Genomic DNA, 116523 nt, shown 5'->3' with positions numbered 1-116523 from the left:
GGGCATAGACTGATATTGACTATATTGACATTTTTGGCATTTCTCCTTAACATCTGTTTCGGTTAATCAAAACCTAAAAATAATTATTAAACATACAGTCTAACTTCTTTAGGTCCACACATAGGAGTTTCATCATCTCCTACTATTATTCCAGTACTAGAAAACTATAACCGAAGGGATTTCATTGGAGTTTCATAAGCGAACATACTAATTTTTTTTTTTGAATAAATGATTCCATAAATCACAAAGTCAATTACAACAAGTAACTACCAATATTAACAACACAAATACATATTAGTGAGATCCAGGGACCAGGACGTCATAAGCCAGATCATGAGGGGCAGTGTTGGCATTACGCGTACAGTAATTGAAGATGACGCGGCGATCTCTCGCTTTGGCACCTAGTAACTCAATCTCGTGCTTAAGTCTCCAAGGGATTGAAGGAGAGTCGTCAGATAAGAGGGTAATGATCACCCTTGAAATGATTCCATAAATCACAAAGTCAATTACAACAAGTAACTACCAATATTAACAACACAAATACATATTAGTGAGATCCAGGGACCAGGACGTCATAAGCCAGATCATGAGGGGCAGTGTTGGCATTACGCGTACAGTAATTGAAGATGACGCGGCGATCTCTCGCTTTGGCACCTAGTAACTCAATTTCGTGCTTAAGTCTCCAAGGGATTGAAGGAGAGTCGTCAGATAAGAGGGTAATGATCGCCCTTGAAATGATTCCATAAATCACAAAGTCAATTACAACAAGTAACTACCAATATTAACAATACAAATACATATTAGTGAGATCCAGGGACCAGGACGTCATAAGCCAGATCATGAGGGGCAGTGTTGGCATTACGCGTACAGTAATTGAAGATGACGCGGCGATCTCTCGCTTTGGCACCTAGTAACTCAATTTCGTGCTTAAGTCTCCAAGGGATCGAAGGAGAGTCGTCAGATAAGAGGGTAATGATCACCCTTGAATTTGATGGTTGTATGCCATCAAGATACAAATTAACACTAAAATTTGATGGTCGTGATATGTTAGTATGACACTAAGACTTGTATGTTTATAGATCTTGTGAGGTCTGTACACATAAAATTCCCCTCTTTGAACAAAAGCTAGTAAAAATATTTTAACAAAAAGAAATATTTCTAATATAAGGAAGGCAGGATCATATCTTCTATGGCTTTATTTTCCTAATGATTATATGCATTGCGAAATGAAATAAATCTAACATATTAGCGTCTCGGATCTTTAAGATACTTTATTTCGGATCTGTAAGATACTTCACTGGATATTTCATTATGTCGTTGCCATTGATGAAAAACGAATAAATCTCGCCTTCTCAATAAAATAGTTGTGTAAAATCGTAGCGATTATGTAAAAATCCTTGAGATTTTGGTTAGGTGTACGATCTTAGATTGGCGTATTTTATTATATATATAAGGGGGCACCAGGAGACTTTTTATCTAACAAGGATCAAACAAAACTCTTTTGTTATAAGTTTCTGTTTTCCCATGTATAAGTCTAGTTTGATATTTTTATGTTTTATCTAACAAACTTAGTTGCTCAAAATGCTGAATATTATCACATTGGAGATTGATCTTGAGATGTTCAAGGCAATGAAGTGTTTTATAATTGTAAGGTCACTGGTTCGATTCCAATTTAATTCAGGTAACTTGTTATTTCTATTTTATTTATAATTTGTTCTATTATAACTGACAACAGAATTTGCATAAGGGTAACACCATCTCTAATCTTTGAGTATCTCATATAATTTTTAAATAATTTCCAATACAAAATTCATTTTTAGGGTCGTGGTTTTCTTACAAAGATAAAAACCTCAGATTTTGAAAAGGCCCCATATAAATTTTTTTGCCCTTCAATCACAAAATCTTTGAATAAATCATTGGAGTTTGATCTTGAGATGTTCAAGTCAATGAAGTATTTCACAATTGTAAGGTCAGGGTCCGATTCCAATTTTAATTCACGTAAGTTATTTCCATTTTATTATAATTTGTTCCATCATGACTGACAACTGAATTTGCATAGAGATAACTTAGAGCATCTCTCTTGCAATACTAAATCTTAAAAAATTTTAGTGTCGCATATAAATATATAATTTTTAAAATTTATCCCGTAAAAAACTCATTTTTAGTGTCGTGGCTTTCTTACAAAGAAAAAAACTTCAGATTTTGAAAAGACCCCGTATAAATGTTTTTGGCCCCTCAATCACACAATTTTACCCACATAGTCATCCATATTTGTGTTGCATTCACTAACAGTAGCCAAATTTTTGAACAAATGATGTATAGTACATGCCTAGCCATTTGAAGTTCATATAAACGAATCAAATTAGCAGGAAGGGAGTTTTCCGTCACCATCCTGAAACTTAGAAACATGTCATATTGCATATATTCAAAAAACGACAACTAAAGAACATTAAAGAGTCTATATATATATATATATATATATATATATAACAAGACCGGACCTATAGCTCAACAACATTATTTATACTCTCATAATCCCAATTCAAATAAACAAAGATTCCACTTTCTCTGTGATTCGAAACTGAGACTTCCAGGGCTTTCTGGAGTTCATGTCAACACCTTGGAACCACTTGGGCTACCAACTGTTGACAGTCTATATGTATATAATTATATTATGTGTACCGACCGTTTTTTGTTTTATTGCAGATTCAAGTTTATCTGTGATCTCATCTTTTTCTCCCAAAAATCATTTTTTCCCGAAAATATATTTTTCTTCAAACTTTCGTTTTTTCTCAAATCCCGATTTTTTCGACAACCGATTTTTGTAAAGAAGTGTTTAAAAATACTAAAAAATAATAAGAAATCATAGGATTCTTATGAGTTGCTAAACAAACTAAAAAATGTTACTTGGATTCATGAATCCGTAGAATCATGAATTCCAAGGACTCATGAATCCACGGATTCATGATTCCATCATCCAAACACACCATTAATGATTTTCTTTTTGGTCTCGGAAAAGATACTTTAGTGGTTTTTCATGTTTTATCATTTTGATTGATCCAATTCTCTAAATGCATCTGCAGAGTTCTGACGTGAAAACCACAACAACATATCTACTCGGTTGATGAGCATGTACCATTCCTTCGACAATTCACCGAAAGATTCTCGGGAAAATTGATTGAACTTGCATGTGAAGAGACTGATGTTCCTGTGGTCGTGGGATCCGTAAAGCTTCTGCAATTATTATTACTAGAATATATCTCGTGCCCTAGGGCACAGACACTTGTAACAATCAAATGTTAACTCTTAAATTTTTTGTATTATTTTTAAATTAGTTATTAATTTATTGAGAGAGAGAGAGATTTTAATATCTTCTTTTACCTCTTGAAATTTATTTTGTTTCTTTTTTTCTTAAATTAGTTATTTTATTTCTAAGAAGGAAAAGGTTATTGTTTTATAAATAGGAAACTTTATTTCTACGAAGGACTAAATTTTAAATTTTGAGAAGGGCTTGTAGACAATATCCTTTATTAAAAAAGTATGTGTGTCCCGGTTATCCTTTGAGAAGGGCTTCTAGACAATATCCTTTATAATAAAACAGAAGGGAAAACGATGACACATCCTTATTTAATTATGCATATTATTTAGAAACTCTTCATTATTTACAAAGTGATCCAATTCGTTTTATTTTGAAGCCTTTTCACGTCTTTTTACTAAAATATTTTAGATTTTACGCTTAGGTCCACAACTATACGGTGTTTACAGTTAAGTCCCTAAACTAGACCGTATTTACAATTAAGTCCCTCGGGTAGATTTTACATTTAGGTCCACAACTATACCGTATTTACGTTTAAGTCCATCAACTATACCATATTTACGGTTAAGTCCCTCTACAAAAACTACCTTGCATACCCTTTCACGTAATTTACACTTCGGTCCACCGCTATACCGTGTTTACGATTAAGTCCCTGCTAAAAAATGATTTGCACCATTGATCCTCTCAGTGATTCTGATCAGTGATGTTTAAAAAGCCGGGTCGGGCCGGCCGACCGGGCCTAGCCAACCCGGGTTGAAGTGTCCCGGGCCGGGCCTCAACTCGGGTTGGCTATAATACAAGGGCGCAGCCCAGGATTGGGTATAGACCCAAGCCTGGCCGGGCCGAGTTGAATCCGGGCCAGCCCATATTTTTTATATATTTTTTTCTTTTTTTAAATTTGAAAAACCAAAATTTAAATTAAAAAAATATAAATCTATAGTTTATTTTGAATATATAAATTAAAAGTTTAGAGACGATTTTCTATAAATAATGACATGATTTAGAAATGACTGTTGGAAATATTTTAGGAATAGTTATTAGTTAATAGGATATGATTTTCGTAAATAAGTATAGAAAAGATTTTTAGGAAGAGTTTTTTGAATTGATTTTAGAAATTACTTTGTGGAAATAATTAATAGAGGGTGACTTACATAAATAAATTAATAAGTTTAGGAAAGATTCTATGAAAAGATTTTTGGGAAATGATTTTAGAAATATATTTTGAAACTAATTATTAGAGGATGATTTACATAAATAGAAGATGATTTACATAAATAGGTTAACAAGTTTAAGAAAGATTTTTTTACAAGATTTTGTGAAAATGATTTTAGAAATTACCTTTTGGAAATAATATAGAGGATGATTTAAACAGATAAATTAACAAGTTATGAAAGATTTTTCGAAAATATTTTATGGAAATGAATCTTTTAAGAATGATTTTGTTGGATAGATCTTTTCGGAAAGGAATGTTTTCAATTTCTCTATGAAATTTTTAAAAATAAGGCACGGAAAAAAAAAACAGGTTTGTCGGCCTGACCCGTCGGGCCCAAACACCCGGAATAGAATCCGGGTTGGCCAGGCCCGTTTTCCGTACGGGCCGAGCCTGTACGGAACGGGCGGTCCCGGGCACAACCCGGGTCGGCCTGGCCTTTATAACATCACTAGTTCTGATCATATCAAGAAAAAATAAACCCAAACAAAACAGACAGGTCTCTACATCTCTCTCTAAAAAAACTCAAGTACTTAATCGCGTTGGTAAGATTCAAAGTGATTCTCTATTCCCTTTGTTAAACGAAATACGGAGTAGCTTGTGTTACAATTTCTCCTCAAATTTCAAAAGATTAGTGAGGTAAAATTTTAAGATCTTTCGTGGACTTTGTAATCAGATTGTGAGTATAAATCTAATTTCTTGTTTAGTTATACAACTCTAATCTTTTCTCTGTTGAAATCCATAAATCTAATATTGGTACTGAAATGTAGTTGTGTGTGGATATTACTGGTTTTCACAACCTCAATTGTACAAATCTAATCTTAATTGGTGTCATTCTTATAACTCCCTACACAAATAGAATATGTTATATAATTCTAATATCTATTAATGTCATTCTCAAAATAGGGTATCTCATAAAATAATAACTAATTTAAGGAAAAAGAAACAAAAAAATAATAACTAATAAAAATCTCTATCTCTCTCTCTCAATAAAATATAACAATAAATTTCGTAACATTTCATTGTGTCCGTGGCTTAGGGCACGGGATATACCCTAGTATATGTATAAAAGATATATATAGCTACCCCTGTAATTTAAAGAAGTATGAATTACTTGTGTTTGGAGGAAATGACAAATCTCAGAAACCATATTCAGATTCTGAAGTTCATATTGGAGGTGGGGTGTTTGATTACTACATTCAATGTGTCAGCAGCTGTTGTCTTGAAAGTATAATCCCTTGATTCGATAGATCGAGAAGCTTGCAGCGCCATTTCAGAATGCAGTTTGAGACATGCCATAGCCATCTGAACATTTCGTAGATTGATGAGAAAACAACAAAAACGATTGATGATAAAAAGAAATGAGTCTCTACTGAGTTACAGGGATGCTTACAGATGAGCACTCAGTGTCGGTGTCTGACTCATCAACACGGAGGGACCAACTTCGTATCCATTCAAGCCCTTGACAAATTCCAGGATTGCCTTCCGATGCTACGTGAGAGGGATGAAGTGCTAGCAGAACACAAGAAGCTGCGAAAAGAACAGATCGTCTAACATACGCTTCTGCATGATTCGATATCTCCCTGCATTTGGCAACATATAAACCATAAATGTCAACCACCATAATACTTGATTTAAATAGCAAAGTACCCAATTGAGAACAGATATTAAAAGAAAAGGTTAACTGGTAAGGGTGAAGCCAATGCCAATATGATAATAGAGTATTGAATATACTCTGAACTAAGAGCCCGTTGTCTTGAATGGCTATACGACCCCCTGGGCCAAAAGTTCAGATTATTCAATATTAGACAAGTCGGGCTCAGCCGAACCAGATTCAGCCAATCAGAGAACCAAAAACCACGTAAATTGTAAAATGGCATAACGATCAGTACCTGGAGCTTAACATATCAAGAAGGGCAGGAGCCAAATCTGACGCCTCTGGATGCATGGCCGCACATTTCATACAAACACCAAGCATGTAGATGAGTTTCCCGAAAACGATAAAATCTCTACCAAGCAAGTCAACACCATGTCTTTTCTTATCAAATCCTTCCATAGCGGGGAGCATAAATGCAGCAGCATATACAGGAAACTTATGTAAACAGTTTTTCAAAACACGGAGGTGTCAGTACCCTTGCTTTTGTTAATAGTCACAGTTCCCAGTTGCTCTTGTACATTCATAATGACAAGAGCATTAGGTATCTAATACCAGAACGAGAATCTACAATATTTGTTAAATTAACAGGCAATGTGTACACCTGAACCGCAAATCACTATTCAGTTATTCTTGTCCTCCTGAAACATAGGGCAATTTATTTTCCAGTGGCACGTGCCATCGCAGTAGAAACACTTAGCATCAGAAGGAGAATCTTTTTTCTTGGCTTTGGCAACTCGTTTGTCTTTTTTTTTACAATGGTTTCTTCTTCTTCTTTTGTTTGCCAGGCTTCTTGGACACTTTGTCCTTCTGAACCATAAGGACCTCCTTATTTGGTTCAACTATTGCTACATTCTGTTCAGCAGTCTTAAGCATCGCATGCAGCTCCCCAAAAGTTTTATCTCACTCGTTTATATTGTAGTTCATCTTGAATTGATTGAAACCACTACGAAGGGAGTGAAAGATAATGTCGGTAGCCAACTCTTGATTATATGGAAAACCCAACTTTGTCAATTTATCGAATAATCTAATAATTTGGCGAAGATGAGACTCTACCGGTTTTTCTTTCTCGAGGCGATAGTCCAGTAATGCCCTAAAGGTCTCATACCTCTCCATCCTCAAATTATTTAGGAACATTTCCCTAAATTGTGAAATCATGGTATAGACATCCAACAATGAACTGTTCCTGAATAGACAACTCCTCGGTTACCAACATTAGAGCAACTCCAATGACAGTCTGTCTTAGGCCGAAAAAATCACTTTTTCACCCTTAGCTCAGCCTCTAAAATTCAGGTCCAACCCAGCCTCTCTTGAGGCCGAAAATTTGAATTTGAAATTTCTTAATTTACTTAATAAAGATCAATTAAAAAACATCGATTACAACTAATAATTGATTAAAAATTTAAAACTACTTAAATACGACTAAACAACAATAGAAAAAATAAAATAACTAAAAGGGGTTTCGTGGGTCTCGTGGTTGACCGTTGAGCCAAGCTTCTCGCGCTGCTATAAGAATTAGTGCACCATGTTGGTCGAGAGACCTAACATCAATCCTCAATAAGTCTATCCCATATTGTCGGTTCTTGTGTTCCTTATCTGTTTTTAGATAATCTTGTTGAATCCTTACGGTCTCTTGTTGAAGTCGTACAACTTCCGTCAAAGTTGTTGCTCGGACTTGGATTCATCATCTCTTTTATCCCAATATCCCTCATTTGGTGTTTTTGAAGCAATAGAATTTGTGGATGGTTCTCCTTGCTTTGGTGGCTTTACGACCAATTGGCCTTTCTTGATTGGTATTAGAATCTCTTTTGCCGGATGTTGACTCTCCTGACATGTCTGCCATCCACTTGTTGTGTGTCATCAAAATTTTGTAAACATGTTGGAACCTAAACCCTTTTCCTTGGTGATTTTTTCTTATACATTTCCATAGCTCTTTGTAACTGAAATAAACAAAATATATATTAAGTATATATTATGAAGTGAAAAAATAGAAAAAAGAAATTAAAAAGTTTAAAACAATTACCCGGTCATAATTGTTTTCCCGGTTTTTGGAACTTTATTTATTATCCTCAAAGTAGATATAAAACTTTGACATTCCAAGCTTATCTCACTGAAACGAGATTTACAACTTCTAAGTGTGCCTTGAAACTTTGCACTCGCATTATATTCATCCGATACTTTTTGCCAAAATACTTTATATTTTTTACTATTTCCGACAACCGCATCAAATGTGATTTTCAAATAACAATTAGCAAGTAAAATATCTTCATCTGGCTTATACGGTTCCCGTCTAGTTATCATTATTGAAGTCGTCCCTTCTTGCACGGAAGAATCATCACATACTTCATAATCATCAACTCCTAATTGAGCCGACAGGTAAGTAGAATTAGGGGACAACATTTCCATATAACTTTGGTTGTCGAATTTGTTGATGTCTAATGGATCCACAGGAGAACAAATGAAAAGATAAAAAAAATTGAAAGAAAGAGAGATTGAAATTAAAAGAGAGATAGAAATGAAATGGAAAGGATCAAGAAGAGAGTGTGAGATTGAAATGAATGGGCGCATTTCCAGCCGTTGGATTTGCTCCAACAGCTGGGAGTGCCCCCGATGTGACCGCTAGGTCCCCAACGGTCACATTGGGGACAGCTTTAGTCGCCCCTAACATTAGGGGCGACTGAAGCATCGGCTGGGGCCTCCGCCCCAGCCGACCCGCGTTGGAGGGTCGGGCGCATGCCATAATTTTGAAATTATGGCTTGCGCCCAACCGGCGTTGGAGATGCTCTTAGAACAACCTTTTCATGCTCCTTTTGTTCAGCAGTCGAAGTAACATCCAATATCGTCAATGGAGTATCCAGAACATTTAACTTATTTTCGGATTTGAGAACGATCAGATCCCTCTCCCGACCTCTCCTTCTCAAGGAGCAAACGGACGTTGAACGCACTTTCTTTTGTACTAATGAAAGAATTGCAAAGTTAAAACTTGTCCGAATTCACTCCCATTTCCCTCCATTGTTCGTACTTTTTATCAGTATTGTTAAAATAAAATATACCAACATAATTCATTACACATCAAAAATTTAGATATATCACAAAGATGAGCATAACTACCATGGAACTACACTCGTAACCTCTTAAAATCATAAAAACTACTTTAAAAATCATTCTATAGTAATAAGTACACAAGATCTAGCATTAAGGAGGGTAAGGTTGTACCTAACTTCTTGATCAACCAATAATATCTTTCTTATATCAGACGAGAAGGCTATGCTAAAACTACTATGAATCCTATAATTCCTTATTCTTTTACAAATCATGAAAAGTCATTATGGTCGTTTGTTGCCAAACACCCTCTATATGTAAGTCTGAAAAAAAAAATTTATCATAGGGTGGTTTGGTGAATCAGGTTTTCACTTTTTATTTCTTCTTCATGTAGGAAAGTAAGGGCTTAAAAATTTGCCCATGAAATGAATCGAACAGCAAATCACCCGTCACTGGAAGATCCATAATTCTCTCCAAAGTCCTGGTACCTAGCTAGCTTCTCGTTTCAACTTGAAGTTGTGATGGTGGTAGCGTTGCTGCTGCTGGTGGTGGTGGAGGTCGAAGTTGAAGACCTTATTGGAGGCGTCCATGTGTAGACGAGCAACCCCACGACAAGGATGGCAGCTCCCATCACAAAACCTGCTGGTAAGGAGGAAGCGACACCAATATATGGTAGCGGCAGCGTGAACGCGTATACTGATAAGGGCACTGCATTGCACACAAAATATGCAACACTTAAGTAAAAAAACAAAGATAAGATTGGCGTAATAACATACAATAAAAAGACTACAATAAAGAGAGGGAAATGAGGAACCTCGACATGAAAACCCATACTGAGTAATCGTCGAGCAGTGAGTTGGCATGAACGGTTTCTTAGGGCTAACATCGTAGGACAAAATGCTTCATGTTTGTGGGTGAGTCTTTCTCACACTTGTTCTGTGACCACAACCCCCTCCCACAACTAATATGAGACTAACTCCAACAATTTTACCCTTCACATCAGGATCCGGAAGACTATCTTCCCCCTCTACAATAGGATGTGGAAAACTTAGGTAAACATGGGCTCTAATACCATTTGTGGGTGTGTTCTCTGGCCTTCCACGCCCCCAATTGGCGTTGGCCTCTCTCGCCCCAAAAGCTAGTTCAAGAGATTACGCTTTCTCTCACACTTATAAATGACTACATTCCCTTCCATAACCAATATGGAACTATTCCAAGTTTCCAATAATGTTCATCCAAAAGCTAGGCCTTTGTGTGAGCATGACAGCTTCTTTGAACTTATATTGTAGGAAAAAATTATTTACGGTATGATGTTAAGAAGATCTAACATGATAGTTGATACTCCACTATTGTATATCTTTTTTACCTATATAAGATACGCGGATACATGTACAGATAACCGTGTTAAACTGTTGATTATCAGAAAATACTTGTTGCAGTTCAATCAGTTGTGAGATTTTGTATGTACATCTTCAGATCTTCTATAAACTAGCATGCAATCGGGTCAAGACCAAAACACTACCATGTGAACTCTTGTGTATGACGCAACAAGGTTGATCCATAAAGTGAATAAATATCAATGTAACGAAGGGCCTAGTAACCAAGACAATGAAGTTCATAAGCACGCCAGCGTTCCCATATCAGCTAATTTCCACTGGCCCAGACCAAACATGTTTGGCATTAAATATGGGTACATGTGTTAGTGACATTAAGTTTATGAATCTAATCTCAAAATCAATGGTGATCAATGAAGTTGCTCTACATCTCCCACCCAGGTCAATGTGGGACTATTCTTGATACATGTTACATAGGTATCAAACTTATGTTACAACATAGATATGAAATACCTGAAAAAGTGGAGGCGAGACAAGAGACCACAGCAGAAGATATCTTAAGGAGGTGCAGCAACGATATGTTGAATGCCATGTTTACCGCAATAAACAATAATGGCAGCAATGGTGCACCATCACATCCTATTATATCGGAGCGAAAAGAAGGCCAAATTCAATACCTTTTTTTATTAAATAAACAAACATAGATCATTTAATATCGCCAGCATGGAAAACTTATTATCTCTTTAGAGATCGTAACATTCACATAACTAATGAGTGTCTATCCAATAAAGCTATCAGGTGAAAGGAAAAAGAATTTTACGAACAAGTACACCGCTTTTTATACCAATTATAGATAAAAGAGTGATTTGAGCATGCCAGCAGAAAAGTCTAGTTCACATATTTAAGAAAAGAATGAGTTCATTTATGTAAATGAGGTATATTGCTCTCAGTTTAAATATTTTGTGGACATCTAAGTGGCTTAAAAGATTAAGAAATAGATTGTGCTTGGAAATCTGAGTTTGAATGACAGAGCACGGTATATTTATGATCTCAGTAAGATGGAACCAAGTCATTTTTGTTAGTGTGAAGTTTGATTTGTATCTACATCTTGTGTGTACTTGCAGGTATGAACATAAAAGCCCTCTAGGTTAACGTCGTCCCATATGGTTTAACAACAGTTTATTCAAAAGTAAAAATCTGTATATCAAACAGTAAAAGTAACAAGTAAAGATGGACCTAACAACTAACACAAGAAAAATATACGTATGGCCGTATCCCCATTCTGGTCTTCTCACGCGATAAACCTAGAATTTCGAAGGAAACTGATACCCACAGTGCTCTCCACGTACATCGCTTTTCTGATAATGATACGGGAATCCACATTACAAACAATCAATCGCTGCTCAATAGACGGATAGATTTTGATACCATCTTCTTATCAAGCAAGTATGATGAAAATGGAAGTTTAATAGCAACTAAGTACATAGTGTTGGAATGCATAATATTAAGGCTTCAGTTCTGAGTTCCTCAAAACTCATTTCGTTCAGGACCTAGTTTACCTGATGATATATGATATAAACCGGACTACCATTTTAACTGCTGACGAAAAGAAGTAAAATGTTTAGCTGAGCTAACTCTAGTCTGAGAGAAAATAAATGAGCTCTAGGTTCTGAATAAAATACCCTTAGATAACGTGCCAATATTCAGAAAGCAGGCAGCCCCATCTTTAAGATAACTTGGTAATTGACTGAATGGAATACCCCATAACTTAGATAGAAAGGGGAGTAAGAGACATATGAATAGTGCCTGCATAAAAACATCAAAAAAGTTGCATGTTCTTATGTTTCCCCCACTAGTAAAGGATGTTCGCTAAAATATCCGTAATACGAAGACATTTTTAAATCTAGTGTTTGCTTACTTGGAAAGCTGATCCATAGGAGTTAACAACAAAAAGGTCCACGGATCCGCCCTACAATGAATAATCATTAAATCTGAAATGAGGTATGAAAGAAAATCTGAAGTCGTAATAGCAAAAATTATATATATCTTTTTGAATAATTTGATCGAATTGAAAAAAGGGAAAGAATATACAAGCCCCCAGGGGCTAATAACGACAACGGGCATTAAAACAAAGAAATGAAAGATTCCCACTTCCCAAGTCCCAACAATGCCCGCGAAGGACTTCATATTTTCAAGATTAGCATTTTGAAATGAACTTTACTGCGAATCTAGGACTACTTAAGTGACTAAATATAAATACCTTCAACTTTTTAGCAGCATTCTTGAAGATTATTTCCTGCATAATGTTGATCTAGTATGAGAAAACTAAACAACAAGAGTTTGAATTCAACATGGGATATTAACAACCTTAAGGACTGTATCACCCGCTTGCAGAAAAAATGAAAATATCATCAACAAGGTCCAAAAGAGACCAGCTTTTTTGAGTGAAAGACCAGCGCCTGATCCACTACACAAAAGTAAAAGGTATGAATGATTAGATCATGCATCAACTAACTAACCAGCTACAATGAAAGAAACACTGTGGGTTTTAAAACACACAGAACTTGCTCGAGGACCATTTACAGATACTACAGTCGAAGTAATGAAAAAAAAAACAAAAAACACCAGTAACAGGCTTCATCAAGAACTCATTTCCATGTTACCCTAAAATGTAGCTAGGAGATTTAGTTTATGAGAGCACAGTTACTTGTTATAATTTAATTTACTATGATTACTTTGTCTGCCACCAAAATCTGGCTGTGCTCTTACTCTAACTTAATGGTGTGACATGTATCCCCTCCCCCTCCCAGGTAGATTGCCCATGACTCCATGCCCTCTTGCAGCATTTTTCTTCTCCCCCTCCAGCTTTATTTTCTATCTATTAGTGATGGGTGTAAGGATCTCATAGTTGATAGCTTTGAAACTACTTCTTTTCATGTAGACATGTTCACTTCCTCCACTAAAGGCGGGCTTCTGAAGGAACCAAGTCCCACAAGATTATGTAAGTATACAGACAGTAACTAACATGTTACTTTGAAATCTCAAATTGTAGCAAATATGTACGGTAAGTTTGTACTCCATCTTGTTTCCTGCATTTTCCAGATTTATAATAATTTAAGGAACACCTTGCGTAAGATGAACTTTCTAAATGAAGATTAGCAAATCTTTTAAAGTCCAAATATACCAGCCAAGATAAAAGCAAGAACATGTTTGCCCAACAACAAATTAGGAGGAAGAAAATGAGTAACAATGGCAAGAAAAATAGAGATAAATAATAACTAGTAGTGAAGCAGCATCACCAACATAAACTTATTTACCTTGCAACAGTAGTTATTACACCAATAGCTACAAGAAAGCATCCAAGTATTTGATTGACTCTATACCGCCTACCAAGAAATATTGCCGACAAAAGAAGCTGCCATATAAGAAAGGTCTGCACAAAGATAGCAGAAATCAACACGACTACGAGTACAATATTTCCAAGGATAACGCAACAAGTAAAGGAGAAGGGCATGAATATCAGAACAAGAAGTTGCAGTAGATCGATAAAAGATAACGCCTAAAAAGTAAATTCCTTGGAGTTATTTAAAGAAAAATATTTGTATTAAATTATCACCTGGGAAAGTATCGGAATTGATTCTCCTGAAAGAATGGCTGTCCAGAGATGCAAAGGAGAGCAAGAATAATGTATCAGGATGTGGTGCCATATACGAAACTGAACAGGCGTCCACTATCTACACCCGAGTTTCTAAAGAAACCAAGTTATATGAGTTAGTAATATTTTACCTCCAGCTGCCATCCCAGAAGCAGCAGCAAGAGCCTCTAAGAGGCCAACACCAAGAAATGGAGCTTTCGGTAAGGAAAGCATCTCATCTGTAACAATGCCAGCATGGTAGCGGAAGTACAAAACAGAGAAGTATACGAGGACATATCTGAAAAATGAAACTGCATAAGCCACAGAAGAAAAAATCATGCTTCAAGTAGTGTTATGTATAGAACGGAATAACCATTTTCATTGAGCTCTAAGGTTTGTAACACCTAACTTAGTTGTTTCTTCTATATCAACGGAAGCATATGCACGACTTGAATTTTTATTGCATTTCTACTTGCATATATATAAGGCTTCTTATACCTGGGTATACGTCGTGGGGTTGATTTACATGACATCAATTCAGTATCTATATGTCTTATCCTCTGCTTACACGGCTGAGTTTGGTGGGGGTGGGCATGTGAAGCTAAAGATTGGGTTGAAATTTTGTAATACAGACGAGGGAGAGTAAAATGGAACACTTTTTAGCATACCCCTAGAGCCAAGATCATATCGTGCATAAGCATGTCTACTTCGATTATTTTCAGAACTAGTGAAAGTTAGAATTGACCATTTACACTTGTAACAACAAATTAGGCGAAATGTGGATAAAGACCAAACCCGGTATTATATATCTAAAAAAGGTATTAGAAACACGTACAGTACGTGTATGACCTTATGACACTTGAGAACAAAATCGTACGCTTGTACTTTTAAAATACAGAATTCTCCTCAAAAGACAAAGTGCAACAAAACCCATACTGGGGAACCACATAAATATGCAAACAAACTAGACAACTAAATTCATAACGACTTACCAAATAATTAACAGATCAAAGAGGGTTCATTCACCTCATACTGGATTAACAACTAGACAACTAAATTCATAACGACTTACCAAATACTTAACAGTAACATTTAAGAAAAATTTACTCTATAATTAACGGAAACTGATATAATACAACTTAACAATAATAAAACAGGAAACAGAGTATAGTTAATCAACAAACTTTATGCTCATTCACGACATCAAAATAATCATGTCGCAAGCCAATTAATCAAAATAAATATGCACGTAAAATTGTTAACTAAAGAGTTAAATAATTGAGAGCAATAGATCTGACTCGAGATCTGACTCGAGATCGAATTGTGGTTCACTCTGTTCATTGTTTAACAAGAAAGAAGAAGAATTTTACCCAAAAGTAGCGAGTTGAGCCAGAAAGAAGGGATAATTCTTCAAAGGAACGAGAGCCAATTTGTATAAAACACGATTCCCTACACCAAGGACTACTGTAGCTGTTGCTGCAACCAAAACCTCAACCTTCCGATCATCATCATAATCACAACCATTACTACTACTACAACTTCTCTCTCTTAATTCTTCTTCATCATCTGGTTTCTTCTTTTCTTCTAAACCGTATAAACATTCTTCATTCACTTTCGATTCTTCTTCTTCTTCTTCTTGTTCTTTGTCTCCATTTTCTGATGGTGATGATTGAAGAAAAACATCTTCCTTTTGACCTAATGATTTGATAATCAACCATGATTTCGACGAATTAGATGATCGGAGAGAGATTTTCCTCCGTCGTAATGTGTAAATCGAAGTAGTTGAAAATGATAGATTTGTAGATGGAATTAGATGAGAGTAATCGGAGAAATTTGAAGTTGTTGATGGTGTAATTGCTATAATCCTCGAACATTCAGACATAATCTTCTCTCCCTCTCTCTAGAAATTTCTCAGGTGTTTTACTCTCTCTCTCTCTAGAAATTTTCTCAGTTTCGTTCGCGTAGAAATGACGAAGCGGGGGAAAGGTTGTCGGAATTTAGAGAAGGAAGGGCATGATCGTAAATAATCGAGAACATTATTGGGATGAAAAGGGGGAATTTATTAGGGTCCCGTGTCAAACTTGGGGCCAGCTTTGCTTTTGAAGAGAGTGACAGGTGCTTGATTGTGTTTATGTATGTGTATAGTAAAAGGCGCATTTATTTTGGATGGTGGTAGAGACTAGGGTCTCTATTTGGGGCCACACCACTTGAAACAAAGTCGAGTAACTCGAGTTGGTATATAAGTAGACGCTCAAACTTAATCAGAATGTAAAAGTTTTTAGGGTACAAGATCAAAACTTCATATCTGTTAGGTCCAAATTTAGGTGTTTAAGACGGATATAATATCGATGATTTTAAGAGTTAGAGTGTGGTATGCAATGTTACAGTCGATAACGATTTTGTCACCAAGAGTGCGACATTGTGGTAGTCTCACATCGTTGAGGAGATAGTCTAAAGCATAAGTTATACGTGTACACTCGAACTAGTAAATATCGAAGGTTTTTGGAGTGAGATCGTGGAACCTTCACCATTAGTACTTTTTTTTCGCTCATGTTAGACTTGAGTCTAGTGTCTAAAACCAAGACAATATTGGTAACTAATGCATTGGGTGTTAAAAGCTTGTGTACCTTATTGTGATAGTAATATCAATTTTGTGTAATGATAAATGTTACTGTCTATAAGATTAGTGTGATTATAAATCTCTCTAGCAAGTGATGAGATAATAGTGGTACAACACACAAATCTACATTTTTTTTCCATTTAGTCAGTGTGACAAAACCCAATTTCTCACCGTTTTTATAGTAATAATAATAAATATTTTTAAGAGAGGTGCTAGAATCACAAAAAATTTTGACAAAAAAAAGTTCTCAGCTGATGTGGCGGTTGTGATTTTCATCTCTCAACGGCCCAGATTTGGCCAAAGTTTGAAACCACATCCGCCACATCAGTTGAGAACTTTTTTTTGTCAAAATTTTTTGTAACTTTATCATTTCCCTATTTTTAAAGTATATCAATTACAAATTTTATAAGTATTGAAATGTCTTTAGACTCGATATCGAAAAGTTTCTCTACTATATCAAATGTTAAAAAATACGGTGTGTCATTAAACATCCCATATAAATTTTGCTCGATTCCATACTCAGTATTTGGATGTATCTCAGAAATGTGTTTTTGAGTCCCATTAGTGGTCCAAATGGCACACAAGTGGTTAAATCAGGTTAAAATCGATGTTTTATTAGTTTTTATTATTATACAAAAAAATGCTACCAAATAGTTGAAGCCCAACAAGCAACCCCAAATCACATTAAAATCGGCATCTTTCTAGTTTACTACTATTAAACAACTTGCAACAAAAAAATAATTATTATTAAAAAAAAAATTATCAAATAGTTGAAGCTGAGTTTACTATTATTAAACAACTTGCAACAAAAAAAAAATTATTATTGAAAAAGAAGTTATCAAATAGTTGAAGCTGAAAAAACAACTCATGAGTGCTTCAAATAGCACCCAAGTGGTCATAATTAAATGAGGCCTTGGGCAAACGGCCCAAAATCATGGGAAGAATGAGGACCGGGCCCAAGGCAGTCCGGAATTATGGATCAGGTCCAAATTGTCAGCCCCTTGAAAGTGGAAAACTAAAAAACCTTCGATTTCATTGATATTACGGATCTGCCATTCAAAAAAAAGCGCGAAATTGACGAACTTTTTGGCCAAAGTCTGACGTCAAGTCAGGTTTCGAATGACTCCTCCACCCCAACGTCACTTCGTCATTACCTCGAGCCCACGCCTTTCAGTTTTGGAAACCGCTCAATCTCTCTCTCTCCATTACTCCTGATTATTCCTCATTCTTCGTCCATTACCCAAAAGAAACCGCTCACTCTCTCTCTCTAAAAACCAGTTCAAAAACTCAAGCTGTTCTTCATTCCTTCGAAATCTGAAGCTGTTCTTCATTCCTTCGAAACACTCAAGTTGTTCAAACACTCAAGCTGTTCTTCATTCCTTCGAAATCAGTGAAAGAAAAACTCTGAAAGAAAAACTCTGAAGTTGTTCTTCATAAAAGGTAAGTTTTCTTTAACAAAAAGAAAAAGGATTTTTGAGGGAAAAACCCTAAATCTAAAGAAAAACCCTAAATCTGACGAAAAACCCTAAATATTCCTTCGAAATCTGTTACAAATTTAACTTGGATCCTTACTGTTTGCAGATGGTGAAGAAAATCACAAAAACAACCTCACAAAAAAAAAATCGCTACAGAGCCAGCAACCACAAGGTCGAGATCCGTGAAACAAAATAAGATGAAAGAAAAACAACCAACCAGGAGTAGTCCGAGGGGGAAGACGAAGGTACAAAAGTCCACACTCTTTTTAATTTCATGTACACGATCCAGTGATCTAGAAACTTTTTAGTTTCCATGCACAATTTCGTTTTACTTTTTCACAAAGCTTTGAAATATTTTACTGTCCTTTGGTCGAAACAGTAACCATGGTGGATGAAGTCAGTGAATTGTCAAATCTGCAGGTAAATGGGGTGTGAAAACAGAGAAATTCAGATAAAGATTTGATGCATCTTACTTCATTTCTCTGTTTTCACACCCCATTAACCTGCAGATTTCACAAATCACTGACTTCATCCTACCTTTTTTTAGTTTCATGTACATGATCCAGATGTCTAGAAACTTTTTAGTTCCCATGCACAAAGCTTTGGTCAAGATCACTGTCAGTTTTATAACGTCCGTTTTGTAGTTTACTCTTAATAGATAGTTTACTGTCAGTTTTATAGTTTACTCTAAGTTTATTTGTTCCAAAAAAGACAAAGCATACCTTACTGTACAGTAGACATTACATAATGCACTGTCAGTTTTATAGTTTACTGTAAACTGATATGTTTCAAAACAAGCAAAGCATGGCATACTGTACACTATACATTACATAATGCACTGAAAGTTTTATAATTTACTGTAAATTGATTTCTTCCAAAAAACACAAAGCATAGCATATGATAAACAATACATTACAGTAAGCAATGTCAGTTTTATAGTTTACTGACAATTGATTTCTTCCAACACTCACAAAGCATATGATACTGTACACCATACATTACATAATGCACTGTCAGTTTTATAGTTTACTGTCGGTTTTTAAATTTACTGTAAACTCCTTTGTTCCCGCAGGAAGCTGAACCAAAAATTGTGAAGAATACAAAAGGAAAGAGGAAAGCATCCCAAGAACCGGAGGGTCCTCAACGGAAACAAAAGAAGCCAACAAAACCTCAAGGAGAGGGAAGTGAACAGGGGGGAAAAGAGATGAAAAATCGACCCGACAAACTGAATAGCAAACTCTATAAGGCATACAAGTGGTCCCTTCGTAAAATTTGGGACCAAATGAAGACCACTTATTTTAAGTTGAGTGACAGACAGAAGGAGTTGTTGGATGAGACTCCTTTCAAATACCTGTTGAGAGCCTTCAATGAAAACAAGCTCGATATGGCAAATCCAGTTCGACCCAACAAAGCTATCTTCGAAATCCTCAGCCTTTACAATACAAAGACTGAAAGATTCACACTTGCAGGCAAAGAGCTTCAACTGACAGCAGAGGATGTGGCCCTCATCCTGGGCTTGCCAATGGAGGGGGAAATGGAAGATGTGATACCCAAAACCAAGGTATTAAGGCAACCACAGATTGACTTCTGTATGAAATATTTCGGAGAAATACCTGGTTATGTGACATGTCACTCGGTATCCGAGGCTCTAAACAAAGCCGTAGACGATGTAGATGTGGATGATATGGACATTGTTAAGCTGGTAATCTTATCCCTATCTGCTAATCTACTCTTTGCTTCGAGTACTGGTTACTCCATTCCCCCGATCTTCCTCAACTGCTTGGAATCAATGGAAACAATAAAAAAAGTATCGTGGGCAAGAGCAGTGCACGCGTACATGATGGACAGGATCAGTTGGCACCCACACGATCCAATCAAAGCTTCTGGATGCCTAATTGTCCTTCCTGTAAGTATTATTTTCTTCACGACACTTGGTATATTCAGTGACATTTTATTGGTTATGTAATTGTTTTTATCTCTGAGTAGATCTGGTTCTGCGAGCATACTCTATGCTACGATAGAATAAGCAAGGTGAAGGATGAAGTGCCTCGATTGGTGAGATGGTCTCTGCAAGAAATTGATAAGACATTCGACGACAAACTTCAAAATCTTATTGACGACCAGGTATAATTCTGCATCTAATAGTTGAAACATATAAACTGTAGTAACAAATTTACAGTCTGTGTTTTAATGTATCAACAGGTTTATAATGTGCTGTCAGTGTGGTAATTAAGCGTCAGTTTTCTAATGTCTTGTCAGTTGTCTAATTTTCAGTAAGTTGTGTTACTTTCTGATGTATTTTTTAAAATCTTGCAGGTATATGAAAGAAGAATCTGGCCAGAAAATGATGTTGAAAGTAGAATTTTGTCAGAAGGAGAAAATCCAAAGAGCTTAACCAATTTGTTGAAGAGAATAGAGAACCAAGAAAGAGAAATATTTCTTTTGAGACAGGAGCTGGCAAAAGCATGCGAGGAAAGAGACTCAGCTTTAAAAGCTTATTCAGATGTGCTGCAATCACAAGATAGAATGGAAACAGCAACATATGAAGGGGGTCCAAGTCAAGAACAGCTAGAACCTGAGGGGGAACAAACTGGGCAAGCAGCAAGGGAGGAAGAACGAGAAGAAAATGTAAGTGAGAGTGATGGGAGGGAAGAGCAGAATAAAGGACAGGAAAATCTAGAAGTGGAGAAGGAACAAGAAAGAAGTGCAACTGAAAGTGGTGAAACTGATAAACAAGAAGAGGGTCAGGATAAAAGTGAGACAGGAAAGGATGAGGAGAGGAATAAAGAAGGAAGTGAAACTGAAAGTGAGAGTGGAGAAGAAGAAGAAGAGGAGATAGAGAAAAATGAGGGGAACCAGGAAGGTAAGAGTGATAGTGAAAGTGAAAGTAGTGAAGAAGAAGAGACAGTGAGAGGAGTAGAGAAAAAAGAGGTTAATAAGGCAGGGGAAAGTCAGATAAGTGAGAGTGACAGTGAGAGTAGTGAAGAAGAAGAGACAGTGAGAGTAGTGGAGAAAAGTGAAAGTGAGAGTAGTGAAGAAGAAGAGACAGTGAGAGTAGTGGAGAAAAGTGAAAGTGAGAGTAGTGAAGAAGAAGAGACAGTGAGAGTAGTGGAGAAAAGTGAAATTACTAAGGCCGGAAAAGGTCAGATAAGTGAGAGTGACACCGACAGTGAGAGTAGTGAAGAAGAAGAGACAGTGAGAGTAGTGGAGAAAAAAGAGATTAATAAAGCAGGAAAAATTCAGAAAAGTGAGAGTCAGACAGACAGTGATAGTAGTGAAGAAGAACAGATGCAGATAGATGAGGGTAAGAAGGAAACTGAAATAAAAGGAAAAAATGGAGAAGAAAGTAGTGAAAGTGATGAAGACAAGACTGAAACTGAAGAAGAAACAGTGAAAGACGGTGAAGCAGAAAACAGTGACAGTGAAACAGATGATGATGATGAATCGTCCGAGTCAGAGGATCATGCAAAGAAGCAAAAGCATGCCGGCAAAGGAAAAGGCAATCTCTAATTTTCGATTACAGTCAAACTCATTTCAATCAAAGTTAAATAGTACTAAAGAGTAGTTAAGGATAGGATGTTTCATGACATGTTTAGTGTTAGTGGTTATCGTATTAAAATGGCTTGAACAAAGGTACTTTATGACATATTAGGTGGTTCCCTTTTAGTCAAGGTTTTTATGAGCTTATGTTTACTTTAACAGAACTTTAATTCATGTTATTCTGCATATCGTTTAACTAAATGTTACTAAACGGGTACCGGGATTGAGAAAACTTATCGGGAACTTTGCCATGCATCCTCAGTTTTTTTTTGACCAGTAAATTTGAGGATAACAATGACATATATTAATTCCCGATTACATAAAAACAGAGAAATACAAAGAGGACGGAGAGGATGAGAGAGATGACCTTGGGGGCAGGGACGTTAATCTATCGAGCGACGATGACTCCTGGCTTCAGAGAATTCATAAAAGAGAGGAAACACTCAAACTACAACAAAAAGATCAATTGTTAAAAGGTAAGATTCGCATATTTTTGTTTCAAATAGATGAAGTTTATGTTATTATAGTGATTATAAAATATTTAACAAACCTAAGCTCTAACATTGTATTAAATAGATGTAGCAAGTGAAGAGAAGGGCAGTACAATCAGCAACAACCAACTTACGCCACCAAGCTTTGATCTGGGAATTGACTGCACACAAATAGTGGTTTGGACACCACCAGAAGAGGGGATCAGCAAACATAATACTTCCGATATTCTGCAGACACCACCTAATTCTGATTTTGCAGATATAATCAAAATGGGCAAAGAGTCAGTCCAGGAAGTGCTAAAGAAAACTGTTTCCCCTCCAAAGAGGGTGGCAAGCAAAGGAGAATCAGGGTCAAAGCCTCTTCAGAACTCTCTTATAAGAAGGGTGAAGCAAAACCCACGTGTGCGGAAAGCGACTTTCAAGGCAGATAAGGGAAAGGAAATTGTGGCTGTGGAACCCATGAATTTGAACAAAGAAGACAAAGAGAGCTTAGGGAACTGGAAAATAGGTGGGCTTTGGCCTTATGTGCTTCAGAAAGAAAGACCTCTACTGCTAGAGTTCTGCCAGAAAGGCTGGAAAAAGTAAGTTTCTTGTAAATATTTTAATTTATTACACATTTGAATGTGTCACGTACATTATTGAATGTCTTGTAAATTTTGAAATGTACGGTACAGACTGGAGGTGTGGAAGAAAGATAATGAACACCGTCTAACTGGAAAAGAGTTAGATGATCTAATGATGTATAGGGAGTGCGACTCTCAAATCATCGATTGGTTTGCAGACCACCTCCACAGCAGGCCAGATAACAAAAGCAAAGAGATCATATTCTTGTCAGCCTTGATCTACGTAAGATTGCTTCGAACTTTTTGTATTGTGTTACTGTCAAATATTTCTTAAAATGTATTATTGGTAATTTGCAGACGTTGATCAACCAGAAACGGCACCCCGATACAATAACTGCAAATTTGCAGACCAGAATTAAGGAGCAGTTTATCAAAGGCCATACCTCAGTGTTGTGTGTTCCAATTAACACACCATACACCAATGATGCATACTATGGTTACCACTGGACGCTTCTGGTGTATAGGTTCCATGAAAATGATTGGATACACTATAATTCACTAATCAATGATCGACAGCTCGCTCAAACGTGCAACAAGAATGCAAGGGAGTTTGCAATAGTCCTTGCAGGTGTGTTAAATGAATTGAACTGCGGACGAAAACGACTGAAGAAAAAGATCCCATTTTTAAGGGAAGAAGAATGTCCACAGCAAGGGAAAGAGTAAGTCCCATTCACTTTCAGTTTTATAATGTCCGTTTTGTAGTTTACTGTCAGTTATAGAGTTTACTATAATATGATTTGTTCCAAAACACCCAAAGCATACCTTACTGTACACTAGACATTACAGAATGCACTGTCAATTTTATAGTTTACTGTAAATTGATTTGTTCCAAAACACACAAAGCATAACTTACTGTCCAGTAGACATTACATAATGCACTAGCAGTTTTATAACTTACCGTACTCTAGACATTGAGTTGTTCTCTTCTTTACTTCTTCTAATGGCTACAACTTGGTATAATGAAAAATTTGTTTTTATCCTGCAGACCGGACTGCGGTCTTTTCGTAATGCTGCATCTGGAAAGAATATTCATAGACAGTCAAGACTTTCGCATGCCAGACAGTTGCACGCAGGCCGAACAATTTAGCGACAGAGCTAGAAGAATGAGAACGGAGGTGACGTACAAAATTTTAAGGGAGTCACAAAAGGCTTGGAGTAAGATGATGTAAAAGGACAGCTGATAATTGTAAAAAATGTTGTACAAATGTTATTAACTACTGTTGTACTGAAAAATACTTCTGAAAAAAACTTCGACCAAAGGTATTTTAGTTAGATAATGTATTGTCAGTTTTATACTTTACTGTCAATGTTTCTGTTCAAATGCACATACAACTTACATCACAGGTACAAGGCATTACATAATCTACTGCCAGTTTTCTAATGTACAGTCAGTTTTATAATGTACTCCCCGTTTGGTGGTGGACATCAAACTTTTTGAAGGGTAAAAACTTGTACAACTTAGACTCATTCATTATGTACAATTTCGACCAAAGGACACAAGATGTGAAAGGTACTCAATGCTTAGAAAATATCAAATGCACATACAACTTACATCACAGGTACAAGGCATTACATAATCTACTGCCAGTTTTATAATGTACAGTCAGTTTTATAATGTACTGCCCGTTTGGTGGTGGACATCAAACTTTTTGAAGGGTAAAACTTGTACAACTTAGACTCATTCATTATGTACAATTTCGACCAAAGGACACAAGATGTGAAAGGTACTCAATGCTTAGAAAATATCAAATGCACATACAACTTACATTACAGGTTCTAGGCATTACATAATCTACTGCCAGTTATATAATGTACAAGCAGTTTTATAATGTACTGCCGTTTGGTGGTGGACATCAAACTTTTTGAAGGGTAAAACTTGTACAACTTAGACTCATTCATTATGTACAATTTCGACCAAAGGACACAAGATGTGAAAGGTACTCAATGCTTAGAAAATATCAAATGCACATACAACTTACATTACAGGTTCTAGGCATTACATAATCTACTGCCAGTTATATAATGTACAAGCAGTTTTATAATGTACTGCTGTTTGGTGGTGGACATCAAACTTTTTGAAGGGTAAAAACTTGTACAACTTAGACTCATTCATTATGTACAATTTCGACCAAAGGACACAAGATGTGAAAGGTACTCAATGCTTAGAAAATATCAAATGCACATACAACTTACATTACAGGTACAAGGCATTACATAATCTACTTCCAGTTTTACAATGTACAGTCAGTTTTACAATGTACTGCCCGTTTGGTGGTGGACATCAAACTTTTTGAAATGTATTCTACATACAACAGTAGACAACAAAAAGAAACTTACATTTCAAAAGGAAGTGCTAACAAAATACTGGACACTTGAAGAAGTGCTAAACAAAATCATCCACATGAGTGCTAACCCATCACTATATTGGTTCGTTACAAGATGCACGATTATGGGTCGTCAGTTGATTACATCTGCCACACACCCTCTGTCTTTTGGGAAAATACCCGGCACTTTCAATTCGAGTGGTACGAGGTCTACCCGGACGTCGCTTTGTGAGAGGAGGAAGAATCATCGTGTCTGGGTCATATGATTTAGGCTCATCAAACGTAGGTACAGGCTTAACGGGATGACTGTACGTCTTACAATAGGCTTCGGTAGTGAAATTGGAATCAAAAAATGAAGAGGCATCGCCACCGTTCATTTTTATACACAGAATCGCATGCTCACATGGTATGCCTTCTACTTGCCACTTGCGACAAGTGCAGGTCCGTAGCGCCAAATCAACTGAATGGGAGGGCATAGACAATACCTCGTATTGAGCTTCACCGGACTGGACGCACGTCCAACTACAAGCCACTTTGTAACGCAGTTGCATTTCTTTATCTACCTTCGGGCATAAGAAAGTAGACCAACTAGATGACTCAACTCGCCTCTCGTTCATCATATTCATGATCTTCATTCGCAGCATATCGAGCATGACTGTTATTGGCATAACTCTCTCGTCTCGGATCCATGAATTGAAGGACTCAGACAAGGAAGAGCAAATTAAACCGTACCTTTTCCCTGGAAAGAAGGCATCTGCCCAATGAACAGGGTCGACTGAGTTCAAAAAAGCTTCAGCTCCAGGCCCACCCATTACACAAATCTCCCCAGTGTATTTGCTAAAGTCCGAGGCAGTAAGTGCACGAGCCGCTTTGAACATCAATGACTGAAAATAATCTGACTTCTTGGCACCATTTCTAACTCGTAAATTCAAGTTGTTCCGCAAATGCCACACGCAGTAGGAGTGGTTGGCCGATGGGAATACATTCCGAACACCATTTAATATACCGTTATGCCTATCAGACATAAAAGTAAGTGATTCACCAATATCTATACACTTCTTCAAGTTCCCAAAAAACCAGAGCCAGTTGTGATCGTTTTCTACATCAACAACAGCATAGGCAAGAATGAAAAAACCTGCGTACAACACAATGATTGAGTATATACATTACTGTTTCTTGTAAATGTAAGCATGTCTCGGGAACTAACTAATGAACAGACAACTATATGGTTTTCTGACAATTACACAATGTACAGGGAACAGTTTCAAGAGAAATAGAATAATTACCGTCGTTTCCATTCTTCGCAACTGCAGCAAGAATACATCCATTATACTTTGTTTTAGCAAACGTACCATCAACAAATATCAGAGGTCTACAATGCTTGTAACCTTCTATGCATGCTCCAAGAGCAATGAAAATTCTTACAAAACGATGCGACTCTTCATCAACTTCCAGATCGATATGACTGTTAGGATTAGATCGTGACAGAGCATCAACATACCAGGAGAGTTTTGCATAGGAATCAGCTTCATCACCAAATCCTATACAAATTGCCGCATTTCGAGCATGATATGAGTAGTAGTAACTCAGTTTAATACCATAATCTTTTTTGAAGGAACTAACAATATCCTTCGTGCTCTTGGTAGGGTTTTCTCTAATGTCTTCTGCAATCAATAAACTAACAGCTTCAGTCGATAGTCGAGGTTTCCGTACACCAGTGATGAAGTCTTCACAGGTGTGAACGGGGTTGTAGGCTTTCAGGATAAACATAGATCTCGACTTAAGAGGAGCAACCGCGTGTACTTTCCACTTGCATTTTGTACTTTTGCAAACACAGGTGACACGATCGCGGTCATTCTTCACAAACACATAATTGTAACCGTGTTTGATTGAGTATCGACTGAGAGCCTGGCGAAATGCAATCACACCGCCAGGAAATTCTTGACCCTCATGGGTGAATACTTCAGGCCAACTCTCAGACCGGAGAGGTTCTCTTCTGACAAGAGCAGTGGAACCATCACCATGGTTAGAAGGCGGGGGTAAGAAGAAATCACTGGGCGACCTACAAAAATACACAAAGTTTAAAACCAGGAACGGAAAAACTAACCTTACATTTAATTGGGAACCAGACATTTTACAACTCCCAGTCAAAAAAAGGTATAACACACCAAGTACCGTACCGATTCAACTCTTGTGGAATCATTGAAGTGTATGATCGAGGCACAATTGAAGAAATAGGCATGACAAAACCACATTCCAACCTGCATAAGTTAACGAAATATATAGATATATAGGAAAAGGGAACTGAATAATGTACCGTCAACTATCAAACGACAAGGAAACAGGCGAACGGATCAGGAACTTAAATTTGTACAAAATACTTGACCAATATAATTGAAAATATAAGGAATGAAAATGTACCGATTCATTGCTTCTGTACTCATTGAGGGTGATGATCTTGACAAATTTGAAGCATTCGAAGGGAAGAATTCAAGTTCAAACCTGAATAATTACAGGAATAAGGTGAAGAGGTGAAGGAACATGTACAGAAAACTGACCAAGTACAACACACCTTGTATAACTACGTGGGAACTACAACATGTACAACCAACTATAAAGCACAACTGGAATTACATACTGACTAATAAATATACCTATTCATTAAGGGTGGTGATCTTGAAGTACTTGATGGGTAGGGACTGCAGAATTCACGATCTGCTTCACGAATGGAATCTTCATTTGACTGGGACGCCATTTCTTCTCTGCTCATTCTGCATAAGAGAAGGTCGGGAACTTTAGAATGTTCTGTAAATTATCAAACCACGAGGAAACTAAATAACGGACAAGGAACGTAATAATGTACACTACAGTTGAACAATAAAAACGAAAGTATAAGGAATGAAAATATACCGATTCATTATGGGTGGTGATCTTGAGATACTTGATGGGTGGAGACTGAAGAATTGACGTTCTGGTTCACGAATGGACTCTTCATTAGACTGGGACGACATTTCTTCTCTGTTCATTCTGCACAAGAGAATGTCGGGAACTTTAGAATGTTCCGTAAACTATCCAAAGACGAGGGAACGGGCTAACGGATAAGAAACGTAAAAATGTACGGTATAGTTGAACAATAAAAACGAAAGTATAAGGAATGAAAATATACCGATTCATTATGGGTGGTGATCTTGAGATACTTGATGGGTGGAGACTGAAGAATTGACGTTCTGGTTCACGAATGGACTCTTCATTAGACTGGGACGACATTTCTTCTCTGTTCATTCTGCACAAGAGAATGTCGGGAACTTTAGAATGTTCCGTAAACTATCCAAAGACGAGGGAACGGGCTAACGGATAAGAAACGTAAAAATGTACGGTATAGTTGAACAATAAAAACGAAAGTATAAGGAATGAAAATATACCGATTCATTAAGGGTGGTGATCTTGAGATACTTGATGGGTGGAGACTGAAGAATTGACGTTCTGGTTCACGAATGGACTCTTCATTTGACTGGGACGACATTTCTTCTCTGTTCATTCTGCATAAGAGAAAGTCGGGAACTTTAGAATGTTCTGTAAACTATCCAACGAAGAGGAAACGGGGTAACGGATAAGGAACGGAAAAATGTACGGTATAGTTGAACAATAAAAACGAAAGTATAAGGAATGAAAATATACCGATTCAAAGTTGACGTGTTAAGATTAGAGATATGCAATCCGACCTGCAAAAGTTAACTAAACGAAAGTACAGACATATTGCAAAACGGGAACTGAACAATGTACGGTAAACTTGGCCACTGTGTATAAACATGTACAGAAAACTGACCAAGAACAAACACTATATAACTAAGTAGAAACTACAAAATGTACAATCAACTATAAAACAAAAAGGAAACTGTATACTGACTAGTAAATATACAGATTCATTAAGGGTGGTGTCTTGAAGTACTTGATTGGTGGGCAATGAACTAGTGTTACAGTAAATCATTAGTTTCGAAGGAGTTGTTCAAAGGATCCTAATATTCATCATTTTGGTGACCTCTGTTGGAAGTACATCCATCAACTTGAAATTACTTCATTCAATGCAAGTAGATGAGTTTAAATGTTTTTGTTCTTGTTTAAGGAGTATTCAGGGCATAAACATGAAAGGGACAGTCAAGCAAAACAAATATGAATGAAATGTAGTGTCTAACTGTTTGTCTTTAAAGAGCAGTGGACCAAAAGAAACATTAAATGATAACATTGAAGGCTAAAAGATGAGATTTAAGAACATTAAAATGATAACATTAAATGATACCATTCAAGGCTAGAAGATGAGTTTAAATGCTTTTGTTTTTGTTTTTGTTTTTGTTTTTATTTTTGTTTTTGTTTGGGTTTAAGGAGTATTCATGGCAGAAGATGAGTGAGGCAAAACACTAGAGTTCCCTTCAAGCCAGGAAGATGATGAACATTAAAATCACTAACCTGATGTGGAAGAACAGTAACAGTTGGTCTTTCAAAAGATGATGAGCTTCTGTCTATAAATAGAGCTAGAAACAGTTGATAGATTTTGAGCGGGACAGAAAATTTCAACCCAAAAATTTGGATGAAAAAATGGCGCCATTACAGGAGAGAGAACAGAGGATAGAGATAGAAAGAAGAAAATAAAGGAGAGATTTGGGCGGGGAGATGAGGGAAGGAAATCAGATTAGAGAGGGAAGGAAATAAAATTGGAGATATTTTCTCCTCATTTAATGCTCCGGATTTGACAATTTCGGCTCATTAATTGCCATGTCAATCGGCCATTAAGGCAGGTAAGGGAGAAGCAGGCAGGGCAAAACGGGAAGGGAATAACCCTTAGAAACAGGAATTGTCAGATGGATCTGACATTTTGGACCTCTCCCGCAATTCGGACATGGGCTGGGGCGGAAGCTAATTTACCGGGCTAATTTTGGTCCTCTCCCTCAAAAACGCTAATTAAATTAGAATTGACTACAAAAAGAAATAGTTAGGGTCTTAGGGATGGTTGAAATTAACGAGACTAAATGGTTGTTATTATCTCTATAATTGTATGAGAGATTTTTCCTATATATACTATTTTAAAATAAAATGTCAAATAAACCATTTAAAACTAATGAAAATAAAAATAACAACCATTTATAATTTATTTAAGGGAATAAATATTTAGAGATCAGGTGAGAGGAGATGTGTCTAACAACCAGACAAAAAAGGGACTAATTCTGTAGGGAGATTCTCTTATTACTTTAATGTCAGTCACTGACTCACTCACTAATCACCATTATCTCAAAAAATTAGTAGTAAAACAATTTACAATTATCTAACCAGGGTTTAAAACTGTCACGTGACTGTGACTATTAATTCTAATCTAATATTTTTCCACTCCCCTCTTAGACCCTACTAATGTAACGACTTATTTTTGGTACTCGTCTGATGTATCAAAATTGATACAACAAGTCTGTCTCGTTGCCACAATCTCATCGATTAACATAAAGCATGTATTTAGTTTGATTTAGATGAACATTTAACACTTTTCTAATTTTCCTTGCTCTAGAGAAAAAAAATTAGGATCTAACGCATGTACTCTTTCATCTCGACTTGAAAAATAAAAACATTTTACAAATGCATAAAGAAATTTTTAATTTTCTATTATAACGCTCTCAAGAATGCAAATACAAGAAAAACTGGAGAGGAATGACTTTCTCCTTTTTTGCTAACCTTTTTAGTCTAAGGATGAGTGATCTCAAAGTACCAACAAACCTTGTAGATTTTGTTTTATCGACATTTACACGATTTTATTTCGACATATATCTAAATATTCCATGAAATCAGGTGATGAAGAGATTCGACATACAAAATAATGTATATAATATGATTTTATTGTTTATTCACCCCTTCCCGTATTTTCAAGTTATACAACAACCAATTAGAGTTTACTGGCTAATCTCAATTTGTACCCAATTGGAAAAATTTGGTCTTTATATTTAATAAACCTTCTAATTTGACACTAGACAATGATTCCATTAGTTTAACTTAGCAATCAGAGAAACTTGTAAGAATAGGTAGCCAACAACTCTATCACTACTACCACCATCATCATCGGAATGTCATTAGTCATTTCCCTCTCCAATCTCACTTATACATGCATAGATCAATTGATATAGTTACCAGGTCCATTCTATGTGATTCACATTTATTGATCAATTCAAGTGCTTACTCTCTTATGTTAACCAACGCAGACAATAGCGATACAAACCAAATTCCAACAACTAATACAGTTAACTAGACAGTTTTGAACTTCAGTCCGAAAAATTAGCACCGACCACATCAGATGTCGGACTGTAGTTGACCCGAATTTCCGGGCCAACATCAATTTTGGAACGTAAAATTGTACTCAAGTGTAATTATACCAAGTACACCACGTGTCAAAAGAGCACAGCTTGTCCATCAAACTTTTTGATGTAGGACCAAGTATCATAATTTACTAATCATCTTTCACCTAATCTACTAGTACTAGTATTTAAGAAAAAAAAAGTAGTAGAAAAAAACAGAGCAGATAAACTTTCACAGCAAGCTATTACAAGTACCCAACTCACAAAGAACAACACACCAATGCCCTGGTTGGTATTAGAGAGAGAGAGAGAGAAACTAGTGAGAGAGAGACTAGAGAGAGAGAGAGAGTAGTAGTTGTCTGGTTTGGTAGTTTTTCCTCTTTCTTGTCATTTTCATTATTATAGATGAGATGAAATTGATTAGACAGCTGAAATCTAGGAGTTTAAAAATTACTCCATTAAATGTTTGGTACTATTCAAATTGCTTCTTCTTCTTCTTCTTCTAGTATAATCATCTATTTCTCATTTTGATGCCCTAGTTTTCAGTCTCATTTCCTTCAAATGTTGTCTGAAAGATCAAAAACTGGTGTTAAAAACACTGTAAGATTTCTCTCTCTCTCTTTACTTTGATGATCTACTTCTCTCTATCTCTTCAACTTCTATTGATGTTCTTTATTACTGTATTCATGAATGAATTGAAAAGTCATTAAGGATTTGGTGTTTGTTTAGAAAGATCAGATTCTTAGTTTTTTTTAATAGTGTAATACTCTCTTTAATGGCGGTTTATGCTGTATGATTTAGAGTTTTGTTATATCTTCTTGCATTATTGGTAGTTTTAACCCTCATTTTCGTATACCTTAACTTGGAATTTTTTGTTGTATAGGTTTTCAAGAGTGGTCCACTTTTCATATCATCAAGAGGTTAGTTTATGAATTTTCTCTTGTTCTAAGTGGAAAATTTTATCCTAAATTTGTCTGTCTGTAAATGAGTAAATCTATGGTGAATTGATTATAATGTGCTTATTGAATTTGGAAATGTTCAATTTTTTATGATTGATTCGAGGAGTAGGTTTTGTTCAGTGTGATAGCCTTGTTTGGGAGTATTTATCATGGTTGAAATATGTTTATTATTCTTTAGTTTGAGTTTCGACCTTCAACGCTATGCTGAAACTTGGGTTCTAATTGAATATGAAATGAGCTAGAGACGAAGGTTTAATCGTCAGCTTGAGATCTTAATGATTCGACATCAAGCATCAATACAAGTGAAAATTTATGTAGTAAATATGGTCATAAAAGAACTGCCATTTACACCGTAACACATGATTACTTTAGAAGAGATGATTGTTTATCTATGTAAGGTTAGGAATTTGTAGATCATGTAGTTAGAATAGTAATTTGTGTTCTATGTTTATTTCTATGTTCTCTTAAGATGCATCAACCCGACTATGTTCGAATGTAAAATGCAATTGTTTGATGAAGAAATGCATACTCTCCCTGTGAGCAATATAACAGATAGTAGTAATTTTATCCTCTAACTAAAGATAACATTAAAATGTTATAAAAGGATAGTATACAAGCATTAGGCTTTACTTTTGAGTGTCAGCATGTTAATTTTTAGGAATTGGAGTTTATGCAACACTAAAACATTAATGGTTTTTGTTTGCTAGTGAGTTAGTCACTTGATACATTATATTATTGTGGCAATGTAAAGAAGCTACGACATGATTTCTTTCTACATATGTGGTTCCCTTTACGTTTCGAAATCGGTGTTCGCGTTGTACGCCAACCCTTGTTTTTCAGAGCAAAACAGCCTGAGGTAATCTGTTTTTAATTGATGACAACTAGAGGTAATCTGTAACATGCGTCCACTTCCCGTGGGTTTATACCTTAATGGTGACGTGAAAAACTTAACCTGAAGTAGGAAAGTGAACCCTAGTTTCCTAGTAAGCAACCTAAACTAATAAAGTTTAGCCTTAGAACAAATCTACGAGTTTCGGCCGAGATGCCTATTCAAGTTGTAGAAGTTTCTGGACAAATGCAACATAAAGTTATCTCAGTGCGTCCAATTTGTTTTGGCTGAATCGTTGTTTAAAATTGATAGTCTAGAACGAAGTAGGATTGGTGGCACATGGCAATTTAATTTCACTCGTGAATCCCGTGCTAGTTGGGATTTATATTTCCCTTGTATTGTATTTCGAATACCCGTTTTCTAGCAAATGACTGTTCCACTAATTATGACACGTAAGTTTATACAATTGTTCTATTCATAATTTGATGCACACGTTATTTTCTACAATCTTTCCCTCCAAAAAAGAACTTGCCACATTTGTCTTAAGCGGATGTGGAATAACTGGTCAGCAACGGAATGAATTTGACCTTTTTTTCGTTTCAAATTTTCCAAATTGCAATGAATCTTTCTCGATTTCAGGCTTGTTGGTGTCATTTTTATCAGTTTAACTCCTTGCTCTCGTAATCTTGTTTGTTATGTGGTTTCTTGATTACGTTGACTATTTTAGTTAGGATTCTGAAACGTTCCATTGCACTTACAGGAATTGGTTGGAAATCATGGAGGAAACGTTGGTTCATACTCACACGGACATCTCTAGTTTTCTTCAAAAACGATCCTGTCAGTATTAACCCATTTTCTTGTTGAATATCAGTTTATTATACTGGTTTCTTTGTTTGGTTGAAGTTTGATAGCTACTGCTAAGAACACTATTCCAATTATTGATGCTTGCAATCCCTTGACATTTTATTATGAAACAAATAACATCTTAACTAGAAAAGCCCAATAACAGAACTTCTGTTAGTGAGGGGGCATGTTTGTCCCTTTTAGCTTTTTGTGTCTTTATTATTGGCAATATTAAAATAATGTAATAACTGAAATTGAAGAACATTCAGTATGGAAAATAACCATCAATTCATTCAATAGCGTCCGGGAAACAATCATCAGAAAGTGGTTACTTGCCTTGGAAGTATCTAATAAGTTCTTGTTCTTTTCGCAGAGTGCACTTTCTCAGAGAGGCGGTGAAGTGAATCTGACTCTGGGTGGTATAGACCTGAACAATTCCGGGAGGTTAGTACGAGTCTATGACAATAGTGAACATTTATTCAAACCCGACCTGTGCTGCTGGCTGATATATGGAATGGTTATTGTAGTGTCGTGGTCAGGGAAGATAAAAAACTGTTGACTGTGTTGTTTCCTGATGGGCGTGATGGGAGAGCTTTCACTCTTAAGGTGCATGCCCTTGATTCATGTCAACCAATATCATGACTTAATGCATGAAATACTTGTCACGTTCTTCCAAATTGTAATCGTTCTTAAATTTCTAAGGCGGAGTCATCGGAGGATTTGTTTGAGTGGAAGACAGCACTGGAACATGCTCTTGCACAAGCCCCAAGTGCTGCACTTGTTATGGGACATAATGGGATTTTTCAGAATGAGGCAGATAACACAACTGATGAATCTTTTCAACGATGTTTGTATCTCTTCAGAGTATTACTATGAGTTCCATAACTTTGTCCTGCAACTGAAATAGTTACATGCTTTATATGCAATTGTCTTTTCTATTTCACTCATGGACAGACAAGCGCCCTGCTAAATCAATGGTAGTTGAGAGGCCAATTTTACTTGCATTAGAAGATATCGATGGTGGACCATCCTTCCTAGAGAAAGCTCTGCGCTTTCTGGAGATGTTTGGTAAGTTCTCTAGCATTTTGGTTCAGGTTTTCTGCTATTGAAACTAGTCGCAGTAGTGAAGCTGGAGTGGCTTTTAATTTCTGCCAGAAGTACATAGTGTTAGTTTAATTTTTGGCTGTCGTCTCTAGTCTTCTGGCCGTGTTTTGCTAGAAAAGTGAAGGGCATCATGTGTCGTGACTCGAGCATCGCATGAGTTTCTCTTGATAATATATAAAGTATCAGACAAATTGGATTTTAAACATATGACAGGATACCTCGTAAGGGGAGTGGATTTCTTAAAGGAGAAAATATGTCGGTTAGTGGCTTGCTGTATTCTGGTTGATCATGCAACATAACTACTCAAATAATTTAGCAGAAATCAAAATAGGTCAGCTTTAGTTTAAGAAAGAACAAGTTCTTCTACAATGTTATCTCCGTGCAAGATGAAGATAAGAACACATAATCGCGGAAAGAGTGGTAGTAGCTCTTATTCTCGTGAGAAAGAAGAATGATCTCAATGACAATCATATCCTCTTGCTCATTCTGATGCAGACCACTTTCCTTCATAGCGAGGAAGAAACAAAATGAATTTTTTTATTTTTGTGTGTGTGTGGGGTGGGGGGGGGGGGGGGGGGGGGGGTGGGGTCTTCGGGGTCGGTGTTCATGTTGAAAACTGAAATGCCTGAACTTTCCCATGTTCCTAGAGGATGTTAGAGTTTTGTGCTCTTTTGGGTGAATTTTGTGTGCATATTTCATTTAAAAGGATATTTAAACCTTGCATGAAATTTACTGCAATCTTTTCGTTTTATAGGAATAAAAATAGAAGGAATCTTGCGACAATCAGCTGATGTTGAGGATGTTTACCGCCGGGTCCAAGAATATGAACAAGGTTTTTTTTACATGATTTACTGTCGTTAAAAATAGAACTTGTCTTCAGTTATTGTCAATACCCATTTTTTTGAGTTCATTTTGTTTGGTGCCACTGCCACCAAGCTTCAATCTTCTTCCTTTCAGATGATTTCTTATAATATTTGTGTCATTGCTAGGGAGGAATCAATTCAGTTTTGACGAGGATGCACATGTTGTCGGTGACTGTGTAAAGGTATCTCTTCCTTGTGGCTCATGTTTAAATGACTACACAAATGTTTGTTCCTTATGTTGTTCAGTTGCATGCTAACCCATATTATGTTTTTTGTGTAGTACGCGCTTAGAGAGTTACCCTCGTCTCCAGTTCCTGCATCTTGCTGTATTTCCTTATTGGAGGCGTCCAGTAAGTTTGTCTTATAGCTGTTCCTGTGTAGTTCTAGTTAAATTATAGTTTTTAATGTCAGCAATCATTCTAAATTGATCGAAGGGTAACTCTATATTCTCTAGTAATTTTAGGCACGTGTCTATATTTGCCATACTATTTGGTGGACGTGTTCTTCACGTCTCAGTGTTGACCTTCAGAATACCAAGCTAGGTCGGGAGTGCAACTAAAGCTATGTCTTGTAAAGGCTATGAAGTAAGAAACTTCATTTTTCTGCAACTGCAAACTCTTAAATGGGAAATAAAATGAGGATGTCTTCAGAATTACAAGCTCTTAAATGAGAAATTCTGGCATTCTTTTTCATGTTGCTGATTCTGAACCAAACCATGAAAATAAGCTACCCTCTGGGGGTATCACATTCACAAGGGGCAAGTTTATTCACTACTATATATATATTGTTTAAAGATCAATTTAATTCATCTCTATTACTTGTGTATGATGTATTCATGTGGTTGCTTTTCTGTTGGACATGATAAGGGATCGAACAGAAGGAATCTCAGCTTAATGCTTTTCGCTCTGCAATATTTGAGACATTTCCGGAACCAAATCGGCGATTGTTACAGAGGTAATGAATTTCTCCCGGTGCGTTAAATAGAATGCGCGTACTGATGAAGCTTATTATTGAAATATGGTTTACTATGTTCTAAGACACAAGGGCACGATGCAACTCACCTTAGTCATCATGGAAGTAGAAATTACCATCTTACCTCTTCTAAAGTCCTGAGTTTGATTCCCATCTGACTAGCATTAATTAAAAAAGTGAAAAATCTGACTCTCGTTATTTTGCTCAGAATTCTGAAAATGATGCATATTGTTGCTTCTCATGCTTCTGAGAATCGGATGACTCCATCTGCTCTTGCTGCTTGCATGGCTCCCTTGTTACTACGCCCACTATTGGCTGGTGAATGTGAGTTGGAGGAAGACTTTGCCATGAGTGATATTTCAGCTCAGCTACTTGCTGCAGCAAATGCTGCTAATAATGCTCAAGCCATCGTTGCAATTCTGCTCGAGGACTATGACAAAATCTTTAATGTAAGTTTTACTATACCAGTTTATAACATGATTTATTGAGTGATGGGAAGACCAAAGATATGACTCAATGTCATGTCTCTTTCTATTCTTTTTTGAAAATTCTCTTTCTATTCATAAAAATAAATTATTGCACCTGATGATAATTATAATATTGGAAGCTATCATTAAATGCTCGTTAGGCTCAAATGCAGATGTGGGTCGACATTCTACATATTGGATTTCTGAACTTTTATTGGTTGACATGTTGGGCATCCGCAAAATGTGTTTGGGACTGGTTTTTGTTAGAAATGAACTCAACCAAATATGGGGTCATCTTCGCACTTTAACAAAACTTAGGCCATTCACATATTGTCAGGATATACTGACAATGGTTTAATCTTCAGTACCCTGTTGCAAATTGTTGTGGATGAACTTACACAGATCTCTAAATTGTTATCTTCTTCCTCGACTAATGCCAAAAACTTGATATGCATTACGGGAATTCAATTTTGATCTTCTTACTCTTATCTGCCTCTCCCCTCCCTCTTTTAGGATGATAATCTACACATATGCTCTTCTTCAGCTGATTCTCAGACGGGAAATGGTGCCTCAGAGGGATCAACTGATGATGAAAATCTTTATGTCAAAAGTGGTGGATACCATGATGCAGAAAACGATGTTGATCCAGAAGCATTTGATGATCCAGAGCGTGCACATAGTGGAAAGTTTAGTGAAAGAAGTGGTTATGCTGGAAGTGATCTTTATAGACATAAGGTTCACTATCTACTAAGCCTTCTGGGGATTGTAGTATGACAGCATATAGTTTTCCTACATTCATGACGTATAGATACTTGTTGGTGGTTTGTTTTGTACATCAGTTCGTCCTTACGTCTGTCCTCTTTTTCAACTTTACAGGGGTCTGAAGGTGATGGTGGTTCAGATATTGAATCCATTGGAGAGACTAATGGCATATCGAATCATAAGTCTCTAAGAGGCTCCGATTTTCATCTCAATGACCAAGACATCTGCAAGAAAGAAAGTGAGAGCCCAATACCCGAGACGCACACTCCGAATAGTTTACCCTATGGCAAACCTAACCAATCAATGTCAGACCTGTTGTCGCCAAAAGAACAAGGTCTTCACGCACCCATTGCTGGTCCTCATTTACACGCAGAAAAATCTACAAGTAAACTAGCTAGCTACAGCTTCAATGCAAAACGTCCATCCTTTTGGGGAAAAAACAATGTGAGTTGGCCTCTTGTTTCTTGTTTTTCTTCTTTTGGTTGGATTTTAGGCTATTTTAAACAAGGAATTATTTTTTTTAAGCAAAATGTGCATATGACATACTTATGTGCATCAAATAACTTATAGCAAGTACTGACTCTCCCACACTTGCCATTAATATGGCATTTGTTATGGCCTGATTGTTTTGGTTAATGAGAAAAATAAATGTTTCACTACCTTATATTTCCAGGCACGAAAGAATCTTTCAGTGGAATCATTTGACTCATCTGGAGAAGAAGAGTAAGTTTTTCCCTTTTTATCTTTGTGGCATATCCAGTGTTCATCTCTCTCTCTCTCTGTAACTTAAGAAAATGTAATCCCAGTAAGAAAAATAGCACTCAAGCAGCTTGTTTGTTGTGTTGACTTATTGAATTATCTCGATCTGTTTCTTACTCACAAATTATTCAATTACTTTCATTTAGGCTTGCTATACAGAGGCTTGAGACGACAAAGAATGACTTACGGAATAGAATAGCAAAAGAGGTACTAGTTAACTTTGTTTGCCTTCAATATTGAATCTTGCAGTAGTATCTTAATTTGGGTGACTCTGTTCTCCAGGCTAACGGGAATGCAGTTTTGCAAGCAAGTTTAGAGAGAAGAAAACAAGCTTTGCATGAGCGACGCTTGGCACTTGAACACGATGTATGATTGCCTTATCTTTTATCTGTCAATTCTCTTTGAGATATTGAGTTTGAGTTTACATTTTATTTAGCCATGTAAAATGCGATATCATGCGGTTATATCGTATCATCGAGTGCCTTCTCAAGTTGAGGGAATCAAATGCATAAAAGTTATGCTACCTCTATGTTGTTACTTGTTAGCAACCGTGGTCATATTTTGATGGCCTATGTAGCATCTATTAATACTCGTACCTACACCACCTGAATCTCGAGACTCAGAAATTCAACTGGTGGAGAGAGACTCTTTAATGGACATACAATATAGACTTGTGTGGAGAAATATTCATTGATTTGTATCTAAAACTTAATTCCTTTGAGTCTAACCTCAAATATTATAAGATCGTAAACCTCTGTGATTTGAAACGAACCAATCTTAATCTTATATCGAGGAAGATCTGCATCTGAAGTTGGTGACTGACTTACTCTTCGACCTTCTCTGACTTAGGTTATATCTCATCAATAACAACTAACAAACATGATGAATGTCGAAGTCCCGAATTGTGTCTGTATATTCCTCTACACGTTGGTAGCTACTGCTTCTAGATGCTATCGATATGAACCCTTCTCAAATATATGCGTTGCTCAATCTCCATATCCACACAGCGACTAGAAACACATCAATTTTAAAAAACAGACTCTGCGACATGGATCATGGATTTTAAGAAAAATCAATGTCTAAAACATGTTCGGTCGGTTTCCTCATTTTAAAAATGTACTTAGTGCAACATTGTACTTCACTGTTCAGGTTTCCAGACTGCAAGAGCAGTTGCAAGCTGAGAGAGATCTTAGAGCTGATCTGGAGATTGGTCTGAGCATGTCACCGGGGCAGTTTTTTAACTCTCGTGGTATGAACCCCAAGGTTGGTTCTATCTTCTCTAATTTGTGGTTGATTGACAGTCAGACAAATGATCTTTATTTTAACAATCTTATGGCTGAAGACACGAGCAGAACTGGAAGAAATCGCCCTTGCTGAAGCAGACGTCGCTAGGTTGAAACAGAAGGTCACGGAACTTCACCTTCAACTTAATCAACAAAGTCAAAACCATTATGGCACCCTTTCTGATGCAAGCGATCATTACCAACATTTGCAGAATCTACATTCGCAACAGTGAGTTGCCTTGAGTCACTATTGTCTTTCTTATTGCAATGTTACTTATCTGTTGCTTGTTATGCATCATATTGCATATTAGGATATTTTACTGCTACTTAGTCTGTTAGGGAAACTTGGGCTGATTTTCCATTTGACATCGGAGGACTTTGTTCTAATATAGTAATAGGAGCGTTTACTGAGCTTCTCCTGATGGAGCAGCCTATATTTTAGAGTTCAGAGATGTTAAATCAAGTTTTCTACCTTGACCGTAGTTCTCTTCTCTAAGTTAATAATCACTTCAAAGAACCTGTAGATGATGTAAGCTCGTTGTTGCATCTGATAACTTGTGCTTTCTGCCTTGTCCATTTTCTTGGGTGTATCAACTCTGCATCTGTTTCACTCGCAGGAAGGTTCTTCAACAAAATTTTGATACGACTGTTGCCTTCTGTAATCATGAAGCTACACAACGAACTGAGGTATTTCTTTCCAAATGTTTCCCTTATCTACCTCAATTTGAGCTAATGTTCTATCAGTTTCCATAAGGCCGTAAACCAATTAGTGCTTTTCGTTTCCCAGTCCACTGGTATGTGTATTTAACACAGACACACAGACACAGACAAACACACAGACACAGACAAACACACAAACTGGTATGTGTAATCATGAAACGAGACAAAGAACTGAGGTATATATATATTATTCCGATAGATAAGCAGGCGTCGTTTGGGCGCTGTGGGTTAGAAATTAAGCCAAATAACAAAAGGTCACAAACTCTTATTCTAGTCAGTCAAAAAACTATTCTAGGAAAGTACGCCAAGAAATAAAATTGAAGGTGATGTTTATTTACGTATTGTTCGATACAGGAGAGCTCATTAGGAGCTGATCGGCGGAACATGAAGGAGCAAGTATTTTTGTCTGCAACTAACAGCAAGCAGCTATTTCTAAAGCTGTATGGCGAGTCAGCAAGCTTGAGTAATTCAAAAAGTACTGAGGCATCTACTAGTTTTTCTGCAGATGAGTTCTTCGCAGTCGACTCTGCATCAGCTCCTTCCACGTCTAGGCCAATTGAGGTAAAAATGGCACCAACTTCCCCACTTCAGCTATGCTCTGTGATTAGGTAATCCTAGATAAACCATTTGTCCTCACCAAGTGAGGTTGCTTCTGACGTGTAAATTACGTGTCGATTGTGGCATAATCAGAGATATTGGATCTCTTCCGACTGAGGGTGATTATGATCGACTCACATTATCCAACGTTATCCTCTTCTCACCATTTCCTTTTCTTAATATGATTCTGCTTCCTATGATCAAATTCCCTTCACATTGTCAGAAGAAGCTATACATCTATAAATATATGCCATGACTTTCAGTCTCTAACCGATAATCAATGTTAACAGGCAACGGAATATCCAAGACATCATCCATCTGTGCCTTCATCAACACTGGTAGAACTAACAACACGTCTCGATTTCTTCAAGGATCGGAGAAACCAACTCATGGAACAGCTCCACAATCTCGACGCTAGCTTTGCAACATCAACTTGTCAAAACTTGGTATATAAACAACAACCATCATTCCCTCCACCTAAATAACTCGTTCATCATCTTTGGCGCTGTAAAGATTTCCGTGATTTCTCTTTTGTATATCCATGGTATACTGTTATATAATCGTGTTCCGCTTCTTTCTTCGCTTGTCCAATTTATTTTCCCTTAAAAAACAAATAATTTGTATTCAGTTTCTGATGTAGAAACTCACGTCCATTCTAAGTATCAAAACACATTAAATTTTCTGCGAGATTTATCGAGTTTTTTTTGTCTTCTCTCGTTTCTTTTGATTGTCTTGTCTCATTAACTGATTTATGTGTATATATTATAATGTTGTAAATCTTCTGTTAAATTTTCATGGCAAGATTTTCGAAGGAATTTTGCTTCTCTTATTTTAAGCTTATACTTTGTTTCTCTTATGAAAAAGACAAATATTCAATTTCCACATTCAACAATGATAAAGGAGTTGAAAAGCCAACCACTGGTAGCCTAGTTGGTCAGTGCATTTACTCTCCAATGGAGAGGTCCTACGTTTGATCCCATGGAAGTGCAAGTCTAGAAATATTGAACTTGGGTATAAATAAAAATAGTTTATGTAGTCTTTATGTCATTTAATTCGTCAGGCTATAGGCTATTTAATCCGTCGTACTTTAGACCATGTAGTATTTTGGCAGTTATCGTGCTTATCACATCGTCTCGATGTATCAATGCCTCGTAACTACTAACGTAGATCGTAGCGGATTTCTCAAAAAAAAAAGGTACCTGAAAAAATGTTAAAACACAATTCGAGCAGAAAACGAGATTGGAAAATTTCCGAATATGTAATAATTGTGTGGGAAAAAAGAATATTTATATATTTCTTTTTGTTTTCTCGAAACACCCCTTTACTCTTTTTTTTCCCTCGTCTTCTTCTCCTCCTCCCAGTCCCACCACCAACAACTTTGGGCTTCAATTTCCCGCCAATAAAAGAGGACGCTGGTCGTGAGAAGAAAAACCCTAAAACAAAGAAAGAAAGAAAGAAAAGGGCAGCCATGAAAGATAATTCAGAGTCGGAGTGTGAGGAACTTTCTTACAGTTCAGAAGAGTTGGAAGAATGGGAGAAGAAGTCACTTTTTGGAAAACGTAGCAGCAGCTATGGTGCTGGCAAGGTAATAATATCTGACGAAAAAGAAGAAAACCTTGATGATGGTGATTGTAGTAAGAAAAGACCAAAACTAGGGTTACAAGAAATAACCCAGGATAAAAGACCAAAACTAGGGTTACAAGAAAGAACTGAGGATTTGATAACTAAACTCAAGGAAGCCAGGTATATACATATATGGATCCAAATATCATCTTTTTCGAATTTTTCTTTCTTAAAAGTTAATACCCCAATCCAACAAAACCAAACCAAACCAAACCAAACCCTAGGTGGTGGTAATTTAGGAGGATGATATCAATTGTTGATGTACACATTGTTGTTGTTGTTGTTACAGGAAACTTGTGGAGGATGATATAAATTGTTGGAAGAATAAGAGTTATGAAGAGAAGAAGACAGATCGTTGGCCTCAAAACAAACAGGCCAACAAAACGTTGTCCGTTAAGGTGTCCAATGTGTATTTCTCTGTGATGACCTATCTTGATGACCATTACGAGGAGAAGCATGGTATACCATTGGAACCACATACCAGAGAAGAGATTGAAAACGAAATAAAGAATTGGGAGGTATATAATTACTAATAATCTTCCTTACATCAATCACATTATTATATAATGTTGTAATAATAATAATAACAATGTTGTCTGTTTGTTTGTAGGATCTTTCTATTTCTTACAACGAACAACGAGAAGAATACAAGAAATATATAAACACGGTTGTCACGATCAATTTAAATGTCTGTCTTCGTAATTTAAAGAAGGTATACTAAACCACACGTCAACACGTTGGACCACTTGGGAAACCATTTGTTGACTATACTAAACCACAGTTGAACGAATCACTCAACTTAACTCCATCTATGTCGCCTTTGCTTACTATAGTATATTCTCTTGCTGATTTTGACTTCTATGAACAGATTCGAGGTGTTAGAGGAAAGATAGAGGCTCTCGTTGACAACACATTTAAAAGAGATTGCATTATGGAACAACTGTCACTCCCTGATGATGATCTCTTTGGTAATATGTATGGGAAACAAGATATCCCCACGGAACAACAGGGCACTGAAAAGAGTGGCGAGGTATATAGTTTCAGTTTTTGTAGTAATTCGGTAATATGTTTTTGATGTTTGATATTGCGTGCGATGTTATCCCAACCAAAACCATACTAGATTTTCCCAATTTTTGTTTTGTTTTTATACTAAATGTTTAGTTAAATCAACTACTCCTGACCTCTGTTTATTGTTTTACCAATTGTAGGAGCTGATAAAGGAGATAACGGAACTGTTGGATGACTTATATTGGACCGACATTGCCAATTACTTAAAAGGCCTCTCTTGCTCTTCAGAGATAGTTGCAAGTGAATTGAAATGCATATTGGAAAAGAAGTAAGTTAAATTTGTAGCACAGCAACATCAGTAATAGCTAGTTTAATTGCAAGGGGAATTACTTACTGTAAATGTGTCTGGAACTTCGTAAACAATGAAAGATGATACTTCTTTTCTTTTATTTTCGAAACCCAACGACTTGATTTTTTTTTTTTAATATTTGATATAGTGTTTGTTCGGCATAGGTGATATTTATCGATACGAAACCTTTCGTATTCATGCCATGTTAAACTGAAATTCAGGCACCATATGGTTTGAATTATGAATTGTGTATTAGACTGAAACTAGATTTGAAGATTCCAACTTTGTTTAAACAGCCATTGTGTTTAGACTACTACAACCACTTCAATGTGGTGGTTTGCTTGGTTGCAAACAGTCATTTTGTCTAAAAATTTATCTCTTGAGATTGGCCATAGGAGAGATTCAAATGAGACTAGGATGATCATGGGGTTGGACTAAGGGTGGGAATCATGCGGGTATGGACATCTGAGAGCACTTGAAGCATCGAGCTGGGTGTGGGTGTGTCGGGCACCAAACTTTAATGACCATTGGAGGTAGATGGGTTAACCGGGCGAGCAATTTCAAACTTCTATTGCACCATTACCTGCCTAAGCCCGCTAACTTACTCGGATATCTTGGGTTTGGGTAATGGGTTTCGCTAATAAATATATTAATTTTAAAAATGTGTCTCGACAATCTGACAGTCAAATCCATCAGTTTAAGTGACATCAAGTACATTTGGAATGGGCTAGAAGCTTAATATTGAAAGTGACAAGCAAAAAACCATCTATCACCTTAAACATGCAAAAAGCAAAGTGCAATAGCGATACCTCTATCACATACAAAAGATAAGGAGTTTACTTTCAGGATTTCATCACATCACCTTCGCCTATATCACCCATTTTTTCTTATTAATATTATTCCTAGCTTTTCAACGAAAAAAAAGTTCATTTTATTGTGTAAGAAAAAGAAAATTGTAACATAAATATAGTTAATATTATAAAGCTTATAGATCTAAAAATTAAGTGCCGGAGCAGCCTAACATCGCCGACTTCAACTATGTATCTTTCTTCTGATGTCTAGGGTTATATATGTTAACCCTTGAAATTTAACTGTTGTAGCTAACCCTAGAGATCTAAAGGCTTCAAGCCAATCAAACTAGCGGGCAGGTATAACCAGTAAGATACACAGACGGGTATGAACGAGTTGGGGCGGACGAGCGACATAATCGGACGGTTCACCGGGTAACCAACTATGCCCGCATCCGTTTGCCTTTTAAGAATTGATTTTCCCCCCAATTTTTGTTTCATATTTTGCAGAAACAAGGACCTTTATAGTTTAGAGGATTCCTTTTCATACTATTACATTTTGATAAGACAGTTCATAAAATTATGCTTTCACTTTTCTCATAGGAAAATAGTTCCATGGAAAATGCATGAATGAGAGAATAAGCTCACAAGAGTGAGAATTGAATAAGAATATAAATTAAGAAATGGCAAAAAAACAGTAAACTCTCATGAATCTTACTAGAATTTTTACTAGAACTTGTTTCTATCCTCTTCAAAATCCTCAACTACCAACTTTTCTTCCTTTCTCTCTCATAAAAAAACCAAATATTTGTCACATAATCCATGTCCACAATACAACTTCTCCATACCCAACAATAAACAACTCATTAAGTGAAGAATTTTGTTCATGGGTTGTCTCAATATCCAATTCAAAGCAATTGAAAGATGGGGTTTGCATTCACAGTCCAATTTTGAAGTTGGGTTTTCAAGATAATTTGATTATAAATAACAATCTATTGTCTTTGTACTTCAAATGCTTTGGGGTCACAGATGCTCGTAAACTGTTCGATGATATGTCTAATAGAGATGTAGTTTCTTGGACTGGTATTATCTCTGCTTATGTAAAAGATGGAAATCATAGAGAGGGAGTAAATTTGTTTTATGATATGATAGTTTCTGGATTTGTACCTAATGAGTTTACGTATTCGAGTATATTACGATGTTGTTCTTCTTTATTGGAATTTGAGTTGGGAATTTATACTCATGCACAAATTATAAAACATGGGTTTGAATCGAATTCAATTTTAGGAAGTGCTTTGATGGAGTTTTACTCAAAATGTTGTTGTTTTGATGAATCATTTCGATTATTTGGTTCAATCAACAATGGTGATACTATTACTTGGACTACTATGATATCTTCTTTAGTCCAAGCTCAGAATTGGAGTCAAGCTCTGAAACTGTATTTACGTATGATCGAAGTGGGCATTACTCCAAATGAATTCACTTTTGTGAAGCTTTTGATGGCTTGTAATTTTTTGAGCATCAAGTACGGGGAACTAGTTCATGCTCATCTTATCTTGTTGGGAATTGAACTCAATTTAATTTTGAAGACAGCTCTTGTTGATATGTATTCAAAATGGAAGCGAATGGAAGATGCAGAAAAGATCTCGGCCCAGACTTCCGAATCAGATGTCTGGTTAATAACAACTTTGATTACAGGATATACTCAAATTTTAGATTTCGACACTGCAATTTCTTTATATAACGAAATGCAGTTTAAAGGAATAGTGCCACATTCTTTCACTTATGCTGGAATATTGAGCATCTGTGCATCTATCCCTTCTTGTGATCTTGGGAAGCAAATTCACTCTCGAGTGGTCACGGTTGGATTAGAATGGGATGCTTCTGTTGGAAATTCGCTTGTTGATATGTACATGAAAAGCTCTCCAATGGTGAGAGATGCTTTAAGAGCTTTCGAGGAGATAAGCTCACCAAATCTAGTTTCATGGACCTCTCTGATTACTGGTTTTAGTCAACATGGGCTCGAAAATGAGGCTTTTCAGGCATTTGGAGACATGCGAGTTCTCGGTTTTCAGCCTAATTCTGTCACTCTCAGTGGGATTCTCAAGAGCTGTTCTATACCAGAGCAAGTAAGAAACGTCCATGGGTATGTTCTTAAATTAAGACAAGATTCCATAATTACGGTTGCTAATATACTAGTAGATGTTTATGCTAGAATTGGTTTGATAGATGATGCTTGGAATGTTGTAAATAGGATGACTACACGAGATGCCATAACTTATACCAATTTGGCTGCAGGAATTAACCAGACGGGTAATCACGAAATGACTTTAAAAACCATCTCTCACATGTTCAATGATAATGTTAAGGTCGATGGGTTCAGTATGGCTAGTTTTTTATCTGCATCAGCAAGCTTAGCTGCCATTGAACCTGGAAAACAGCTTCACTGCTACTCTGTGAAATGTGGTTTAGGAAGTTGGATTTCGGTCTTGAATGGACTTGTTGATTTATACGGAAAATGTGGTTTCGTGAATGATGCAGAAAGAGCTTTTTCAGAAATCTTGGACCCAAATGTGGTGTCTTGGAATGTTTTGATATCTGGGTTGGCTTCGAATGGCAAAGTTTCATCTGCCCTTCTATGCTTCGAAGATATGATCTTGAAAGGGATCCAGCCTGATCAAATAACACTCTTGTTAGTGCTCTATGCTTGTAGTCATGGTGGTTTGATTGATAAAGGTATAGAGTATTTTTACACCATGAGTGATACTTATGGAATAGAACCACAACTAGATCATTATGTTTGTTTAATAGATCTCCTAGGCCGTGCTGGACGACTTGAGGAAGCCATGGCCGAGATAAGAAGAATGCCTTTTCAACCAGATGCCTTGATCTACAAAACCTTGTTGAGTTCCTGCAAGTTACATAAAAATGTAGCTATGGGAGAAGATATAGCGAGCCGTGCTCTAGAGCTTGACCCATTAGACCCTGCTGTTTACGTATTACTTGCAAATCTTTATGATGATGCAGGAAAGTTGAAATTTGGCGAATTGACACGACAAATGATGAAAGATAGAGGGTTGAAAAAGAATCAAGGAAAGAGTTGGATAGAAACAAGAAACAAAATTCATCACTTTGTAGCAGGAGATCAATCACATCCACAGATCAAAATGATTCATGAAAAGATAGAATCATTTAGGAATGATTTGAATAGAATGGGATACAAGTATAGTGATCATTCAAGTTTGTTGTATCATAGTGAGAAGTTGGCAATTGCTTTTGGTCTTCTAAATACACCATCGATCGCTCCAATTCGAATAATCAAGAACTTGCGAATCTGCATAGATTGTCATAGCTTTGCAAAGCTTGTCAGTAAGTTAGTTGACAGAGAGATAATTGTGAGAGATGGGAACCGCTTTCATTCATTCAAGCAAGGCGACTGTTCGTGTGGTGACTATTGGTGAATGGTTTCTGATAGATGGTCAGAGTGTTTTCTCGAGAGATAGAAAACTTGTCCGACCAGTGTTACCAGGACGCATACACTGAGATGATCAAATGTGAGGAAGAGTTGTAGTTGAATGAGTCTATGTTATTGTCTATTATTTGAGACATCCCAAGTCTTAGCGGTTATGGATATTATCGTCACATTTGACACCTTGGCCTAAATCCAAACAAGTACGAGTTTTGTTTGTGGCGAAGGCTCCTCGAGTCCGTCCAAAAGGCTCCAAACCTACTAACCTTGAGCCCGCACACATAACCGAGGTTCCGGACACTCCCAAACCTGTGGGACAATTGCAATTACTCCACTATAGTGGAGCTTGAGTTAGCTAGAGATAGTACATGTAAATTTTGGATAACCCATTCTTGGAAATTAATATATAAACTGTTTGAAGGCAATATGAAAGAAATCTTGATGTGAATTGTGATTATTCAACCAATATAAACTTCACTCTGTTTGCTCTTTCTGTCTCTTAAGGTTGGATGAGAGATGAATTCAAACCCCACCATGTCGTTTGGTCCTAAAGTGAACCGACCGAACAAGATAAAATATTGAGATTAAAAAATTATATGTACTTCAAATTTGATTTGATTGTGGTTCTTTGAGTTTGAAAGTGGCATTAATTGTGACTACGTCCTAAATTGAACCTACCGTGCTTAATATTTCTACTTTCGATATCAGAAATTTTGGAATGAAAATTATTTTTTCTCAATCACAAACCAATCTTCTCTTGGTTGTGTTTTATGTTAAAAAATAATCATATACAATCTAATTATTATTATTTTTGAAATTTGAAGATTAGGGCCTCTCCACAAAATATAAACATAGATTGAAAAATGATTTTTTTGTTTTTTGTTGAAAGTATAGAAAAATGAATACGTGATTAACTAGAAGTGTCACTTTTATTAGGTGTAATTCTGATTTATGTATAAAATGATATCTATAAATTTCTAAGGCTCAAAAGATGGGCTTTAATAGCACCATAAACACAGACAAATTGTATTTTTCGTGACATTATTTTTTAGAATTCACGAAACAAATTATTTTTGTACGATATTACTATCTTTCTCCATTAAGCAAAACCTAAGTACCTGTATATCTTTTACTGTTTCATGTTTCTCTCGCATAGATTAGACGAGGGATGAATTAAAATTTTAAAATCCCACAATGTGTTTTGATCCTAATGGAACCGACCACTGATAAAGATTATAAAATCATATGTACCTCAAATTTGATTTGAGTGTGCTTATTTGAATGTGAAAGGAAGTTAATCTAGGCAATGATTATAATCCACAAAAATTAATCCCCACTGTTACAAGAGTGCTCTAGTTAAGAGCATCTCCAATGCAACACTCAATCTTAGAAACTCCGAGTGCCATGTAGGATTTTTAGAGTTTTTTCTTAAAAATCATCTCCAATGCAACACTCTATTTGGATCTCTAAGATGACGTGTCGAGAGTGGAATAGAGATATCTCAAGAGGACACTCTATTTCTAGAGTGTCCTCTTGAGATATCTCTAATTGTCCAACTCATCAATATTTGATTTTCAACCAATAGAAATCAAGTATTCTATATTTTCTAAAATAACTAATTATTTATTTACGAAAATAACTATGCCACATAAGTAAATAAGATAAGTTTAGAGTTTTGCATTGGAGACAACAAAAAATTGAAGATCTCTATTAACGCCACGTAGGAGTGAGAATCTCAATTGAAACTTGACACATATGATGAATGGAGATTTTTTTGAGTTTTGCATTGGAGATGCTCTAAGTACGGATCCACTTAAAATCTAACTTCTACTCTGGATTGATTGAGAAACTTCACTTTTGGACTTTTGTTTTGTTTTATTTGGTTGAGTTTACAAATAGGGTCATGGGCTTGAAAATCCACCTAATCTTACCTTTGTTTTATTCATTGTTTTAATTACATGACATAAATTTTGATGACAAAGCGTTTTTATCGAAGTTAGATCTTAGAATTTTATGAACTTAAAGAGGGATGAGACCAAATGGTGATAACTAACATTAGAGGATTGCAAGCAGACGTTGTCCACAGGTTCAACACAACAAACAAACCTCTTATATAAAATCTGAAAATGTATGTTTTGTGCTACGTTTTCTGATTAATCCTGTTAGAGCATCTCTAATGCAACACTCAAACTCTAAATCTTAGAGTGCCACATAAGATTTTTTTAGAGTTTTTCTTTAAAATCCATTTCCAATACAAAACTTAACATGAATCTCTAAAGTAATGTGTCAAGATTTACTTTTGAGATCCTTAAGAGGACACTCTAAATTTAGAGCGTCCTCTTGAGGATCTCTAAGTGCCACATAAGCAAATCAATTACTTTTAAACTAAAGTATAGGTTTTTAGAATTTCTCCCATTCTCTTGAGTGTTGCATTGGAGAAAATTTTGCAATAAATGTGTCTCTAAATGACCAAATAAGAAAGAGACCATTTAGAGATTCATTTTTCACACTTGACATATAGGAATTTTAGAGTTTTTCTTGAGTCTTGCATTGGAGATGCTCTTACTCTCTCCTCTCACATTTGCATGTCGTAATACCTTTTGGGTTGTCTATGTCTAAAGTTCTATTTCTAAAAAATAGAGTATATGGATTTTTTACTTTTTTTTCTAGAAGTATCAATAAATCTTTTACTCTTTCGCTAGTTGTCTTAATAAAGATAAAATTCAGGAGCGGTCTAGCTTTAATTTAACTACATAAATCAATGATGTTTTCTTTAAAAATTGAATTTTCAAAATGACACATAAATGTTTCAACAACAAAAAAATGACTTATAAATGTAATAAGAAGGATAACAAACAGGTTGTTAGTTCTAAAAAGAAAAACAAACAAACAGGTGGTTGATTCAATGGGTCCAAGCTCGTACCGTTAGTATGACTTGGCCCCTGAGGCCCTCACCATCAGATCTCTAGATAAAATTCTATCTATAAAGAAATTCCACAAATAGATTATCCTTAGATTTATGAAGTGGTACACCTGCAAAAAAAAAAAAAAACTCTCAATGTTTTCATCTTTAATTTCAGTCCTAAAAACATCTCCTTCAATTATCTTGTTGTTCCCTCTGTGAACAGGATGCATGTCTATACTAGAGAAGCCACACCTTTCTTTGGTCTTAAAGTGGGAAGTAGCATGAATAAAATGGATACATTTATACCCATGCATCAATAGCTTGATTGCCACTTTATCATTATTAATTAAAATCTACTTTTCTTCTTTTACAAAGGTCATAGGTTTTTAGATAGTACCACATTTGAAATAAGTCCAAGTGGGCTAAAAGATTCTTTTGACCCAACACCCCTCTTTGAACAAACAACAAATATGCTTCTTTCACAAAAATTGAATAACAAATAGAGAATATGTAAGTTTCACCAAATATCTCTAGTTGAACTTGAATATTCTGGATAATGGAAGAGTACAAAAATAGTTTATTATTCTTTCATATCATTATTATTTTTAGTTGGACAGGAAATTGAAAAATCGTCTTTCTGCAGATTCTTTTTTCCCTATATACTCATGTACATGTACTTAATACTAGCCTTTTTCTTTTTTCTTTTCTTCAAAAACAAACCCTCAATAGTTATTAAAAATGATGGGGTTCCAAGGTGATCTCTTCAATAAGAATATTAATATGTTATCATTCAACCAGGGACGGATCCAGACTTTTCACTTAGGGGCTGCAAACTTACATACCTAAATTTTTTTTTTTTTTTTTTTGCAAACACAATAACTAACAACATACTTGTATTCATTAATTATATTAATACATCAACGATTACAAACTCAATTCTTCTAAGAGAGTTTATGTTTCGAAATATTCGCATAACCGACTCATTATCAATTTCACTAACATAAAATAGTTAAACCGCTAAGCCAAACTCTACTTACTATCATTCGTACGCATGATTAGACATATAGTAATACACACATACATACAAAAAAATTACATAAAATGCTTGTGGAGGGTTTCATTCCCATGACCCCGCACTCAAGACCAAAGTTTACCCAAGCCCTCACCACTAAGCCAAACATTTCTTCACATCATAATCATACATTACTAGACCTATATTATATATAGTTATACAAACATATATAAAAAAAATTGCTACTACCACTATTTCAATTTTTGTTTTTGGAGAGGATCCCTGGGGTGCGGTCGCACCCCCTCACACCCCCATGGATCCGCCCATGCATTCAACCAATATGAATTTCACTTGTTTGCTCTTTTCCTGTCTCTCTTGAGTTAGATGAGAGATTGATTAAACCGGACTTTTGGTCCTAAAGTGAACCGACCAATATCATATACTACTATTTAGATTATAAAACTATATGAGTGGTTGTTTGAGTTTGAAAGTTACCTTAATTGTGACTATAACCTAGGCAAAGATGATGATTGTCAAATATAATCTAGAAAAAAGTAATCTCGGCTGATACAAGGGAGATGATACACGATCCTCCTTGTACGCTTCCCTGTTTAGACAGCGAATAAGACAAGAGGTATTCTAGTCTCTTTACATTTAAAAAAAAAGACTAAAATATTCCTTACGTTATTAGAGGGAGGGGATGAATAGTTCCATCTATCAGCTTCCTAATATAAGACTAGGGGTAATAACTAGAAAGGTCAAAATAATATTGAAAATGAGTAGAAAAGCACAAAACATTTGAAAATTATTATTCAGGTCAAAAAGTATACAAAGACTAAATTATTCTTTTTTGTCTTTTTGTGTAACTAAATTCTTTTATTTTTCTTTAAACTTTAAATCGATATAATTTTTGTTTGAGATGTCGGATTTCAATAAAATTTATGTATTTAGAAATGATTTTTCATTAGCTTTCTAACAAGATCCACTTTCAATACTTTTTTTCAAAAAAAAAAACCAGAAAAATACGGTGTTTTTTCGCTTACGTTTTTCTGCAAACACGTGTTTGCACAATCTGTTATGCAAACAACTGTTTGTAGCAATCTGTTCAGTTCTGCAAACAAACGTTTGCAAACAAGTGTTTGCATTTGCGATATTGCAAACAAGTGTTTGCATTTGTGATTTTGCAAACATGTGTTTGCATGTGCGACAATGCAAACATGTGTTTGCATGTGCGACAATGCAAACTGAGTTGTTTTCACTTTTGAGGCTTACTTTTGAGGCTTCATAGTTCATACCTTTGAATTGGGTAAAATATCTCTCGTATATCTGTTGGCTTGGTTCATATATTGATCACATTATGAAAGTAGGAAGAGTCTGTGTGAAAGCAAGTAAGAGATTTGGAGGTATAAAGATTGACTTATATAAAGAAAGCAAAGTGAGAATTGATTGATGCCCTTGTTCTAATTGATTATCAAATTGACCAGTTCTTAAGAAGAACCACCACCAAATAGCAAACCCAAACAACAATGAAACAACAACACCCAAAACACCAGCTACAATTATAATTATCAAATTTCTCTTCTTCTTACCACCATAGTTTGATCCAAGAGGACCACCATATGGAACATCAAACTCATCATCTTTGGATGAAGAAGATGAAGAACAGGAACCTCAAACTTAGGTCGAGTCAAGAAGAAGATGATTCTAAGAAGAAGAAGATGATTCTAAGAAGAAGAAGATGATTCGAAGAAGAATAAGATGATTTGAAGAAGAAGAAGAAGAACAGGTAAAAGAAGAAGAACGAGTAGAAGAAAGAAAAAAAACCTAAATGTGTTTTTAGAGAGAGAGGGATAGTTTTATTAAGTAAGGGTATTGTGGGAATGATAAAGAAAAAAAATGACCTTAATAATAATTATCAATATTATTTTAAACTTCACCTATTATTACACATAATATTGTGGTAACTTCTACCTAATAGAAAAAAGTCTAGGCTTTTTTAGTTATTATAATAATTTTTTAGACCTAAACAACCATTTTCTAATAAGACTAGTAGTGTTCAATGTAAGTGTGACCCCACCTACAACTTAATTTCACACTGAATTGGGTGAGAAACTTTTCTTTTCGGTTTATTATTTTGTTTTTTTTTGGTTGCTTTTACTAATCCCAAGTGATGCTGAAATCTAGTGTATAAAAGTCCTATTTAAATTTATGAGAATTTGTGTAGCTTCTGCTATTGTGCTTACTTTTAACAAGCTTTCATCAAGGAATATTGTCCAACCCCATTGGTAAGAGGGACACCCCATCCAAAAGCAGTATTTTATTTTAAATTGAAATTTCAAGTTCACAAACTAAATGAAAGTTGATTTTCTCAATCAGAAACACAATCTTCTGTTTAGTTCTTCCCAACCACCAAAAATGATCTTAGCCTAAGTAAGTAAAAAAAAAAATACATAGTTTGGGTCTTCCCAACCAGCAAAAGTGATCTTAGCATGAGTAATTAAAAAAATACATAATAAAGTACCGTCAGTGGCATGGACCACTGTTATTGAGCTTTGTTAGACTTGGAGTGGCAAAGGCAGATTACATGGGTCTTTGTGGGGGCACGTGCCCCCCACAAGACCCTATGTAGCTTCACCCCGAGATATCTCCACAAAATATAAAATACTACAAAAATATACTGGAAAAGTATTTTCAAAATAAGTAAAAAGTATCACGTTTATTATGTGTAATTGTCACTTATGTATAAAATAATATTTATAATTTTCCGCCTTTTGCATTTTTTAATTTTTGGATATTATTTTGTTTGAGATAACGAAAATCCATTAATTGTCAAATAGTGTATCCTAAATCTATGACAACTTTAATGCACCATAATAGAATACACAAATACTTATTACTTAGATTAAGAAAAATGTTAATGAACAAGAAAAATCAAGCAGACTCTAGATATAAATTCTGTGTAGTTTGTAGAGATTTACATTTTCGACAATTCTAATCCACTAAACCGTAAATCAAAACAAACCACATAAGATTCTTGTCCAGAATCCACCTGATTTTTCTTGTTCCATACCATTAGGATGTTCTACATAATTGCATAATAAAAAATCCAAGAAAGTTTTTGGAAATAAAGATTTGGTCAATTAAAATAAACTTACGGAACAACCTTATTTTTAGTCCAAAAATCAAATTGTCTTTTACCCCCTAATTCTCATCATTCACCTCACTTTCTCATCCCTTACAACCACCACTTACAACCAACCTCCACCCCCACCACCATTTTCTTTTTTCTCATTTTCTCATCCCTTCTCTGTCTTCTTCTCTCCTCCTCTCTCTCTTCTCTCATCCTATACCTCTATCTTTTCCCTAGGGGTGAGCAACGGTCGGTTTTTTTCGGTTTTGGCTCGAGCCGAAGCCAAACCAATAAGTGACGGTTTGACTAAATCGTCAGCCGAAGTCGAGCCGAACATTCGGCCGGTCGACATGGTTCGACTCGGTTTGGTTCGGCTCGGCTGAGTTCGATTGATCGGTTTAACCGATCACAATTTAGAGAAAATTGTAAACTAATGTCATTCATTTCATTGCATACACCGAAAATAAAAATTAAGAACTTATCATACTTTTCCACCATTACATATGCTGAAAATAAAAATTAAAAATTCATCGTACTTTTCCACGATTACAAAAATAAATAAATAAATAAATAGAAGTACGAATAGAAAATCTATAATTGTAAGTTATTAACTAAGAATAGGTTGTGGTAAATAGAAAATCAGTGAAGACTTACCTTCAAAACTTTTCAATCAAGTTGAATAGGTGGTTGATGAAGCCGACAACAACAACTAGGGAGGAGGCGTAGTATGGAAGATTCGATTAGGGGTTTTCTAATTTTTTTACTTTTTAGTTTAGCACTTTCTAACTTTACAAATTTATTATTTCATTTTTCCTTAAGGTTCGGTCGGTTTGGGCGGTTTCTAGAAACTCAAGTCGAGGCCAAACCAAGCCGAATTAGGGTTGTTCGGTTTTTCGGCCGAACCGAGTCGAACGGTGATCGGTTCGGCCTAAAAATCGGTTGGTACGGTTCGACTTGGTTTGGTTCGGCCAATTGGTTCGGTTTCTGCTCACCCCTACTTTTCCCTTTCTTTGATTTTCTTTTTCTTTCCTTAAGTTCTTACTTTCTTAGTCCAACTAGTGTCTAATGAAAGCCGCACCATTTGACTTTTAACAAATATCAAGCGGTCCATGCCTTCCAGGTGTAGATTCCTTGAGGAAATGACCGTCGGATCTATCCTCATAATTACTATATATGGGGTCTCAACTCAAAAATAAAAGGAAGAAAATTCAGGTTCAAAGCTTTTGAGCATTCTTCTTCTTCTTCTTCTTCTTCTTCTTCTTCTTCTTCTTCTTCTTCTTCTTCTTCTTCTTCTTCTTCTTCTTCTAATGGCAGCAAATTGGTTCTATTGGGAAAATGTTTTGGGTCTTATTGCTCTGGTTTCGATTTTTCAGCTATGTGCTTCCAATGTGGTGAGAATCAAAACCCAATTTCACTCATCATAGGAATCTATATAGTCCAACTTGACAAAAACAAAAATTGGATTAATCTGCGATTTGTTTATTTTAAAACAGGTGTTTTATGAATCATTTGAAGAAGAATTTGAAGGGAAGTGGATTGTTTCAGACAAGGATCAATATCAAGGTAGGTTCTAATTCTCACTACAAGAATCTCAACTTTAATGGCAACGGTTTTTTACTGTATTATTACTGACGGTTTTAAGACCGTTGCCATACCATATCACGTATGGTTATTTAAAGCTGTTCGAAACTACGTTGTTATTCCTGGAAAGGAAAATTTGGCAACTGCTACAAACTGTCGCTAAAAGATAAATCGTGGTCTTTTCTTGAGATTTAGTACTGATGGTTTTAAAATCGTCACCAATAATACCATATCGAAGAATGGTTTTTCGAAATGAGTTTGTTATTCCTGGAAAGAACACTTGCCAACTGTTATAAATCGTCGCTAAAACTAATCATTGGTCTTTTGATAAAACTGTAGCTAATTTTTTCTGATGGTTATAAACTGTTGCTAATCATGGTCTTTGCTAGCCCTTCAAAAACACAAACAAATCTTCTCATTCCAAACAAAAAGCCCTTTTTATTTGAGAAAGAAACTAGGTTTATAGAAACCCAAGATACCTACTCTAGTTTTTCAGGAAGAAAATTTGAGGGTTCAGATTGATATCCTGTTGTGGTAATTGAAATGAAGAGAAACCCTCATTACAAGGTGTTTTCCCAACAAAGGTCCTTCCTTTTCCAGGTACAGTGATTCACCTGAATTAGAAATCCCAATATAACTACTTAGGATCTATGCTTGTTTATATGATATTTTGTTTATTAGGGTTGAATTATGGTTATATACGTCCTTGGGTCAACGAGGCCAGCCAGAAGGCCTCAGACACTTACTGAACTTGAGCTTACACCTATAGGCCAGTCTTAGGAACTCTCTGATTATCTTACAAACATGGACTCAAGGTCTGAAATGAATTGAGTCAGATTTTGGAGAGTTTATTTGTCTGAATGACTGATTAGGTTGATTTTGGATATTTTTGGAGTCTGATGAGTCAGATTCATATTACCAACAATGAGAAAAATTAGGGCTGACAAATAATCTGTCTCTTCACTATACTAGTTTACTTTGTATCTATTGTTGAAACCATAACTCCATACCTCTAGACATCAAGTATGTTGTATTTACAGGTACATGGAAGCATGCTAAAACTGAGGGACATGATGATTATGGACTTGTTGTGAGTGAGAAGGCGAAAAAGTACGCCATAGTGAGAGAACTCAATGAGCCTTTCGATCCTAATGGCAGAACCACTGTGCTACAGTTTGAGATACGTCTCGAAAATGGACTTGAATGTGGTGGTGCGTACCTGAAATACCTTACTCCTCAAGATGGTGGATGGAAACCAGAGGAATTCGACAATGAGTCCCCGTACTCGATCATGTTTGGACCTGATAAATGTGGTTCGAAGAATAAGGTTCACTTTGTTTTGAAGCACAAGAATCCAAGGACTGGGGAGTTCGTCGAGCACCATCTTAAGTCGCCCCCGCGTGTCCCATCTGACAAACTCTCCCATGTCTATACTGCTATTTTGAAGCCTAACAATGACTTGGTGATTCTTATTGACGGGAACCAGAGAAAACATGCTAATTTCTTGAACCTATATGACTTTGAGCCGCCTTTAATCCCTGCCCAAACGATTCCTGATCCTGATGATAAGAAGCCTCAGGACTGGGATGAAGATGCACCGACAAAAATAGGAGATGAAGAAGCAGTACACTCCGAGGCATGGTTCTGTAATGGTCACTGTGATACACCTATGATCAAGATTCCGATTGTCTGGTCAGCTCGCAGAGGAACATGTCATCTGCCTATGATTGACAACTCAAACTACAGGGTCACTTGGAAGGTTAAGGAGATTCTCATTCCTGACTACAATGAGCTCGACGAACCTAATATTATTGATGGGAAGCAGAATAAACATGTTAATTTCATGAACCGAGATGACTATGAGCCGCCTGTAAGCACTGAACAGGTAAAAATCCCAAAGGGGGAAGCAGTGAAGCATAACGATTGGGATGAAGATGCACAGAAAAAGATTGGAGATGAAGGAGTACAATATGAGTCATGGTTCAGTAATGAGCATGAGAAGACTGAGAATCCTAACCCAATGAAGCTAGAAGACTGGGACAATGAAGAGAATGGAGTCAGCTGTGGCACGCCCAAGATCGAGATCCCAATATTGGAGTCAGCTTACAGAAGAACATGTCGCGAGCCTCTGATTGACAACCCCAACTACAAGAGCACTTGGAAGGCTAAGGAGATTCCCAACCCTGACTACTATGAGCTTGACAAGCCTACTATTGAAATAATTGCAGCCATTGGAATTGAAATTTGGACAATGGGAGATGGTATCGTTTTTGACAACATCTTGATAGCAACTAGCGAGGAAGACGCAGAAACATACAGAGAGAAAGCATGGAAGCCGAAATTCAAAGCTGAAAAAGAAAACGAAAAGGCTAAAGAACCATCCGATGAGCATTTGCCCTATAACTTGGTAATTTTTCTTGCTTTTCGAACTTATCATTTTCTTCTGTGTACCTCGAAAAAGGAATGTGTGTGAAACTGTGAATTCTTGATGCAGATGAAGCTACTTGATCTCTTCAGTGGGTGCAATTACGCAGTTAATATAACTCGAGGCGAGCAAGGTCCTGCTATTTCGTTGAACATTTCATGTAGTCCTCTTCGCTCTCAAGACAACAAAAACATACTTGACCGCATCTCCATGTGCCATTACGAGATGGAAGTAACTCTAGCCTACCCAGGCACAAGTAATCTTTCGTTAACCATTTCTTGTGGTGTTCTTCGTTGTAGTTATCGGTATGAGGTTTAATGGGTATGTACTACATGATACGTTATATATTTGTATGTGTGTGACCTGTGGGATTCTTCGTTGTAGTTATCTGTATGAGGTTTAGATGTACTCCGTGATACGTTTTATATTTGTGTAATTGTATGTGTGTGACATGTGTAATTGCAGATGAGTTTAAGTTGAGGTATACAATGCTTGGTGATTTTGATGTGTCATGAGTTGAGTTCATCATACTTAACCACTTTTTCGTGTTCGATTGCATCAATGATCCATTAAAAAAAATAGAAGGATTTGTAAAATGTTCATGGACAAGCCAAATATGGGTAACCCTGACATCTATACCAAATGGTGGTTTTCCGGAAGATGAAGAATTAGAAACATTTAAAGTAATGCTTGAACATCTACGGTGTGGTCACTTGTCTAGGTTAACATGTTCAATGTGCTAGACTATTTCACCGAGAAATACCATCTTTACCCTAATAGAGCTATTGCTATATAATCCCTTATAGTCATAAAAGAAAGCTCACAGCTATAAGATTTGTAGCTCTAAAGAATATAACTTTCACAAAATCTCCGAAAAACTAAAACGTTTCACCTGAGTGCGAGTGGACTGCTGAAGTAAAACTTTTTTCTTCAGCTTAGATAAATACTTCGATCGAACTTTTAAGTAAAGTTAAGAATATGTAACTGAGTGTATATTGCAGAAATTAGCTCCGCTAGGCCTCGGACATTATTTGTCGAATTTGGTAAATCTATAAGGGTTATTTCCCAAATGGCCCCCTAGTTAATCAATGTCAGACCGATCTCTCTACAGATACAACGTTCCACATCCACCAAGCCCGTCTAACAAAATTTTTCAGTTTCTGAGATTATATATATATATATATATATATATATATATATATATATATTCCAGAAGTTGTATTAACCTTTATCTTTTGAGTTTCTATCATTTATTTTGCAATAATCTGCTCATGTAGATAGACTGAAGAAGCGATCTTTTAAACTCAACAGGCACTCGTTAAAGCTTAATTCGAGAAAAAATAAGTGAAGTAAAAGGTTTGGTGTGGATGTGGTCCCCAGGTGGATAGGAAACCAATTGCATTAGTAATTTGTTAGGGAAACTCAGGCTGATTTTCCATTTGAGATTAGAGGGGTTTGTTCTAATAGAGTGATAGGAGCCGTTACTGAGCTTCTCCTGATTGAGCAGCCTATAATATTTTGGAGTTCAGAGATGTTAAATTAACTTTGCAACTGTTTCAGTTGCAGGATGGTTCTTCAACAAAATTTTGATATGACTGTTGCCTTCTGTATTTCTCTCCAAATCTTTCACTTGTCTACCCCAATTAATCTAATGATCTATATATCAGTACCCGTAAGGCCGTAAACCAATTACTGCTTTCTGTTTTCCGGTTCATCCACTGGTATGTGTATTTCTCACAAACAGATGCATAATGTGGAAGGACAAAGAAGAGTCACAAACTGATAATCTAGTCACTAGTCAGTTCAAAAAAATATTCTAGGAGTACGTCAAGAAATAAATTTGAAGGTGAAGTTCATTTACGTAATTTTTTGATACAGGAGACCTCAATAGGAGCTGATACACGGAGCATGAAGGAGCATGTATTTTTGTCTCCCAATAACAGGAAGCAGCTATTCCGAAATGACGCAGCGGAAAATTCCGAAAAAGAATTAGAACTCCGTCTAAAACTTTTAAAACCTAGAAAAGAGCCTTAGAACTCCGTCTAAAGACTATAGAACCGAAACTAAGAAGATTTACTACTAAATACTGAATTTTATTGATAAACTTGAATGAATAAAACAACTCCTAGATCCCCCTTTATATAGACTTAGGGTTTTCTTAACCTAATCAAACTCAAATAACAATTTCTAATAAATAAAATACTACTTTCCTAAACCTAATCAAATTCTAATAACAACTTCTAAATAAATAAAATACTATAATCTAAAACCTAGAAGGTTTCCTAAAAATATAAAATTACTAAAATTAACAATTCTCTACTAAAAAAAATAGGAAACTACTAAAATAACCTATTTGATGATATATAAGATTTTCAGAAAATCTTCTGAAAATCTCCCTGCATCAGTCTCCTCCACTTCAAAGAAACTCGCCTCGAGTTTACTGATTGACTTGAATGTTATCTTGATTGATACTCCCTTGATATATCCTTCTCGTGAACTATGCATAGGAATTACCAAACTTTTAGATTTGACTAACGATTTTATTATGACGTAGAATATTTTCTGTCCATATTTGTGATTTGACCCAAACTCACTTTTCAGCCCAAAAATAAACTTGTACAGATCATGAGTATAGTGATTGAAAATTATGAACTTCGATGATGACTTTCGAATAAAATTACTTGTCAATCCATGTGAAACAATTTGAGATTCGCATAATTCTGAGAATGGATCTTCGTATGAAGGAATTTTAATTGGATCAAAGTCTAACTTGCGAAGTTCTTCTTTTGAATCAACTTCCTTTGATTCAATTTTCTGAACCACTTCAATTTCCTGAACAACGTTCTTTGTCTCAATTTCCTGAACAACTTCCTTTAACTCAATTTTGTTAACAACTGACTCAATTTCTTGAACAACGTTTTGAACGACTTCAATTGACTCAATTTTCTGACCAACTTCTTCAGAAACAAATCCTTCATCGTGTAAATTGATATTTGGAGACTTATCCGTGAACACAATAATGTTAGATTTTGATTCGTGAGTAATATTACTTGAATTTTCTATGCTCACAATTTGTGGTGGTTCAACATTCTCTACGGGAGCTATTTTTACCTTTTTAATGTTTAAGTGAGGTTGTTCTTCCCTCCGAAATCCAAACTTCCTATATTCCCGTTCCTGAGCTACAATTTTTAGGGCTAAGTTGTACGCCTCCTGAATAGTCCATACTGTAGCTATCCCCACTTTTTCTCGCAAACTAAATTTTAATCCGCTTAAAAATCGATTTGCTACAACATCTTCATATTCTATAATGCTCTCCGTATTGTTTCTTTGAGCCAATTTTGAAAACTCCTCATAGTACTCACTCACTGAACGCAACCCTTGTCTACAGTTGTGGTATATCCTTAACAAGTGTTGTTGATAATCAGGAGGTAAGAACCACTCCTTCAAGTTCTCTTTCATAGACGGCCAACTCTGAATTGGAGCCCTTCTTTGTCTCTTCCTTAGAAGTTGTAATTGATCCCACCAATCTGCAGCACTACCTCTAAGTCTATAAACAATGATTTTAACTACCTGCTCATTGAGAATAGTAGCACACTTATTAGTGACATGTCGTTCGACCTTATCTAGCCAATCGAAAAACTCTTCAATAGTTGAATACCCATCGAAAATTGGTATTTCTTCGTTGATCTTATACTCATTATACTCTCTACGTGGGTACACTTGAACTGAAAAACTGTTACCATGATAGTAATTCTCCATATTGAGCGATTGATAACAAAATAGAGAATACTAATAATAATCTGATTTTTTTTTTTTTTAAACCAACTTTAGATGCATCTTTGGCAAATCCATCGATGTGTTCTAAAGTGATCTTCGCGTAGATGATATCGAACCAGGCAAATCCTCGCTCTTGATGCCAACTGACGCAGCGGAAAATTCCGAAAAAGAATTAGAACTCCGTCTAAAACTTTTAAAACCTAGAAAAGAGCCTTAGAACTCCGTGTAAAGACTATAGAACCGAAACTAAGAAGATTTACTACTAAATACTGAATTTTATTGATAAACTTGAATGAATAAAACAACTCCTAGATCCCCCTTTATATAGACTTAGGGTTTTCTTAACCTAATCAAACTCAAATAACAATTTCTAATAAATAAAATACTACTTTCCTAAACCTAATCAAATTCTAATAACAACTTCTAAATAAATAAAATACTATAATCTAAAACCTAGAAGGTTTCCTAAAAATATAAAATTACTAAAATTAACAATTCTCTACTAAAAAAAATAGGAAACTACTAAAATAACCTATTTGATGATATATAAGATTTTCAGAAAATCTTCTGAAAATCTCCCTGCATCACGAAAGCTGTGTATGGCAGGCAAATCAGCAAGCTTGGGTGATTGTAAAAGTACTGAGGCATCTACTAGTTTTTCCGCAGATGAGTTCCGCGCAGTTGATTCTGAAGAAGCGATACATGTATAAATATATGCATGACTTTCTGGGTCTAACAGAAAATCAATGTTAATATAGTCCAGGACATCATCCATCTGCAGCTTCATCAACACTGTTAGAACTAACAACACGTCTCGATCTGTTCAAGGATAGAAGGAACCAACTCATGGAACAGCTCCACAATCTCGACGCTACCTATGCAACACCAACTTGTCAAATCTCTGGTTGATACGTATTTAATATGAAAGAGAATGGAAGATGCAGAGAATATCTCGACCCAGATTTCAGAATCAGATGTCTGGTTAATAACAACTTTGATTACAGGATATACTCAAATTTTAGATTTCGACACTGCAATTTCTTTATATAATGAAATGCAGTTTAAAGGAATAGTGCCAAAGTCTTTCACTTATGCTGGAATTTTGAACACTTGTGCATCTATCCCTTCCTGTGATCTTGGGAAGCAAATTCACTCTCGAGTGATCACGGTTGGATTAGAATGGGATGATCCTGTTGGAAATTCGCTTGTTGATATGTACATGAAAAGCTCTCCAGTGGTGAGAGATGCTTTAAGAGCTTTCGAAGAGATAAGCTCACCAAATCTTGTTTCATGGACTTCTCTGATTACTGGTTTTAGTCAACATGGGCTCGAAAATGAGGCTTTTCAGGCATTTGGAGACATGCGAGTTCTCGGTTTTCAGCCTAATTCTGTCACTCTCAGTGGGATTCTCAAGAGCTGTGTTATATCAGAGCAAGTAAGAAATGTCCATGGGTATGTTCTTAAATTAAGACAAGATTCCGTAATTACGGTTGTTAATATACTAGTAGATGTTTATGCTAGAATTGGTTTGGTACATGATGCTTGGAATGTTGTAAATAAGATGACCACACGAGATGCCATAACTTATACAAATTTGGCTGCAGGAATTAACCGGACGGCTAATCACGAAATGACTTTAAAAACCATCTCCAGTATGTTCAATGATAATGTTAAGATCGATGGTTTTAGTATGGCTAGTTTTTTATCTGCATCAGCAAGCTTAGCTGCCATTGAACCTGGAAAGCAGCTTCACTGCTACTCTGTGAAATGTGGTTTAGGAAGTTGGATTTCGGTCTTGAATGGACCTGTTGATTTATACGGAAAATGTGGTTTCGTAAATGATGTAGAAAGAGCTTATTCAGAAATCTTGGACCCAAATGTGGTGTCTTGGAATGTTTTGATATCTGGGTTGGGTTCGAATGGCAAAGTTTCATCTGCCCTCTTACGCTTCGAAGATATGATCTTGAAAGGGATCCAGCCTGACCAAATAACGCTCTTGTTAGTGCTTTATGCTTGTAGTCATGGTGGTTTGATTGAAAAAGGTATCTGAGTATTTTTACACCATGAGTGATATTTATGGAATAGAACCACAATTAGATCATTATATTTGTCTAATCGATCTCCTAGGCCGTGCTGGGCGACTTGAGGAAGCCATGGCTGAAATAAGAAGAATGCCTTTTCAACCAGATGCCTTAACCTACAAAACCTTGTTGAGTTCCTGCAAGTTACATAAAGATGTAGCTATGGGGGATGATGTAGCGAGCCGTGCTCTAAAGCTTGACCCATTAGATCCTGCTGTTTATGTGTTACTTGTAAATCTTTATGCTGATGCAGGAAAGCTGAAATTTGGGGAATTGACACGACAGATGATGAGAGACAGAGGGTTGAAAAAGAATCAAGGAAAGAGTTGGATAGAAACAAGAAGCAAAATCCATCACTTCGTAGCAGGAGATCAATCACATCCACAGATTAAAATGATTCATGAAAAGATAGAATCATTGAGGAATGATTTGAATAGAATGGGATACAAGTATAGTGATGATCCAAGTTTGTTGTATAATAGTGAGAAGTTGGCAATTGCTTTTGGTCTTCTAAATACACCTTGGATCGTTCCCATTCGAATAATCAAGAACTTGCGGATTTGCATAGATTGTCATAGTTTTGCAAAGCTTGTCAGCAAGTTAATTAGTTGATAGGGAGATAATTGTGAGAGACGCTTTTAGTTGTTCAAACTAGGCGATTGTTCATGTGGTGACTATTGGTAAATGGTTTCTGATAGACGGTCAGATTGTGTTTCCTTGAGACAGAAAATTTCTTCGCCCAGTGTTACCAGCGGGCATACAATGAGATGATCAAATATGAGGAAGAATTGTAGCTCGGTGAGTCTGTCTATTTTATTGTCTATTATTTGAAATGTCTCAAGTTCTAGCTATTACCGATATTGTCATCGCTTTTGATACCCTGACCTGAGTCCAACAAGTACGAGTTTTGTTCGTGGCGAAGGCTCCTTGAACCCATCCAAAAGTCATAGAAACGTACCAAGCTTGTGCATGCACGCATAATCCAGGCTTCAGACACTCTCCCAAACATGTGAGACTATCACAATTACTCTACTATAGTACATGTAAATTTTGGATAACCCATTCCTCAAAATTATTATGGTAATTGTTTGAAGGCGATATTAAAGAAACCTTGATGTGAATTGTGATCATTCAACCAATATAAACTTCACTCATTTATGTCTTATGAGGGATGAGGGATGAGTTAAAACCCCACCATGTGTTTTGGTCCTAATTTGAACCGACCAACAAAGATAATGAGATTATAAAATTATAATGTACCTTAAATTGACTTGATTATGGTTGTTTAAGTTTGAAATTGATGTTGATTGTGACTATAATCTAGGCAACAATGATAGTAGAGAAAAAGTGATCCCCAGTTCCCCACTATACTAGAAGAATGCTTTATATAAGTATGAACCGACCTAAAACTTAATACGGTTATTTTCCAAATGACTGTGGTCTGTGATCAGTTTTTGGTCCAGTACTCTTGTGGTTATATTCCTTTTTTGGAAGATTTACTGTTTAGACCCTCTTTCTTATAATTGACTTGCTGTTTGGATTTTTTTTTTTTTCAGATTTGCATATTGGACTTCCTTTTTCAAAAATATGTTATTTATAACAGTTCCAAACCCCCAAAACAGAAAAAAAAAAAAAACTATTTTACCCTTCCTCTTCTCATTATTAACATTTTTATGAAACAAAATAGTCTATCTAATCCTATTTTTACTTTATTTATTGCTGTAATTACATGAAATAAAGATAAAGTATTTCGAAACACTTGTCCATTCTGAACTTGAACTTTTACTTATATTTGTGTGTATAGTTATCTTTTTAATTTGTCCATTCTAAACTTGAACTTGATGTACCATTCTATCATTATTAATAATTCAAATCAACTTTTCTTCTTTTACAAAGGTCATAGATTTTTAGATAATACCAATACTTGATGCTTAAAAAGGATATAGAAGTTCTGTTTTCTTTGGGTTATTCCATTAGGAAGCTTCTAGTTTAACCTTTATTAAACGGCCTTCATCAAAAAAAAAAAAAAAAAACCTTTATTAAACGGAGGTGGACTCCGAGATATTCTTTTGACCCAATACCCCCTCTTTGACAATCAACCATAATGTAAAAAAAAATATCTCTATTTAACCCAATACCCCCTCTTTGACAATCAACCATAATGTACAAAAAAAATATCTCTATTTAAACGAATCCGTTGGACAAAGTTTTTAGTTGTTTATGTTTAAAATTGACATTAATTTTTTTAACAAAAAAAAAATTTAACATTAATTTTGATTATAATCTAGAAAAAGTGATCCCCACAGATAAAAGCCCTATATAAGTATGGATCTACATAAAACTTTATTTCTACACTGAAATACTGATTTGGTAGACGATCTTCACTTTTACATTTTTATTTTGTTTTATTTGGTTGCTTTTACGAATCCTCTTTGAATTTATGAGAACAGTTTCTAAAAAACTTTGTTAAGAGAAATTAACTAATTAATTAATATTTTGTAGGCACTTTAAAATACTCTTAAAGACAATTCTTTTATCAGATTCTTTTTTTAGTTCAACAAAAAAAAAAGACAATTTTTCTTATGAGATATATTTGTCAATAACCCTAATAATTCAAAAGAAACTTTAACAAGTGAAATGCAAGTAACTACATAAGGCTGTCATTGTCTCTCTCACTAAGTGATTTTCACTTAATAAGTGCGGGCCGGCAATTTTAGGCCGTTTGTTTTTTCACTTAATAAGTGAATATCACTAGTAAGTGGGGTCAAAGTGTAAAAAAGTAAGCTCCAACTTGGAGCTTATTTTTTTGCACTTACTTTCTAAGTGCTAAAAAAGACATTTATATCCCAACCGAATATAATAATTACCAATATAATTATAACTAAAAAGAAAATCTTAAACAATTGATAAGTAAAATTCTTTTTATGACTTTATCAATGACCATTTTCCTTCTTCACTCATCCTTCACCTAAACTTTTCTCTTAAAATTTTTTCACATCTCTTCCTTCATTAATCACGGAACCACCCAAACTCCAGGATGCAACGTAAGTTCTTTCTCCTTCATAATTTTTAATTATTTGAGGTTAATAGTTTCAACATAAAGTATTCATAAACCGTAATTCTCTTATGTCCAAACTCGCGAGCATAATGAATTAGTATGAAATGCTAATATGTAAATACTTTAAGGTCAAAATAGACAATTCCTCATTTTTATGATATTTATAATTAATAAAAAAAACAAAAATCAAGCACTTAGAAGTAATAGAAAACAAACGCCATATCACTTACAAACGATATCACGTACTAAGTGATAATCACTTAGTAAGTGGTAGCACTTATAAGTGCTAAAAAATCAAACACCCTCTAAGTTTAGGCAGAAAATCCCTTGTGTGACCATTCCACACATTTCCTTTTCATCGGAAGTCTGACTAACCCGTATAGATCGAACTCCGATCAGTCTACGAACCGCGTCACACTCTGATTGACGATAATATTTTAGACGCATCACCTCTCGTATTTGTAATCTCTCGAACAAATTTACTGACTTGACTATCAGAGTTTCTTTGGCTACACCATCCCTGTGTCCCAAGGATATCTTACGCTCACATGTGTTTCATTTCTTGTGAGACATGTTAAAGCCCAAGGTCGTATGCCCATAAGTTAACTACGCGCGACGATCATACTTAAAGTCCACACCCCCGTTCCATTGAGTTCTTGACCCGCAAATTCAGCTCCTCACAGTTTACAAGCCTTCGCAAACAATTTACAAGACCTTGCAAGTAGTTGCAAGAAGTTTAAATCACTCTGCAAACAGGTTGGATGAAAGAAAAACAAATTACAATATAGAAGAATCTTACATTTTCACTCCCTCTAGTGACAAGATCAACTTTTTAATAGACATAACAGCGAAATAAATTTCCCTTTTTGGGAGATACTATAATGACTTAGAAGGTGACTTAGAGGATGACATAATGACGTAGAACACACTAAAAAACACTAAAAGATAAAGAAATTTCAAAATTTGACTACCGTGGGGACCGCTTTTGTTTCCAAATGAGGAAACATGTCATCCTCTAAGTACCAAATTCTAAGTCACTTTATCATTTCCCTTTTTTATTTTAGGTTGAGAGATAAAAAATGAAAACCAATTTTCAAACTTATTGCAAACTTACAGCAAATCATTTGCAAACATATTACAATCTCTGCTGCGAAATATTGTAAATGGTTTTCAACCCATTATAACCATGTTTGCAAAGAATTACAAATTGTTGTAATTATGTCGCAAAAGATTGCAAACAATTGCATCTGCTGCTAGTATTGCAAATGTTTACAAGCCATTGTAACCTTATTTGTAAAGTTTTGCAAACTACTGCAAAATCTACTGCAAAACATTGCAAATGGTTTGCAAACTATTGAAACTGAATTTGGGTTAGGCCATCTTGGTTTAGGTTCTACTTTTAATGTCTGATGATCGTTAAAGAACATCACGGCTGCAATTAATGTGATTGGAGAAAATCATGCTAGTAGAGGTTGAAGTGCAACAGTGAGAGATAAAATTGGAAGAACTGTTGATCCCAACGCAAACAAAAAATATTTTTGTTTAGATTTACTTTGTGTCTATTTTCATAGTGCTTCATCTCCATACGTTAGAAAGAGAAATTGAAATGTTTTGGTAATCCTATATGTTGAATTCGTTCATGTGGATTTCATATTTTTTCAATCCTTTTTCTTGGTTGATTAGCTACAATTTTGTTGATCATCGTGTTTTAGGATTCTCAACTTTGAATGTTTCTTCGATCTTCAATCTCGTCGAATGAGAAAGACACCATTACTTTTCGAAATTTGAAGGTAGGAGTACACAAAATACAAAATATAAACATAGATTGGAAAATTACTATTTGAAATAACTAAAAAAAGATGACGTTTAGTTTTTGTTATTGTGACTTATCTGTAAGAGAAATTTGGTTAAGACTCTCAATAAATTTTTTGTTTTGGTGAAAAATGATCACTTAATTTTTTCAAGTCTTTAACTCCTTAGATATTTTTGTAATTTACAACTTCTTGAAAGAAGTTTGTAACTGGTTTGTAAGAGAGGATTGCAACTGCTTGTCAAAAGTTTGCAACTAATTGCAAAAAAAATTACAAAAAATGTTGAATTTTTAAACGAACAACGTATAACTTGTATTTTTCACTTAGAAAAGTAATTAGTTGGACCCAATTTCCTGTATCTTTATATAAAAGAGTAATATTTATAAAAAATTTTGAGTTTATAGCCCAAAAAACGGGTCCTAATAGGAGATATAGTCCTCTATAATCCTAAAAAAGATTTCAAAACCAAAATAATAATTTAAATGGATATCTAGTCCTTTTGGTCTCATCTAGAGAGAAAACACAAATCCATATAATACATATTAAAGATTTAATACCTATATTAACCTTCTTTAATATCAAAACGTGATTTACATTCTAAACTGTTAAAGATATTTTTTCCATTTCTATCTCAACTTTCTCTCTCCAATCACGTTTCAATGGAAAGTAACCAAAATCTTCAATATATTCCGTGATTGAAATCTGGTAACTTTCTCTCTCTCTCTCTCTCTCTAAAAACTAAATCTTCAATAAACCTCCATTAAACTCACCAGAGCAGCTCAAACCTTCATTGTTTCATCTTCATACAGCAGCAGTAGTAAAAACCTCCATTGTAATTCAGGTTTTAAACTGTTTTTCTATTTATTCAAACCATTGATAAGATCTAATTTTTGTTTCCTCTCTTTTAAACTCGAAACTAGTTGTTAAACCTCCATTAATCTCAGAACTTTTCTTTCATCTTCATTAGATTGCTTGAAAATCATTCATCTTTTATATGGTTTAAAATTTACAGTTTTGTATTAACACCATTGTTAAGATCTAATGATGATTCTTTTTTTCCATTATCAGATTACGATGCTCTATTATTGAACATATTACATTTGTGATCCAACTACATAAGATCTGTTTCCATCTTAACTAGCTTCGAATGGAAGATTTATAATTTCTCTCTCTAAAACTTTCATAAGTCTTTAAGATCTTTGATGTTTATTTCTTTATTTAATGATGTGTTCAATGTTAGTATGTTATTTTTCCTTCCAATGTTCATTGTATATTTCTTCAGATCTACGTTAATTCTTTTTTTTTTGTTTTTTTTTTGCAGATCAGAATCATCTGTCCGTACAGTTCTTGATCTTTGTGATTATCCACACTTATTCCTTTAACAGAATATAAAGTACAGGTACTTTACGATAACTTTTCATGTTTTCTGATACAATTGGTTAATAATATATTGATGTTTATCCTTTCTGATTCTTGTAACAGAATAAAAATTACAGTTACTTTACGATAAATTACTATACTTTCTGATACAATTTGCATACATTTCACATAAGATGATGTGTTAATGAACAAAGGTGCGTAAAGTATGAAAAATTTATCCAACATTACACGTCCTTTTTTTACCAGAACAGTGGTCATGACAAGCATATAAAACTTCTCTTAACCTAATAAACAATTGTACTTTTTCATACATTATACATAACTTATTGATCTGTACCTGTTATTTATGATCCATCTCATTTGTTTTTATTAAATGTTTCATTACTAATGTATGTAAATTTGATTATAAATTTTTTTAACTAATATATATGTTTTTTTTTTCTTGTAGTAAACCAGCACTGATGGAATTTCTTACAGAATCATCACATAAACTATAGAAGTATAAATTACGATGAAGAAGATTGTTTCTATGATCCTGTTTGGACAACGGAGTCTTACTGAAGACTTACAAGGAACATATAAACCCTGCCCCTAACTTCGATGAACCATGTACATTTAATGAAGAGTCAAAAACACTACCATGTTTGATTCGCCGTAAACCTGGAAGACCAAAGACAGTAAGGATCGAGAGCTCGGACAACATTCTGACAGAATTTGTTTTTAAGTTACCTAGTCTACTATGTTCTTTTCATTTACAATAAAACACAGATTATTGTTCAATAAAATTTCTTTTCAGTCGTACAAAGGTTGTGCTATTTACTATACAGTATACATAATTTATGATAAATCACATACTTTATAACAAAAACATCATTTCAGATTTACATTTCCTAACAAGTTACTATAATTTATGGTACATAATGGACATGTACGCGTAAAAAACAAGTAATTTATGTCAGAAAATAATCTAAGTATTCAATGGTACATAATGGATGACACACACACACACACGTATGATAAATTACGTTGTATACATGACAAATAATGGTTTCCTCGTCATAAGTAACACATAATTTACGAACTTGTTTCATAATTTGTATTCGATGTGTGTTTATGTATGAGTAAAAAACGAAAGTTAAGTGAGAGAAAGTTGATATATATGTTTTGAATATTAACCCCCAAATCACGCTAATTGATCTCAGAAAATATACTCATTCCAAATCTGAAAATTAAGTGAGAGAAAGTGATATATAGATTTGGTTTCCAAATAAGAAAGGACGAGAGAGAAAATCTGTTTTGGAAAATATCTGTTTTCCAAATCTGTTTTGAAAAATATCCTTGATCCGTTACTTCCTATTAAATCTTTTCAGTTTATAACCTAAATATCTCCCCCAAATCACGCCCCTGGTTTGGGAAACTTTCCGGATTCATTCCGAAATTTAAAAACCCCGGATTTTTCAGACGAGGGACATGGAGGGTATTTATCAATAAAGTATGATTTATTTATGCCCTTATTGTAAAAGGACTAAATGTCCATATTTTGGGAAGATTGGTCTATATACCCATTATGAAAATGATTTTGGTCTATATACCCATGGACTCTATTTATAATTTTCTATTTTTTGAATATTACTTTGTGTCACAATGAAATCCCCACTTATTATCAAACTCAATTCATAGAAAATGTCTGGGAACTAGAAAAATCAGATAGACACTAGAAAAAACCCTATGTAGATTTTCATGATATAATTCTGATAATGAACCGCAAATCACGACAAATCACATAAAATTCTATCAAGAGTCCATTTTTTGAATATTACTTTGTGTCACAATGAAATCCCCACTTATTATCAAACTCAATTCATAGAAAATGTCTGGGAACTAGAAAAATCAGATAGACACTAGAAAAAACCCTATGTAGATTTTCATGATATAATTCTGATAATGAACCGCAAATCACGACAAATCACATAAAATTCTATCAAGAGTCCACCTAATTTTTCTTATTCCATCTTTATTCTTCATATTGCTAATAGAAAAAGTTGCGACTTTAAGACATCCGAAATGGTCTCTGGGAAATAAAGAATTGGTCAATTAAAATTCACTTATGAGACATTTTTTTTAAGCTCAAAATTAAATTTGATAGTATTTTACCCACTCATCTTCACCACCAACACCACCCACCATCCTCCACCACCACCATTTTATTTCTTCCTTTTCCCTTTCCTTTCCCTTTCCATCTCCTTTGTCTAAGAAACCCCACTTTAAGGGTTTAACTTTTTTTCTTAGTTCTAACCACTATATGATCTAAGCCGTAACATTTGACTTTTCACAATATTAACATCTCTCTGCCTTCCACGTGTACTTACAAAGAATCCTTTAATAAAAATGGCCGTCCGATCCATTCCTCATACTTACTATATATACATACATATCATTTTCTCAAGAATAAGAATAGGGGAAGAGTGAGTATACTACTACTAGAGAACAACTTTGAGTGTTCTCATCTTCTTCTTCTCCTTCTTCTTCTAATGGCAGCAAATTGGTTCTATTATGTAACTATTTTGGGTCTAATTGCTCTGTTTCAGCTATGTGCTTCCAATGTGGTAAGAATCAAAACTCAATTTCATTCACCATAGGAATCTATTAGTCCAACTTCATAAAACAAAAATTGTAGTATTAATTTGTGGTTTTTTTTCTTTAAACAGATGTTTTATGAATCATTTGAAGAAGATTTTGAAGGGAAATGGATTGTTTCAGACAAAGACCAGTATCAAGGTTTGTTCTTCTAATTAATTCACTACATCAAGTTACCCAACTTTAGCGGCAACGCTTTCATTCTTTCTTATTACTGACGCTTTTATGATCGTCGCCAATAATACAATAAGAAAATGGCCGTTGAATCCCTGGAAAATAAGGGTGGGAAAAAGATCCGGAAGACCGCTATCCCGACCCGTTCGACCGAGATAAAAAGTGTCCATGGATATTTGCCAACTGTTACAAACCGTCGCTAAAAGATAAACCGTGGTCTCTCTAAAGGTTTATTGTGTATTATTACCGACGGTTTTTATACCGTCGACATTAATACCAAATCAGATATGGTCATTTGAGAAAGAAACTAGGGTTAGGGTTTTCAGAGATAAAAGAAAAGAATAGATATGATGATAAAGGAAGGCCTTTTGAGAAAAACCCAAGATACCTACTTTAGATTTTCAAGAAGAAAATTTGAGGGTTAAGATTGATATCTTGTTGTGGTGATTGAAATGGAGAGAAACCCTACATACAAGGGGTTTTCCTAACAAAGGTCCTTCCTTTTCCAGGTACAGTGATTCAAATGGATTAGAAACCCTAATATAACTAATTATGATCTATGCTTGTTTATATGATATTTTGTTAATTAGGGTTTGATTATGGTGATATTGTTTTTTTTTTTATCCTGAGAATGTCCCAATCCCACACCCTTGGCGATGATCCGTCCTTGGCTTTGATGTTTTCTAATTGGCAAAGGATCGACGAGCCCACCGAAAGGCCTTTTGACACTACCAAACTTGAGCATACACCTATAGCCCAGTCTCTCTACCAAGCGGAGTGACTATCACACAAACATAGACTCAAGGTCTGAATGAGTCGAGTCAGATTTGGAGAGTTTGTTTGTTTGAATGACTGATTTAGGTTGATTTTGGATATTTTTGAGTCGGATGATTCAGATTCATATACAAAGAATGAGGATGAGAAAAAGTACGCCCGACAAATAATCTGTCTATCCAAAATACTAGTTTACTTGTTGAAACCAGAATTTTATATCTCTTAGACACCAAATATGTTGTATTTACAGGTACATGGAAGCATGCTAAAACTGAGGGACATGATGATTATGGACTTGTTGTGAGTGAGAAGGCCAAAAAGTACGCGATAGTGAGAGAACTCAATGAGCCTTTCGATCCTAATGGTAGAACCACTGTGCTACAGTTTGAGATACGTCTCGAAAACGGACTTGAATGTGGTGGTGCGTACCTAAAATACCTTACTCCTCAAGATGGTGGATGGAAACCAGAGGAATTCGACAACGAGTCCCCGTACTCGATCATGTTTGGACCTGATAAATGTGGTTCGAAGAATAAGGTTCACTTTGTTTTGAAGCACAAGAATCCAAGGACTGGGGAGTTCGTCGAGCACCATCTTAAGTCGCCTCCACGTGTCCCATCTGACAAACTCTCCCATGTCTATACTGCTATTTTGAAGCCTAACAATGACTTGGTGATTCTTATTGATGGGCACCAGAGAAAACATGCTAATTTCTTGAATCGAGATGACTTTGAACCGCCTTTAATCCCTCCCCAGACAATTTCTGATCCTGATGATAAGAAGCCTCAGGATTGGGATCCGAAAATAGGAGATGAAGAAGTATATTCCAAGGCAAGGTTCAGTAATCGTCACTGGGATACACTTGTGATCAAGTTTCCAATAGTCAATCCAACTCGCAGAGGAACATGTCCTCTGCCTTTTGACAACCTAAACTACAAGGTCACTTGGAAGTTTAAGGAGATTCTCATTCCTGACTACAATGTGCCCGACGAACCTTATGTTATTCATGGGAAGCAGAAGAAACATGCTAATATCCTGAACCGAGATGACTATGAGCCGCATATAATCCCTGAACAGACAAAAAACCCAAAGGGGGAAGTAGTGAAGCCTAGTGATTGGGATGAAGCTGCACCGAAGAAGAATGGAGAAGGAGTACAATCTGAGTCATGGTTCAGTAATGAGCATGAGAGGACTGAGAATCCTAACCCATTGAAGCTAGAAGACTGGGACAATGAAGAGAATGGAGTCAGCTGTGATACACCTATGATTGAGATCCCAATAGTGGAGTCAGCTTACAGAGGAACATGTCACGAGCCTCTGGTTGACAACCCCAACTACAAGAGCACTTGGAAGGCTAAGGACATTCCCAACCCTGACTACTATGAGCTTGACAAGCCTAATATTGAGATAATTGCAGCCATTGGAATTGAAATTTGGACAATGGGAGATGGTATTGTTTTTGACAACATCTTGATAGCAACTAGCGAGGAGGAGGCGGAAACATACAGAGAGAAAGCATGGAAGCCGAAATTCGAAGCCGAGAAAGAAAACGAAAAGGCTAAAGAACCATCCGATGAGTATTTGCCCCATAACTCGGTAATTTTCTTGCTTTTCGACCTTATCAATTTCTTCGGTTTACCTCGAAAAATGAATGTGTGTGAATTCTTATTGCAGATGAAGCTACCTGATCTCTTCAGTGGGTGCAAATACGCAGTTAATATAACTCGAGGCGAGCAAGGTACTGCTATTTCATTGAACATTTCATGTCGTTCTCGCCGCACTCAAGACAACGAAAACGTACTTGCCCACAACTCCATGTGCAGTTACGAGATGGACGTAACTCTAGCCTACCCAGGCTCAAGTAATCTTTCGTTAACCATTTCCTGTGGTGTTTTTAGTTGTAGTTATCATCGTCAGTTCAACATTTAGTTTTAAAGTGCGTCGATCGTATTTTAATGTGTATGTGCTATGTGATAGATTATCTATTTTTACGTGTGCGACCTGCGGTATCCTTCGTTGGTATGAGGTTTAATGTGTTTGCACTATGTGATACGTTATATATTTGTATGTTTTTGAACTGTGTAATTGAAGATGAGTTTGAGTTGATGTATAAAATGCTTGGTGATTTTGGTGTGTTATGAGTTGAGTTCATCATACTTAACCACTTTTTCATGTTCGATTGCATCAATGAACTCAGAGGAATGGAAGGATTTCTAAAATGTTCACAGACAAGCCAAATGTGAAATATCAGTAACCCTGACAGGCTGACATCTATACCAAATGTTGGTTTTTAAAAGATGCAGTATTAGAAGCATTTAAGTAATGCTTGAACATATATGGTGTGGTTACTTGTCTAGGTTAACATGTTCAATGTCCTAGACTTATTTCGCCGAAAAAATTTGACAACTGTGTAGCTCTAACGAAAATGACTATCACAAAATATGTCCAAAATCTAAAATGTTTTACAGCAAGAGCAGTGGATTTCTGAAGTAAAACTTTTGTTTAACTTTGATAAATACTTCAATCGAACTTTTAAGCAAAGTCAAGAATATGTAACTCAGGGTATATTGCAGAAGTTAATTCTGGTAGACCTTATTTTTCGAATTTGGTAAATGTTCATCTCTTGTGAATTTGTCCCAGCCTTCCATTATATATATCACAAGTTTGCAACAGCCAGCAGCTTCTAAATGTATATCTCAAGAGATATCAATGAAAAATGAAGAAGAAAATGAAGATGGAAACGATGAAGGAAGAAATATATTTTTAGTTTTAGTTTCTCTATTTTTTTGCTAGATTTTCCATCATTTCGATTGTAATTTTCAAAAATTCTAAAAGTTTCAGTTGAAATTTCTCTCATGTCAGTAGAAACTATGCATGAGAAATAGTTGTAAGTGTGATTTCATGCACCTAATATAAATTTAGGAAATATTTCGCAAAATTTCATTCCTTGACGAGAGCAAACCCAGTAAAAACTTCCAAATGAGGGGCACCCATCCTATTTGAGCCTCTAAATTTTTGGGAGCCTCTTGGGTTCCCCATCCTAGCGAACGCCCCAAATGAGGGATTTCCAATTTAATTTAATTTGTACCCTTTTAATGTACGTGTTTGAGATTTTTTATTTCAATTTTCAACTGCCAAACTACTAGCTCTAAATAAAATTTTTGAATAGTAGATTTCACCAAAAGTTCAAGAGGAATCCTGAATTTTCAAATTTGAATTTCGAAAGGGGTGATTTTTGATGTAATTCCTCTATTAGTTGTACGTGTTTCAAATTAAATTGTGTTTGAATTAAAAAATATTCGCCTAAAGGAAGTTAGGTCGATCGGCCGCCAACCTTGTGTTGGCGACTTTAAAAAAAGTTCTCTTCTTACCGTTCTCCCACAACCACCACTAGTAGCAACACCAACTCTCTCTTTATTCTTCATCTCCCCTATCTGTCAACATTCTAATGAAGGGGAAGGTCCCATTCGCCATTTTTATTTCGGTTTGGGGAAACCCAAACCTATAAACGAAGAAGACAAAGATTCATCTTCTTTGTCTGGGTTTGGGGAATCCCCATATCCAAAAGTAGTCCGACGAATGGGACTCTTCTTCGTCGGAACAGTGAAGAGAGAGAGAGGAGAGACAAAGAGCTGCTAGTACTATGGTGCATGTGTTTCGTCATATAATGCTAGCACGTCTAGATTTGGGCTCAGTCTGGGTGACGTCAGACGACGATTTACGTAGACATCTTATTACATGCATCTGAGAGAATGTTTAAACTCGTTGTGCTTGTGCTATGGAGGTTTTTAATAACGACTGGCGTAAGCCCGACGGGATTGACCGCGCCCGTAGGGCGCGGGAGATACCTAGTTATTTATATAATAAGGGAGGAGGGTATCTTTCTCCCTCTTCTCAATGGTCAAGATTTACTCTCCCATGTTTATCTCTAATGGTTGGGATTCAACTTTTCAAAGTTGGATGGTTAAGATTGACATTGAAAATTATTCAAGGGTTGAGATTATAAGAAAGAGCATCTTTTCAAAGATCCATTTTTCTTTGAGAAGATTTAAAGGCACCCATATTATTGTTGTAGGCACCCCATTTAATAGAATGTAAATATTTTGAGATATCCCTAAATATTTGAGGGGCGCCTACAGCTGTAATGTGAGGGGCGTATAGATCACCTCACATGATGCATTTGATAGGACGATTTGTGCCCGGCGTGCACGGATTATACCTCCTAATTAAGTAAAGTACCACCTGAATCATGAAGAGGATATAGCTCAGTGGTAAAAGCTAGGGTTAATTTTAGTTGCACTAAGGAGTGTCATGAGTTCAAAACCGATGGGGTCATGGGCTGAAGGTCTAAAACAAAAAGAAATTAGTGTAACGCAAGGTCCGGACTTAAAGCGGAGCGAGGGGTTGCGGCCGCACCACCTGGTCTTCGTAGCGATCATTATTAAATCGAAGGGCTTTTGTTACGGTGCATAGTAGTAACAAATGAACAAAATCCGTAACAAATCAACTTTAGCTAACAGATAGCCCTTAACTAATAGTGACGACGCAAATGATTTTAGCTACAAACTTCAGCTATATGGTATTTCGTTACTGAAAAATAAGTTCTTCGGTTATGGTTTTGTAGCAAAATGTCATATATTCTTATAGTATATCTTAAGTTTATCAAAATAACTATGTTGCATATACAATTATACGATTTTGTCGGTTGCAGCTGTTTCCGTTGAAAGAATTTTTTTCAGCTATGTAGTTATTCAAGATTGCGCTTAAAAAACAAGACGAGCGGTCCGATAATATAATATTTTTATTGGAAAATAAGTATTAGACTCTCTTGGTCCACAAATCAATAATGTTCTAACAGTAACTTTATTATATTTAATTGGAAAATGCTATTTGACTCGACAAGAATTGGCTCCAATGGCCCAACAAAACCAAATTGCAGGTGTTATGACGATATCTTCCTGGACAAGTGATTATTGTTGCTTATGGGGGTTCTCAGTGGTGCACCATTAGCTGCAAGGGACAAGACATGGGCTTGAGGCAAACATCCCTAATGTTTCTAAAATTTGCTTGGACTACAACCCCTAGACTCCAAGCCACTGTGGAAGTCTGTTGGAGAATTGAGAAAATTTTATGTCCATCATGAATCAAAATTTTATGTTCATCAGGAATGGCTTGGAGTCAACAATTTGCTTGGACTACAACCCCTTATGGTGAATTTTATGTCCATCATGAATCAAAGATGTGACTTCCAAAATTTAAAGTAGGTGTACAACCACCTGCCAACGAACAGAGCATTTGTTGGCATCCCTTATGTTTATCGTGATGTAGACTCCATTCGACCTTAGAATGTTTTTTTTGGGTTTTGTTAGTCCTTAGAATATGAGAGTGCAATCTTCTAGTAATTACCAAGCAAGACATGTTGTATGCACATGGAATATTTTTAGAGTTAATTCCTATATGGCCCCCTACTTTGTGACCAGCTTCCTTTATGGCCCCCTTTTTTTCGTAAATTCAAATATGGCCCCCTATTTTCAGATAAATGTCATTACTACCCTTCTTAATTCTAAATTTAAAACAATAAAAAAAATTATTTCCACCTCACCCCTCTCTCTCTCTCCACCTCATCTCTCCCTACACCTCACCCCTCTCTCTCTCCAATTCACCTCTCTCTCTCTCCAACTCTCCTCTCTCTCTCTCCTACTCACCTCTTTCTTCTCCGGCAAATTTTCCGGCCGGCCACCTTCAAACTTAAAAAAAAAAAAAAAAATTTCTCTCTCCTCTCTCTCTCTAAATTTTTTTTTTTTGGAAAAATCTCTCCACTCTCTCTCTCTCTCTTAAACTCCGGCGAAGGGGGTTTCCCTTCGCCGAAGGATCTGTTCACGAACAGAGCTGCTGTTCGTGTACAGAGCTGCTGTTCACGAACAGTAGATCTGTTCACGAACAGATCTGTTCGTGAACAGATCCTCCGGCGAAGGGAAACCCCCTTCGCCGGAGTTTAAGAGAGAGAGAGAGAGTGGAGAGATTTTTCAAAAAAAAAAAAAAATTTTAGAGAGAGAGAGGAGAGAGAATTTTTTTTTTTTTTTTTAAGTTTGAAGGTGGCCGGCCGGAAAATTTTCCAGCCGGCCACCTTGCCGGAGAAGAAAGAGGTGAGTAGGAGAGAGAGAGAGATGAGGTGTAGGGAGAGATGAGGTGGAGAGAGAGAGAGAGGGGTGAGGTGGAAATAATTTTTTTATTTGTTTTAAATTTAGAATTAAGAAGGGTAGTAATGACATTTATCTGAAAATAGGGGGCCATATTTGAATTTACGAAAAAAAGGGGGCCATAAAGGAAGCTGGTCACAAAGTAGGGGGCCATATAGGAATTAACTCATATTTTTATGGTCCTTCCAAATTTGATTTTTGTTTTGTACTTTATAAGATGTGGGAGCTAACACTTTTGGGACTGCTAAAGATACTATTATTATCCTATAGCCTTAAAATGGTCATTCGAAGTGGGATATCTTATGTTATTAGAGTTATAGGAGCTGGTCAACGTCTGTTTTAAAGTTTACCACTAGTGACACATAGCTCTTGGACCGCCCCACTTGTTTTGAAAATGAATTTGTTGGTGGTAAATTGCCAGCCAAATTGAAATTAACCTTCAACTTATTTTATTTTATTTTATGTGAACAATTGAAAGATATTCTCTTATTACTAGATCAACTTGTCCAGTGAGTTCAATTAATGTCTACTAAACCCAAAGCTACTTAAGGCGATGACTTGGAGAAGATAAAAAAAAAAAGAACATATTTACGTAACGAGTATAATTTCCAAAAAACAACATAGTATACATTAATCTTTTTTTGTTGAGGTGTTGACTTGGTGTTGTTTCAAATTCAATTCAACCTCTAATTGGCTGTCATATTGCACATTTTTGAACTGACTTTGCATGTGACATTGAAATGACTTAGCCCTAGGGAGTTTTTGTAAGTTTGCATATATATATATATATATATATATATATATATATACTATAGCCCTCTAAGTGAGATTGAGATTGTTACAAACCCACTGACATGTAAAGTAGAAACTGCCAAAAGTGAACATCATCAGACTCAAAGTTAATTAGTAATGAGGCGTTAATGAGGCGAGATAGACATTATAAACTTATTTTTTTGTTGAAAGGTATTATAATTTTTGTTGCTAAATAGCTCTCTTTCCATGTGAGAGCGAGACTATTCTCACACGTATATATTTTTTACTTGTAGTGAATAACAGAGCTAATGACTGGTAATTAAATTTTTGACCAGTTGATTGTGCGTCTATTTTAAAAATATCTGCCTCACCGATTTTATTTCTGGCGGAGGAATCAATTATTTCTTAATTTTTTGAAAAGATGTAAATAAGAATAGGTTTCCCTACCGTGACCAAATTTTTGTTATGAATTTGAAATTAGGGCATTGGAGGTAAGGTACGAAAATTTGAATTAATCCGAACCACCCACACAATAATAATCCAATGCTCAGACAAGAATTAATCATAAGCTTTTGTACCAAGACTCTGTCTGATGATACTGTTGCTTATTTGTCAATATATCATTCCTTTTACTACATCCTCCAAATAGTTAGGGCGATTAGCGAGAGGATTGTTGTTGGGGAGCTGTAGTCAAAAATCAATTTTTTGTACTACAACTTCCCATACCAAATTAGTATCAGGAGTTATTTTTGGGGTTGAAGTTAAATATTGAAATATAAAATGGATTTCAAAAACAATTACACAAATTTCAAATTTAAAAATTTTAATAGTAAGTTTTTTTTCCTATTGTTTCTTAAACCCTAAATATATTTTTCACAAATTTTTTTTGACTTTTTTGTTTATGATTTAAGATTTAAAAGTCTAAAACGATAATGTTTCATTTTATAAATGTCATGGCCTTGAAAATTGGATATTATATGAATTGCAATAGAGTTTTATATTAATTTTTGTTCGAACTCAAATTATTTGTAGTGATATGTGTTGAAAATTTTTGTCAAAAATTTTCCCTAATTTCCCCCAGTGTAGGAAAATATGGTGAACAAACGTGAAAACAGTAAGTTTTTTTTAATTGTTAAGCGTGTGCCTCGAACCCTTGCCCTCTAAGGTAGAAGATTATACCTTTTACCACTCCAACTAAGGGGTGTTGGCGAAAACAACAAGTTTTCCCTAGGGAACTGCATATACACGATATGTTCTTCGACAAATTCCCTTAGTTTATGGAAATTGGGCAAACAAATGTGAAAACGGTGAGTTTTCTCTAGGGAACCACATATATACAAGGCACATTAGTAAAGTTGCAATCACTATGTTTTTGTCATTGTAACAGAACCTTAAAAAATGAAAAAACTAGGCACGTTAGTAAATTTTCTTCCCATTTCTGAAATTTGGTGAATAGTATGATTACACTAGAGATATAACATATCGATTCTCTTCACAAAATAGTCACAAAAGATTCACTAAAATATACTATTGTCGATTTTACTTATAATCTTCATCCACATGGCTCGAGTCGCCCCCATCGCTTGAATCACCTTTATCTTCTTTGTTTGAGATTTTATTTCCCTTTTCAGTTGAATATTGATAATAAAATTCCCATCGAACCCTTAGATATAGTTTTCAAGCTAGCACAACAATATTAAGTATCTGTTGGAGAAATTTCTAATACTATTCAATTTGTAATAAAATTTTGATCAAACTCCTATATATAAAATTCACTAAAATTCCTACCTAATACTATTCAATTTGTCTTCTCTATTTTCCTTGAATTAGAAAAGATTTGCAGAAAAATGATGGAGGAGATGGAAGACTTTTGGAATAAAATTTTATAATGATACCCATCTAGAAGACCCATCTCCATACACATTTTCACCTTCACAGATTGTTTGTTTCCTGTGAATGTGAAGGAAATGGATGAAATTATGGAGAGTTCTCTATTAATGGTGGGTGTGATTTGTAGTGGTAAAAACTCACTAAAATCTTAGATATAAATTTGGGTTAATTCCGTTTTGGCCCCCATATTGTGACCAACTCACCGTTTTGGCCCCCAATTGTGTCCGGCAGTTCGTTTTGGCCCCAATTTCCTATTTGGCCCCACCATATTTTTGTAAGCTTCTCCATTATACCCTTATGGCAAATTCGTAATTTAAATGTGTTTTCTTTCTCTTTGTCCACCTCACCAAGCAATTTCCACGTCACATTTGTCCACATAAGATCGCCGGAATATGTCGCCGGAAAATGTCGCCGGCGACATCATTTCCGGCGACCACCATTTTTTTTTTTTTTTTTTTTTTTTAACTTCTTCTTCTCCAACCATCTCCTTCTTCTTCTCCAACCATCTCCTTCCTTCTTCTTCTCTCTCTTTCTCCTTCTTCTTCTCTCTCTCCTTCTTCTTCTCTCTCTCTTCCCCTCTTCTCTCTCTCTCCCCCTCTTCTCTCTCTGTTAGGTTTCCGGCGAAGGGAAACCCTTCGCCGGAAACCGTCTGGATCTGGGGAAAACCCCAGATCCAGACACCTCTTCGTCTGGATTTTCCAGACGAAGAGGTGTCTGGATCTGGGGTTTTCCCCAGATCCAGACGGTTTCCGGCGAAGGGTTTCCCTTCGCCGGAAACCTAACAGAGAGAGAAGAGGGGGAGAGAGAGAGAAGAGGGGAAGAGAGAGAGAAGAAGAAGGAGAGAGAGAAGAAGAAGGAGAAAGAGAGAGAAGAAGAAGGAAGGAGATGGTTGGAGAAGAAGAAGGAAGGAGATGGTTGGAGAAGAAGAAGTTAAAAAAAAAAAAAAAAAAAAAAAAATGGTGGTCGCCGGAAATGATGTCGCCGGCGACATTTTCCGGCGACATATTCCGGCGATCTTATGTGGACAAATGTGACGTGGAAATTGCTTGGTGAGGTGGACAAAGAGAAAGAAAACACATTTAAATTACGAATTTGCCATAAGGGTATAATGGAGAAGCTTACAAAAATATGGTGGGGCCAAATAGGAAATTGGGGCCAAAACGAACTGCCGGACACAATTGGGGGCCAAAACGGTGAGTTGGTCACAATATGGGGGCCAAAACGGAATTAACCCTATAAATTTCAGTAAAACCTTAGAAATTAGAAGGGGAAGAAGAACTCACAAGACTTTAGTTGATGTCTTCTTCATCAGGGAAAATACTTTGTAAGAAAACACCGGAGATTTGTAGTTGATGAAGGGAAGAGATTTGTGGAGGGGGGATTGGGGAAGTCGACTTCAGAAGAGAGACCGAGTGAAAGAAGAAGAATTTTTTTTCCTTTTGTTATTTCAGAAATATTTGACTATATTACACTTGAGTCCTTCAAATTATGATTAAAATTTGTAGGGGTATTTAGCGATACCCCCTCACCCCTAATGTCCAATTAGGAATGCCCCCTTTTTTTTAACTGGATATTATGGAAACCCCATTTTTGCACTTAAAAATACTAAAATATCCTTATCCTTATTGTTTCTCTTTTTTCTTCAATCTCTTATTGTTTCTCTTTTTTCTTCAATCTCTTATTGTTTCTCTTTTTTCTTCAATCTCTTATACTAAAAATACAAAAATTTAAAGTTGATCAATTAGAAAAAGATGGATAAGAGAAAAAAAAAAACTATGAAAAACGAAAATATGTTGACAAACATAACACCGAAGAGGTATAAGAGATAGAAGAAAAAAAAAGAGAAACAACAAAGATAAGAATATTTTTGTACATTTAAGTGCAAAAAGGAAAAAGTTTCCCTACTATCCAATCAAAAAAGGGGCATCCCTAATTGGACATTAGGGATGAGGGGTATCGCTAAATACTCAAAATTTGTAACATGGAAGATCTTTAAAATAATAATCCAAAAGTCTTATCTCCCTTCTTTCCACCCATAATAGTTCTCCAACAACAATTCCCAGCTCCCTCTACCAATTGTCATAGTTAGGGATCCTCATTACTCTCTCTCTCTTGATTCTCTCTCTCTTCAAACCCAAAGTAAAAGAAACATGGATGAGAGAGATACGTTTAGAGACATGGACTTCATCCAGCTTCATCAATCTCATTCTCTCTCCTTCCCCTTCCAACATAGAAAAACAACCCACACTCCCCATTTCTCACACTACACAACCCCTTAAACTTCTTTGTTCTATTCTCTCTCTACATCCCTCGCTCTTTCTCACTCTCTCTACATTGTCTCAAGCCCTGATTCTTGATACCATTTTGATCATCATATTGATTAAAGAAATGGGTAAGGAAAAATCCATTGTTATCTTCACCATTTTCTCTCTCATCTCACTTTCTCTTTCATCATGGTCTTCTTCTTCTTCACTAATTCGTACGAAACTAACAACCCAAGATATATCTAACTCGTGCAGTATAATATTTGATATTAATTGATCGAATTGTAATGTGTTATGTGTCATGTGTTAATGTGTTATATGTTATGTGTGTAATTTGTTTATCTCTCTGATCACCTATATAATTCTACCAATGAATACGTATAATATTGTATATATATATATATATATGTTTTATTGTCTTAATTGTAATGTGTTAATGTGTTATGTGTCATGTGTGTAATTTGTTTATCTCTCTGATCACCTATATAATTCTACCAATGAATACGTATAATATTATATATATATATATGTATATACATATATATATATATATATAATATTATACGTAATATATATATATACATATATATATATATATATGTGTGTGTGTGTTTTATTGTCAAATCGTTACTCGACCACCCTGACTCAGGTAACCTCATGAATCGGTTAGGGCTCGTTAGAGTTTCCTTCAACGTCACTCTCCGACGTGTCGAAAAAGCACTTGACGGTGCATCTAATATATCCGAATGGGCAATGGATAAACGTGTACGGTCAGCATACGACGATTGTCTCGAGCTACTCAATGATTCAGGGTACGTTCTTTAAGTTCTACCGGATATAAGAACAAACAGACCTTAATTTCAAATGATGATGTGATGACGTGGCTAAGTGCAGCATTAACAAATCATGACACGTGTACGGAAGGATTTGAGGGTGTCACTGGTTACGTCAAAGATCGGATGGACGAACAACTCAAAGATTTATCACAGTTGGTGAGTAATTGTTTGGCTTTATTTAAGTCTGTTAAAGGAGCAGGTTCATCAAATGGGGATTTCTCTGGTATTCCTATTCAAAACCGCCCGAGGAAATTACTAGGAAATTGCTTTCAGGGAAGTGATAGTAGTTTCCCACCATGGATTAAAATTCGAGAGAGAGATTGTTGGAAATGTCGGTATCGGACTTACAACCAAGTATAGTGGTGTCTAAAGATGGTAATGGAACATATAGGACTATTGCTGAGGCGATTAAAGCAACTCCTCAAAATAGTGATAGCCGAACTATTATTTATGTCAAAGCGGGAAGGTAAAACTATTACTATTATTTTGATCGAAGTTACTACTATTGTTCGTAATGCTATACTTCAAAATTGTTAAGCTATTACTCGAAATATACAATATTTTCTGAGGTTAATAGCACTCCAATTTCTAAGAGGAGAATAATGCACAGGTATGAAGAAGAGAATTGAAGGTAGGATTAAAGAAGACAAATTTAATGTTTATTGGGGAGGTAAAAGTGTAACTGTTATTTTCGGTGGGAAAAGTGTTGCCGAAAACCTCACAACATTTATGAGTTTTTCTATAAGTCCATAAATAAAAGCGCTTTTTAAAAATCTGTCTGAGTCGTTTGATACGCTACATAAAAACTGATTTTATATCTTAAAAAGCTAGGATGTGACATTTGATAAAATAATATAATTTTTTTATTAATATCTTTTATTAATAAAAATATAAATATTAAAAACTAAAATAAAATAATTTAAATTTTTGATTTTTCATAAACACATAAAGATCAGAATTTGAGAAATTTGAACCTTATGTAGTGATGATAGTGCTCAATGGTGGTGGGCGTGTTGTGGTGGTGGAGTTATGGTAGTGATAATGGTGGTAAAATGGAGGGGGTGTTGGTGGTAAGGGGGTAAAGTTGTAACGACGATAGTCGATAGTGAAATGGTGTTGGTGGAGGTGGTATAGTGTGGTGGTGGAGTGGTCGATATGTGGCGATGGTGGTGAAGTTGGGGCGAATCTGGAGTGGTGGTGATGGAGTTGCGCCGAAGGTGAAGTGGCGTCGGAGGTCGTGGTGTTGCGGAGGAGATGGTGAAGCATCGGTGATGGTGGTGAAGGTGGTGGAGTGGTTGTAAAAAGAAATTGATGGTTGTAGAATAGTGGTGGTGGTAGAGTTGCGGCAAAAGTGGTAGAGTGGTGGTGATGGAGTTGCGTCGGAAGTGGTATGGAAGTGGTGAAGTGTTGGTGATGGTGGTGGAATGGTGGCAGAGGTGGTGGGGTGATGGTCAGAGATGGAGTGATTGTGGTGGCAGAGGTGGTGGGGTGGTTGTGATGGTGGTGGATGTTTATTGATGGTGACAAAAAAGAAACATTTTATTTTATTTTCATAGCTAGCTTTTAAGACGCAGCTACAAAAAAGCCACAAAATTGTGGCTTATGTTTTTTTGGAGAAGATGGGCTTTTCCAGCTTAAAATAAGCTACAACTTCTTTGAACCAAACGCGCAAAGTTTTCAATAAACACTTAAAATATGCTAAAAGCTGGCTTTTAATTTTTTTTAAACGGAACCAAACGGGGCCTAAGATGGAAGATTATACTTCTTACCACTCCAACCAAGGGTTGTTGGCGTCTTAAGTTTAGGGTTTAGGGTTTAGGAGGTCACGTGATTATAGCAGTTTTTTTGAAACCCTAGTCATATCTAACATGTGAACTAACAGAAAAGAAAACAAAGAGCCAATGTAGATTTGAGGGTTAATTCTAATTGCCCCCAATTTGAGACCAACTGAAAATTTGACTGACAAAACTATGATTCTGTTTTTCAAACTTAACCGATCATCATCTTGTTCTTTTTCCACTCTTATTTTATTAAGATTTTATCAGTCTTTTCTCTTTGTTAAAATTTATTGTCAAGACGCGACTAACCGACCATCTATCGACCACCTTCAACAACAATGTTATTCTTTTTCTTATTTTCGGAAAGTCATGTTTCATGTGCTTTCAACCACTACCACAACCTACCATCTTCACCATGTCTATATTTTTCTATCGTACAAGGGTAAGTTTGATTGGAGCTTCCATTGAAATTTCAATTAAAGAGCGGTTAATTGAAGCAAGAAACCCTTGCCAAGTTTTCAGTGAGGATTTCTTGCTTCAGCTGAAGCATCGATCCATTGAAGCCCTCGCGTAAGGCGAGGGTTTTTGGCTTAAATCTAGGCTGAAGTTTCAACTAAACCCATCCACGCGAAAGTGAGAAAAAAATGTAGATCGAGTTGGAGATGGTGGTTGCGGTGGTCGAAGGTACTGGAAGAAAAAAATTGACATTAGTAACTACAAAATCATCTTGACCGGAGCTTTTATAACGAGTCCTAATATAGTTCACCTTACCTATTTCTAGTTGATTTTACCTGTAACTTTTGTATTTGTTTTCTTACTCGTATTCAAATTTGTATACAGCTGCAACTGGAAGTGGATTTATCGTCCGTGACATAACATTCACGAATTGGGCTGGCCCAACAAAGCATCAAGCGGTTGCCCTTCTAGTGTGGAGATCATGCAGTAGTTTATCGTTGCAACATAGTCGGTTATCAAGATAGTTTATACGTTCACTCATATCGTTCACCCATATATGACATATTCACACAAGATAAGTATATGTCCATCAAATTTGATTTGACTTTGATTGTTTTTCCCGAAATCATGTTAATTTTGACTATAATCTAGGCAAAGATTATAAGTGATTACGAAATTTACAAGTCCTCTTCGGTTTTACGAGGACTTATGTAGTTTTCCCTATCGGCTTCCATTTAATATACTTCTTTCGAATGATATTATCAAAACGCATTAATAAGAGAGATACCCATGCATATATGAAAGGACGAAATTTTTGTTTGATCTTCATCTGAACAAAACATATGCTTCATAATATTTTTTGAAGACGCAGTTACTAAAAGATTCGAATACTAATCTGTTCAAAGAAAAAATATAAGTGTGATTGGTCAACCAATATAAACTTCATCCTGTTGTTCTTTTTCTCTCTTACATTGGGTGAGAGATAAATAAAAATCCCACCATGTGTTTTTGTCCTAATTAAAGTGAACGGACGTCTCATAAAAAGAAAAAAAATTAAAGTTAAAGGACCGACACGATAGCTATATGTACATTTGTTTTAAGTTTAATTGTGACTATAATCTAGGAAAAGATGATAATTGTCAAATGTAATCCACAAAAAGGTAATTCCCACTAATATTAGACTAGTGTTCTATGTAAGAGTATGAACCCACCTAAACCTTAGTTTCACACTGAAATTGTTGAAGAAATTTCACTTTTATATTTATTGTTTTCTTTTATTTGGTTGCTTTTACAAATCCCAAATGATGCTGAAATTTTTTTTGTTGAACTAAGTGATGGTGAAATTACAAAGGAAACCTACTATTTTTTTTTGTGAAGGATGGAAACCTAGTATTTGGTCTTATGGAATTTATGTGGCTTTAGATATGGTGCTTACTTTGATTTTATTTTATCTCGCTTAATTTTATCCGAACCTATCGGTAAGAGGGATACCCGCACCGGCTTTAGTAGACTTATGCGCATCTTCTTATTGAAAGATAAGTTTTTTTTCCGCAGGCTTCCCCTTTCCGTAACTTCACCTCTCTTCCTTTGCTTTTGGGGCCAATCCCAGGTACAATCTGTTCAAGATCGTGATATTTTTTTATATCAGATAGGAAGGGTTGTTACTTGTTGCACAATATACTTCTTAGTAATTGCTCCAAATACAGTATAAATTAGATATACAATATAAACACACAATCCCAGGGTTGTTACAGTTTTTTTAAAAACTAAATTAGATATACAGTATAAACACACATATATAAAAAAAAATTAAAATGCTTACTAGTCCACAACGCAAGAACGAATAAGCCATGCTCTGGTTCATGTCATCTTTACACATGCACAATTAGATATACAATCGTAACACACATATATAAAAAAATTAAAATGCTTAAAGGAGGATTTGAACTTATCACCTTACACTCGTGCTAACTTACAACCCATGCCTTAATCACTAAGCCAAATCCTTCTTCATGTCATTGATATATATCATTATTTATATAATTACATGAACTTATATATATAAAAAATATTACTACTATTATTTTTTTTCAGAAGGATCTAGTGGGTGCGGCTCGCACCCCCCATGGATTCGCCCCTGCTCTCCGCCCACATTTACGAGTCGATTTGTCTATTTTCTAAATTCTATTTCTAAAAGTAAAGTTTATGAATTTTGTACTCTTCCTAACAATACTCATTATTAAAAATTTAGTTACAAATCTTTTATTTTTTTCATTTATTGTGTTTCATGAAGGTAATAAAGATAGAATTGAAAATATTATTTAGTTTTAATATAATTAAACAAACTAATGGTGTTCTATTAGAAGTTGACTTTTCAAAATAGAAATAAGAGGAAATGTCTGAGAAATAAGAGGAAATATCTGAGAAAGGGAAGCCATGAATATATGAATTGAAATCAACTTTCCTTCTTTTAGAAAGGTCATAGGTTTTAGGTTTAAACCAAGGTGGGCTCAGAGATGTTCTTTTGACAATATCTCTGGTTGGACTTTGAATATTCCCAATGATGTGAAAAGTACAAAAATGCTTTCAATTATTCCTTTAATATCATTATTTTTGGTTGGACAAAATATTGAAAAATTGTGTTACTCAAAAATAAAAAAAAATAAAAAAGTTCATCCCTTTCCATTTTATTTCATGTGAACAAAACAAATACTTAAATATATATTTTTTTTAAAACCAACTCTTAATAGTTATTAAAAATGATAAGATTTGGAATGCTAATATTTCCGCCGGTGAAAATATATAAATGTGATCATTAAATCAAAATATCAATTTCACTAGTTCTATGTCTTACAAATTTAAGAATGGGAGATGAATTAAAACCCCCACCATGTCTTTTGGTCCTAAATTGAACCCCACCAAGTACTTCACTAGGAAAGAAATTGTAGAGAGTGAGGACTTTTGTACCACAGACCTTTTAATGAATGAAAGTTTCTTCCTTAAAAGAAAGAAAAATGATAAAAAAAAAAAGTTTCCAACTCCACTAAAGACATTTGATCCTTAACAAAAAAAAAAAAACTAAAGACATTTGAATTTTCATAATATCCTCATAGTTACAATATCTCATATTCTCATGGGTTCGATAATAAAAAACAGATAGAGGAAAGAAGAAGAAAAGTAATTAATGGCAGCAGGAAATTGGTTCTGTTATTTGGGAACTGTTTTGGGTCTTATTGCTCTGTTTCAGTTATCTGCTTCTTCCAATGTGGTGAGAGATTTGAAACCCACTTTCATTAATTCATTTTGTTTTGTCACAAGAATCTATAGTCCAACTTCATAGAAAACAAAATTGGATTCGATTGTGATTTGTTTTTCTTTAAACAGATGTTTTATGAATCATTTGAAGAAGAATTTGAAGGGAAATGGATTGTTTCAGAGAAGGATCAGTATCAAGGTTAGTTCTAATTATGTCACTACAAGAATCCCAACTTTATCGGCAACAGTTTCTTACTGTATTATTACCGAAGGTTTTAAGACCGTCGTTAATTAATACCGTAACAGAAATTGTTCTTTAAAGCTGTTTGAAATGAATTTTCGTTTTACCAACTATTATAAACCGTCGCTAAGAGATAAAGCGTGGTCTTTTTTCCAAGCTTTTAATTACTGACGGTTTCAAACCGTCACCAATACTACCTTATTAGGAAATTGTATTCAAGGCCGTCGGAAACGAGCTTGTTTTCTTCCGGGAAAGAACATTTGCCAACCATTATAAAGCGTCGCGAAAAGAGTAGTCATGGTCTTTTAGTAACTGTTGCTAATGTTTTCTAACGTTATAAACTGTTGCTAATCATGGTTTTTGCTAGCCCTTCCAAAACACCAACCAAATCTTCTCACAACACATGAAAAGCCTCTTTTTTTTGGGTTTTTTGAGCTTACCCTCTCGTCACTAATTAGTAATTGAGTTTACCCCCTTCAATAATGGGTAATTGAGCTTACCCCCTTAGATTTACTATTTTTGACAAAGACACAAAAGTTGTGTTTGGCGTACGTAAAATAAATGTGACTACCAAGAACAATTATCCTTCAATATAGTTCCTCGTAGTTATTCCACTTTACTTTATTGTTTGATTTAGTCGGTAATATGATTAGCAAATATCGATTTTATTTGTAATATATGATTTTATTATCCATGCCAAACATGTCCTTAGTAATTTTGTCAAAATTTCTAAACTCAAGGGGGTAAGGTCAATTACTAATTACTGAAGAAGAGGGTAAACTCAATTACTAATTTGTTTTGAGGGGGTAAGCTCAAAAAAACCCTTTTTTTTTATTTGAGAAAGAAAATAAGGTTAGGAGATAAAAGAAATGAATAGATATGATAATAAAGGAAGGCATTTTGAGGAATATCCAAGATACCTAGTTTACATTTCCAGGAAGAAAATCTTAGGGGTTCAGATTGATATCTTGTTGTGGTGATTGAAATGAAGAGAAACCCTAAATTCAAGGGGGTTTCCTGACAAATGTCCTTCCTTTTCCAGGTAGAGTGATTCAAATGAATTAGAAACCCTATTCTAATTAGGATCTATGCTAGTTCATATGATATTTTGTTAATTAGGGTTTGGTAATGGTGATATTGTTTTTTTTCTCTTAACACTATCACAATCCCATACCCTTGGCGATGATCTGTCCTCGGCTGCGATGTTTTGCGATCGGGGAAGGCTCAACGAGCCCACCGAAAAGGTCTCTGACACTTACCAAACTTGAGTATGCACTTATAGCCCAGTCTCTCTATGATGGGATTATCACACAAACATAGACTCAAGGTCTGATACGAGTCGAGTCATATTTTAGAGAGTTTCTGTCTGGATAACTGAATTAGGGGTCTGTTTGTTACGCAGAAAACAGAGCAGGAAAATTGTTTTTCCTGAAAATCTGTCTTCTGCTGTTTGGTTGTACCATAAAGTGTCAAAACTTTATTGTAGAAAATAAAGTAGGACAAGATGTTGATTTATTTTACCACAAAAAGGGCGGGAAAACCCATTTCCCCACCCTCTTCTGAAAATGGAATATCCAGCCATCATCAACTTCAAACGGAATATCCAACCATTATCAACTTCAAACAGAGTATCATCTCCCAAAATAAGCAAACCCACTAAAATTAAGAACCAAACGGACCCCGTAGGGGATTTTCACATCTTACAAATTCTCACGTAACAAACGGACCCCTAGGTGATTTTGGATATTTTTGAGTAAGATGATTCAGATTCGGATGAGTCAGATAATCTGTCTTTACTTGTATCTATTGTTGAAACCAGAAGTCCATACCTCTCAGACACCAAGTATGTTGAATTTACAGGTATATGGAAGCATGCTAAAACTGAGGGACATGATGATTATGGACTTCTTGTGAGTGAAAAGGAGAAAAAGTACGCGATAGTGAGAGAATTCAATGAGCCTTTCGATCCTAATGGTAGAACCACTGTGCTACAGTTTGAGATACGTCTCGAAAACGGACTTGAATGTGGTGGTGCGTACCTAAAATACCTTACTCCTCAAGATGGTGGATGGAAACCAGAGGAATTCGACAATGAGTCCCCGTACTCGATCATGTTTGGACCTGATAAATGTGGTTCGAAGAATAAGGTTCACTTCATTTTGAAGCACAAGAATCCAAGGAGTGGGGAGTTCGTTGAGCACCATCTTAAGTCGCCTCCGCGTGTCCCATCTGACAAACACTCCCATGTCTATACTGCTATTTTGAAGCCTAATAATGACTTGGTGATTCTTATTGATGGGAACCAGAGAAAACATGCTAATTTCTTGAATTGAGATGACTTTGAACCACCTTTAATTCCTCCCCAGACAATTTCTGATCCTGATGATAAGAAGCCTCAGGATTTGGATGAAGATGCACCGACGAAAATAGGAGATGAAGAAGTATATTCCAAGGCAAGGTTCAGTAATCGTCAATGGGATACACTTACGATCAAGATTCCAATAGCCAACCCAACTCGCAGAGGAACGTGTCCTTTACCTTTTGACAACCCAAACTACAAGGTCACTTGGAAGTTAAAGGAGAAATTCTCATTCCTGACTACAATGAGCTCGACGAACCTTACATTATTCATGGGAAGCAGAAGAAACATGCTAATATCCTGAACCGAGATGTCTATGAGCCGCATATAATCCCTGAACAGACAAAAAACCCAAAGGAGGAAGCAGGGAAGCCTAATGATTGGGACGAAGATGCACCAGAGAAGATTGGAGATGGAGTACAATCTGAGACATGGTTCAGTAATGCGCATGAGAAGACGGATAATCCTAACCCAGTGAAGCTAGAAGAGTTGGACAATGAAGAGAATGGTCACTGTGACACGCCTAAGATCGAGATCCCAATAGTGGAGTCAGCTTACAGAGGAACATGTCGCGAGCCTCTGATTGACAACCCCAACTACAAGAGCACTTGGAAGGCTAAGGAGATCCCCAACCCTGACTACTATGAGCTTGACAAGCCTAATATTGAGACAATTGCAGCCATTGGAATTGAAATTTGGACAATGGGAGATGGTATCGTTTTTGATAACATCTTGATAGCAACTAGCGAGGAGGAGGCAGAAACATACAGAGAGAAAACATGGAAGCCGAAATTCGAAGCTGAGAAAGAAAACGAAAAGGTTAAAGAACCATCCGACGAGCATTTGCCCTATAACTTGGTAATATTTCTTGCTTTTCGACCTTATCACTTTCTTCTGTGTACCTCGAAAAATGAATGTGTGTGAATTCTTATTACAGATGAAGCTACGTGATCTCTTCAGTCGTTGCAATTATACCGTTAATATAACTCGAGGCGAGCAAGGTACTGCTATTTCATTGAACATTTCATGTGGTTCTCCCCGCACTCAAGACAACAAAAACGTACTTGACCACATCTCCATGTGCAATTACGAGATGGAAGTAACTCTGGCCTACCCCGGCACAAGTAATCTTTCGTTAACCATTTCCTGTGGTGCTCTTCGTTGTAGTTATCAGTACGAGGTTTAGTTTTTATATTTCGTCGCTTGTATTTTAATGTGTATGTGCTACGTGATAGGATATATATTTGTATAGGATGTATACTTGTATATGTATGATCTGTGTAATTGCAGATGACTTTGATGTGATATTTTAAATGCTTGGTGATTTTGGTGTGTCATGAGTTGAGTTCATCATACTTACACAACTTTTTTGTGTTCGATTGCATCAATTATCCCATCAAAGGAATGGAAGGATTTGTAAAATCTTCACGGACGAGCCAAGTATCGGCAACCCTGACATCCATTCCAAATGGTGGTTTCTCAAAAGATGCAGTAGTAGAAACATATATGGTTAACATGTTCAACGTCCTAGACTAATTACCCTAAATAGAGCTGTTGGTAATCCCTTCAAGTTCTAAAAGAAAGTTCACAACTATGAAATCTATAGCTCTAAAGAAAATGACTATCACAATATCTCCAAAAACTAAAACGTTTTACACCGAGTGCGAGTGTTTCTTTTGTATCTTAGGTAAATACTTTAATCGAACTTTAAGTAAAGTTAAGTAAATCTTACTCGGTATATCGCAGAAATTAGCTCAGGTAGACCTCAGACATTATATCGAATTTGGTAAATCTATACTCTCTTGTGGACTTGTTCCAGCCTTCTATTATATATCACATCTTTGGAACAGCCAGCAGCTCCTTAATGAATGTCAAAAAGAATATTTGAAGGTTAATTACGATTTCGGCTTGAACCATTTGCCTCATATCTTTTGATCGATAGACTGCTTGACTCTTCGACAAACAACTTTCTTACGAGATTATCAAGCCATTTCTTTACGGTTTTATGTCGTTGGTCTTCTTTATTCATCTTTTTTCAAAATAGAGAGGGAGAGGGCAGCCGATCCTCTCTACAGATACAACGATATGAGAAGCCCGACGATCGCCTCATTTCCTACTGATTCTGGAGTCCTGAAACAGGTTCAATATGAACAAGAAGGTAGATGCCCATTGATAGAAACTTCAATTAGAAAATAATAGCCTTTTATACATGAAAATAATTATTATTATGCAAAAAACAGAAACCATTAGCTGTGGTAAGAGAAGAAATACTCAGCTCTCCGAAATTTACAGTAAGAACAATTTTGGCAGCAAAGCTTTACACTAGACCTAACACAGTCCAATGGTGAAATACATTCTCAACTAAAAGCAAAGAATTCCAAACCCTAACAATAAAAAAGGAATTCCAGTACATGATCTACATTTTCCTTTCAGTGTCACCAACTTAAAACAGTCAATGAAATCTCTTGCTCGTCGAATTCTTACAAACTTCAACAATGTATTCAGTTGTAGTACTCTTGGAGATATTGAATCCTTGGTGTACGAGTGTCACGATTATCTTGTTTAAGCTTTCTGCAGGGATATTTGTGCAGCTTTTATTCTCTCGAACTCTGTACAAGCCTCAGGTGTGTCTTCTTCACTTGGCGGTACGAGTTGCCAGAAGAGAGGAAGGTAAGTTTCCCATTCTTTCAGAATTAGACTTCCTCTACTGCTTCCAGTTTTCTCCTTCAAAATTGCAAGTATTTTCTCGAGTTAGCTACTGTATTTCTATAACATAATACACAAACAAAAGCACATATTTTCACAACACGCGCGCTCACACACGCACACACACACATACACACACATATATATATATATATATATATATATATATATATATAGAAGCATATGACTTCGTTAGATGATCTTACAACATGGGCTTCTATTAGGCTCTTCAGCTGTACTTGCCCGGCAGGTGCACTCACTCTCTGAATCTTCACAATCTCCTTGTTTACCTGTGTGTTTTTCAAACGAGGTAATAAACAGAGGATCCATAATAAGAATAAAAACAAACAGAAATAAAAGTTGAGAGAAGAGATAACATAAGAAACACAGGTCCCTATATTTTCCATATTATGCTAGTGAATGTGCAGGAAACTGATTCACCAAACCCGTCTGATGAAATTTTCCGTTTATGAAATTACGTATATATTCCAGAAGTTATCTTAATGCTTATCTTTTGAGTTTCTGTCGTTTATTTTGCGTTCATCTGCTCATGGAGATACTGAAGAAGCGACGTTTCAAACTCAACACTCGTTAAATTACTAGTATATAACAAGTAGGTCAGAAGCTTTCTATAAAAGCTTAGTACGAGAAAAATAATTGAAGTAAAAGGGTGGGTGTCGGCTCTGGTCTCACGTGGCTACGAAGCCAATATATCAATGTTACACTGAGTTTTATTTTAACCATAAGAATGGGACAAGTTCATGACTTAAGGAGGTTTATTTGATTTATAAACTTTTAGTATTTAGAAACCACAAAAACTGAAGTTCGGAACGAACCTTGGGGATGAGTGTGTCATCTTCATCAAGAATATATGCCAACCCACCAGTCATTCCGGCAGCCACATTTCTTCCAACCCTGTCCATGAAAAATTCATCAATGATGAACATCTAGCAAGTTTCACCGTTAGACAAAGAACGATACAGGGTAAGAAATTTAGATACTTACTTGCCCAGTACAACAACACAACCACCAGTCATGTACTCGCAACAATGATCTCCTGTACCCTCTACCACGGCTTCAGCAAGAGAGTTTCTCACAGCAAAACGTTCTCCAGCTTTTCCTCTAGCAAAGATTTGACCTCCAGTAGCTCCATATAGGCACGTGTTCCCTACTATAGTTGCCTCTTCAGGACAAAACCCAGTACTCTCAGTTGGAGTTATAACCAGTTCGCCTCCAGCCATACCCTGGAAAGAAAGCATATATTGATGGTGTTAGTGGATATCGATACTTAAATAACGGTAAAAAAAAGTAACAGGAAAAGAAACAGATGGCTATTAATAATGAAATGGGGTACTGTTTAACAACTGGTAAAAGAATTTTTTGAAAAATTGATTATTACACGGGTCCTTTTCTATTTTTGATATTTTAACGTCAAAAAATTCATTATATATATATGATGGAAAAACAGGCATCAGGATAGTTACAACGACCACATGGCAAAAGAAAGAAGAGATTTTTCATGTAACATGAAAAACGGTTACAAGGTTATGAAAAAGGGTTATTTCCATTATAATTGCTGTTTTTAAGTCACTGGCAAATATAAAAGCCATCCATACGACGACCATTTAGATACCTTCCCAACATAGTCGTTAGCCTCTCCAATAAGTCGAATATTCATCCCAGGTGTTAAGAAACATGCAAATGATTGCCCAGCACTTCCTGTAAATCTGGATATATAGAAAACAGTTACACAAAATGTATCCTTTTATCATTCAGCTCGTTGAGTAATACCAATAAGAACTTTTCACCATTAACCAAAGAAACTTACGTTATGTTGAGCTGTCCTGCAAAACCTGTGTCACCGTATTTTTTTGCAATCACTCCTGCAACCCGGCCGCAAACAGCCCGATCTATATTGTAGATCTTCAGTGTTTTATTGACCACTTTTTCGTGCTCGATTGCATCAATGATCTGCGCAAAGGAATGCAAGGATTTGTAAAATGTTCCCGGATAAGCCAAATATTGGTAACTCTAACATCTAACAAATGGTGATTCCTAAAAGATGTAAATCAGAAAGAAGGTATTAACTATGAACGCTCGAATCCTCGAACTTCAGTACATTCAAGCAATGCTTGGTTTAAGAACTTAAACATTATGGTCACTGGTCACGGTTCAAAAGTTAACATTTTCTACGTGTTAGACTATTTTCTCGGAGAAACTTGCGAACTTTTACCCTGTATAGAGCTGTTGGTAATCCCTTCCAATTCTAAAAGAAAGCTGACTACAGTAAGATATATGGTTCTAAAGAAAAAGACTATTCACCAGTTCTCAACACGTAAATGTTTTACACCGATGCAATTGGATCAACAGTATGTATTGCTGAAGTAAAACTGAATGATCCATTCAAAGATTTAGAATAATATATCCATTTAGCCAAAAAGATATTGTTACCTCTGGATCAGAAACTAAAATGTCGTCTAAGACAGGACCATTAGAGTGAACAGGTTGACTCCTTATCTGAGTGCTGCTCCATTTAGGTAAACCCGCACTCTGAAAATCAATAAGAAAACTTTATTTAGTCACAAAATTATACAAGGCGCAATGAACATGAAAACATAAAGGCATTTAGTCAAGTGACTAGTTGGTATTTTGATACTGAATACATACAGCGAGAAGGTAACTAAGATCAATCTCTTGGGTCTTCATTAATGAAATAGGCCTTGGTCTGAGTAATTCTGTTCGTCCAATAACATCATCCAACTTCTCATACCCCAACTGTGCTAATATTCCCCTCACCTGGACAAAATAACGTAAATCATGCAACCTCATTGTACCAAGGTACCTGAAATAGATGTAATCAATCTAGCATATCCATACTGAAGGGGTAACTCACCTCCTCGGCAACATACAGAAAGAAGTTTACAAGGTCACCAGGTACACCAGGGAACCGAGCACGTAATTCTTCTCTCTGTTGTACAAATTCAGAAAAAATTAAAAGAAGAAAGTAAATATAGGAATAAGAAATAATAACCTGATATAATAAAGAAAGTGTAAGAAAGTAAGTACTTCATCACCTGACTAGCTACACCAACTGGGCAGTTATTTGTGTGGCAAATCCTTGCCATGACACATCCAGTGGCAATCATTGCTACAGAACCAAACCCATACTCATCCGCACCCATTGCTGCAGCCATTAGAACATCAACCCCACTTTTGAATCCACCATCAACTCGGAGAATGACCCTTTCTCTAAGCCCATTTGAAATGAGCGTCTGCAAAAATATTACCAAAAGTCAACTATTGATCATTTAATCGTGCAGCAAAAAGAATCATAAATAATGAAAAGTAGAAAGAAACCTGGTGCGTTTCAGAGAGTCCAAGTTCCCAGGGACCACCGGCATGCTTAATGGAACTTATAGGGCTTGCTCCAGTGCCTCCGTCATGCCCTGATATCTGCAAAACACGATACGTGTGTTCAACTTAATTTTCAAAATTTTGAAGTGTTATGTTTGGGTGGTCCAACCCAAAACCATTTCTCTACAACTTGAGAGGCTCTGGATATTATTCTAGGTCACAAGACTTCCACTTGTCCATGTGAACTAGACATCCCTTGACCCTTCACATGATAGAGTTCTTTTTGCCAAACACAAGTCTTTTTGTTGGGAGAGCGTAGCACGTGGGGGCCTATTACTTGTGACAATATTAAGTTTGTTGAAATCCAACTCAAACCGATTGGCTATGAGCGATGAGGTCCTAAATATGACATTCTTGGTCACCAGATTTCCCTTTGTCCATGAATGACAATTATAACTTGAATACCAATGACACCACCGATTCTTAAGGACATCAATACTAAGAAAGCTTAAAACTAATAAAGTAACCAGAGGGCCGTATCCATGGGTCTTGGCCATCTCAGACTGTCAGTTCTCCAGCATCATTAGACATGTGCGTGAATGTGGTATTTTGGGAGAGTTAAAGCATACTAAACACAATAGATAAAGAGTGTTGAAAGGCGAGTGGCCCCACACTCCCGCTAAGAGTTCATCTCAAACAAGAACACAGCCAGTTTCAAGAAGATTACCTGAATTATGTCAGCGTTACCCTTCGCAACACCAGAAGCAACAGTACCAATGCCTGCTTCTGCTACAAGCTTGACAGATACCTTCGCCCGAGGATTGACCTGTATATTAGCCACAGGTCAAAAACTGTTCTGTCTTCGATATTAACCATCTAACAGATACAAACTGACTCAATTTATTGTCATGCAAAACTTCAGGTACATTTTAAAAGATGAACATATCCAAGTAGCAGCAGTACTTCACCTGGTGAAGGTCATATATCAGTTGGGCGAGATCTTCAATTGAATAGATATCATGATGTGGAGGTGGAGATATAAGTGGGACTCCTGGTTTTGAATTTCTCAGCCTAGCAATATAAGCACTAACTTTCTTTCCAGGAAGCTGGCCACCTTCCCCTGGCTTTGCACCTTGTGCAATTTTTATTTCTATCTGATCAGCATTAGCCAAGAATGTGGGAGTGACACCAAAACGACCTGAAGCAACCTGAAAATATTTCGAATATATGATTTAATTTTCAGATTGACGGAGCGTACTTTCACAGTGACTCTTTGAGACTTCCCAAAGATAACCTCTTACCGTGCATATATATAAGAGAAACCTTCACGATATTGGTGTATAGAGCATGGTTGCCAAGATTTAACTTTGGGTTCAGATTGTTTGATTATGAAATCCGACCAACTTTTCAGATCGAACACTTTGTTCAAGGTGAAGCAAGAGAAATAAAATTTTGAACAAATTTGAACTCATTAAGTAACTCACTGAGGAAATGGTTTTTGCTTATATGATTGTACTAATAATGTTTGGGATGAATGGACTATAGAAGAGTATATGCAACCAGTGAATATTAGAAAGTTATATGAAACAGTAGGTACTATTTAAAACTATGCACAAAAAGGGCAAAGTGACTAAATTAATGGGATTGACCTGCTTGATTGCACTTGTTGCAGTATCTCCATTCTGAAGACCTTTGAGATGTGGAAGTGTCGGAGAGTATCCATCAACAACATCTGTAAGTGGGGTCCAACGAATAGGATCCTGGATAAAACATCACCATAATTTGGTTATTTTGAGTGAATAGTACTGACCAATACAACACATGCAAGATCAAATTCACAAAGGTAAAATTCACAAAGGTAAAATTCACAAAGGTAAAATTCACAAAATTACCTCACCACCTTCTCCTGAGTTGGATTTTCCACCTATTCTATTCATTGCAATTGCAATTGCTTCATGGGTTTCCCTTGAAATTGCTCCAAGTGACATTCCACCAGTGCAAAATCGTTGCACAATTGAAGTTGCTGGCTCAACTTTCCCTACAGGGATCGAGGGCCGATCACTCTTGAACTCAAGAAGATCACGGAGAACCTTGGAGCAAATGAATATGATATAAGTCAGCTTCCAGATTCCAGCATTCTATATTGGAAAGGAGGAGGTAACTCCAGTAACTTACATTTACAGGACGGTTAGCCAGATGTTGTTGATAAACTGAAAATGCACTTTCACTCTTTTGGCGAACGGCTTTGTGGAGTAGTTTAGACATCTCAGGGTTGTTTCCATGGTACTCACCTTTTCGTAAGTAACAAAAATCAGAATCAGCCCTTTATAAAAAAAACACAATTGTATAATAACAGTCATTCACAAATTACTGCGGTGGAAAGTACTGTCACATAATCTCATTATACACAAAATGCGTAGTTACTAGTTTCAAGAACATTCAATACGAAGAAGCCAGTACATAAAATCAGATAAAGATCATGTGACCAAAAAAGAAAGTGGGAATCAAATATATTCATTCAAGTCTTCAACCAAAGAAAATATGGCTAAACAATAAGCTCAACCACCTCAAAGGCTGAAAGTAAGTGAATTTACAGCCTAGAGTAAATAACACAATTAATTGAGAAACCAGAAGAGTGCAGTTACATATGAGATTAACATACTCATCTGAGAGAAGCGACAAAACTAACAATTAATTCAAGATTGTCTCTCCTCTTGGCAAATTATATGTATCAGAAGTACCACTATTCAAATTTCTTCATTTACAATCTTGCATTTTGACAATTATACAGTTCTTAAAGATCAATAGGTATCAATGGCGACAAGTTCACTAGTAGTTATTTGCATCCAATTGATGCCTGAAATTGATCTTTCATCTCTACGAATTGCATTGACTACTAAATTGTAATCATGAAGCAAAACTTGAACATTTTTCAAGTCAAAGAGTGATACCTCCTGGTCTGAATTGTATGAACCCAAAATTTTCCAGTCTCTTGGCCGTATCTTCTGAAAAGGATTTAACCCAAATAGATATTGTTTCCCTTGCCAACTGCAGAAAAAGAATTTTTAAGTAAGAGAAAAGAACTACAAGGGAATCCTTCCTTCTGGAATGGGTCATGATTCGTAAAATAGACCAACTACGAGTAAGACCACCAATTACAGACCCAAGTGCGTCTATTTTTCCATACAGTACCTCATTAAGATTCAGCCCACCAATTTTTGATACACTTCCACAAAATGCAAGATCAACTATGTCACTTCCTAGGCCATATATCTCAAATATTTGCGCTCCACAGTAACTGATTACAAGAATGTAGAGAGAGATATTAGACAAAAAGTAATAGCCATAAACACATACACCCTTGTTCCAGAAACAAAACACCATAATAGGTAGTCCGAACACAATTGACAGGGATGGTATCCAGAACAAACCTGGAAAGCAGTGAGATGCCCATTTTCGAGAGAATCTTAAGAAGACCAGATTTAACTGCCTGAATTGGAATGTCAAGAAAATACAAATGGTAACTGTTAGTACATCATCTACACACAACGAAATGAACACAAAGTTAGATTGTAGCACATTTCACTGTAGCAAGATGCAGAGGATTGTGAATATAACTTCAAATTGAATTTTGAACTAAAATAAATGAATACATCCGTGACTTCCTCAAGTTGGTCTTCGTCTTGATGTGACAGAAAAAGTTAAATACTTGTAAGCTTCCTCAAGTTTCTATATCACGTATTAATAGAAAAAAAAGGCATAATGTTCAACCACAATTTGTGAACAGATGCAAGTTATCTTTTCTACCACTATACGCTGACCTTGCAAAAGTTCCGTTGAGCCTGCTCAATTGTAACAGTAGGCATCTTTCCATTCCGCATCAAGTTCACAGTTTTATTGCTCAAACGCCATTGACGACATGTTTCCAGTGCCAAGTGTGGGCATACAGCGCTGAAAGGATTAGCACACCGTTAAGATTTACCGAGCAGTGGCACTTAGTGCATGAGGACAAACTCCGGGAGGGAATTGTGCTTAATAAGGAACCATCAAATGAAATAAACTCGATGCAAATGACTACCCAATAAGAAACTTAATAATCTACTTGACAATCTGAAGGGTGACAAAAAGTTTTATGTGATCAAGGAAGTAAGACTTCAATTTAAATTTGTCCAGAAAGATTGGATTATAAAGCAATAATAAGAAGAGAAGTGAGAACTACAAATGAAAGAACTCAGCAAATTCAGCATAAAGTAAGAAAGAACCTGGCACCATATCCAATTAAACAAGCAAACTGATGGGTGCTAAAACACTGAGCAGTATCTGCTACAATGGAAGCTGACATCCGCAAGCCATTTTGAATCAGATGCTGATGAACCGCACCAACCGCGAGAAGTATAGGAATAGCAGGACGGGTTGGCTCCTGATAACAAAATTTCAGTTATTGTCCCTTTACCAGAGGATTTAAAGTCAAATTCTCCCTACACTTTCACGTGTCAATCTGGTGAGTAGGCATGCCTAATTGGAAAGTTTACAACTAAAAACAGACGCAACGAAGCCACAAAAAAAGAAGTGTTAAATGACTACGAATATGAAATAACAACAGGTGGGAATAGACTAATAGTATTATACTATTAGGTTAATAATAAATTAGTAATACTGAAACAATAGCAAGTATAAGAAGGAAAACCCTACAAATCACGTGCAGAATATGCGTATTGGATGTTGTATATACACCTATAAAAACAGCAGTAACTAACATAGGTACAGAACATTCATAACCAGTAATCTCCCAAATGATAATTAGAACCACACAAAGCTATAATTTCATAAGTATTAAACTACAGAAGGAAATTTTGTATAATAAAGACATGAATTTTGAGTGAAGTGGATAAGGTATGGCTATAAGCAGAAACCAACAATTTTGGTATGACAGTTTAAACAATGTTGCTTCTTAAATTAGGAACACAAGTGCATGGCTAATTGATCACAAAGATACACTCATCAGAACACGAAGCAGCTCATTAATCTAATCCCTAAAGCCATCATGTGGGCAATATGGAAAGCGAGAAATGGGACTATTTTTCTGGATAAGATACACTCATCAGAACAAATCACTTTCTCGGCTAAATGCAATATCTTCCATTGGAGAGGTTGTTATACATGGGCTAGACACAAATCTTTTACGGATATCGTGGAGTATTGGGACTCTTTCATTTTTTTCGTGTGTTGATTTTCTTTCTTTGTTGGGCCCCTAGGGGCAGTACATTCTTTTTCCCCCGTTTCAATTGAATCAAATTATTCAAAAAAAAAAAAGTGCATGGCTAATTGTAGATTGCATTCATAAAGTAGAGAATCTCAGAAAGTAAACTACCAGCTCATCGGAGCGATCAGAGAGAATCAACAGTTGTGAGCCATTTCGAACAGCTTCGTCAGCAGCTTCACAAAGTTTGTTAAGTGCTCTTTCAAGCGAACCATCAACTCCTTTCCGAATATCAAAAAACGTTGGCAGTACTTGGGGTTTCAATTTGGCATCATTCGCCAGAAAATCGAGCTCTCCTTCATTTAGTACAGGACTAGGCAGAATAACCTATTCAGGAATCCAAGAGTCAAGTTAATGGAGATGTATATCAGTTGCTAATGTATTTTTAGATAAATAAAAAGTGAACTTAGTAGACTCAATAGAACATTTATGATAAAAATTGAAATAATGAAACACAAACCTGCGAAGCATTTTCAGGTCCAACCTCCAAGATGTTTCCACGTTTTCCAACATTAATTTCAAGGGACATAACCAATCCTTCTCTAAGAGGATCAATTGCTGGGTTTGTAACCTGGCAGAAGGACATTTACCAAATAGAGGAGGAAAATGTTAGGAATTTAAGATACATGCAGCAGTTAGCACATGAAAAATAAAAGCAGAACTGGCTGAAAAAGAAATAGGTGGTACACATTTTTCCAGCACTACAATTTTCATCATAATAAATCAACTTTAGTTAGCAGACCTGAGCAAATCGTTGCTTGAAGTAGTCATATAGCATATGTGGCTTCCGAGAAAGAACGGCTAATGGTATATCATCTCCCATACAAAAAGTGGGCTCCTTTCCTTGTGATGCCATACTTTCGATAACCATTTGGACATCCTCACTTGAGTAACCAAATGCCCTGGTCCACCATAGTCAAGAGTATAGCAATAAGATGAAAACTAAAAGGAAATCACCCTCAAGCACAATATTTTAGAAAATGGTTATTTGTTAAGGTGAAACATAGCATTAAGGCAGAACACCAGCATAATCCTTTTTAAGGCTCAAAGCCTGAATAATATTTTACAGCTTAAACACCTTAAAAACTCCCTACTCCTTCAGCATATCGAGTTCAATAGCTTTATGATGTTAAATGAACATAGAAAAACAAGCAAGATGCAGTAACAAAATAGAGAAAAAGATACGATGAATCAACAACCGCTCAAGGTGATATTGAAGCACTTGCATCAATGCGTAAAATAGCATCAAGGTCAGTTCGAAGCACCCGCCTTAGCGCCACCTCTCGAGCACGAAAAATGAATTCTAAGATTTCTTAGAAGTGTAGTAGTAATATCCTTCCGTCATCCCACCAGAAGGCACTTTATTCTCACTAGTCTACTTCAAGGTTACATAATTTTTTTTATAAATAGTTGAAATTGAAGAGTTCAAATCAAATTTTCTAGGACAAACATTTTTCTTAGAAGTTGCTACTGGTTGTATTTGAAAGTTATAAGAAATTCGCTCATGTATACCAACTGTTCTAGTTTTCTACTATTTGTACTGAAGTTGGGGCCAAGTTGACATCCTATAACATAGACAATACTAGTATACTACTTCAAGCTCCACCACCAAATCCGCAAACTAAGGATACCGATTGATCAGGTAGTACCTTGACCAAGAATTGTCAATAGTGATAAAGAAATCACACTAAAGACTTGAAAGCATGATTCTGTTCACGAAGACCAAATCTGGTACTCGTCCCTTCTTCATGTGATAGCAGTTGCTATAGAACAATTTTTTATCAATGATTCCCGTTGGTAGAAAGGTTCACGTTCATATAAAACATAAAACAGTTACTGAAAGTAAAAAGTCTCTAACAGATAATTAAATCATACTTGTTAGTGCAAGAGGTAATTATTTGACATTCAAGTAGAAAATAGTATTAGCTAGCATACTGTAGGTCCTTCCAGATAAGAAGATTCATGCATCTATCTCAGTATAACCACTTTTGGAAACTCAAACTCAAATACTTACTGTTGCTGCCTCAAAATTGCATCATTGTCCATATTTGCTGTGGAAAGAAAGTTAACAGGCTTCAAAGTACGCATATTTTCATCCAACCATTTTCCATATGGATTTGATAAAGCGACTCTCTTTTTAACATCTGTATTCTCATAAACCTGAAAAACAGTACCAGAATCAGATGTAGAAATCATGCCGTCCAGTATAGGAAATCTCAATTTTAGGTGACGAAATTACGAGAGAAGTAAAACTAAATCCCTATCAAGTTCATCGAGAGATACTTCAATCGCAGAAATAGGAAAGTATGATTTACAGTTTGCCAGAGGATTTACAGTTGACAGAAAATTTACAGTTGAAAATCGATGAAAATGGTGTCCTTTCGATGATTGTATGTCACATGCAAATAATATAAGAAATGATGCTATCTTATTTGCACAAGATAGGTAAAAGAAAGTAGAAAATTTAAAGCATAGTCGACCAGAGATTCACCACATGCTATTGGATATTGTGTCGTCAAGCAAAATGTAAACACGGGATGTAGATTAAAAACCTGTCCATCCTGTAGGTCAACAGTGATCATCATTCCAGGACCTAAACGACCTTTCATTGTGACTTTCGAATCATCCATTGGTAGTACGCCAACCTGCAACATAGAAGACATAAATATCAAATAAAAACAAGTTTAGAAATAGTATGTTTTGAGGTCTGCTGTGCAAATTCTAACAGTGGAGTTATTCGAAAAATTCGCCAACAAAGTAGAGAGGTCTAATATATGTTGATTACCTAAAGCAACTTATATTATAAGGTTATCCTCACAAAGTTTGCAACGCCCACTTGCTAAGGCACTGTTCATTTGTTACTTCTCAAAAAAGTTAATAAAAGAAAAAGGTAAGACAGATGAATGACCTCGGATGCAACGTAGACAACATTGTCAACAGTTCGCCAATATCGAGCAGGGCGAAGGCCATTCCGATCGAGACAAGCTCCAACTGTTTTTCCGTCACTGAAACATGGCAGTGTCAAGTTAAACCAGAACATCGATTCCTACTTTGTTGAGTATAGACTGTTCTACAAGGTGCCACCTTCCATCTAGAATGAATGTCTAGCTGACAGGACATTGTTACTTACAGACAGTAGAGCACAATCCCTGTCCTTGAATTTTAAACTTCTGCTGCTGGGTATCTACTATAATTCGGTCTATCAATATATTGATCTTCCAAAGATCATCTTTCCATCACACAGAAGGCAACACATTGAACCACCATTCCACCAAATTAGGACATTCTGAAGTTGGGAATCTATAATAAAAAAGCAACCATTCTAAATGGTTTGGCCAGAAATTAGCTGCTTTTCCTTTTCCATCTGCTACTTAATATGCAGAAATGACTTTGGGGAAAAGCCTTATGCTTAGAGTTTTTACTCATGGAATCCAACCTGCCGATATTTAGTCTAAAAAATATCTGTTTCTATGTCTTCGTCAATTATTTAAGCAAGCTTTTTGGGGAAAAATGAATGTTCAGACGTGGAATATTCCTAGCTCACTTTTTACGTATGTTACTTTGCATCTTCTAACGAAACCTGCCGACATGTAGTCTAAGAAGCAACTTGTATATGACAGCCATAAATAAACTTGTCTCTGAATGTCTAAGTTATGTAACAGAATTAGAGCTTCTTTTATTTTGTTACCTGAATAAAAGAAGGGCTGGCCCATCCCAGGCCTCCATTTGACCCTTGTAGTAGTCATAGAAATCAACAACCTAGAAAAGAAAAAAATAAGAAGTTAATGCTCTTCATTCATTTAAACTGGAAGCAAATAACATCCAGGATACGACTTCTACTATAACCGAATATCCTGTAAGAACATTAGAATTTATAAACGATAAATGCAGTTAAACCCACTTATGACCTAAAAATACTTTCATTGTTTACAGAAAGCTCTTCATCCGTCCCACTTGTAAGAGAAACTTATTTTTGATTGTACAAACTACAAGTTGATGTTAAATTACCTCTGGATACTTCACTGTCAGAGTAGGATGGTTCTTGTATCCCTCTGGAACAAGAATCATAAGTGTTTCCTCTGGATTGCGACCACTTCTTATCATCAACTGATGACAAGACAAAAGGAAGAGCAAACCGAGTAAGACAAATAAAACTTTAAAGAAATCTATGAACAAATAAAACATCAAAAACACAAAAATGCAAATAGCACATGTTATGGTAGAAACGTGGGTGATAAATAAACTGAATCATAATCAGACACATAGACACAGTCAAAGATTTCAAGTACTAGCAGATCGTTTACATTTTGATGAGCTCCTAAAAAATTCACATGAGAAACCTCTAGTCTAAAATTTAATCCTGATTTCCCTTAGCAGAATCAGGATCATTACATGGATCAAATCTCTATCTTTGACATCACAATTACGCCACTTTATCAAAAATAGTTCTGTTCCTGTCATCATCTAGTCAGCCTCTTTACCCAATTTGGACGCATTGTCATTACATTATCGACACGTAATTGAGAAAGCTTGAGGTTGAACTTTGTTCCTTCACTAGTAATTGTGTGTTAATAATACCAGGTTATGTTTTCCATTTTCTAAGCAGAATGGAACATAGAGTTTTACTAAAACAAAATTGAAACTTCATGGAGTTTCATAATTCAATGGTCAAGAAGGAGATTTAGCTGCCAAAAATTATCTGCAACTTCGTTTATAGAATTTCAATTTTCTTTCAAATAAATTTTCTCTGTCTTATTGTGATTCACTTTTACAATGTCCCATGAAATAAATATTGAAGATCTCATTCAGAGAATTTAAAAGAGTGAACCAGCACCATATGCGTCCTATATTAATATCCAAATATTAAATTAAGGAAATGAACTCTTGTACCTCGGCTGCACTATCAAGGTTTGCTGAGTCAGATGCCCTTGAGTTACCAAAAGGTCGAAGTTCAGTTTCACGACCTCGCCAAACAGGAGACTTCAGAGATGCCTCTCGAGATTGCATCCAGTTCAAGTTTCCCTGCAGAAGAACAGAAAATCGTCGTTAAGAATATGAGCAAAGTTGGGAACAAAGAACTAGCAAAATGAGGAGAAAAAAGAGTAAAACCTGTATTGTATTAATTTCTCCATTATGACCTAGAAACCTCATTGGCTGTGCAAGTGGCCACCTTGGACTAGTATTTGTGCTAAATCTGCGGTGATAGATAGCAAAGGAGGATGTGTAAAGATCATTTTGGAGGTCAGAATAGAATTGCCCCAGAACTTCTGAACGAAGCATGCCCTTGTAAACTATTGTTCTATTGGACAAAGAACAAAAGTAGAGGTCATCACCCCATTTTTCTGACTTGGCTGCCTTCTCAATCAATTTCCGGCATATGTACAATTCTCTTTCAATATCGTCATTGTTCTCCTCATTCACAATCTTGACAAATACTTGTTGTATGTTGGGCATAGTTTCTTTAGCATTAATACCAACTACAGACATATTTACAGGAACAGGCCTCCATGCAAGAATCTCGAGACCCTCTTGACTAAAAATGTTTTGAATAACTGCACAAGTTTACAAAATTCAATCATAAAGTGGAAAAAACAAGTATTGAATTGTCAACGGCATATCTGGAATAAAATAATATAAAATCATGGAAACATGAAAGATGGAATCCGAGGCACCACTACTCTAAACACTTCCAGACATGTTTGGCCTTCCACGCTATCCAATTGGATCAACTAAAATAAGAATATAGGTGGATATCTTAGGAGCTCATCAAAATGTAAACGATTTACCCATTAATCATGAGGACAGTATTTACATGACTAATAGTCTAGTCCAGAACTAACAGTGACTTACTGCACAACATGCTTAAATAAATCTGCATCCCAATAGTTTGGAAAAAGTATAAATAATTTGATTCAGAATATCCATATACACCGACCTTTTTTAGCTTCTTCCAGATGCCCGGTATCTTTTGGAAGAAATACCATTCCAACACCAGTGTGCAACTTGTCTAAAGAAGCGATCCCTTGTTTATTGGCCCAATTATTGTATAAGTCCCATGGAATTGAAGTCATCACTCCAGAGCCATCACCAGAATCATTATCAGCTCCGCATCCTCCACGATGTTCCATACAACCGAGAGCAGTAAGGGCATCCTTAACAATTCCATGGCTCCCCTTGTTATCTAAATTTGCAATGAATCCAACACCACAGGCGCCTCTTTCTGATAGTATATCATTCAAGTTTGCAACCTGATAACAACAGAAAGTGGAATGGTTCACACCACGATTTTATATAAAGAGGTTATTTTGCCAAAGTAGATAGCTGATATTCTAAACTACTCGGTATCTTCTATATTATTTTGCCATAACTGATATTCTTAACTAAGCAGTATCTTCTTGGAAGTTCAATAAGGTTAATCGAATATATCTATTTTATCTTGCTGAGTAGATAGTTAATATAAAAATAACCTTAGCAGCAATGGATGAAATTAGTGTTCACTATTTATTACTTAATAAAAAATAATAATAGTTGAACATCCTGATTGACTATCAATTACTATGAAGAGTGTGGCCTTATAAGTTACAACAACTACGACATTTGCTCTTACCCATTATAAATCTCTTTTTGGACAAATTGGATTTCTGAACCTTTTCTTCCCTACCCAGTTTTATTTCCTTCCAATGTGATTGCCTTTTACCTCTAAAGACACTATCCTAAAAAGAACATTTAGTACCTATTCTCAACGCGAAAGCATAACAGACAGAGTAGGGGGGAAAAGAAAACGTGATATCAAACAACATTATTGTCATCACAAAGACAATATTAAACCTAAAGTATTTGAATTGTTGGACCATTACGAGGAAATATCACTTTTCAGTTTTTGCTACCAATTTTCAATGTACCACCATTAGATGAGTTAACAGTATCACCTAAGAGGAGCACGACAACTATAACTTGGTTTCCAACTACAACTACAGTATATGAAAATTAACGGTCCACTTCAACGTTGCCTTCCAAGTAGGCTAAAATACGAGTTCAGTTTTTGGAGAGATGCATAAGTTCCACATATAAAGGCTTATGATTGATTATGTAACTTCACTTCTAATCATGATAAATAAGTAGAGGAGAACGAGAATGCAACGATTAGTCCTGTATTCACCACTATACTAGGTCTTTGCTGTATCAAAAGTATGTTTCAAGTGATACACTGATACGAGGATGTCCTTCACCAGATATTACTCCCCAAAGAAGAAGCATATATCTAAGATAAGTTTATCAGACTCTAAAGCTCGGAAATTAGGCAGCTGGGCTCTTGACACAATATAGGCTCAATGGTAGGTCACATCCATTCTGGGTTTGAGGGAGATTTCTCTTTCTTCAATTTTTTTTAACTCTGTAAGAGCTTTGAAATGTCAGAAAAAGTGCATATACTTCATTTTCTTTCCAAATAAGAAGGATTATACTTATGCTAGTTATGCTTATGTAAGTAACATTTTCAAAAGAAACTTAGCCGGGGTGGCACAATGGACTCCTGGGGCACTCAGGTAGCTGCAGATTGAAATAGAATAGCAAGACCTGAATTCTAATCCAAGTCAACTACTTAGCTTGCATCCCTACTCGAAGGTTCTTGAGTTGTACCATTATGTGCATCGACGTTAACCCAATAAGATCACTTCATTTCCTATTAGTTCCTTCTGCTACTAAGTGATGTGCTCGTATTCAAGTAGGAACTTAAAACAAGTGAGAGACAAGTCACGGATGACAAACGAGATGCCACTTGATGGTATCAAATAACTGGGGTTTAGACTTAATTCTGGTCCGCCAAGCATGAGTCTGGTCTCACGGGAGCTACTCCAGGAAAGATTCGCCATCACTAATAAATTCTATACATATTTATACTATACGCTTTTGAGTTGCTCATAATTCCGACTACTTAAGCTTCGAAACACGCAGCTCAAATTAAAGCCATGAAACAAGTAGCTGGTAAATCAAAATTGGAACTGGGTAACTCAGTCTCTCACAACTCTCCCTCTTTAAGGCAATGTTTGGGAACCACCATAAAAGTAGTCAATGGAATGAAGGTAACAACTCTAAATTGTAGCATTGTACGGAGTAATTTTTTTATTTCTTACCTATCATAAGTAACATAATTCATTTGATACCAACAATCTCAGCCTATTCATCCATACCTAATTCATTTTGGCGGCACTTGAGCTCCCTATTAATTCATCAAACATATCATTTGTTACGGTTAAAATTAATCCTCCTACAACTAAATAAACACCACTTAACTTAATACAGTACATCATATTGAATTAGCCACTTGAGACAACAAGAAATCCAAATACTACTCCAACTTTCTTTTCGAAATGGTAAAATTTAAACCCTGGTCTCTTACAGACAGAAACATATATGTTACCACTCAAACCAATATGACCTTCACAATACTACTTCAATTTCAATCACCATTTCCTATCAACCAAGACTAAAGTTTCTATCTATTCAAATTGAACTTCTCAGTATCATACCCATAAAATGAAGAAACCCAAATTAACTTCAATTAATCACATTTTTAACAAACTAAAAAATTTCCCAAATTTAATATTCCTTTGTTAATCAATCCAAATTTAAAAAAATCACATTTTTAGCAAACTAAAAATTTCCCAAAATTAATAAAAACCCTTTGTTTATCAATACAAAATTCAAAAAAGGGAACTTAAGAAAGTACCTTAATATCATTAGATTCTTTCTTAATATCAATTTTACTACCAGAATCCATACTGAGTACAGCTCTAACAGAAGAAGACCAATTCTTTCTCCCATTAGTCTCTCTCGAACTATTACTAGTACTATTTCCAACTCCAATTCTTCGTCTAGTTCTCTTTGATTTATAACATAAACCAACAAAATCCCCTAAAATGAGTCTTCTATTAGCTGAAAAAACTGAATTACTAATACTACCATTAATTGAAGAAGCTGAAATTCCATTTGAGTATAGTAATTGTGACATTGGAACTATTGATTGAAGACTCGCCATGACTCAACCAGACCCAGTAGTAGAACGATAGATAGACAAACACAACCACCAGAGGCTAGAGAGAGAGAGAGAGGGTTAGAGAGAGAAAGAGAGGATCGTGTGGAGAAGGATTCAAAAGGATAAAAAGGGTTTTTTTTTAGAGAGAGAAAGAGAGATGATGAACCACCGCTTCCTCTCGCGTCTACCTCGAACTGGTGGAGAAGCGATCGTCTTCAAATACAAACAATTTCGACTTTAATAAATATATATAAGAAAAGTCAATGAAAATTTTGGACCGTTGATTATGTGGAATGTCTAAGATTGAAAATGATTGTTATATAAGTTTTTATTTTAGTATATTGTGTTTTGAAGTACTGAATACTGTTCTACGTATTGGGAATTTTATGAAGAATTCCCCTACTT

General features: G+C 35.8%; 10 protein-coding genes and 2 pseudogenes across 12 annotated transcripts; 9 read left to right on the top strand and 3 right to left on the bottom strand.

The window, feature by feature from the left end:
* Positions 1 to 9312: 9312 nt before the first annotated feature.
* LOC147540401 (protein CLT1, chloroplastic-like) lies at positions 9313 to 16262 on the bottom strand. Its single transcript, XM_086644353.1, has 10 exons — positions 15561 to 16262; positions 14343 to 14488; positions 14173 to 14210; positions 13874 to 13989; positions 12924 to 13023; positions 12817 to 12852; positions 12475 to 12525; positions 12239 to 12362; positions 11070 to 11195; positions 9313 to 9930 (listed from the first exon to the last, which is right to left on the bottom strand). The coding sequence occupies exons 1-10, from the start codon at positions 16070 to 16072 to the stop codon at positions 9728 to 9730; spliced, it is 1452 nt and encodes a 483-aa protein (XP_086500479.1). The 5' UTR covers positions 16073 to 16262; the 3' UTR covers positions 9313 to 9727.
* An 8849-nt stretch (positions 16263 to 25111) lies between these two features.
* LOC147540400 (uncharacterized) lies at positions 25112 to 28993 on the bottom strand. Its single transcript, XM_086644352.1, has 8 exons — positions 28942 to 28993; positions 28686 to 28802; positions 28174 to 28290; positions 27918 to 28034; positions 27685 to 27765; positions 27444 to 27524; positions 26550 to 27325; positions 25112 to 26398 (listed from the first exon to the last, which is right to left on the bottom strand). Exons 2-8 carry the CDS (start codon positions 28799 to 28801, stop codon positions 25359 to 25361), a joined length of 2328 nt encoding a protein of 775 aa, XP_086500478.1. The 5' UTR covers position 28802; positions 28942 to 28993; the 3' UTR covers positions 25112 to 25358.
* A 2773-nt stretch (positions 28994 to 31766) lies between these two features.
* On the top strand, positions 31767 to 42462 carry LOC147540399 (rho GTPase-activating protein 7-like). Of its 2 annotated transcripts, none has more exons than XR_015224900.1 (22): positions 31767 to 32192; positions 32476 to 32512; positions 34141 to 34217; positions 34597 to 34667; positions 34751 to 34829; positions 34926 to 35070; positions 35178 to 35291; positions 36082 to 36159; positions 36317 to 36372; positions 36471 to 36540; positions 37057 to 37144; positions 37371 to 37611; positions 38143 to 38364; positions 38506 to 38835; positions 39065 to 39114; positions 39297 to 39357; positions 39433 to 39516; positions 40300 to 40413; positions 40493 to 40662; positions 41051 to 41120; positions 41221 to 41714; positions 42041 to 42462. XR_015224900.1 is itself a non-coding variant. In XM_086639046.1 (22 exons), exons 1-22 carry the CDS (start codon positions 32154 to 32156, stop codon positions 42233 to 42235), a joined length of 2598 nt encoding a protein of 865 aa, XP_086495172.1. In that variant the 5' UTR covers positions 31767 to 32153; the 3' UTR covers positions 42236 to 42462. The 2 variants fall into 2 exon arrangements, 1 of the variants encoding a protein (XP_086495172.1); XM_086639046.1 differs by having other exon boundaries at positions 41508 to 41714.
* Positions 42463 to 43072: 610 nt separating this feature from the next.
* LOC147540398 (uncharacterized) lies at positions 43073 to 44839 on the top strand. Its single transcript, XM_086639050.1, has 5 exons — positions 43073 to 43493; positions 43663 to 43891; positions 43984 to 44085; positions 44242 to 44403; positions 44582 to 44839. Exons 1-5 carry the CDS (start codon positions 43219 to 43221, stop codon positions 44711 to 44713), a joined length of 900 nt encoding a protein of 299 aa, XP_086495176.1. The 5' UTR covers positions 43073 to 43218; the 3' UTR covers positions 44714 to 44839.
* A 993-nt stretch (positions 44840 to 45832) lies between these two features.
* Positions 45833 to 49412, top strand: LOC147540397 (pentatricopeptide repeat-containing protein At5g52850, chloroplastic-like). The gene has a single exon (XM_086639047.1). It carries the CDS (start codon positions 46226 to 46228, stop codon positions 48977 to 48979), a length of 2754 nt encoding a protein of 917 aa, XP_086495173.1. The 5' UTR covers positions 45833 to 46225; the 3' UTR covers positions 48980 to 49412.
* A 7869-nt stretch (positions 49413 to 57281) lies between these two features.
* LOC147540396 (calnexin homolog 1-like) lies at positions 57282 to 65947 on the top strand. Of its 2 annotated transcripts, XM_086639048.1 has the most exons (6): positions 57287 to 57425; positions 57528 to 57597; positions 58656 to 60022; positions 60110 to 60173; positions 61919 to 62005; positions 64411 to 65947. In XM_086639048.1, the coding sequence occupies exons 1-5, from the start codon at positions 57342 to 57344 to the stop codon at positions 61936 to 61938; spliced, it is 1605 nt and encodes a 534-aa protein (XP_086495174.1). In that variant the 5' UTR covers positions 57287 to 57341; the 3' UTR covers positions 61939 to 62005; positions 64411 to 65947. The 2 variants fall into 2 exon arrangements, with proteins under 2 accessions (XP_086495175.1, XP_086495174.1); XM_086639049.1 differs by lacking the exons at positions 61919 to 62005; positions 64411 to 65947 and having other exon boundaries at positions 57282 to 57425; positions 60110 to 60552.
* Positions 64695 to 66510, top strand: LOC147540395 (pentatricopeptide repeat-containing protein At5g52850, chloroplastic pseudogene; annotated as a pseudogene).
* Positions 66511 to 74416: 7906 nt separating this feature from the next.
* Positions 74417 to 77870, top strand: LOC147540394 (calnexin homolog 1-like). Its single transcript, XM_086639044.1, has 4 exons — positions 74417 to 74753; positions 74856 to 74925; positions 75983 to 77328; positions 77407 to 77870. Exons 1-4 carry the CDS (start codon positions 74679 to 74681, stop codon positions 77659 to 77661), a joined length of 1746 nt encoding a protein of 581 aa, XP_086495170.1. The 5' UTR covers positions 74417 to 74678; the 3' UTR covers positions 77662 to 77870.
* A 9626-nt stretch (positions 77871 to 87496) lies between these two features.
* LOC147540393 (putative pectinesterase/pectinesterase inhibitor 34 pseudogene) lies at positions 87497 to 90560 on the top strand (annotated as a pseudogene).
* A 2531-nt stretch (positions 90561 to 93091) lies between these two features.
* LOC147540391 (calnexin homolog) lies at positions 93092 to 97100 on the top strand. The gene is made up of 4 exons (XM_086639045.1): positions 93092 to 93177; positions 93294 to 93363; positions 95266 to 96622; positions 96702 to 97100. The coding sequence occupies exons 1-3, from the start codon at positions 93094 to 93096 to the stop codon at positions 95736 to 95738; spliced, it is 627 nt and encodes a 208-aa protein (XP_086495171.1). The 5' UTR covers positions 93092 to 93093; the 3' UTR covers positions 95739 to 96622; positions 96702 to 97100.
* LOC147540392 (calnexin homolog) lies at positions 95839 to 96950 on the top strand. Its single transcript, XM_086643214.1, has 3 exons — positions 95839 to 95863; positions 95967 to 96622; positions 96702 to 96950. The coding sequence occupies exons 1-3, from the start codon at positions 95839 to 95841 to the stop codon at positions 96948 to 96950; spliced, it is 930 nt and encodes a 309-aa protein (XP_086499340.1).
* An 852-nt stretch (positions 97101 to 97952) lies between the features above and the next one.
* On the bottom strand, positions 97953 to 116304 carry LOC147540390 (ferredoxin-dependent glutamate synthase, chloroplastic-like). The gene is made up of 33 exons (XM_086639043.1): positions 115813 to 116304; positions 113020 to 113332; positions 112194 to 112636; positions 111975 to 112106; positions 111093 to 111191; positions 110773 to 110843; positions 109993 to 110089; positions 109637 to 109729; positions 109099 to 109244; positions 107827 to 107986; positions 107545 to 107655; positions 107196 to 107411; positions 106087 to 106244; positions 105646 to 105775; positions 105256 to 105314; positions 105017 to 105122; positions 104776 to 104872; positions 104000 to 104115; positions 103717 to 103914; positions 103474 to 103584; positions 102793 to 103032; positions 102552 to 102650; positions 101828 to 101923; positions 101545 to 101742; positions 101364 to 101438; positions 101138 to 101266; positions 100922 to 101020; positions 100299 to 100441; positions 100104 to 100197; positions 99476 to 99714; positions 99307 to 99385; positions 98677 to 98760; positions 97953 to 98488 (listed from the first exon to the last, which is right to left on the bottom strand). The coding sequence occupies exons 1-33, from the start codon at positions 116119 to 116121 to the stop codon at positions 98327 to 98329; spliced, it is 4902 nt and encodes a 1633-aa protein (XP_086495169.1). The 5' UTR covers positions 116122 to 116304; the 3' UTR covers positions 97953 to 98326.
* Between the last annotated feature and the right edge of the window lie 219 nt (positions 116305 to 116523).

The sequence above is a fragment of the Eschscholzia californica genome, unplaced genomic scaffold (genome assembly GCF_041429995.1).
Source record: "Eschscholzia californica isolate CP2 unplaced genomic scaffold, dmEscCali1.0.p SCAF_5, whole genome shotgun sequence".
NCBI lineage: Eukaryota > Viridiplantae > Streptophyta > Magnoliopsida > Ranunculales > Papaveraceae > Eschscholzia > Eschscholzia californica.
The sequence above is the reverse complement of the archived record's forward strand: the minus strand, read 5'-3'. Positions and strand labels throughout refer to the sequence as shown.

Coding starts and splice junctions, on each gene's coding strand:
- LOC147540401 (XM_086644353.1), bottom strand. CDS start 16,072: ATGTCTGAATGTTCGAGGATTATAGCAATTACACCATCAACAACTTCA. Junction 14,211..14,342: donor TTCTGGGATGGCAGCTGGAG/GTAAAATATTAC, acceptor ATCTCTGGACAG/CCATTCTTTCAGGAGAATCA. Junction 13,990..14,172: donor CAATTCCGATACTTTCCCAG/GTGATAATTTAA, acceptor ATCTTTGTGCAG/ACCTTTCTTATATGGCAGCT.
- LOC147540400 (XM_086644352.1), bottom strand. CDS start 28,801: ATGAACAGAGAAGAAATGTCGTCCCAGTCAAATGAAGAGTCCATTCGT. Junction 27,525..27,684: donor AGTACAGAAGCAATGAATCG/GTACATTTTCAT, acceptor TAACTTATGCAG/GTTGGAATGTGGTTTTGTCA. Junction 26,399..26,549: donor TGCGAAGAATGGAAACGACG/GTAATTATTCTA, acceptor TGTTGTACGCAG/GTTTTTTCATTCTTGCCTAT.
- LOC147540399 (XM_086639046.1), top strand. CDS start 32,154: ATGTTGTCTGAAAGATCAAAAACTGGTGTTAAAAACACT. Junction 39,115..39,296: donor GACTCATCTGGAGAAGAAGA/GTAAGTTTTTCC, acceptor ACTTTCATTTAG/GCTTGCTATACAGAGGCTTG. Junction 40,663..41,050: donor CAGAATCTACATTCGCAACA/GTGAGTTGCCTT, acceptor TTTCACTCGCAG/GAAGGTTCTTCAACAAAATT.
- LOC147540398 (XM_086639050.1), top strand. CDS start 43,219: ATGAAAGATAATTCAGAGTCGGAGTGTGAGGAACTTTCTTACAGTTCA. Junction 43,494..43,662: donor ACTAAACTCAAGGAAGCCAG/GTATATACATAT, acceptor TTGTTGTTACAG/GAAACTTGTGGAGGATGATA. Junction 44,404..44,581: donor GCACTGAAAAGAGTGGCGAG/GTATATAGTTTC, acceptor TACCAATTGTAG/GAGCTGATAAAGGAGATAAC.
- LOC147540397 (XM_086639047.1), top strand. CDS start 46,226: ATGAATCTTACTAGAATTTTTACTAGAACTTGTTTCTATCCTCTTCAA.
- LOC147540396 (XM_086639049.1), top strand. CDS start 57,342: ATGGCAGCAAATTGGTTCTATTGGGAAAATGTTTTGGGTCTTATTGCT. Junction 57,598..58,655: donor AGACAAGGATCAATATCAAG/GTAGGTTCTAAT, acceptor TTGTATTTACAG/GTACATGGAAGCATGCTAAA. Junction 60,023..60,109: donor AGCATTTGCCCTATAACTTG/GTAATTTTTCTT, acceptor TTCTTGATGCAG/ATGAAGCTACTTGATCTCTT.
- LOC147540394 (XM_086639044.1), top strand. CDS start 74,679: ATGGCAGCAAATTGGTTCTATTATGTAACTATTTTGGGTCTAATTGCT. Junction 74,754..74,855: donor AGCTATGTGCTTCCAATGTG/GTAAGAATCAAA, acceptor TTCTTTAAACAG/ATGTTTTATGAATCATTTGA. Junction 77,329..77,406: donor AGTATTTGCCCCATAACTCG/GTAATTTTCTTG, acceptor TTCTTATTGCAG/ATGAAGCTACCTGATCTCTT.
- LOC147540391 (XM_086639045.1), top strand. CDS start 93,094: ATGGCAGCAGGAAATTGGTTCTGTTATTTGGGAACTGTTTTGGGTCTT. Junction 93,178..93,293: donor TATCTGCTTCTTCCAATGTG/GTGAGAGATTTG, acceptor TTCTTTAAACAG/ATGTTTTATGAATCATTTGA. Junction 93,364..95,265: donor AGAGAAGGATCAGTATCAAG/GTTAGTTCTAAT, acceptor TTGAATTTACAG/GTATATGGAAGCATGCTAAA.
- LOC147540392 (XM_086643214.1), top strand. CDS start 95,839: ATGAAGAAGTATATTCCAAGGCAAG. Junction 95,864..95,966: donor GAAGTATATTCCAAGGCAAG/GTTCAGTAATCG, acceptor CCAAACTACAAG/GTCACTTGGAAGTTAAAGGA. Junction 96,623..96,701: donor AGCATTTGCCCTATAACTTG/GTAATATTTCTT, acceptor TTCTTATTACAG/ATGAAGCTACGTGATCTCTT.
- LOC147540390 (XM_086639043.1), bottom strand. CDS start 116,121: ATGGCGAGTCTTCAATCAATAGTTCCAATGTCACAATTACTATACTCA. Junction 111,192..111,974: donor ACCTTGATAGTGCAGCCGAG/GTACAAGAGTTC, acceptor TCTTGTCATCAG/TTGATGATAAGAAGTGGTCG. Junction 98,489..98,676: donor GCCTAATAGAAGCCCATGTT/GTAAGATCATCT, acceptor GCAATTTTGAAG/GAGAAAACTGGAAGCAGTAG.